At 40.4% G+C, this 144,179-nt stretch overlaps 2 protein-coding genes and 1 long non-coding RNA gene across 3 annotated transcripts; 1 reads left to right on the forward strand and 2 right to left on the reverse strand.

Moving 5' to 3' along the window:
• Positions 1-46,795: 46,795 nt before the first annotated feature.
• Positions 46,796-48,754, reverse strand: POU4F1 (POU class 4 homeobox 1). Its single transcript, XM_042904213.1, has 2 exons — positions 48,632-48,754; positions 46,796-47,938 (listed from the first exon to the last, which is right to left on the reverse strand). The coding sequence occupies exons 1-2, from the start codon at positions 48,752-48,754 to the stop codon at positions 46,796-46,798; spliced, it is 1,266 nt and encodes a 421-aa protein (XP_042760147.1).
• A 9,163-nt stretch (positions 48,755-57,917) lies between these two features.
• Positions 57,918-99,478, reverse strand: OBI1 (ORC ubiquitin ligase 1). The gene is made up of 6 exons (XM_042928525.1): positions 99,382-99,478; positions 87,109-87,244; positions 85,938-86,029; positions 83,164-83,412; positions 79,551-79,639; positions 57,918-61,187 (listed from the first exon to the last, which is right to left on the reverse strand). The coding sequence occupies exons 1-6, from the start codon at positions 99,451-99,453 to the stop codon at positions 59,672-59,674; spliced, it is 2,154 nt and encodes a 717-aa protein (XP_042784459.1). The 5' UTR covers positions 99,454-99,478; the 3' UTR covers positions 57,918-59,671.
• LOC122214005 lies at positions 98,861-107,268 on the forward strand. Its single transcript, XR_006199718.1, has 4 exons — positions 98,861-99,267; positions 100,105-100,273; positions 106,304-106,404; positions 106,811-107,268. It is a non-coding gene; the product is annotated as an uncharacterized LOC122214005 (long non-coding RNA).
• The last annotated feature ends 36,911 nt before the right edge of the window (positions 107,269-144,179 follow it).

Below are 144,179 nucleotides of genomic sequence, written 5' to 3' on the forward strand. Positions count from 1 at the left end.
AGAGTAAATTATGATATGCCTGCTTGTTGTAAACAGATACTCCTAAAGTAATTTTTAACAAACAACCAAGCAATCCCTAAAGGATTTTTGCTTATAAAATAAAGGCTATGGGGTTAATATTTTTCCAGAGGAGATCCATAAAATTACGAAAACATCTGTAGTTAATTGCTAAATGGCTTATAGTTAAATACTACCTCAATGTATGCAAAGTAAAAGAAGAAATTAGAAGTCCTGGTCTAGTTTACCATAGATAACTTATTTATAAATCTCTGTAATTTATTATTAATATCCTTATACAATAATCGCTCATGCATACAAACACGGTTAACCTTAAAATGTTATTCTGATTCCCGTTTCTTTACAAAAGAGGTATTTTGGCTTTAGGAGTCATTAGTCTTAAAGGTTTTTTGAAGACATTAAAGAAGTATGTTGCCACTACATTTTATGGGAAAAAATAACAATTCTTTGTTCACGACCTTACTTTATTCATCAATAAACTTCACAGAGAAAAAAATTATTCTCATTAAAAACTACAATTTCCTTGGATTAATTTTAGGGCTAAGGCTGATAATCTCAAAAAGAAAAGTAAACAATATTCAGGGATAAATTATTTGTAAAATTAGGATTTATTTTGCATATGTCAGCAATGCTTTCCTCCTGCAAATGACATCAGTACTCATCTGCTCACATGGCTTTCCCCAGAACAGGTCATTATCTGCTCATGTTCTCAAAGGGAGAAGTTACAATGTGGCGGTGACAAAGTCTGAAAGAATTATGCGGTGGATCAAGCTGACCTGTTGCATAAAAATGGAGAATAGAAGGAAAAAACTGTTTTGTGTGTGTGTGTGTGTGTGTGTGTGTGTGTGGTAAATGGTTGGTGTCACCTAAGAGCAGCAGATACTTCCCAGAGTTGATTGCTGAGATAATCAATAGTAAACTAGCAAATACAGCCTATTATAAATTTTTTTTTAATGTTTATTTATTCTTGAGACAGAGACAGCGTGTGAACAGGGGAGGGGCAGAGAGAGAGGGAGACACAGAATCCGAAGCAGGCTCCAGGCTCCGAGCTGTCGGCACAGAGCCCAACGCGGGGCTCGAACCCACGAACTGTGAGATCGTGACCTGAGCCGAAGTCGGACGCTTAACCGACTGAGCCACCCAGGCGCCCCAAACACAGCCTATTCTAAAGTAACAGAATTATTCAAGAAAGCCAAAGTTAGTAGTATAATGCTGTTAGCCTCTCTTTCTTGGTCAGCCATAAATGTTTTATAGGTTGATATTGAAAGTTGGTATCAAGGTTAATATCAAAAGTCTAGATCTGTCTCAGGTTGAAACAGCGAAGAAAAAGAATTGGCCTGAGGAAGGAGGCGTGGGTTCTAGCATGAGCGCCACAAGTGTTCCAACCTAGCTACGTGATCTAATTTGAATGTGGTAATAACAATAATAAAGGCAGCTACCATTTATTGGGAGTTTGTTTTGAACCACAGATCATCTCATTCAACTTCCAGCAGAACCTTATGAGGCGGGTGCAATTATTATTCCCGCCTTGCAGAGGAGGAACTGGGGACGGAGAGGTAAACAATTTGCCTGAAGTCACACCTCTAGTAAGTGGCAGAGTCCCCTTCGCCACGATAAACGTGTGTCCTCTGGACGAACATGGAGGGTGGAGCAAATTGTCACCTTCCACTTCTAAAATCCCTCATTCCTCTTTTTTTTTTAAAGCTCTCTTACATCTCTACTAGTTACTTAATGTTTTTTAACTGAAGTATAGTCGGTGTACAATGTTACATTACTGTCAGGTGCACAACACAGTGATTCAACAAGTGTATACATTGTGTGAGGTCATCACAAGTGCAGCTACCATCTGTCACCACACGACACCATTTACTATCCCATTGACTATATTCCCTGTCCTCATTCCACATTTTTATATGTACTCCCAAGCAGAGGATTCCCCGACTTTTTTTTTGTTTGTTTGTTTGTTTGTTTGTTTGCTTGTTTTTTAATGGAGGAGCTACTTTTTTGTTGGCCAAATGCTCCTGGCCATTATGAAGGAAGGCACGTAGGAAAGTCACTGAGAGAAATGAGGGAGGGTCACAACAGCCGGCTCACTGCCATCCCCTCAGGAATCTCGGCAAGTAGAGCGAGGGGACCATGGCAACAGCTGATGATAATGACACCTGCCACAGCTGGGACATATAACCCATTTTAAGAGGCCTCACGAAAGAGATGCAGGGCTACGACAAGGGATAAGAGTATGTGGTATATCAATAGCTGGGGGACGTGCTTCACTGTAACTTCTTTGCTGGCAATGTCCGTGGCCAAAACTTTCTAACTCACAGCCCAGGCTGTCTCCTGGCAACATGAGACCGATTTAACGTAATATCTCATATAAAGAACATCTCTGTTCAGAGTAGTTCCACATCTTCAGAAAGTTAATAGGGAGGGCTCCAGAGCCCTGGTACCTACAAGCTCAGGCAACGTGTTAGTGAGGTCAGGGTATATGTGGTGGGACAAGCATGGGTTTGGGGCAAACCCTTTCTGCCATGGTTTATGTAGTCTTGGGAAATTTATGTCACCTCTTTGAGCTCTGGTTTTCTCATCTAGAAAAAAGCATAACACCTCACAAGTACATCATCAATATGTACATCACCATAAGATGGTTGTGAGGAGATAATTGGCATACAGTGCCTGTCACAAAACAGAAGCTCAATAGCGATCGGTTCTTGTGTTTCGCCTTTTCGCGTTCCCATCACAGAGATGCCTCTCTCACTAGGTCATCAGGGAAGATACTACCTTATTTGCTCTGAAGTTGAAGTACTTAAGTATTATTTGGATTCCACCTTTAATTTGGAAAACCTCGGGGTACTATTTTCAGTACATCAGTCCTAAGACTTGGAACCCAATTAATACTCGTCCGCTAGAATACTGTGTTGTTACTACTTAAAGCACACTTCAAAACCACAGGTGAGTTGTCATAAACTTTTTTTTCCCTAATAATCTGCTTTCATCAGATTTGTTTAAGGGGAAGTTACCACCATCCCACACTGACGGTACCCGGTATAGTGACAGGGAATATAAAACCCACAGTTAATTGTCTCTTGGTTTGCCCTTTCCATCAGAAGCTGGAGTAAGTCATTTACTCCAAAGTTGGACATCCTTACAGAGTGGGAAGCTAGTACCCAAAATCCTGGGTTGAGAGTTGCCAGGGTAAGGGAAAACAAGATCAAGATTCCCATTAGGGGCTTTAGATTTCTAGTCATTTGTCCAAGCCAGTCCCGGAAGCCTGAACACATTCTAAACTGCACCATTCAAGGAGTAGACACACACATGCATCCTGGGTCCAGATGAGACCCCATGAATCTCTACATACTCACACGATACATCCGGGTCTATATATTTAGGCTTATAGTCATTTAATAGCATAAAGATGCAATGAAGCATTATGGATAAAATTTCAACAAAGTAAACGACAGCTTTTTATATGTGCATTCAAGAAAGAAAAATGTATCTCTTATGCAGCCCGTAATTGTGGAACTTATGCTAATGGAAATCATTGTAACACTTTATTCATAAGGGTCATTTATAAATGATGTATGAATGTCCATAAAAGTCTCTCTTATTTGCTATTAATAGTTAGGAATGCTATTATTTTTACATAAACCAAGCGAGATGTCTTTCAAATGGAAGCAACAATAGGTATAATCTGTTGGAACGAGTCTACAGACAGAATGAGCATATTTTTGCTTGGTTATTAACTACAATAAAGTATTTCCACATGGGTTATTTAAGGTTTTATTTAGATTTCATCTTTAATTTGGAAAAACCTCAGGGTGCTATTTTCAATGAAATGTATCAATCCTAACACTTGGAACCCAATTATTACACTTCAGCTAAATTACTTACTGTGATCTTACCATTTAAAGCACACTTCAAAACCACAAGTGAGTTATCATAAAAAAGATGTCTTTTCTCAGACTTTTTTTTTTTACTCATAATCTGCTTTAATCAAATTTGTTTAAGGGGAAGTCACCATCACACATTGACAGTATCCGGCACAGTGACAGGAACATAAAACCTACAGCCATTGCTCTTGGGGTGTGTCCTTTCATCAGAAGCAGAGAGTCAAATGCAGTCTTGCCCTTCTTCCTAACATGCAGGAGGGATGGTCTGTGAGTAGAAGTGCAAGTTCTTGGATGATCTCATTGGAATTTAGTATATCTTGTTCAACGTTCTTCTGATAGAATTTCATGAGATGATTTGTTTCAGACGAGGACGAAAGAGTCAGCCTTCCCCAGGGTGACTTATTTAAAGGCAATGCAGTTAGTATTTTGCACAGAGGAGCCTTCAGAGCTAGCACAGGCAGCGGTCCCTCTGGTCTGCTGCTTCCGTGCTTCCAAAACAGTCCAGGTCCAGGCTCTATAGGGCCAGGGGGGCGCAGCTCTTTGCAAACTGGTGAACGCGTCCCAAAGGAAGGGAACAGCCACGTAAATTCTAGCTCAGAATAAAAATTGTGCCATGCCAGGGACCCCTGGGGGGCTCAGTGGGTTGAGCATCACAACTTCGGCTCAGGTTGTGATCTCCAGGTCTGTGGGTTCAAGCCCCGTGTGGGGCTCCGTGCTGACAGCTCAGAGCCCGGAGCCTGCTTGGGATTCTGTGTCTCCCTCTCTCTCTCTGCCCTTCCTCCACTCCTGCTCTTTCTCTCTGTCTCTCTGTCTCTCTCTCAAAAATAAATAAACATTAAAAAACAAAAAAACTGTGCCATGCCACACAGGCTAGAAGAGGGGAGAGGGGGGAAACAGGAGCCTGCTATCCCGCCAACCCTACTTTCCTTAGCTTTCTTGACGACTTAGCCTTCCTCTCTATATCTGAAGCTTGGACTCCAGGGAGGTCCAGAGCGGACGCTGCCCGACCCTGGCGACAGTTTCCAAGCTGAAATTTCCCTTAACGGATGGCTTTCACGCCTATTTTAAAATGCACAGCGCCTCGAGTGGGAAGCGTTTTTAGTTTCTTCTGGGCCCCGCAAAGAATGACAAACAGCACTTCCTGAGAGCTGGCGGGAAGAGTGGACACTGCTGGAAGAGGCAGGATCCCAGGCTCGGGCCCGCAGGTGGAAGACAATCTCGGTCAGATTCACATTTTTGCCCGGGGCCAGATTTGCCTAAAAGCTTCACGCTTCTGCACAGCCTGTCCCCCAGGATCCCCAGCGCACCCAGGGTGAGCATGCTTGTCTCCCCAGGGTCAGCCCTCCAGGTCCACATCACAAAACCTGCTGATGTGCCGTCCAGCGACGCTTCCGTCCTTTGGCCTCTTGTGGATGATGGTTTGGGAGGAGGGAGGATTGTTGACAACACAGGAAACTTTCAGTTCCTGTGACTAAAACCTGGAAGACTTGTCAACACCTCCCAGAGCTGTCAGAGGAGTCGGGCAAGGCAGATGGGCAGTGATTCTGGTTAAAATGCTGCTCCTTATTCCAGGGTCAAAAACTTCATTTCTCTGGCTGGAGTTTGGGATTTTAACTACAGAATTGCAAGGGCAGGTGAAAGGAAACTGTCAGAAATATTAACTGAATAAATAGAGGGATGGATGGAGGCTAGGAAGGAGGGAAGAATGGAAAAATGAAGGGAGGGAGGGACTGAAGGGAGGAAGGGAGGAATGGAAAAATGGAGGGAGGTGTGGAGAGGGATGGAGGGGGGAGGGAGGCGGGAGAGAGGGAGAAGGAATGGACTGACTGGACGGTCTAGGCATTGCTCTATTTAATTCTCACAATCCTAGGAGGCAAGTGCTGTTGTAACCATGCTTCATAGATGAGAAAACGGAAACTAATACAAATGAGTTAATAGTCACATCCCAGTCTTTTTTATTCCAAAATCTTTTTTTAGTAGGTGTTATGCTTACTCTACTCCCATTCCTCACCTACACCAGAAAACTGGAATAAGCAAAACCCTAATGGGCCAGAATCTGACCCCAGTTGCATTGAAGAGTAAGGATAGGAGGTAAGTAAAAGGCTTAGCCTCTCTGATCACCAGAAGTCACAAAGCACTCCCAGTTGTCCTCTGCATCTTAGCTCTGCTACGGTGTAATAAGAACAGCCTAAGGAAATAAGGTACTTGTAATGGTGGTTATTTGTTCAACTTCTTTGATTTTTTCCCCCCTTACTCTTGATTTAGTCTATTTTAGACTTAAGCTCATTGAAAGCATTCGGTTTCCGGACAGTACGAGAGAACGTCCCTTACGGTAGAAGTGGCTTAGATATTTAGGATTCCAGTATCTTTAGCTGGAGAGGAAAGTTGAGGGAGGCAGTGGCAGCACAAGTGGGAAATCAAAACTAGGGTTGCTGAAAAATTGGAAAATTTAATGTGGAGGGGAAAAAAATAAGAATGTAAAAAGTCATTTCTGGATCCTTTAGAATGAAGTATAAGGAAGATTATCTATCAAACCTTTTCTCCATTTTTTTATTCAGTCAAAATAAGAGTGTGAGGTCAAGTTACAGTGGGAGGAATGCAAGTAACTGCATACCTATGCCCCCTTGCCACCTGGAAGAGTACTTATGTGTCAAGTTCCTGAGCTACAAGAGCAGTTTAAACCAAGCTGGTCTCTCCAACCAAAGCCCACTTCCTGAAGGGAGTATGGGATGCCCGGCAAGAAGGAGCACCAGCTGGCTTGCAGCCTTTACCGGGGTCCCAGGCAACATTCAACAAAGAGGGACACAAGACCGGGATAAACTAAACCCACCAAACTCTATTGTACATGTCATCGTGCAGGATAATAACAATGGCTGCCGTGTACTGACAGCATCCAGTTAAGACTCTAATGACATCACCTCACCTAATCTTTACAAAAACCCTATAGACAGGTGCCATTTTTACCCCCACTTAACAGGAAGTTAAAAAAAAAAAGAAAGAAAGAAAAGAAAAGAGAAAAGAAAAAGATCAGAGACGTTAAGTAATTTACCCAGGCTTATACCACATGTGGCAAAGTGATTCAAGTCTCTAATTTCAGGTACTAACATCTAAATCCAAATAACTGACTACTCAGTCAACCGAATTTCTTTTCCCTGATATGGACTTAGGAAGAGCAAACCAAATCCAAAGATAACAGGGCTTTAACTTTAAAATAAAAATAAAATGCATCTAACCTGTGTTCTCAGGGCAGCACGGGGTCAGTTGTATTACCTCAGCATCTCGCTCATTCATTCATTCAGTCCATAGGAATTTATGTTTAGACTGAACAAAGATCCTGAATAGACAAGTCTATTATATGTTGTATATGCTCTGCGTGTGTTATATATATATATATATATATACATATATATATATATGTATATATATATATATACCATAAATTTATTAACAATAAATAGGAAAGTTATACAAAATATTTTAAACACAATGCTAAACCAGATTTTTTTTTTAACAGGGCAGGGATTTCTGTTTTATCCACAAATCAAATCAATTACCATTCTCTAAACATTATCGCTTATTGAGGTTTCACTATAGGGTTTGATGTGTACTTAGATGATTCGCTAATAACAACTAAGAAAATGTCTAACTAGCTATCAGGGAAGTGCAACCATCTCTAAGCCTCTAATTATTAAAATCCAGTAACATACAAATCAATATCAAGATAGGAAGAGGGAAGAGAGGAAAATCTAAAGTGTGCCTTGAGAAGACGGCTTCTCTTAGGCTGATGGACAAGTGGTGTCTATTTACTATGCAGCTCATTGGAGAAATGCTTTTGAGGAGTGGAGGATGTTTGAGGAAATATAGCTGGCCACTAGCCAGCTACGATACTGCTTCCGGTCCACACATCAGACTAGAATAACCCAGCTCCTTCAGAGGAGCCCAGGGAGGAATTCCTGGAAATGGCAAAGCGTATTAGATTTCACATTATCCAACAACATAAAATGATGTATTAACATTCTCCCTGAATTGAAAATATGTATTGATCGCTTTAAATCTTAGGTAATTTAACTAGGTTATATTTGCATTATGCACTATAAAATAAACATTTCCAGTTATTTCTGCTCCTATCATGCGCTGAGTATTTTGTCTAAAATATTTCTGCATTGCCTGAATTTATGGTATAAACTGAGATGGTACAAGTCAACCAAAGTTAGTCATCAAATATTTAGGTGTGTTAAATACTACAGTTATTCACAGAGCCCAAAATAATTTTTAAAATGGGACTGTGTCTGATAGTAATATAAAATTGAGAGAAATGCATGAATGATTCTGTGCCATCTAATAACGAAGATGAGGCCGGTGTTATGTAAAAGAAACAAGAAAAATGTTCTGCATAAATGTCAAGGTGAAAAATGACAGAAGACGAGAAGAGAGAGGCAGTGTCTGATGGGCTTAGCTGTAATGCTGAAGACTGGGCTTTCTGGCGGTAAGATTTACATTTCGGACAGGCTGCTGTGCTGCAGGGTGGCAGCTGGCTTAGAGGGGAGCGAGACTGGAGAGAGAGTCTAGTCAAGAGAGGAAGGCAATGGTCTGGTGGAAACCTGAGGAGGGACTGAACTAGGTGAAGCCAGGGGATATTCATCTTTGCATCCCCGGTGCCTGGTATAGTTCCTGGTACACAGAATGTGCTCAAATAATATTTATTAATTTAGCTAAATTTATTTTCCTCACCCACATTTCAACAAAACCTCCATCTCTTGGCTTTAAAACCGCATTTCTAGTGACTATTATAATGCATACTGAGGTTCTAGACAATTCCACAAATACGTCATATAAAAAAAAAAGCACATTTATGAATGTTGCTAAAAATTAACTGGATAATCTGCTTAACATGATCATAATTCATTCCACAAACATTTATTGATCCTTTCCACACTTTGCTTTTCCTGGACCACAGGGATGTGGATAAAAATACGGATTTTAAAGGATTGTTTCAATGCTCATTGCAACAACAACAGCAACGAAAACTAAAGCCAGATGGCCAATTAACTAAGCAATCCTTCGTGCCGGAAATAAGCAAACCTACAGCTGTCATTGCCTATAAAAGTTCATATACCTTGTTGGGCACATGGAATGCACACAATAAATAATTGTAGATTGAAAAAACAAGGCTCTGCCAGAAATTTTTTTTTTAACAAAGTGTGATCAACAGCTGAAGTAAATGTACGCTAATCTCATGCTATTGTGCAGCCTCACACCTGGCAGTCCTGCATCCTGGAAGCTCAGTTATCCAGAAGGGAAAGCACCACGATATGAAAAGACTTCTACGCCAACAAATAAACATCAAAAATGCCAAGTCAGACTGGAAGGGCTCCAGTCCAGGCACTGCCACTCAGAAGCTATTTTTCACACGAGCTACTTAGTCTTCTTGAGCATGTCTTCAACTGCACCCTAACTTCAGGGGCTATGATTGGAGCTAGTGTTAATACAAGTACCTAGAAATTGCTGACACATGATAAGCTCTCCATGGAAAGTGATTAGAATAGTGTTATAAGCTGTTGTACCAAAATTCATATGCCCCCACCACACACCTAAAATTCATATGCCAAAGCCCTGACTCCCAATACCACAGAATGTGACTGTGTTTAGAGATAGGGCCTTTTAAAGAAGTAATTAAGGTAATGTGATGTCATATGGGCGGGACCTAATCCAATTTGACTGGAGTCCTTATAAAAGAGGAAACTTGGATGCACAGAGAAACACCAGGGGCATGCCTGCAAAAAGAGCAACCATGCGAAGAAGCCACAGGAAGGCAGCCATCTTTGAGCCAAGGAGAGGCCCCCAGAACAATCCAACATGCCCACACCCTGCTATCAGACTTCTAGCTTCTAGAACTGTGAGAAAATACGTTTCTGTTGTTTGAGCCACCCGGCTAGGTGTCATTTTGTTATGGCAGCTCTATGGCAGCTCATGTATTCTTCAAAGTAACTTTGAGGGGGACAAGAAGTCTGACATTTGAGTGACAACATGTTGACATAAGCATCTAAACTTTAAGTCTTTTTATGGGTTCAGCATTTATTTCCACAGTTAGTCTGGTGGCCTGGCACACACAGATTCTTAATAAGTATTTGTCGAATGTATATATGAATGAATGAATGCACGCCTGCATGACTGAATGAATGAATATTAAGAAGGTGATAAGCCTCTGGTGCCGGGCACACCACAACAGACAGCTGACAGATTCACAGGAACAATGACTAAATGCTTATTATATGCCAGGCACTGTGCAGTAAAAACTATAAAAAGCAAATGCAAGAACATAAAACCTTAGGAGTCTGAGGGCTTTTAGAGTAAGGAAAAATGGTCCATGTTACCACTTCATTATCTTTGCAAAACACCACTGTGTAATCACTGGCCCAGAGAGGCAGGGCTGTTCGTGGGAAGGAGCACTAGGCTTGGAGCCAGAAGACTTCGGTTTGCTTTCTTGTTCTGGCACTCATGAGAGATCCTTGGGAAAGTCGTTTCACCATCCTGAGCCTCAGTTTCCTCTTCTATAAAACAGGGATATTGCTACCCACCCCACCTATGCCATAAAGCTGAGGCGAAGATCAGAATAGGAGGTATGTGTGTGAAAATGATCGCGAGCCCATAAAATGTTGTGTACATTAAAGGTATCCTGTTAATAATGATAACCTTGAATCATTAAGTAAACATTAGCATGTATTCTGGACATTAAATCTTATATGAAAGGGCATACACAAAAGATTTTTTTAAGGCATTCCATTCAAGTTAATAATCTCCTTTAAAAACTCAGGTCACCTAGGGGCGCCTGGGTGGCTCGGTCGGTTGAGCATCCAACTTCTGCTCAGGTCATGATCTCACGGTCCGGTCTGTGAACACGAGCCCCGGGTCGGGCTCTGTGCTGACAACTCAGAGCCTGGAGCCTGCTTCAAATTCTGTGTCTCCCTCTCTCCCTGCACCTTCCCCACTCAAACTTTCTCTCTCTCTCTCTCTCTCTCAAAAATAAATAAACATTAAAAAAAATTTTTTTTTAATTCAGGTCACCTAAAAGTTTATTTGGAAAAGTCACGTAGGAGGTGGCAACTCACGCCTGATGATACTGATAAATGTGGTCACCCTTCAGTTTTTAAGACGGTATTTCTGATGGTAATTATTTGAAAGCTTTTTGCCATGGGCAATTCTGACCTTTAGATTTCTGGTTTTTTAAAAGTGTAGTAATAACCAATTAGCAATTTCCAGTGAAAAATAGAATTTATTATTTTGGCCGATAGATGCAGAAAAAAAACAAGACATTTGTGCAAATAGTGATGTATTTTAGATTTGTTGAATTGTTCATTGTTAATATATTTATATTTCTTTTTCACTTTAACAATTTAATACAGAGGGGCGCCTGGGTGGCTCAGTCAGTTACGCGTCTAACTTTGGCTCAGGTTACGCTCTCGCAGTCCATGAGTTCGAACCCCACATTGGGCTCTGTGCTGACGGCTCAGAGCCTGGAGCCTGCTTCAGATTCTACGTCTCCCTCTCTCTCTCTCTGCCCCTCCCCCACTCATTCTCTCCCCCTCCTTTCTCTCTCTCTGTCTCTCTCAAAAATAAACATTAAAAAATTATTTTTAAAAATGTAATATAGAAAACCTGATTTCATAGACATAGCCACAACACATTTTTTCCCGCATTACACAAAAGTAATGGAAAAGAAAGCAAGACATGAGAGGAGAGGAACAAAAGAAATGTAGATGAGTAAAATCAATATTTAGCAAAACCCCAAGGTGGAACTATCTAATTCATTTTTTTTGAAATACTGCCAACCCTTGAATATTTTTCTTTTTTTTTTTTTTAATTTTTTTTTTTCCCAACATTTTTTATTTTTTATTTTTGGGACAGAGAGAGACAGAGCATGAACGGGGGAGGGGCAGAGAGAGAGGGAGACACAGAATCGGAAACAGGCTCCAGGCTCCGAGCCATCAGCCCAGAGCCTGACGCGGGGCTCGAACTCACGGACCGCGAGATCGTGACCTGGCTGAAGTCGGACGCTTAACCGACTGCGCCACCCAGGCGCCCCATATTTTTCAATAAATAGTAGCAAAAAATAATAAATGTCTGGATTCCCACTTAAGTATTTGCAACACAAATCTTTTCAACTTCTCCTTTTCTTTATTTTCACTGGAGAAAATATCTAGCGTTGTGCTAGAAATGTATGCTGTATTGCATTTGTTCTTATAGAGGCAATATGGCAGCTTTAATGGAGTGATGTCGTAAGAACATGGTCTGGTAGGACACCATAGCTAATAACTTTTAAATCCAAGTTGCTTTTTTCACAACTGCAGGCATAAGCAATTTCAAAATATCTGAGTTATAATACAGAAGATTGGATTACTAATCCAGCGTATTTTTGTCAGGTAAATCTGATATGAAATGTTCGACATTCACCCTAATTAAACAGGGAGTAATTAATAGTCGGTCCTACTTCCACATCTGTAACCCAGGTACCATCAAAGACCAAGTTTCTTCAATGATACATTGAAGCAGAAATTCTTGGCTTATTTACCTCCCAGAATAATGTATGAATATAGTCAGATGATTGGATGCCTTTGGTGTGGATATCTATGCAACTGTGAATGCATTCAGATTAAGAAACTAAGGAATGCTTTACAAATAGACATGATACTGTTAATATAAGTTCCTGAATGCACCCTAAAACATCATTATCTAGATTTGTGTTCAGACCAGGAGGATGACAGACCAATTCGTAAATCTAATAAAACTTACATTCAAAAAGAAACGTTTTTATATATTTCCTACGTGTTTGACAGTCTTTGAACTGTTTTTTTTTTTTTCTATGTGATTCTTACTTCCTTTTGGAATAAGTTTTTTCCTGTCTTTGTCAACCAATTAGTCGACAACTTTCATTATAGATACATTATACATACTATTGATACATTAAAAGTAGCTTATATTCTTCATAGATTTATAATTAAGTACCTTCCATATATTTCCTGGGTGTTTTTCTTTTTGGTTTTTCTAACTCGTGAAAAATTCCAAACACAATAACTTGAGAAAAATAACATTTAGATACCTTCCTTTTAGACTTAACAATTATTAATATTTTCCATGTTTGCTTTCTCTTTCTCTGTGTATATGTATGCATAAGGACATTCTCAAATATACCACAATAGTATCTTATAACTAAAAATTTTTAATTACTATTGAATTTTTATGGAATACAAATTGTTGCATAAATATCACCTAGATCCAGTTGCACTCACATTTTCCTAATAGTCCTTGCCAAAAAAAGAAGTCATCCCATTGCTCGTTTGCCATTGACGTTGTTGTTATTTTACATATTTCACGGAGTTGTTATAGTTCCTTATTCTCTTTTAATTCAGAACAGTTCCCCTGCCTGCCTTTTTTTCCCCATGATATTGAACTTTTTTAAGCATTCAGGTCCAATTGTCTTACATAGACTATCCCACTTTCTGGATAAAACTGGTCACTTCTTCAAGATGCACTTTCACTTGTACCCCCTTCCCCTGTATTTCTTTAAACTGGAAGTTAGGTGAGAGACTCAATTGGATTTAGATTAAACATTTTTGGCCAGAATAGTTCATGGGTGGTACTTGATACCTCATGTTTGATTATCTAGTAACATATGAGGCCTTCTTGTCCCTCTGGAAGTCACAAACTTGACTATTTGGTAAAGGCAGTGACCACTTGACCTCTCCATTGTAAACTTACATTTTGTCCTGTTTCAGTCTAAACCATGAATATCCCCTTCCTCAACACCCAATGACTTAGCATCTACTGACCGTACTCACATGAGTTGATTATGATATTAAGGACTATAAAATGGTGACTTTCTAATTTTATCCTTTATTCCACATTTATTATTGACAGTTTTCTCTAAAGAATTATCCTCTTTTTCTTGCTTTGTTTTGTTTCCCCTCACATTGGATGGTTATTTTTAATATTTTATCTTTTAGTCCTCATAACTTCTCTAATGTAAATAATATCACCCCTATTTTACGAGTGGAGAAACTGAAGCATAATTAGTAACTTGCTCAGCTAGCTAGTAAATCGAAGATACAGACATGGAATTCAGCTGTCACCCATATTCTTATACCATGGCTCATTATATCACGGTTACCTCATAATATATAGGCTCACTTGATATAAGGCATCTGTTCAACCCCTTAATTACCAAAGGTCTTTCTCTTCAAATACTTCTGCTGTGGAACCATGACTAAGCTTCCCGTTAGAAAAGATCAAGAACCAACATCTAAATGCTCCCAGCACAGGCTCTAGGGTCTGGGCTCTGATAAATGAAAAATAAAAATAGGTGATGTGCTGGCCAGTAATGGGATGACATTCCTCACTCCACACTCTAGTAACTAAAGATGACATTGAAAAATCTGGGATGCTCTTAGAAAGGGGGCAAATGGGATATTGACCCATCAAGAGTTTGTAGACCAAATCCCTTGAAACCACCAGTTACACAATTTCCAGGTGATTCTCTTATTGGCATTGGCCGTGTCTCATAATTTGGCTGGGGAAAGATGAGTTGTTCAATGTGAAGCTAATTTTGTTCTATTATAATTATTTAGAACTACAAATGTTGGGCATATATGCACCTGGGCAGCCAGTACAGTTTCCATCTACCTATTTCCTCCCCCTCTACTCTTCTTTCCTTCATCTACAAAATAGAATTATTAATAACAGCACATGAGTTATGGAAGATAGTATATAAAGGTTCCAAATAGCATCTGGCACTACCCCTCTTTATTTCAATTCCAGTTTTCCTTTCTCCTTTTTTCCTCTTTCTCACTCTCCTATTATTCCTTCCTGGAAAGAAGCAAAGTTTAGCCACTGGTACAAAGAAAAGGGGGTTAGGTGACCTAAATTAATTCTTCTAGGAAAAACATTTAATACTAAGTGCCTATGAGGATGGCCTGGGTAGCTTAGTTGGTTAAGTGTCCGAGTCTTGATTTCGGTTCAGGTCATGATCTCACCGTTCATGAGATTGAGCCCCGTGTCGGGCTCTGGGCTGACAGCACAGAGCCTGCTTGGAATTCTCTCTCTCCCTCTCTCTATCCCTCCCCCACTCATCCTTGCTCTCTCTCTCTCAAAATAAATGAATAAACTTAAAAGAAATACTAAGTGCCTATGATTAAATAGGTATGGTAAGAGATCTTAGAGACAAAAAAATGTGAAAAATTTCCTCCAGAAAGTGTAGAGCAAATATCTGTTACAATGTAAATGCAAAAATAAAGGTCTGCACATGGTTTGGGGAGCTCAGAGGAAGAAGCATCCTCAGCACTGTGACTCTGTGAGTTCTTGAAGCCCAGCGTGTCTCGTAAGCACTGATTAGGGAGGAACAGTTGCTTCATTTCCTTGTAACAACAAAGAAAGGTTATGGGATTTTGTTAGTTTTAATTAAAGAAGAATCTAAAAGGAAGGTTAATGTGAACCTGAACTGATCTCAAAGAGTAGACTTGCAGGAAAAGGTTTCCTGTGAGATTTGTTGAAAAGTGAGAGCAAAGACCCTAGGACCCCAGAAATTATTTTCATGAGCAGAATTTGCACAACCTCAGCTCAGTCAGGAAGGCCAGAATGGTGTGTTCCCAGAATTGTTCTTCCAGCCGTCAGCGCCATTTTGACATCCTTCAGTCACGGGGATGTTTGCGCTCATTTCATTAGAAGATCACGGACCCACATCAACTCACATTTAGACAACAGAGCCTGGGGATGAGCGAACTCCCCTTGGGAAGAAGCCCCACCCCGAATATCCTGAGCCAGCTGTAGACAGCCAGTTTCTAAAGTTCAATTAAGGTTCCTCAGCAGTGAACTTGTTGTATGACCTTGAGTGAGTCACTTAATATCTCTTGACTGTGTTTCCTCATTTGTACAATGGGGACAGAGATGCTGACCTTTCCCTCATGCCCACTTTGAGGAACAGCTCATTAGCAATCACAAAGTACTTTGAAAATGTAAATGCTGAATTATAATTTTAATCAACAAATTAACCTTGGTGCTTCCCACTCAATCACTCCCTCCTGGGTAAACGATCAAAAATGTTGGCTGACTCAGACACTTCTAGTCCGGAATTCACCCCACACACAAAACATGGCTCCTCCAGAGATCCATTAGAAGTCCTTTTCTGCCCCTGTCACCACACCACTGGTGCTTTTCTACCACTGATCAGGACACAGGAACCCCAGTGTATTTGAAGAGTATTCAAACTTGTACTTAACAGACACTTCAACTCCAAGGAAATTATGATAAAGAAAGTAACAAGCCCAACCCCAGGGAGGTGTAAACTATATCTTCTCTGGGTTTGTGAAGGTTTTCAATTATGAAAGTATGTAATTATTAATTTATTTTTAACAAATATTCGCTGAATACTTAAAATGTGCACGTTAGAATGAAATTCTTTTATAGCTCAGCCAGTAGGAATCCTGTAGCAATAAGATCAATGGGCCAGTGGTCGTTGGTAGCAAAGTAAAGAACAGTCTCATAGCCAGGGCTGGGTTGTAGGCAGGGTAGTTTGCGCAAACAGCAAGTCTCCACCAGGTGCCTGACGTGGCCTGGTCCTCATGTCGCTCAAAGCACTTAGTGTCAAGCACATCTTTGTAAAAATGACTCTTCATTTACCAATAAAGCAAGCAATCCAGTCCTGGATTGGATTCTTTTTTAAATTTTTTTTAGAGAGAGAGAGCATGAGGAGGAGAGAGGAGCAGAGGGAAAGAGAGAATCCCAAGCAGGCTCCACTTTTAGCACAGAATCTGACACAGGGCTCAATCCCACGACCCTGGGATCATGACCTGAGCTGAAATCAAGAGTCAGACGCTCAACTGACTGAGCCACCCACATGACCCTGGATTGAATTTTAAGTGGACACTCCCCAATCTAGGAAAAGAAACATGCCAAATCCTCTGACACTAAATACTCTTTGAACTGAAACCATAGGTGCTTCCCTTCGAGCTGAAACCAGAGGTAACTTGAGTCATAAACCCAACTAGAAATAAACGCCAGGAATATATCCCATTAGGGGAAGTTGCATACATACATTTACTAAGTTCCATTAATAGTTGCAGGTAGAATAAAACATAGAGTCTTCATTGAAGTGGTTATATTTTCTTTCAGACTTAATCTGAGCCATTCAAGAGCTAGTGTGCTTACATGAGTCATTCGCTATTTCAACACCTATTATTAATTACAAAGTTGTTGTGGCTATACCTGTTACGGATTGATAAAATACAACCACCTCTGGTAGTTAGTAGATAGATTTGGAACCCAAGCACAACACATTCTAACACTGTGATTTGGGGAATCACTCACACTCTCTTAGCTTGAAATTCCACCTTGATGAAATAAGAATAATAATAAATGCCCTTCCTAAACCAGGGCCATTGGGAGGCACTAATGGAATGATGTATGTAAAAACATTTTGTAAGCTATAAAGCACTCTGAATTTAAAGGATGATGATTATGATTACTTCTGTTAAATCTTCACGGAACAGGTGAATTTGGAAACCCCTCATTAAATGAATAAAAAGGGCACACAGATATTAGAACGGTGCCTGTAGATAGTAATAAATAAGTGTGGATCATCATGCATAGAATAATAAGAAAATAATATTTTCTTCAGATTATGCCTTTGATTAAAAAGATATAACTGGCTTCAGTGTACTTTTCACAGCTATCACATTTATGACCTTTACAATTAACTTCTAAAATATTCATATTTAAATGGCATACCATAAAAATAATGGATTCAGAAAAATTACCATATGTGGCAAGAACAAAGAAAAAACCAAATACTTCTCTCTACCCCCAAAGAGTTTCAGAAGTTTCAGATTAATGAAATTCAGCACTCTCTCAGACGGTATAGACCCACAAACAGAATATCATTTTTAAGAGAATCTAACTCCCTGGTGTCACCAAAACCTGTGGATCACTGCTACTTAACTGTGATGAGATACAGGACAAAATATAGTAAATGGGTAAATAGGCAGGTGAAATGCAATATGGATTTCTAAAACAGTCATCGAACAAGTTTACATATGTTAGCAAATATCTACATGTATTAGTATAAATAAATTATTATGAAATAGTAAAATGACATAAAATAAAATGATATACAGCAAACCTTATAACAATGTAAATTTAGTCCTTGGTTCATTTTCTTCTTAAAAATTATTTTTTCACATTTTCCTAAATACTTTTGAAAATATTCATGTGCCATCTGTTATTGATATACAATACTACAATTTTTTGTTTTATAAGCCTCTATTCTCTTCCGCAGAGAAGATACAGACTAATTTTTTATAGTTCTCTATATAACCAGCCTTCATATCTTGGGAGACATGTTTGGAGACAAGCATGCACTCAATTTTGCTTCCCCAATCTCCTCTCTTAAGAGACAGGGGAGATACAACGTTATGTCCTTGATGGCGTGAGTAGAACAGAATCGATCTCTCTCTCTCTTCCCTTCTCTTTTTCTCCCACCCCACTCCTTTCCCCCTCTCTCTGTCTTTAGGGCCCTCTGGAACAACAATTAAAGTGTTAGAAAAAACCAAGTCTATTTTTCATTTTACCCAAGGATTTTTTTCTCTATTTATCTAATGGTGCATTCAGTGCATTTTTCTCTATTTACCTAACAGTGATTTGATGCATAACAAATCACTCCAATACTCAGCTTCTTAATATAACAAACATTTATCCTTTCATAGTCTCCATGGGTCAGGCATCTAGGTATGGTTTAGCTGGGTCCCTCAGACTCCAGGTCTCTCATGAGCTTACAGTCAAGCTGTCAGCTGGAATATGATCACCACAATCCCCAACTGGGACTGAAGGTATTAAGTTCTCTCTCAACTATTGTAGCCAGGCTGAAGATCTGCATTCCCCTTTGGCCTCAGCTCCTCCATATGCCCTATGGGCATCTCCATAGGACTGCTCACAACATGGCAAGTGATCCCGGGGAGTGTGCAAGAGAGCACCACAAAGGAGGCCACAGTCTCTTTATAACCTAACCTCAGAAATAACATCCCAGCATTCTTGCCATAGTCTAGTCATTAGAAGGGTCCAGCCCCACTCAAGGGGCTTATATAGCATTGCATATCATTCTTAGATCACTCTAGAAAATGCAAAACAGTGACAGATGAGTTTATTTCCTAAGAAACAAAATTAACATACTCAGTGTGACTAATTCCACTCGTAAAATGCTTTTGACGAATCCAATTTTTTTTCCCAAAAGAACCTAATTTATTCATTTCAAAATTGTTTCTGATCAAACCCCTAAACAATAGAGTACCTAAGATGTGCTAGGCACTGGGCTTGCTGCCAACTGTACAAAGAAACAGACAGCCTCTGCCTTCAAGCACCTTTTAATTTTGAACTTTGTTGTTTATTTCCAGATCTTTGAAAATCTTTTTAAATATTTTAGTTATTTGGATTTTGTTTTGTTTTGTTGAAACAAGAAATGATTACCCTTCTAAATAAATATGGAATTAATTGTGCCCTTCCAAAGAGCTTCAAAGCTCTTGAAGTGTCAATATCTCTCTGGATCTTAGATTCCCTAAATAAATAGAGATTCAGTTTACAGTTACACAAACTAACACATAAAAGAATTAGGTTGCCTGTCCTGTGCCACAAAGATAAGAAAGATAATGGAATAAAAGACTCTGTCTTAACCTTAGTGGCTATCCACTTCCTTATTCACCAGGGATTACTGGCTTTCTCTGAGCTCAACAAGCCAGTTAGAATCATCATTAGTTTCACAAAACTACTCATGTAGTTCATTTTTACTCTTTTACCTCTTTATCCCTTGACTTACTGTAATGTACCCCTTTCACCTTTTCCCTGCTCTGATCTTTGCATTAAAGCATTTAATTTTTGCATCATACAGTTGTTCCTGATCTCTCTTTCATTCCAGACACACTGTGCTTTACACTAAATCCTTGAGACCACCTTCAAAAATCCATGTCACATGTGCTTTTGCTCTTGAGGATTCTTGTTCTTTAGTGGTATTGTGATCAGGTTGGCTTTTATTAAATCTTAGTTGACAACAGCGTCTTTCCAAAGAAGAGAATTTGAGCTTCACCTCCATGCACAAAACCAAGTCATGCCTATTTCAACCATTCGTATTAGGATTTGCACTACCTCCAGAGTTTTCTCCCGGTCTGAAATCAGATAATGGGAGAATCTTCATACAAAGTAACAGTCTGTGAAGCAAGATACAGGAGTCCTAAGACAGAGTTGGCTCCTTAAAATAATTTAAGGGGAATTATAATAATATGGCATGCTAATAGTCCACCCACATAAAAGTGAATTATTTCAGTTATGTTTCTATCTATTTTAGTGTAACAGGGTAAAGGTTACAGAGCAAATAGTTAAAGAGTCTACTCCATTGATATTCAACATCTTCACGGCAATATAAAATGCCATACAAGACGCTTTTCTGGTGTTTGACACCACATCTGCCTAAGCTTGTAACATTGCTGGTCTAATTCTTAAGAATAAGCATTATGACTTTCAGGTATCTGGAACTCTGAGAAACTTAAAGAGAAAAACATTTTTGGAAAAAAGGATTACAAAACAAAGATAGTTGTTGTTCATCCAACCGAATTATATAAACACCACTGGATCCATGGGTTAATGACATAAAATCTAAATGTGCTATAGCAGTGAGTGGTCATAAGAGCATAAATTGCTGTCACTGACAATCAGGCAGTCTGGGACCTGTAGGGAAACCAGACGTGTTCATGGCTTCTACCGTGGTTAGCAATATACAATAAACAGCAAAAATGGGCCTCCAGAGGGAATCTGCAAAGGGTTGTAGACAGATGTTCTGAATCTTAGAGTCCAACAGAAGTGTATTTAGGTCAAGGAATAAGGTTGAACAAGGAGAGAAAGAGCAGAAACAGAATTTGTTGTGTGACCTCTAGAAGCTGTTTCAACAGAAAATTGTCTTGATATGTGCTTTCTAAAAGAGAAATGAGATTAGTTCTGGACTACAGTTAAGCTAACATTAAAAATATGGATCTAAATGAAATTACATTGAAAATGTTGTAGTGTTTGAGAGTTCTATGACAGGGTCCACAGAAGAGAAATTTTTTTAAACAGAATTCATTGCCAACAGAACCAAATAGCAGTGTGGTTTTCTTAAATGAGGCTTGATTTTATATCAGTTGTTCAGTTAAATTAAACTTCCTGAGAAAAGTCATTTTAATTCTTCTACATACCCTTCTTCTTTCTAATATCTATGCAAAGATAAAGAAATTGATGTAGCCAATAAAAGCATGAGTCACACTGGTATGACTGGGATTTTTTTTTCCATTATATATATAATGTTATAGATATAATTATTTATTGATTTATAATATAGGTAAATATTTGTACTTGTACTTAATTCTATTTATTATCTATTATATATATATTTTTTCTATTAAATATATGTCTGTGTATATAAAATCAAAATTATGTTTGATTCTCCAGTGAGAATTAAGAAACATAGGAATAGAATCCTACGTAATCACATAGGATCCTAGGTGTAATCTTGCTACTTCTGTATATTAGGAAACTGTTGTAATAGGTAATAATATTAATAGCTCAGATAATAGATTATTTAAACAATTATTCTAATAACTACGTTACCAAATTTCCATCTTTTTCCTTTACCCCAACTTATCGCTCCCTTGTCCCCACTACTTGGCTCTCCTAACCTCTGTCTCAGACACACTTATGACTCACTCCAGGCCAGATCGGCTCCCTAGACTGTGCTTGGTTTCTAAAACTTCTTCTAGAACTAAAATATTAGTATTTCTAGAATCTTCATCACCCCTACCCTCTAATCCTATCCACCCTTATCATGAAGAGAATGAGAAAATGACGTAAGTTGTCCCCACATAGGAGAAGGTCCACGCAACTTCTCAGTATAGACAAGGCTCATCAAATCATATTCCCACTCATTCTCTCATCCATTTTTGGGTGGTCCGGATGAAGGATAGTTTGCTGATGCTAGGCTACTAACTCCACAAGATTGGACCTCCTATAAAACGGAACCCATGTAGTGGTCTCAGGTTAGATTATTCCTGTTTCTGAAAAGTACACCAAAGAGTAGCATTGAAATATCAAAATATTACCACCATGCCCAAAGTGACCTATTGTGAGAATAATAAAAATATGTTTATACATGTGCACTATATTTCTACTCCTGTGTTTGGAGTCATGGAATTCAGGAAGATGAGGAAACAGTAAAAAGTGAGTTAAAAAATAAGGGCTGTTTATACCTCTTTGTTATAATGGGGAAAAGAACTTAGTTTTCATTTGAAATTTTTGGAAAAGAGTGACAACCAAGAATACATCATACCATATCAAACTAAAGTATGAAATTTTTGTAATTCAGTTATGAAGCTAAGGGCTACAAAATCCTTGAACATTTAAGGAAAAGTGAAAGAAAAAGAAATGGCTCCTATCAAACATCAAAGCTGAGCTTTTGCTACCATTTAGTGCAGTTCCCTCCGTGACCCTCGCTTTTTTTTTAAAGTAAGCTCTACACCCAACATGGGGCTTCAACTTATGACCCGAGATCAAGAGTCTCATGCTGTATCAACTGAGCCAGCCAGGCACCCTGTGCAATTCCCTTTTGCAGTCCTAGTTTACACATTCTGTTGACCTCGTTTACCAGTTGCTTTCTTTTCTTTGGTAATAAGAAGAAAGGCCAAAGACAAAATCAGAGATAAGTGGGTGGTGGCACTTCATCTGGTGGCAGCATTGTGGGCCATGGACAAGAGCTACAAGTCTCTGAACCAATGAGTTGTGCAGATGCCCAGTCTCCTGTTAACTTCTGCTTAGAGATTAGTGATGTTCATAAGATTCAGTAACATATTACTTCTAACTGACTAACTCTTGGAGTAATCTTCACGGTGAATTTTTCTTGCCATTTAGCACATTAGAAGAGACATTTTAATTTAATTGACACAATCAATCCACATGCAAGTGGTTAAATGTCTCTTTATTCTTAGTTCTCTCTTGGCATTTTTTGGGAATAAAGAATGACCTCTGCTTTCTATTGTTTAACATATGACTGAACACAAATACAAAACACAAATTATGACAAACACATAGTACTTATTCTAAATATGCACTGCACTGATTTGATTGTATTAATCCCCTAAATTCTCCTACCACCCAATAAAGTAAAATACAGCTAACTCTTGAACAATGTGGGGGATAGGGGTGCTGTATAATTTTTTGCTACCCCCAAAATTAACTACCCATAACCAGCCTACTTGTTGACCGGAAGTCTTACCAATAAGATAAATAGTCAATTAGCACAGATTTTGTACGTTATATGTATCATACATACACTGTATTCTAACAATAAAATAGAGGAAAGAAAATTTTCTTAAGAAAAAATACAGTACTGTACTGTATTTATTCAAAAAATCTACATGTAAGTAGACACATGCAGCTCAAACTTGTGTTGTTCAAGGGTCAACTGCATGTTATTACCTCCACTGTACTGATGTGAAAGGTGAAACATGGAGAATTTATATAACTTGCCCAAAGTTATATAGCTAATCAGTTGTGGATCCAGGATATAAACCCAGGCATTCTGATTCCCCAATCTATGCTCTCATTTAGCATGTTCTATTTTGAAACAGTCACGTGTTACATGAATTTACAGGAAAAGAAGATAAATGACCTGGAGAGGTTCATGGATAAAATGGAATGGACTTAGAACTTGGCAAATGAACAGACCATGGCCAGGCAAGGAGCAAAGAATTCTGGCAAGAGGATGAATCATAGGCATGGAGTGTCCCCGGGGGAGTAGAGAAGCCGATCTGACCAGAGCGGGTGGGAATGAGGAAAACTCAGATGAGATCATTAGGATGGAGAATATTATGGAAATTTCCAGTGAACATTTCAAGTGAAAACTAAATTCCTAAGAGGGTAAAGTTATAATTGGGTTAAAAGACATTACCTCAAAAATGTATTTTGTTTTAATTCAATGCAAACAAAGCTTCTGTTCAGGTATAGAGATCTCTAAATGATCATTTCACAATTGACAGAGTTGAACAGGGGAAAATACTGTTGGCATACTGAATGCATGTTTATTTTTAGGTAGCATGGGAGAATGGCATCCAAGGAGCTGGATTTTTCAGTACTGACCCACAGTGCATTTTGATCTGGATTCCATCTTTGTGCTCTCTGACCACTAGAGATATACCAGACTTGTATTTAAACTGAATTGGGTTAAAGCCATGAGGCCTGCCTGAAGGAAGGCTTACAGAAGGAAATTTTCTCAATGCCGCCTTTCTTTTGAAAGCTCACTCCTAAAGGGAAAGCAGCCGAGAGGCAAAGAGAAATTGTGGCCTCCCTGCCAAAAGCAGAAAGGGAGGTGAGGGAGGAGAAATAGAAACACATCCAAACCAACTCTGGGGGAAAATGGATACTATGGACAAGTTTGCCAAAAATAAGAGTGAAGCTTAAGAAAGCAGGGGGTCTCAGTGGGTCACCAGAAAAGTTAAGCCAAGAGGGTGGAGTAGGCTGGCTCAGGAACACGGCCAGACTACTGGAAGGAGAAGCGGGAACAGTTTCATAACCTCTCAATCTTTCCAACTTCTCACAGTGTTCTAGAAAAGAGAAAGTGTGCTTGATAAGAATGATTTATCGAGCAATTATCTCTTTCCGCCCTCAGCTCTCTAGAACTGGACAGCAGACAAGTCTGGTGACTTATATTTGTGGAGTTCTCCGGAAGAGCTTCCTCTCAAGGATGCACAACTTTCCAGTTAGTCACAAGGCAGCTCTCCTTTCTGCACGTTTCTGTCATTTTAACTTCCCCTTCTCTGTCCCTTTCTTGGTCCTTGCTCATTCCCCACTGATTTAGGATTGTTTACTGCACCCGCCATTATAATCATTGCTCCCCCCCGCCGCTGCATGCTTATCCAAAGCACTTGCTCCCTTTTTGCTTCTCCCACCGTTGCTATATGCTGTTCCCACTCTGTCTGGACTGCCTGCTCCACAAGCAAATGGGGACGCCTGGTGCCACCCCCTCTGCCCTCCCTCCTCCAGCCATGCTCTCTGGGTTTTGCCTTCCGTCTCTGGGCAAATACCCTACAAAAGGAGTATTCCTGGGTTTCTCTCCACTAGTAGAGCTCTTCACACCCCAGGATTTCAAGTCTCCACTTACTCCTGTCCATCCTGGCTTCATAGAACTGCTGTGGTTACTGCTGACAAGCACACGGGGTGGGGGAGGTGCGGTAGGGTGGAGCAGGATATCAGGGGAAATTGTGCTTTAGGTTCAATAATTACTCAGGTTTGATTTGGGTTGCCTTAAAGTGCTGAAAAGTCTGTTTCAACTAAACATCCTACAGTCCCAAATGTGGTGAGCCGGTCTCATTTTTCATCTGCCGTCATGGTTAACTGGCAACTTCCAGGCATGGGGTGACTGTCTGGCACCTCAAGCACACAATTACACGCAGACAATTACATAGAGAATGCCAACAGATTACAGACCATCAGGTCGTGTTTTAGCGGACGTCTTCTAGCGGGGAATGTGTGCCAGCATCTTAGATCAATTGTGGCACGTTGTTTATTTCAGAAGCTTTGTCCCAGAACTGTTGGGCACCTGATCATTCCAGTGTTTTCTGCATTACAAAGTTGAAGGAGAAAGAAGTTTGGGCTGAGTATTCTCAATCACCAGTGACTCAGTGACAGGTACCAAACTCATTCCACTTAAGACTGCAGGGTGAACTCAAATTGGGGTCCCTGAAGACAAAGATGGGATCCTTTATCCAGTGCATTAAAGGAAGCATTTCTTGTTTCTATTAAACAATCAGGAAAGGAAAGATCATGCAACAGCGGGAAGAGCACTGCAAATACCAGGGTTACCAGGAGTCACCCAGAAACCTTTAAAATAATTTAAAGTGGTGATAGAACAAGTAACACAGTGTGTTTCTATTGATGCAGTAATCCTTAACCCTTGAACTTAACTTGTACTTGCACCAAGAAGTCAGTAGAATGGTTTCTAGTTGCTGTACCAAGGCAATTCCCCATAGTTTAATTGATTGGGAATGGTGCTGATTTTCTCATTTAAATTGTCCACAAAGCACTTAAAAAAATGCGACTCTTTGCTGGAATTATTATTCCATGATAATAAAAAACAGAGAAACTAGTAACTGGATCAAGATTAATACTGCGTTGTGAGATCTAAATACATCAAAGATAGATGGATATATCAGAGCTATGATTTCCTCAATTCTTTGCAAGGTAACCAAAGCAATTCCAAGAAGTCTTACTTTATTAGAAATTGGATTTCTTAAATATTATCTAAGTTCACAGTGAGCAGACAGCTACCTTGAAAGTGGGGCTAAGAGAAGATAAAATTCAAAGGTTTGAAAATAAGTAAAGGAGAAGCAAGATGCTTTGAGTCATTAACAGCACAACGCAGGCACATAGAGATACAAAAACAGCTAAAAAGCCAAGGACAAAATTAAACAGTAATGATGATTTATAGTAAGATACTCTGAGACATGACAGAAGTCTCAGTACACCAAAAGGAAAATCTTGTTTGCTCAAATTATTTGTTTCTTCTGTCTAATGAATGTAATTCTAATATACAAGTGATAACACTGGCATTTCTTTGAAATGTTGATTCAGTTTAATTATGAAAATCACCAAGGTATTTTCTAGCTGCTGCATCACTCCCTGTACTAAGATTAATCACATCAACATCATTCATTTAATCTTCAAAGAGGAAGCAGTTGTCCACAAAAGCCTTCAAATAGCTTCATTAGTGCAATTTTTCAGTCTCAAACACTTAGCTGGCAGCCTATGATTGAGAGTAAGGTCATTATATTCATCTATTTCCTAATCTAATTTTTTTAATGTTTCTACATTTAATGTAGAAATGTGCAAGTGTGGAGTTTTTGCCTTCTCTTTGTTTGGCAAACAGCCCAAAACGTGAGGAAAATATGGATTGTGATTGACAAAATATTTGGTTGCTGGGGCTTCAATTCAAGAAATGTAATGTGGCAGGCCCCAAACTGGCACATTTTCCCTTTTGGGGTTTGTTTAGTGTGAAAAGGGCCGGACCTAGAAGTGTCATGTTTTCTTGTCTCTTACAAAGAAAAACTTGAACATGAGAGACATTCCTTCCATTCAGGAACTCCAGTTAAAAGAGACATCGCAAATAAAATTTATTTAGTGTTTTAAAATGCAAGATGGATTTTATATTCAAAAACAGAAATGGTCAACCTCACTTATGTTTCATTACTAAAACCACTTTTAGCATCCTTCCCTTTGTTAAGAGCATTAATAATTTCTTCCCCTATTGGAAACCAATAAGCATCAGAGTCCCATAAAATAACACCGTAATAATTGATGCGTTGATCAAATCACAGTATCAATCATTTAAAAATTACCAATGCAATCAAAAGCATTCTCAGAGACTGAGAGCAGAGCCTGGCACCAACAGGGGTGTGGCAGTTGAGTTATTTGTAATTACTGTACCTACTTTGAAGTGTTATAAGATGTGTCAGAAAGTAAAATTTGCTGAGCCCTATTACCAAGAATCAAAACTTACTAACTGCTGCTTTAAACTCTGCATCAAGAAATGATTTATTTGACTCCTGACTGGTCCACTTGCAGAAATCATTGCATTGCAATATTCAGTGACTGTGCAAAGGAGAAGGAAAGCATAAATCATGCAAAGACATTCTCAAGTTAATATCTGGGGACCATATGATGCCAAATTTTTAAGGCAAGATCTGCAGATGATGGGACAAATAATAGATGGGATAAAAATGCTGTGGGTAAAGGCAAAGGATTAGGGCTTTTGGTCATGAAAACAGTTCAGAAGCACGCAATGATCTGCGGCAATTATACAAATTTTGTTTCCACAAATGACATATAGACGATTACTGTATTTAAAGTACTAACTTCTTTTAAACTGCTTTAAAATAAAAACTATAATGAGTTTTTGTGGAACTAAATTCTAACTGACAGGACATAATTTTAAGATAAATTATAAAGATCAGAATAACCCCAGCTTGAAAAAGCCAGTGTTGCCATTTGTCCAGCCACAGGTGAAGTCACCAGGATAAAATGCAACTACATTTGGCCTTTGAACAACACGAGTTTGAACTGCATGGATCCACTTACATGCAGATTTTTTTTTCAATAAATAGAGTACTGTTCTGTAAATGTGTTTTCTCTTCCTTATGATTTTCTTCATAACAATTTCTTTTGTCTAGCTGACTTTATTGTAAGGATACAGTGTATGTTACATATAACATACAAAATATGTTACTCATCTGTTTGTGTTAACAGTAAGGCTTCTGGTCAATAGCCCTCTATTAGTAGTTCTGTTTTGGCTGAGTCAAAAGTTATATGCAGATTTTTGACTGAGCAGGGGGCTGGCGCCCCTAATTCCTGTGTTGTTAGCAGATTACCTGTATATGAAAGAGGAGCAAGAAATTGCATTATTTACAAATGTGTACGTTATCTACATATGTACATATATTACAGTATGATGATCAGGAGAAAGAGCTTTGTGCATTCTTAACTCATGTTGTGTTAAACATTCAGCCAAATATACAGATAAGAAAGATAAACCCTGTTCTCTTGAGATGCCTTAACTCTGGTAGAAAAACAGGAACACAAACATATCTTTGTAACAGAAGGCAATGTGAGGTAAGTACCTAAGGAGAAGAAAAACATGCCTAGGAATTCATAAGTAGGTTTCCTGGCTGAAAGATCAAGGAAGGCTTCATGGAATGACAACATCTGGGGTTCTAAGGATGGGTAAGATGTTAAAGGGTCAAGACAGGGAAAGAGAAGATTACATCTTAGAGTTTAAAATATTCTATCTACCCTTCCCAACATCTAATGCATATCTGCAGAGAATGATAAAAGTTCTCTTAACTTCACAAGCATCAAAAGATTTTTTGTAACAATATACAAATAAACTTAGAAAGACTCAATGCTCATTCCAGTTGATATGTCTAAAAATGAGCCTAAAATATCCAGTTTAATGGTTCATGTTAGGCAGTTAATCCAATTAATACAAAGAGATTAAAACAAAAACCAGTAAACCTGAGCAAGTGTACTTAAACATGTTTCGAAAAACAGATGCATCTACTTTTCAAATAACAAAAAGAAAATTATCTTATTCATGTAAAATCTGGCTGGAAATAAAAATTATAATTTAGAGAAAATGTTTAAAACTGTAAATTATGTAATTTCATGGATTCTTTTATTGTTTCTTCCCTCCCAGCCTCCTTCCCTCTTTCTCTCAAAATATATATACATATACGTGTGTGTGTGTGTGTGCATTCCCCTCACTGAAAGCAGAGCATTCCTATGAAAGTTTTCATAAGCCAAACTGGTGTAGAGGAAAGACTCAATTACCATTAATCTATATGGAAAATTTTTTGAGAGTCCCCAGACCCCAAAAATTACCTCTCTTAGATTTTTCTTATACCTTAGGCCACGTCTTGTTAATGGACACACACAATAAACTGAGATAAAGCACAGATGTTCACAGGCACAGCTCAAAGGCTATGGCTGCTTGATGCTGAGATGCTGAGGGTGGTTCCCAGGGAAGGGGATTGGGGGTGCCGTTCTCGTTGCTTGGGATGCATGCTGCCTCTATAAGGGCACATGCAAAACAAACTCCGAATGCCATGTTTGCTTCTCACCTTTTTTCATAAAACAAAAATCTTCAGATTTCTTTTGGTCAGCAAAACAAGTCCTAATGTAGGTCTTTCATAAAAGCAAAGTAGCATAACGTGGACTTTTGAAACTCAGGGGACACCTGCATGCCTGAGGTTGGAGGTGGAAATTTGCTAACAGATAAAAGTGGATCTCATCAAAACACCTGTAGTAATATAGAATCCAAATATTATTTAATAAAGAGCAGAAAATAAAGCAAATAATGAATAGAGCTTCCTGAATCCATCTAATTCACAAGCACCTCTGACGTGCTTCTGTTCATTTCAATCATCATCTTAAAAGTAAGAAAGCTGTCTTGCAGTATTGGACAATATTGGGAAATCGACAAACCAAAACAGTCTCAGGAATAATAAATGTGTATTCCTGTTTGCCAGCATATAAAGGATAAATACAGGTGGTTTGACAAAATATGAAGAGTTCATGAAACAAAACTAATCATATACAAACTAATACCTAATTTGGGTCCTATTCTGGAATGTGTCTCACTAATATGAGAATATGCAGTGGCTCTTTTAACTGCAAGTAACTGAGAAGCCTCTTTCACAGAACTCTAAGGAGCTTAGAATCACCTTTCTGACCATCTTTCCTGTCTTCTATATATCCTCATAAAATATTTACTGTTCTTCTGAATGACCACTCTGATTATCCTTCGACTCCTTTCAGATTCCCTGATGATGTCATGGAAATGTTAAACCCATTATGCTAAGTTAGGACCTCCATCTGCAGTGACCTCTTGGCACAAGCTTCGAGGACAGCATGATATTTTTACATAAAAGTTAGTCTTCATTCAAATCCTCGAGGTCTGATCCTGAAAAAACACTGACAGCTCAATCAACCCTAATAAATACTTAACTAGGTCCATGGAAAAAATAATAATACAATTCCCCCCAAAAATCCATTACATATTCACAATTGAGTCATAAAAATGTCTATTAAATGTACAATTATTTTACCACATTTTTATTGGAAAACAAGCATTTATCCTAATTTACAGGTTTAACCCAAAGGTGGTACATGACATTCCTTTTCATTAAGCTATTAGGGGAGTGACGAGTGATGGTGCTCAGCTCTAATTATCTTTAATGTAGTGTTTCAAATTGATCATGCATAATGCAATTACAAATCATAATTAAATTAATTTGTATTGATTTAAGATTTTATAAGTTGTTAATAACTACAGTGTAGTACATCTATTTCCATGAGCTGACATTAATATTTTCAAATGCCAAAGCACTTCCTCCTTTTTTCCTCCAATTTTGTTCTCGTTAAAAAGTTCACAAACATACTGGGTGTTGTATGGAAACCAATTTGACAATAAATTTCACATTAAAAAAAAAAGTTCACAAACTTGTCACTACTTTACGGCAGGGAAAGCTAACTTCAAAACCTTACAAGTAGAAGTCTGAGTATTTAAATAAGGTTTCTCCAAGAAATGATTTCTAATGCATTTGTAGCTTGAGGGTCTTCTACATTTAGAAGTATACATGTCTTTGAAACACCCTTGTCCTCCCCCATCCCCTGCCTATCCAGCCCACCACAGCTGCCTTCTTGGCTGGCTAGTAAGTCTTTGCACATCATACCAGCTTCTGATTGACTGACTCCCCAAAACCAATGGAAATGCAGAAGTCCTTTCTTCAGTATTACAGGGGGTGGAGAAGAATCTGGACGCCACTAGGAGGCTCAAGCAAACTTTAGCCAGCAACAAAACCCAGGGAGGTGGGCCTTCCTAGAGACTTCCCTGGTCTCCTCATAGTCACCACATTCAGGGAATAAAATTCCCTCAGAAATCTCCACACCTGAAGACAAAGTCCTAGTAGACATCTGTTCTAGTAGATGGCAGTCCAGGGAAAACCAGGAGCACCTCCTCCCCCTGTTTTTCTCAAGAACCGACTGGGAAGATGGGACAAGGAGAAGAGTAAGAAAAGAGTGGGATGGGTTAATGACTCGAAAAGCCCCCAGCAGTATGTTTTTGTAACAGGAACAAATATTGAGCAAATTTGCCAATTCGGTCTGACCTGTTTTGTCACATTCTAAAAAAGTATTCCTTCACCTCCTAAAACTGAAACTGTAAATCCAGCTAGACCCATGGCATAAACCACAGAGAGACATAACCTCCTCTATCCACCTTCCACAAGCCTGGCAACTGGGGGAGGGTAGATGGTCGCTTTCATGCGGAAGGGTGGGCCGAGAGTTGAAGGGGATATTTTAGTGTCCTTCTCTAAGTGTATAAAATGCCTTAATATTCTATGAGGGGGAAATGAAGCAATCACATTGGGGGGCGAGGTGGGGGTTGGAAATGGAAGTGAAATGTCTATGAGAAAGGCTCAGAAGTGAATATTATGGGTAGAGTTTCCCCATCCCAGCGCTCCTCTCTAAGACGGGTCAGTAACAGGCACCTACTAAGCTTCAGGAGTGCACGGTCATAGCAAGTTGAGGCCGGAAGTCCCCTAAGTCCCCTGGTGGTCTTGGCGGAGTGCGAGGCTTGCTGCTCACTAGCGACCCCTCCAGCTCTCAGGGGGAAACAAGCCGATGCCCGAGCGCACCCCGACACTGGTCCCGGGCGCGGCGCCCAGCGCCTTTCCGAGGGTCATCCCAGCAGGACAGTCCCATCCCGGAGCGCCGCAAGCCGCCCGCCAGCCCTGCCCTGCGTGCGAGCGGCTCCGGAGCCGCGCGCTAGGATCGAGTTCCAGGGCAGCCCCGGCAAGGGAACTCGGACACTTTCGAGAAGAGCACCCCTTTCATCACCGCGAGACAGAGGCTGATGTCTCCGGTATCCTGAGAGTAAACTGAGCAGGAGAGGAAAACATGCGAACACCCAACTCAGGTGGAACCGACGCGGGGGTCCGAGGAAGGGAAGCCCAGCGAAGAGCGAAGGTGGAAGCAGAGGGTCCAAGGGGCTCTTCCCCTGTACTGGCCACCTTAGGCTTGAACTCTAACGTGTGGGGTCGAACTACCGCGATGGTTTCAGATAAAAACAAGCTTGAGCAATACTTTCTCTACACATCCCCTAGTTATTGAAAAGTACACACACACACACACACACACACACACACACGCCCCCCTTCCCCCATCCCCCTACCTCCCTCCCACTCCCTCCCCGCCCCCCCCCCCCCACCCCTGGGCAAGAAAGCAAAAGCAAAGGGGGTCCAAAACTTGACTGGGTTGTCAGGCCCAGTTCTTCCCTTAGCCGAGGTGCAACCCAGTCTACCCCGAAGCCACCTTGCCAAGTAGGCGGGACTGCATCCATAGGACACGCCACGTGGACAAATGCAAGCGTTAGGTTGTTCCAGGTTTCTGAGGCCTCAGCCCAGTCTCGTCACCAACTGGCAAAATCAGTTCTCCAGACTGATTTCTGAAGACTTCTCTTTTGAGTCAAGCATAACAGAGGGGTTCTCGGTGGTGTCTCATTCTCCCCAACACTACACGGAAAAACTCCAATGGACCGTTGTTCCCTAGTCTAATATTTCAGAAAGAATCTTGAGTTGTGAAGGGATCTTTGCATTAAAACGTGCTGGACGGAGAAGGGGTAGGAGTGGGGCGGAACAAATATTTTCAAGCAATCTCCATACACATTGCTATATCGAAGAGTAAAATTAATTCAGTCAACACATTATTTTCCTTAACTCCGAATACTCAGAAATTGAAATACGGATTTCCTTGAACTTGAGTTACAACTTGGCAGTAGACTCAACACTCAGATTCAACCCTGAGTTTGAAATGCCAGCCATTAATTCTCCTGTGTGCATTGTCCCTGGGATGGTGATGATGAAGCCCTACCCTCCAGGAATTAGAACATTTCGGGGGGGGGGGGGGGGGGGGGGGGGGGGGGGATTCCATCCATAGAAGATTTAAGATTTAAAAAACAAGACTCTGGTTTTAATAAAGTCATACAACTGAGGCTGAATGTTAAGTGTTTGGAAAAAGAAGGTTTCGTATTTTGTGAGGTTTAGGGTGGGTTTCCATTTTTGGGTTTTGGTTTTTTTTGGTATCGGTATGTGTGACTAGCAGTGCGGGTTGTTAAGTTTCCAAGCAGGAATCAGCTTAAAATGCATGGATTCTATTATATGTACAATTTAATCACAAGGTATTTAAAATAGACATTTCCATCTAAAATCCAATCAGAAATCAACACAGTTCCTCCAGGCATTAGATGATCATCTCGATTTTGCATTTGTAAACTGGGAGAAATAAATGTGACTTGTGGATACCAAGAGGTCAAGTACGGCTGCTCAAATATTTTTCTTACAAAATGACGGATTTATTAGACAAATAAGTAGCCCGGCTGATGCAAAACCCCCAGTGATTGAATTTTGACGTTAAGTCAACAACAACTCGAACTACATCAGTGCTTCAAGATTTAGTTATGATGGTAGAGATTACTGAACAAATAAGAGCCAGAAATGAATACAGATTTCTGAGGATCTGCCCCTGGCACCCTCTTCTTGACATTCTCCTCCATATGCTTCCCCTCTCCAGACTGTATTATAATTAAAGGACTTGCCTGTGCCTTGTGATTGGAAAATAACTTTAAAATAATTAGGCATATTTTTCTGTTAAAAGCAACAACAACAACAAAAGAAACAGGCTCAGAGAGAAAGCCAATTGAGTTTCATTATAAATTCCCTCATGGCCTGAAAGTCACCCACAATTAGGAGGGAGGGAGCATGCAGTGGGTGCTGAGTTTTGTTTTGTAAAGATCTTATTTTCATTAAGAATTTTGATAACCTACTCTCCTACCCTTTCCCCCCTTTCTCTTAAACTGCTTTCTAAAAGAATTGAGGGCTTGGGCCATGTTAGTATCCCACTCGCGGATCTGAATCCACTGCTAAATAATTAAGCCGACCGTAGACTTTCAGGAGTATTTAGATTTCACCTTTCCTGGGTCAATGGCTGAGTTTCTCCCCACAGCGGCAGACCCCGACCCCCCTTTCCGGGGACTGGGGAGGGGGACTGGCCATGGTGCTGAAAATCCTGCGTGAATCTTGTGGGAAGGAAGGGCACTATTCATGAAGGCTTTAGCTTGTCATAAAAGGGGGCTTAAATAATTGAGATTACATTTAAGCATAAAACAGTTCATTTCTCATCTTTTCATGGAGAAAGGCGCCAATCTGCTCCTAGTGTGAAAATGTCTTTTATTTATTCTATGTGGGACTTCCTTATTGCAGTGGAATTGGTGACTTAATTTCCATTTAAGTCTTCTTGAGCCAGCCAAGAACTCATTCCTTCTACCCTCTCTTTCTCTTATTCATCAATTTTCGGCCATAGTTTGTTCCCCCTATTCTATGGAACTGCTTATTTTGCAAGGATAAATCTACATTTGATTTTAAGGCTACATTTGATCAAGGGCTTGACACAATTTTTCTCTGTAGCTAGAAATTTGTTTTCTGGCTATCAAGGCACAGACTGCTAAGAGGCAACAAACTGGTACCAGATCTTTATCCCAGATTTTATTTAAGTGCAGTAATAATTGTATTCTGTAAAATAAGTTGCCCATCCAGGCTCCTCTCCCAGTCTGCCATATTCTCCTCCCACGTATGCATATACCCATAATTTCTACAGATGTTTTCATATGCTGGTTTTTAAAATCATCTATTGTATTAGTTTTGCCAAAAAAAACCTGAAAATACAAAAATTGCTAACCCTACAATAGTAATAGAATTCATAAGTAGAAAGAAATGTTTCATAATTATTTGCCATTCCTCAGGATTAAGTAATAAGTTGTGCAATTGAAGCCCTTCTACTACTTCTCTATTCTTCTTCCTTTTTTAATATTGAATAGTTATCTTCAGTCCAATAATGCATCTGTTTACAGTTTGCCTGAACTTGTTTCTGGATTTATATTTCAATATGCTCCTTAGGATGCAAAATTCCTGTCAAATTAAAGAGTGCTCATGTCTTGCCCGCTTCCAGCAAATCACTTGCAGCATCTAATAAATCCAGCTGGGGTTCCTTCCATAGCCCGATGCTGTTGAAATCATTATTGTCCTGCCTTGTTTCATGTCAGAGGCCTCTTCGCCTCATCTGTCATGAAACCAATTTCACTTTATTTACATCCATTTGCTAGTTTAATTACTGTGCTGATGAATAGCCTGAAGGAATTAAGTTACGAGTCTTTGGAAACCCAAAGCGACAGATATATGGGCTACCTTTTAACTACAGGGAAAGAAATGAAGGCCAGTGTGCATGCACCAAAATTTAAAGATAATAAGTGTTTCTGTCTACCCAGCTACTCTTGAAATTCAGGATGATCTTGTTTTTATGTATTCATCATCTTCTGGATGAAATATAGTGCTTTAGAACCTCTCATATTTACAGATTCACTGCAGTTCTATACAATACCATTCTCCATTTTTTAATGGTTTTTTTGGTTTTGTTTTTCCAAAAGAGTTACAGATGATTTTCCAGCCAAACCAAATAATACAATGTGCTGGTGTTTTGGCACTTCCAATGTTAACCTTTCCTTGTAACTGAGAACCTTACTTCTACATAAACACAAATAGGTGCCTCTGTAAAAATTAAGAATATTTAACATGTCCAATCTAATATACAGCATAAAGTATTCCATTAATATTCTATAAATAATGTAATAGATGACATTTATATAATTTTTGTTTATCACTGAGCACAATCTCACAAGTATCTTTTTCAATATATTTTTTAATCATAAATAAGAGCATTCTGCTCTCTTTTTTGCAAGTCCAATATAATAGAGTCCTATGAATCTACGTTAATGACAGATGTTTTGTGATATGGATGTATAATCTATGCTTTCAAATATATATATATAAGTAGTCAATCATTTGCATATATATTTTTAAACCTACAATCAATAAACTTTTTGGTCATTCCATTATACTATAAATTAACACTGTAAATAATGCCTACTAATCATGACATTAAAAATCATTTTCAAGGGTATCCTTTCCTAAATTTTATAATTATACACCTTGAAACTTAAAATTGATAATCCAGAATTAAGTCCTCATATGGTTCATCATCGACTACCAATGAAAACAATAACAATACCTTAATTGATATTTGATTTTATATTTTCTGTATCCCCAGGTAGCATCACACATGAAAACAATGCAACTTTTAAATCTAAGTGTCTATATGTTTTCCTTTCATTGCTCTGTTTGTGATTTTAACATCAGCACTTTCATGTTAGTTTATGGCACATGAAAAATATATTCACCATTTCAAGAAAGAATGTAATTTTTTTCTTATAGACTCAATGTTTCATTCACCTGTAGCAGACTTACTCATCTATACCGTCTCCACGTTGAGGACATAATTACTTCTAAGGTTGTGCAAACTTTCTAAACTATTTATCTAACCGAAATTTGTTTTTAACATTCAAGGACAAGAGATAGTTCTAAACAAAGCAGAAATGAGAAAGATGGGAGTTTTAAATACTTTGTCATTTCCTCTCCCCTTAAATACTTTTTGTACCCTGTAGACTCTGAAGTTTCAGTGATCATAAAGCCAGCCTGAAGAAAGGGATAAAAATGTAAACACTTTATATTTACTCTCAGAAGAACTACGGTGGTGAAAACTCTACTGTATACATAGATCTATATTAATAAATTACATATTCATTACAAATGCTCCAGGTGCCTCCCTCCACACCCCCTGCCATCCCCTAAACACATATTTGCCCCATTCCCCCTCCCCCTCTACTTTTAATAAAGCTCATCTACAAAACAACCTATATAACAAAACAACATTTTTTTGTATCAAGTCTTTCTTATAAAAGTTTTGCGATAAAGGAACCCTAAACAAGATCTTTCAGATGAAATTCCTTTCTATTTTAATAGAGGCAGATACTCTTTCATTTCTTCTAGCAGAGATTTATGAACAGTCTTTAACTCGACAGAAAAAAATTTGCATTGGTTGAATCTTTAGCTATTTTTATTCATTTTTTATAAAAGAAATGGGAATGATGGGGGTTTAAAACGCTTTCTCTACCCCTCTTCCCCTCCCCCATTGCTCTCATTCTCCCCCTTTCGAAGACCCTCTCCTCCCTCTCCAGCTCTTTTTGATTAATAGATCCATGTGGCTAACGGCCTGACATATGGTGTGCGAAGCAGCTTGAGATAGTACCTTAGGCATCCCCTACGGCCATTAACATATTAGGGGCTTATGTGCAGTCAGACAGTCAGACCTCATCGAGAGCCGGCGTTTTCAGAAAGGCTGCACCCCAGAGCTGTTTGATAGAGAGTTTCAATAATGCACCATTCTTCAATTTTAAGCATTGCTTCTAGTGCTGAAACACTGGGACAAAACCAGAATAAAGTTTAGAAATGAGACTCAGTTACATTTAACAACAACAGTAAAATTGTGCCTACATCTGTTTGTACATGGATATGCACGTGGAGATACAGCTTCAAGCTCACAAACACACGTCAGCTCCTGAGTATTATCAGTAAACAGGCAGCGTCGTCTGCCTGGATTTATTTTGTTTAAAGATTTATTTTGTTTAAAGTCCTCTTTATGCCAAAAATACTAACAATGCGATTACAGAACAGTTACTGATAGGGATGATAAAGCAAAAATAAAATACAGTAGAATGTTTAAGAAATAAACTTCTCTGAATCATGTAGCTTGATGCTTTTCCCTCGTAGAAGAACTTAAGTGCATTTTTACATCTGTAGCTTTGAAATAAGAAAAAGAGGAGGAAAATAATGAAAATTTTAACTTTAAAAGATGTGATAATATTTTAGATACATTTGCAGATCAAAGCTCTTGGAAAGGTAACTATTCTTGCTCTACAAAACCTGGAAGTTTACAAACAAAAGTCTTGACAATAACTCTGAAGGTGGGGAAAGCCTCTAGTATATATATATATATATATATATATATATATATATATATATATATATATATATATATATGTGTGTGTGTGTGTGTGTGTGTGTGTGTGTACACATACACATATACATCTGGTGAGGGAGATGATATACAAAATCAAAGAAGGCATCCCACTTGAAGCTTATTTCATTCACTTTAACGGTTTAACGGCATAACTGAAGCTAGAAATTCGCTTTACCCAACGTTCTTATTTCAGCCTCCTGCTGATAAACCACTGTACCCCTTTTGAACTGTACTCTGGCTGTTTGCTTGGCAAATAAATGCTGTTCCGCCCTATTAAACCTTTTAGGTAGTTTCATCTTCTGATTTCTCAAATACAGAGCTAATAAGGAGGTGCTTTGATGCTGTTTTACTTTCAAACTATAGCCTCGAGGCGTTGAAACGCGCAAAAGGTAACCGAAAAAGTAAATTGCCACGAGCAAGGCGCACCCTCCCTTTCAAAATCGCTCCGACCCTGTGCAGTGCACTGCGTGGCAGCCGAAAATCGCCTGTTCCTGGGCAGAACTACGTCCCGTCGGCAGCCCCTGGGGTTCTGAACCCATGCCACGTTACCAGGGGGATGAGGAGAGGGGGATGCACTTTTAAGTTTAAAAGCCCTAGGATCCCTTGGGGGAAGAGAAAAGCAGAGGAGGTAGAGACTGGAAAGCTTCTCAAAAGTTGATTCTAGGCAAACAAATATCAGATGGGAGTGAAGATGAAGATACAACAACTTGTTTAAGCAGCTAGTAATAAAACTTTTGCATGAGGCGTGGCGGCGATGCGCAATAGTCTGCTCACAGGGGCTAAGCCCGCTCTCAAACACCGGGCTCAGTTTACACTTTGGAGGGAAGACCCCCGCGCGCGCTCCTGTCTCGCACACACTTGATTCTCGGAGGCACGCGCACACACACACACACACACACACACACACACACACGGACGCGCGCGCGCGCGTGTACACACACACACACACACACACACACACACACTCCTTTAGTTGAACATAAGCAAATGAAACAATCGAAACATATCTGTTTTCTTTAAAACTGGGAAGAAAGAGACTCTCGCTCAAAGGCGTTTCATTTCCTCTCATTTAGGTACATTTTCAGAGGAAATGCACGCCCCCGGGAGATAACTCTCTGCCCAAGTTAAATAGGTCCTACCTGCTTTTTAAAATGCCTGCATTTCCATTGCTAACTCATAAAACGTATTTTAAGCAAGATAGTTGAGGTCCAATCTCAGCCTCAGAGCCCCTTGTTACATTCTGCTTCTCTTTCTTTCTCTTTCGTTCATGACAACGCTTTCGTAAAGTCGCATAAATGATCAAAATTAACATAAATCATTATTAGTTATTAGGATTTGCTCTAAATTACACTGTGAATATCGCACCAGCCCCATCTGCCGCCCCTGCTCTCGCAGCAATAGATTGCAGATAAAATAAATGTCCTTACCCCATTAGAAGGTTCCTGTCTCTGTAGCCAAAAGCCAAACAAAAGCAATAAATACCGGGCTTTTTCTCTCCACTATTCAGCTGTGACTCTTTTCATCAGCTCTTCCTCTAGAAAAGCTCGATAGCTGTCTGAAAATATTGCATTTTATATCACCAAAGGGCGATTAATATTGCATTAACTGTATTTAACATTTTTTAAGCACGAGTAATCTACAATGAGTTGGTTTCTGTTAATCGGTACGGGGGTATCAGAACTACTGCAGACCGCTTAAAATATCCGTATAGGCATATTATTTGTCTCACACTTTGTTTTGTTTTGTTTTAAATATACCGTTAGAGTGTAGCGCGCAATGTTTGAAGTGGAAGAAGCCTTGCTAATGGTCTGCTTAAAGTATTCTGACACTGACTGGAGACAGCCAGGTCCCTGCCTTCATTAAATGTTTATTGTCAACACTTGGCGGGGGCGGAGGGGGTACAGGGTGGGAAGAGACTGGTGAAAGTGTATTTCCTCGGCTGGAAATCGTCAACACTTTGTTTAATTCTGATCCGTGCCTACAAAAGTTTGTGTACGTTACGCTGCACTAAAACCAGGAGTCAGAGTTACCAAACTTTTGTTTGTAATTCATTTTACCTAACCAATGCGGGCAGTCTGTCTGTCTTCCTCCTCCCTCCTTCCATTTGCCACTTCTCTGTCCTAGCTCTCTCTTAGCATCCTTAGTTTCCCTTCTGGTCTTCCAATCCTCTTGCCTTTGTAAATCAGAGAGAAGCGACCTCCGGGGCATTCCGGCTTGGGGCTGGGAAGGGGACTGGGCGCTTTTTGCAGGGGCAGGACGCTGGACGCACGAATTTGTGCTTTGCCAGCTTCTCTTGGACCGAGATTTTTCAACCTCCGTTTTGCGATCCAGGATTCTACTGAATTCTCCCGGACGGAAGCAGAGTGGCCGGGCTTCCTCGCACCCTGGGTACAAATCGTTGCCTAATAAACTCAAATCCGTAACAGGGCTTTGATGGTGTGCACCTTAACAACAACAACCAAAATCTAAGGTCTTACTCCTCCCAATTATTATTTAAATGTAAACCAGTTTTGGAAGTTTCTTGGTGTTTTAAGGCGTCCAGTTGACTTAGGCAAACTGTGGGGAGGAAAGTATTTTTAACCTCGGTAAGACACTAGTCCCTTCCCTTTTCTCTCGGGACATCTTCAAAGGCACTTACATGGCGGGAGAGGACCCGAGAGCGCCTAATTACCAGCTGCGGAACTCCAGCTCAGCTCGCGACAGGAACTAGAGTACGCAGCGCGCATGTGCGAGCTCGGCGCGCTCCCAGCGCACACCGTGCGCGCCGCGTCCGCCCCGCGCTCTCTCCGCGGTCCGCGCCCCGCGCGCCACCTGCCACCGCTGCGCAGGCGCGCGGGGCGACTGGGCCTTGGACCGCTGGTGGGTCGGGGCGTTTTGCGGCCAGGCCAAGTCCCTGCCTGGGCCTGCCCGCCAGTGGCTGTCCCGCCGTCCGAGAGAAACTGCGGCCTCGGGTGGCTGGAAGCTTCCAGGCCGCGAGTCTCCCGGCAAGCGGTGGGAAGGTGCAGACCCGGCGCCCTGCGGTCGCTTGTTGGAGGCTCACACGCTTGGGGCGCTGGGATTCCCCGCGCGGACGGCCCCGGGTGGGCGGGTGTTTCCGTGGCGGAGGGAGAACCCTACACGGGTCGGGGGAGGGCGGGTCTCTCCTGGCTGCAAATTATGACCCAATCAGCTCTGCCTGTGGTTTGAAACGGCACCCGCCAATCCGCCCGCTCGGAAGTCCGAAGTCTACCCCGGATGACAAGTGAGCTGCGGACCGCGGCAGCTGGAGGGGAGGGAGCAGCCCCACGAGGGGGACGCCGAAATAACTCCCTGAGTCCAAGGAGCGCTTGTCCGCTCCAGTTTCGAGGCCCTTCCCCGCCGGAGCCCAGCCCTACAGATCCTCCAGATTCGGGCCGAGGGAGAGGGAGGGCTGCCCGTCTCCCATCAAGCTGACTTGACAACAATTATGAAAGTTTTAATTAGCTTCTTGTTATCATTCATTTTATTAATTTCCAGAACTCTCAAGCCATGAATTATTCAAAGGGCAAGGCAACCGGAGCGGGGCGGTCGCGCGCCCCCGCCGCACGTTCCCGGCCCGGCTCCGGCAGCGCCGCTCGACTGCCGCCCCAGAGGGCGTGAGCCGGCCCGGCGCCGCCAGCCGCGGTGGCGCGAAGGTTTGATCAAATATTAAATAACGTAATTATTGCGACAAGGCTTATCGCGCAGGTGGAAAAGAGGCTCCCCGCGAGAATTAGAATTCGGCTGTTATTTTTTAAAAAATCAATTAAGCTTGCGGTCTCCTTTGAAACCGCTGGCGAGCTCTACGTGGCTCTCTCATCGTGGGGCTAAGACCCAGGCGCGAGTAACACCGATAAGCAGAACCGTACCAGATAATAGATGTGGTCGTCACCCGTATCATCCCGCTGGCCACCAAGGCAGCTCGAATGGGGTGGGGAACACTGCTTTTTAGCCAGAGTCAGAACTCGCAATTCCAACTTCAAGGACTCGACTATGAAAGCTCATCCCTGTTAAAGATGGAGCAGGGATGCTTCATGCAGGGTTGACGCGAGGGGCCCGGGCGACAGGGCAGAGGGCAGTGGGCGCGAGCTGGCCTGGTGAGTCCTGGGGCTAGGGCGCCCTGGTTTCTCTTGGCGTGGCTACGTGTGGTAACGGGACCGAAGTAGTCTTAATATCACAAGAACGTAAAAATCGATACAGTCATGGCAGTGGGTGCCTACGGTTTATTTATGAGAGTGTAATCGAAGTTGAGAGCAATTTCAGAACACGCATTAAACAATCTATTCAGAAGTTAGTTGATGTGTCTTGAGGACATCATTTCTTAGAACTATAGAAGAGCAGGACCCTGAGCTAGGGCTGGGGAAAAGAAGAAATTTAAAATGAATGGATGACATAAACGTTGGCAGGTGCATTTCATGCTTGCTTTTCTTTTGCCCTTTCTACTCTTCTACCGCCTGGATTTCCTGAGAAGCTGAAATATAAACGGAGCACAAGTCCCCCACTGTCTCCAACTTACTTTAAGATTATTTTTTTAATGTATGGGAACCACACATTTTACTATTTCCACTCACCATCTGGTTTCAGAATCTGCTTAGAGTGGAGTTTTTCTTCACAACCAGAAAACTTTGAAAGGACAGCTACCGCTGAGTGACCAGCCTTTGCACTTGCTTAAGGAGGACGTTTGCTTGCTTCTTCATAAATTGACAAAGGTGTCATAGAATAGTCTTATTATTCCTTCCCGCAATACACAGATTCACTCACCAGATAGCAAAGCATTTCTTGTTTTGCACAGTTTCCTACTACATAAAATAGGAAACTCTGCAAAGCATGTGTTTTCGTTATGTTTTATTAACGTAATATTGTCTTTTTATTTGGTAAGGATTTTACTTAATACAAAACAAATGTTTAAGTTCTTATTACATACATTGGTCATCATTATATAATACAAATGTATTTGCCTGCAACATTCCTGTTTGGAGCAGATTTAAAAAAAAAAAAAAAACAGCCTTTGTTAAATCTTTTCATTTGTTCATTCCTGGTTCTCCAACAATGAAATCCGGTCATACTTTCCTATAAAATAATGGTTTGTTTGCTTCTTTTTTTACAAATGCATTTTATTAAAAACTTTGATGACACTTCAAGTCAACAACAGAAACAAATCAATTTTGATGGAAGAGATCTATTTTTAAAAATACCTCTAGTGCTTTTTTTAAACATTAACAACTGTTTAAAATCACAGCTTTTTAAAGGTACTATTCTGTTTTGAACATCAAGTGTTTTGTTTCACAGATTTGCCGGTGAAATTAAAAAGATTTGGCTAAACTAGGATGATGTCAGAAGATATAATCCCAGCTATTAAGAAACTTTGTACATTTGGCATCTGATTTAGTCTTGGGTCACCAGGAAATAAAGTATCTCTGGTCTTTCTGGAGCAGTAGGTGGCACACTAAATGTTCCAAACGAACAGAAGCATTTGACATGGTGGCTGGGCAGATCAGTGGATGATTTTTTTTTTAATATTTATTAACTTCCAAAGGAAAGTCATTTACTTTTTAAGAAATGTTTATAGGCTAGGATAACATACACAAACCTTCAAATGCCTCTTTCCCTGAACCTCAATTTAATTTGGGGGGGGGGGGTACCTGGTTATTTATTACCTCCCAGCACTCTGAAGTGAGGGCTGTGGTTTAAGAGTTTCTGCAGTTCAAAAAAAAAATTGATAAACACAGGCAACTAATATAGAATTCATTTTATTCAGAGCACCGCTTTTCACATGAGTTATCTGAAAGTGAATTCTGATTCAGCAGAAAAATACATCATTCTCACCCCTTCCTCACTTTTTATCCCCCTTTCAATATCCTCCCCTGTATTTGTGGTTGAATTGAGTCTTGTTTTCTGACCGGCTCTACCAGGATTTGGCCCAGTATAAACAAAAATGCACCCAAATCATAAAACTGCTCTTCTTTCAGTTATGTTTTATTTGTAAGCATACTGGGACACATCCCCCTGTTGTATTTTGGCGCACAGAAATGGTTCTAATAGAAGTGGGGAGGGGGGGAAAGGTAATAGAGCAAAGACATAACCAAGGAGAAAGCTCAGCAGACATAACATGGACAGGTAGATCAATCCGTGAGACATTTCAGGATTAACACTGGCAGTTTGTAACCACTGTGTGAGTGTGTGCATTAAAGAAAATATTTACAGTAATCTTCTTTTTTTCCCCTCTTCCTCTAAATACAAGAATATGACAAGAATGTTGTGTTTTCGGTGAAAACAGGCAGTAGACTGTGAAATCACACTATCCACAAAACGGTCTATCAGAAAGCTAGCCCAGTTTAGTGCTCAGTTTCAAATGCATAGAATGTTTGCGCTGCAAACAATGATATACAACGTAATTAAATAAATAATACCTAACCAGAGTGAGACCTAATTGTGTTTCTTTCTGCACCTTTCAGATCATGCATGATTTCAGTCTTGTTAAATGGCAGAGTTTTCCTTTTCTCATTTGTCCGGTTTTTAATTTTTTAGTTCTTATTAAAGGATGGTAATAAACCATCTCCACATGAGATCGAAAGAGTATCTTGTGCACCAAGCACGCATTTTACCTAACCACCTTCAACTGTCTTTCTCTTTTTTTTTTAATCCAGTTCATAAAGTATCTTGATTATTACTATGAAATACTATACATGATTTTCTATTTGGGAGACTGATAGTGCAAATTAAAGTTCTTGCTACCCAACATTTATCCCCAGCAATAAATTACTTTTGAATAATAATAATAGTAATAATAATAATAATAATAATGAAACACAGTTGTTCTGCTTTCCACCCCAACATGCAGACCCCTTTGAAACAAATGGAGGGCTTTAAACCTGTCTTCCTCTCTTCTGGGATTTAGTTGATTTTTCTCCCAGCCAAGTCCTGCTCCAATTGAAAGCAGAAACTTCTCGGATTTCAACAATTTCATGTTCTCTAAAAGAGAAAGAAAGGGTACCTAGAAGAGCAAGACGGGTCTTGTTCTGGGGAGAAAATGGGACAGAGTATCTCTCCTAGTGTCTTCCACCCCATCAGTCTAACTGAATCAATGGGGGGGAGGGGGAATCAGCAGGTAGTTTAAAATAAACCACACTAAAAAATAAATGAAGGGGGACGCACGGTCCATGGGGGGGGGGCAGGGAGGGGAGGAAGCTTATTTTGAAATAATGTTTTCCAGATCTTAGATACAAAAGCAAACATGAAAAGAGAAAAACCTTGCTAAAATGGTTTTACTTCACTAGAATAAAATACTTCGGGGCCCCTAAATTCTGCCTTTTAGTCAGCTCAAAGACTGTGTGTGTCTCTCTCTCCCTGACCGTCCCCACATGACAGTGACCAGGCCACAGTAGAGGCCAGGTCACCAGAAAACTTGGGACCCCTGAACAGCCACCCTCCCCCTTTCACCTGTGCTCCCACTCACTTTCCAGCAAATGGAGAGCAGCTATTGGATTCTCATTGGAAGCCAGAAAAATAAATCAAAAGAGGACAGGGATGGGGTGGAAGTGACACTTGGAGGGAAAAAGTAAACACTGAGACAGAACAACTAGCTTCGCTACCCAGAATTTCACCCTCTGGTTCGTTTGGTTTTCGGTTTTTAACTCAGTTCATGTATGTAGGGTTGGGGTTGGTGGTAATAATGGTGGTGCTCTTTTTTCTCTTCCTTAGGGGGTAATGAAGCTGCAGAATACGGTTCCCCAGATTTAAGTTACTAAAGCATTTTTTCTTTGCTTTTGTTCTGTTTTGTTTTAGTTTGTCTTTATTTGTCTAGGTTTTTTTGTTTTGTTTTTTGGTGGTTGGTAGGTTTGTTTTTGTACGTAGTTCCTTGGTCCCCAGGAAATTTTGACAAGTGTCTCTGGTCAAAAACAGTCCATTTCCCTACTCTTCCCCACTCTCCCCCCACCCCAACCCCCAGAACCAACCTGCTCCTCAAAACCCCTCCTCCAGTCTCCGCTTTCCTTCCCCTCAACTCCCCGCTCACCCAAAAGGTCCCTCTTTTTCCCCCACCTGGCTCTTGGGTGTCCACACCCAGCACCCAGTCCTCTTTGCTGTGGAGGATCAGGGGCAGAGGGAGCACAGAGAGGGTGGAAGAGAGTGCTCGAGGAGGGACTCCCCAAATGCAAGCAGGATAACGGACACTCCAAGTCTAGGGGGAAGCAGGCCCAAAGAAAGCTCCCGAAAAGCCCCTTCAGCTCCCCGCTCTGCCCCGCCCCGCCCCTCCCACCCCCTCAGTAAGTGGCGGAGAATTTCATCCGCTTCTGCTTCTGTCTCTGGTTGCAAAACCACACCCGCACCACGTTCTTTTTGAGGTCCAGTTTCTCGGCGATGGCGGCGATCTTCTCGGAGGAGGGCCGGGGTTGTACGGCGAAGTAGGCCTCGAGGGAGCGCTTCTCCGGCGCTGCGATGGAAGTCCGCTTGCGCTTCTTCTCGCCGCCGTTGAAGAGCTCGGGCTTGTTCATTTTCTCGCGCTGCGCGCCCTCGGCCTCCTCGAGCCACGCCTGCAGGATGGGCTTGAGCGCGATCATGTTGTTGTGCGAGAGCGTGAGCGACTCGAACCTGCAGATGGTGCTCTGGCTGAGCGAGCCCACGCCCGGGATCTTGAGGTTGGCCAGCGCCGAGCCCACGTCGGCCTGCGTCACGCCCAGCTTGATGCGCCTCTGCTTGAAGCGCTCGGCGAACGCCTCGAGCTCGCGCGGGTCCGTGTCCGAGTCGCAGATGGACGCCAGGCCCGCCGCGCCCACCACGGCCGCTGCCGCCGACGCCGCCGCCACCTGCCCGGCCGCCGCCGCCGCCGCCGCCGCCGCCGCGCCGTGGTGCGCCGCCGCCGCCACCAGCCCGGGGTGCGGCAGACCCGACGGCATGTTCATGGCGGCCGCCGCCGCCGGGTGCGACAGGTGGCCTAGGCCGTGCATGTGCGGATGCGGGTGCGCCGAGCCGCCGAGCAGCCCGCCGCCCGGGCCGCCGCCGCCACCCCCCGGGCCACCGCCGCCGCCGCCGCCCCCGGGGCCGCCGCCGCCTGGGCCGCCGCCGCCCCCCGGGCCGCCGCCGCCCCCCGGGCCATCGTGGGCGCCGCCGCCGCCGCCCGCCGCGCCCGCACCACCCGCGCCGGCCATGAGCGCGAGCGAGGGCGACGAAATATGGTCCAGCAGGTCGCCAGGCTCGAGCGCCTGGTGGTGGTGGTGGTGGTGGTGGTGGTGCGCCAGCGGCACGGTGGACGTGGACGTGCATGGCACGCTGTTCATCGTGTGGTACGTGGCGTCTGGCTTGAATGGGTGGCTCTTGCCCTGGGACACGGCGATGTCCACGGCCGCCAGCGCCTCTGCCCGCGCCAGCAGCGTTTCGTCTAGGCTGGCGAAGAGGTTGCTCTGCAGCTGCAGGCGACACAAACCAAACCAAAACAAAACACACACGCACACACAAAACAAAAACAAAACAACAACAAAAAAAGCAGAAACGCAAAACAAAACCACACACAAGCCGGAAAGCACAAGCAAAGGGCAAACCAAACACAAAGCAACCAAAATAACAATAACGGGGGTGGGGATAGTGGAGAACAGGAAAGACGGAATGGGGGGCACATTGGGGACGAGACAGGGGGGATAGATGAGTAGGGACGTATGTGTGGGGAGGGGGACAGATGCAGGGGAGAGGGGAACACAAGAACACATTCCGGGAACCGGCGTGGGAGACCAAAAAGGAGGGGGAAAAGAAGAAGAAATGGAGATGTAACTCGCAGCTGGGGACCCGTGTCACGCACCCGAACACGCACAGAGACCGCCTTTCCGAGGCGTGAAATTAACAGAGAAAGTGGAGGGAAGTCGAGAGTCACGGCCCCGGCGCTCCCCACTCTGATAGCAGGCGCCCGACACAGAGGCAGAGGCGACGGGAACACGACATTAAGCGCCACTGGACAAAACGTCCCTCGCAGCGGGATTCCTCTAAAAATCCCTGCCCGCAAATCCCCGCACCTGGACCTGTGCGCACACCAGCACCCGACATGCAGTGTCTCGGAGACGGGGAGGGGGCAGGCGCGCGGGCCGGGGCCGCGGGCGTGGGGCGCTTACCGGCGGCGTGGGTAGGCAGGCCCGCCGGATGGCCTCAGAGCTGGAGTGCAGCGACGGGTACTTGTGCTCAGGGAGGGTGGGATGCATGGCAAAGTGAGGCTGCTTGCTGTTCATAGACATCATCTTGATGGCTTGGCATGTAAATCCACAAACACTCCGAAAGTCTGCCGGAAAGTGCGCACGCCGGCTCCCCCGGCCTCCCTTCGGAGGCTGCAGCCGCGGCGGCTGGCGGCGCGGAGGCGGCGGCCGCGCCGGGGGCTGCTGCTGCTCCTCTGCTGCCGCCGCTGCCGCCCGGCGCTCCCTTTGACCGTGCAGAGCGCCGCGCACCGGCCTCGCGATCCCACTTCTCCTACAGCTCTAGCCCCGCGCGCCGACGGGATGCACTCCTCTTACACCTGAGCCCCACTTCTCGCGGCCGGTTCGGGGAGCTCTCGCGAGAGCTCCGGGCCCCGCAGCGCTGACAGGCATCAGCTGTCTCTGTCTGTCTGGCGCGCGCTCTCTCTCTCCGCGGCGCCGTGCGTCTGCGCGCGCGCGCGCGCTCTCCCGGCCGCGACAGGCGTTTGGGAGCCGCTCTTATAGTGACCACCAGCAAGGACAGCGCAGGTGATGCACCTGTAGCTACCCGGGCATGCGCACTTGCACGCCTCACCTTTCCCACCGCGGCTCTGGAAAGATCAAAAGGGCTAGCTATTGTCTGAGGGTACGCACCTTTTAGGGGGAGAAAGACAAGATGCTCACAAGCCCGGTGGTGTTTTCCCTCTCTCAAACTCTCCCCCATCCCCACCGCAAGCCCTGAATATATGCGCATTACTTAGGCACACCTCCACTCCGGGATGTCTAACAAGCTGTTATATAATGTATACAGCTGGATATTTGTATGTTAAATTATGCCCGCGCATTCCTCTGTATACAGTATAAATAACAACACAGAAATGCAGAAGATGCTGTCTTTTGCTGCAAGAACCCGTTTCTTTCAAGGTTTATAAATAGGTTCCTGGAGGATAATCGCGGTGACAGACATTTGTTTGAAGCAGTCAGACGCTATTGATTTCCATATAATTTAATTTCCTCCGCATACTTTGTTGTTGTTGTTGTTGTTGTGAATATAACTGTGTCAGGCACCGACAGTGACAGCCACTTAGGAGCCACAAGGAGCGTGTGCGTTCTACCAGGGAACCGCTGTTGAAATGAAATTGTGCATTTCTCTTATTGTTTGTCTCCTTTAACCGTGTACAAACCCACATTTCAAACGAGCTCCGGGTGATCTGAGGCTTCTAGTAATCAAAAGGAAAAATAGTTAACAGGGTGTTGTTGGGATCCTTTCCTCTCCTCAGCGTGTACACACACACACACACACACACACACACTTTATGCTGGAAACTCCAGAAAAGGAAATTGCTTTAGAGAAAAAAGAATAAGATGTTGAAAAGAGAACTTTCTTTTCCCTTCCATCGTTTTGGCTTCTTTGCCTCTTATCTCTGCCTCTCTCTCTCCCTCCCTCCGTGTGTGTGTGTGTGTGTGTGTGTGTGTGTGTGTGTGCGCGCGTGTTTTCTCTTTTCCAATAGGAGATAGGATCAAGCCAGTTTATAGGAAAATGTGATTAAAATATTAATTCAAACCAACTTGAAAGAAAGAAACCTAAGCTCTGATCCGGACTTTATTTTTTATGTATGCTCTTATTGTGAAATCAAAACCTAAGAAGAATGAATCAATTAGCCAACCTGTTATATGGCCCTTGTGTGGCAGGCAGATCAAGGGCCTCCCGTGAGAACCACAGTTCAGGTGCCGAGTCCCCAGGGATACAGCACTTGCCCCGGGTGATAATAACAGCCCAGATGCTATCACATCTGTGGCAAGAGAGCTGGAGAGCGGCAAGAGGCTACTTATGGGAGGCAGAGATCAGATAAATAATCTTTCTGGTCCTTCTCACATCAAAGAGGTCTGTATTTCTACCGCAGAACCGATCTTACTTCTATAAACCTTAATTTGAGTTCGCGTGGATCTTTTCTTCCAATAAACGCGTCCGTATTTATCATATATTAGCACTCAATACTCAAATTCCAAGAAGAGCCCACAGGCGTCACCATGGTTTTTTCTTTCTTTCTATTCTTTTCTTCTACCCTCCACCCCCTTTGCAGCCAGAGAGGGGAGTAAGAAAGATGTTCACTTGCCGGTGCGAGGAGCCGCGTTTCCATCCATTACGTAGTCCCTGGGGAGTGCTAAATGCAACTTTATCTCTGCAGGGAATGGAGAGGAGCAGGACTTCGCTGGAGAGAGCGAGTGAGTCCTAAGGTAGTCGCCGCCCCGGGTGTCCAGGCTTAACCTAATCCTTCTTGACACCCCTCGCAGCGGTTCCCCGAGCTCTCTCACTAGGGGAAGGAAGGGTCCCACAGAGGGCGAGCGCCTAGATCCTGTCTGCCCCCCAGGGAAACGCTGGCCTTTAGGGACCCTGAAGCGTGCACAGGAGACAGGATTTCAAACAGCGCAGGTTAGGGCTGAGTGGACCTCCAGAGAGCGAGGCCAGGCCCTGAGTACCGGAAGCTCATCTCTGCTCACACTACCACCCTGGGAGGGCACCAGGAAATCCAGCGGGGAGACCCCCTGACGGAGATCAGAAGTTCACCGCTCCCACCCCCCACCCATCTCCTAGTTCACATTTCTTTGGACACCTTTCTTAAGACAACACCTAGGGGTGGGGCCAGACCTCTGCCCAGATTATCTCAGCTTTTCCTGGGGTTAGAAATAGGAGGGCTATAGGTTCAATTCCCAATCCAGCCCCCAACCAATGGACTGGAAGCCCATTTAGGGCACATCTGTGTCCACCATGGTACTTAGCAAGGTGTTTGTCACAGAGTAAAAACGCCCCATGAAATAATATGTGTGTCTGGGAAGGAAGAGAAGGCAGATGGAGGGGCAGGAGTAAAAGCCAGAGAATTCAACAAGCCAAGGTTAATGGGGTGGGGGGAGAGCTAGAGGAAGATCACTGAAGGGTCTGCTCTCCTCCTAAAAAGGAGATGAAGACTGGGCCAGAGGGGTGTGTTGTCCCCACACAGAGCTGTAAATCTGGATAGCAGCTTGTTCTTTTTTTGGAGTTCAATAATTTCATCTCTCCCTCATTTACTTTCTACTTTCCTTTCCTTCCTCAAATGCTTGGTAATCACCAGTCGGGGCCAGGGCAAGACACTGGAGAGAAAATGAGGTATAAAATATGGGTATCTGCCCTCCAGGAGGTGGCAGTCTAGGAGAGTGGGGCAGCCCTAGGTGAAGAGGTGTTTGTGGTATAGGTGTGACAGGTACAACGAGAGGGCGTTGTACAGAAATATGGGACAAGTTGGGAGATGATGCTGGGATACTTATCTTGCCACATCCCTGCCAGGCCTCAGCTCCAGGCTAGAGAATGGGGCATAGTGGCAGGTCTGCAGGCAGTTCCTTGGTCCTTCTCTACTTACCCCAAGGCTGAAAGAAAAGGGTGGTGGACTGGGGCTCACCAATATGTTACTGCTTTGTTTTCCTGGATTGGCAAGCTCAGTAACTAGCTGGCCCCTGCCTGTGCTAATGATGCCCACATGGGGTCTGAGCCTTGGCATAGATTCCTGGAAAGATTCCCCCCACCTTCCTTCTCCTTGTTTAATGACCACCACAGATTCTCCCCTCCCCCTAGCTCATAGCTTTGCATTTTATCAAGAGGGGGATAATGAATGCACAGCTATTGATTTCCAAGGAATTTCCGCCCCCAGGGATAGGGAGTCTATCATCTGGATCAGAGACACATTTCTTTCCCTCATTAATTAATTTTCTCCTCCTCCTTTGGCAGGCCCCACTTCACATCTCCTTTGGCAGCTCCTTCCTCCCCCCCCCCCCCCCCCCCCCCCCAGCTCAGAGAGCAGAGATTCCTTGGTTGGAGTGAGGGCCAGCACTGCTGGGAGTGAACTCTCCTAGCCTTGGACACCCACGCACCCACCCACCCACCTCTCCAGCTCTGGAGAGAACGCCTGACAGCTGCTGCCCGCTGGGGCTACCTTTCTCCTTCCAAAGGGGTACAGGGAAAATTAGCACTGGACTCCGCAGCCACTACCTGCACGCATACACACACCTATGGGATTGGACCCGAGTTATTTGTTCGGATTCAGGGACAGGGTTTTGGCCCTGAAGAATGTCTACTTAAGTGCGTGGAGGTTGTGTGTGTATAGGGAGGAGAGGATCGGGCCCCGGGTTCTAGCGTGAACCCAGAGATCTGGCGCTACCTGCAGGACGGCCACCTCGGGTTCTGGCGCCTGGAGCAGGAGCTCTGCTCCTGCCAGATTCGGGGAGCCACGTTTCCCGCGGGCACTTGCCCAGTTTTGAAACTAGGCACATTGCACAGCGCAGTCAGCACTCTGCGCGCAGAGAAAGCCCCCAGAGCCCAAAGCTGGCCGGTTGCAGAGGCCGCTTGGGTTGTTTTTAAGCAGTGTGAAGGGGCAGGCAGGGGAGGAGCAGGCCCAGAGTAGGGGCGGGGGTCGGTTCTCCGAAGAGGAGCTGCACTTGGGTGGGCCCTGCACCCTCTTGCGCCGACACTTTCTGTCTGAAGGGTAGAATGGAGGAGCTGCTGGTGACTGTACTTTCGCTTCCTCTCCTGGCCGTCTTCCCGGGCCAAGCCTGGGCTGCCTCTCAGCGCTTCCCTCGCGCACGCCGGTCGCGTCTCTCCTGCTGGCAGGGGCCCGGGATCCTCGCGGGTCCTGCCGGCGTCCTCAGACCTCCTCCACGCAGACCGCAAGGCCGCAGCACCCACCGGGGCCGGCGCTTGGCGGTGGCCCTACCCTCTCTGCCAGCTCCAGGGCCCAGCTCTGCCCCAGCAGCGAGTTCAGAGTCACGTCCTTGCTGGCGGGAGCTCAGAGATTTCCTGAAGGCCCTGTCCTCCCTTTCGCGCCCGGCCCGCGCCCGGCCTGCACCCTGGGCTGCTTGTCTTACCCCCAAAGCTGAAGGGGGTGACTTATTGAGGCCCACGGTGATCTCCCGTAAGGATCCCGCCCCGCGTTCAGACCGGATTCCAGATGGGACCTGAGGAGAAGGTTCTTGAGGGAGCCGGTCGAAAACCTACTGTTTTCTTTCTTCTGGCCGTTTAATTCAAGTGCAACTTCCGTTGGGAACATTTTCCTGGATGTCGACCACCCCACCCCGAGATGATGCGCTCCCAGTAAAGATCACTGCCGGTCACTATCACTCTTGGCGTTACACGTGGAGATTATCTGTGTTTCTCTGTATCTATCTATCCATCCATCAGCTCCACCTTAATCTTAATCTCTCTGTGGACTTAAAACCAACCTACCTTGAAAGATCTGCGGGTGAGGCCGGACAACTACATCTCCATCCTAACAGGGGCATGGCCTCCCCCGCCCGCTAGCTGCCAGAACCAGTTACGCTGTCCGTGTGAACAATGTTGTATCACTAAACGTGGCCACGCGCCCATGTGGTCTAGATCCCAAGAGGAGGCAAGTCGCCTCCGCCCCACCCAGGCTCTTTCAAAACTGGAAGAGCGCGCTGGTCAGAGAAGGGGTTCGAGGTCCCCGGGTTAAAAACCACAACGAACGAACCAACTCTACAGCAGGCACTCCCGCCAGTGACCCTATGCGACGAGATGGAAATTCTGTCGCCTTCCCTCTGCTCAGCCGCCTGCCCACCGCTGCGACTCGGACGCACGCAGGCCCCAGGTGGAGGGAGCTCCGCTGGCGCAAGTGGACAGCAGAGGACCCCCGGCCCTCCACGAGTGCGGTTCCGGGGACCCGGAGGCTGGCGCCCATCGCCCTCCGCAGGCTCAGCTCTGCCTGCTGGAGCAGGATCCCTAGGAGAGCCGGGAGCCGCCGAGGAAAGCGCGAAGCCGCGAGTCCAAGCGCCAGAAGTGCGGAGTTGGGTCCTGTCGCCGGGCTCCAGCGCTCGCCGGCGCCGCCGCCAGCCGCCCCTCCTCCTCGCCGCCCGCACAAATCAAAGCCCCTTGCGAGGGACTGGGAAATAGTTGCCTTGTCATGTAACACATTGCCCTGATTTATTATAAAATTTTAACGAAATCATGCATATTTTAACAGCCTTTAATCACTGCATGAAAATTTAATTCATGGACTGTAGCGCGTTTAAATAAATGAAGTGTTAATTCATTAGGATTAATTAATTTGTTAAAGGATTGTGTGCAAGGTTAAGGTGGAAAGAAAACTCTTTGTTGGTTTCGCGTCTTAATCGCCAGGTTTCGGGAGTGGTAATAAAATGAAAGGAAACCTCAAAGCAAGTCGTTTCTTCGGGTGGGGTCTGGGCGGGACCAGCTGACAGCGCTCTCGAGAGCGCGGGATATTCCGGCCCGAGGGGCCTGGGCGGGTGGGTCCCCCCCGGGGCACTGGGGGGCCGGGGGTTGGGGGAAGAGCAGCACTGGCTGCGGAAATCCCGGAAGGTTGGGTTCCTTGGAATCAGAGAGAGGAAAGGGGGCTCAGAGCCGAGGCTGGCGGGCTAGACCTCACCTCCCCACCTTCAGCACGAAGATGACCCTGTGAGTGAAGCGAGGTCGCGCCTTCCGGCCCTCGAAGCGCAAAGCCTCGGCTTAATGGACAGATGATGGGCCAGCCCTGCCACCTCCTGAGCCTTCCAGCGCCCAGGGAGTCACTGTCTCGCCATCAGGCCGCCGGCCCTGGCGGCGAGGGCGAGCTTAGAGCCTCAGGAGACGCTTGGAAAGAGGAGGCGGAGCAAAGCCAAACTTGCAAGCTCAGGCTGGAGCAATCTAGAAACCTTTCTCAATCAGGAGCCTTGACATCAGAGAATGGGTCCTTCAGCATCTCTTCTGAGACGTCTGCTAAACAGGTGCTCCTTCAAGGATAGCGGACGAGCAAGGGACATTCTTTTCCGCACCGAGCTCTTATTCATCCTTAAAGACCCAAAGCTAACAGCACTTCCGGTAAGATGCCTGATTTCCTCCCTGCTCCAACCTACCCCCAACACCGACTTTTTCTACTCACCACGTTATTAGAATCAAAAAGGGACACAACTAGCTCCTGTCCTCATAGAAAGTCTCATTTACATGCCTAAATTATTGCCCTTGGGAACTGGATCTTTACACCCCCAAATTACAAGTGTCACACAAGGCACACACTTCTTTCTCCACAGTTGGTTGATCCAAGGACCATTTCTTAGAGGGGGGTCTGCTCCCTGATAAGACACAGCAAGCCTAAAAATCTACCGTTTCATGAAGTGGAACTTCAAGGTATTTCTAGGCTGCATCTGTCACATAAAACTGAAGATCACCCTAGCTTGAGCTCCAGAAGGGTTCTTCTTAAAAGAAATCTGCATCTTAATAGATGTTTCCTCGCTCAGAGTGGGGTTCCGAGAATTAGGCAATAAATGTTCACTATGCACTCTGAGATCATTGCTTAAAAGGTTTTCTCTCTGCCAAGTATTATTAAAAGGGTAGGGTTACATCATCACAGGCAAAGACAGTGTTGTAGGACTCGCACAAATAGGAATGAAAGACCTTATGAGGCTTTGGGAAATACTTTTAATCTAATAAGCCACATTCCATAAAAGTTAAACTGTTATCTCAGTTTGATGTTCTACAAGTGTCATTCACAGGTACAAAATCTAGTGTATGTATTACACTTTGAATAACTGAAAACCATTCAAGTATTAGAAACAAGTTTCTGAAACATCTTAGGGTGTAAGACCAAAGTTCTTCCCTTGTTCAGTGGTACCTTTAGTTTTGAACCAAATGTAGATACAAAAGAGATTATAGAAATACAAAGTACATTTGAAATTTAAGGGACTATAAATCTTAAAGTCTCCCATTTTCAGTTTTAGTCTCAACTGATCCATTAAAACAGGAAAAAGACAGTCATTATGGATAGAATTAAGATTTTGAAAATTAAAAGATGAACACTAAAGGTCATGTCAGAACAAAATCTAGCATCATGTCACATTTCCTTAGCCATTACATTTTAGGTGAGCAATCAAAAGATGCTGTTTTTATAGACATGAACTGTGTCTGCTTCTCTTATCAAGAGTGCATCTTTTTCTAACATCGCCTCTCAGTAGGGAGAGGCTACATGTCAGAGTTAATGTGAATCTTTCTACACTTAAAAGTGGCACACAACTCCCATCCTTGAGCTTCTACCTTAGTAGTGGAGTTAGACCCTGGAACACTGGCAGGAATTAAATGCTACTTGAAAAGAAACATGCTAATACTTCTAAAGTAGTACTTTAAAAAGAATCCGTGGAAATTTCAATTCCATTCATCCTTTGGCCTACAATTGCGAACTCTCATGCATGGGGGAGGAAGAGTACAAGGTCTGGAGTCAGAGGCCCAGCTCTAAGACATGGTTCTGTCCCATTCCAGCCATGTAATCACTAATCTTCAATTCACTTATTTGTAAGGTGGGGATAAGAGTTCTTGACTCACAGAGTTTGAAAAGAGGATTATTAGGAAATAAAATTTAGCAAAGTACTTGCTTTCAATAGAAGTTTTTGTTTTGTGTTTACAGTGTGCATATAATAGATGTACTTGAAAATACAAAACCACTGTACTTATTATGATATATCAGATTATGGTAAAAGAGTACAAATGAGAATATGTGATTAAAATAAAATCCTGCAGGGGTGGCTGAGTCGCCCAGTTGGTTAAGTTTCTGACTTCAGCTCAGGTCATGATCTTGTGGTTTGTGAGTCTGAGCCCCACATTGGGCTCTGTGCTGACAGAGCTCAAAGCCTGCTTCAGATCCTCTGTCTCCCTCTTTCTCCACCCTCCCCCTCCCCTCATTCTCTCTCCCTCTCTCTCTCAAAAAAAAAAAACATTAAAAAAATAAAATCCTGGAGGTTATTACCTTCAACTGAAAAAGTCATAGGTTTAATTTAATACATGAAATATTGTTTTAGGAAGGATGGAGCAAGGTTTCTGAAGCAGCTGGGAAATACTCTGGTCCAATATAGACACTAACCCTGATTAGGCATTAGTAAATCAGGTTACACATTCTGGATTGCCATGGCACACTGTCAGTTTATACTGGATTAATGAATTAAAAACTGACACATTCATAGTAAAAAAGAGTTACAGACAGAATTAGAGTGAGGCTTACCCCCAAGTTTACTCTGTGATTACTGAGAAAAATTGTAGGTTTTTATATTTAGTGAAATTTCAAATATATTTACCACATTGTCAAAGACACCTAAACTATTAATATCTCTAAGAGTATCATTAACATATCAAAAGAAAAAATACCACACAAATACTTATTGGAAAACATACATGATAAAATAAAAATGATGCTTTACATTAGCTTTTCTTTTTGGCCCTTATTATTTCCAAAAGTGGAGGGCATGATTCTTCAAATCATAAAACTGATTTGTTATACTTTTATGGTTTTATTGAATCCTTAGAATCTATTATAACAGGGGTCAGCAAATTCTTCTGTAAAAGGCCAAACAGTAAATATTTTAGGCTTTGTGGGCCATACGGTCTCAGCGGCAACTATTCAACTCTGCCACTGCAATGCAAAAGCAGTTACAGATATTACGTAAACAAATGAGTGTAGCTATGTTCTAATAAAGACTTTATTTAGAAACACTGAAATTTGAATTTTATATCATTTTTCTGTATTAGGAAGTATTTTGGATTTTCAAAGACCATCAAAAAGCGCAAAAACCATTTTCATAGTTCACAGAACTTCCTTCCACAAAAAACAGGTATAGGCCAGATTTGGTCCATGCTCCATAGTTTGTCAACCCCTATATTATCATGACCAATTAAAAATTACAAGTTTTACTGGTCTTTATAGGCTAATTCAATATCTGAGACACCATCAAGGATTACAGTGCTTATGACATCCTTTATTCAATTCACATAGAAAAGCATGCAGTATTAATGTAAAACAGTACAGTATTAATGTAAAATGTTCAGTGCACATTAGATAAACAAGTCATTAGCATACAAACCATTTTGAAAGGCCTATATAGGCATACCAAACATGTTTAGAATATACTTTTTCGGAGCCCAAATTAAAAATTGTGCTTAGCTCACCTATTCTCATCTCCTTAACATTCTTCATGAAAAAAAATTTTTATCCTACATAAAAGATATTCTATTAGCCAACTAAAACTTTTTTTTCTTAAGGAAAACAGTGCAAGCAAGAATGCTACCATGCATACAGAGTTTCCACAAAGAATAGTAACATGCAAACAAGAACTTGATCACTCCAAAAAAAGCTCCACCAGGATAAAAGTGGATCAAGAACTTGGCAAAGGGCAGTTCCGCACCTGTGTATCTGGAACAATAAAGCTACCATGTTTAGGATCCTCCAAACCCAACCGTTCTGTGCCTTCTTTCCAAAGTAGGCTCAATTTCTGATTTTCGACGCACACAAAGAGATGAGCAAATGAAAGCTACCCGATATAAAACAAATATTTTCATATACAAAATGTATTCTTTCATACTAGCAAAATGCTTTCACAAAAACTGGACAAAACACAATGTTAAAAATGCAAACATACATAAAACCTGAAAAAAAAAAAAAGCAAATGAATACTGGACTAAGCTTAGAGTGCTATTTTTCCACCATGGCCTTGCCTAAAAGTTGGGCCATCACTAAACATAAATAAAAAGGGGCAGGCAAAATAACTTCCACCCAAGGAAAGCTTTAAAGAAACTCAAGTGTCTTATAAGCAGTGTGTAGACAATATGAAAAGTTTTATTTAAGAAATCCACGTTCTGAAGACAACTGAGGCTCATTTACAGGCCACTGTATCTAACAGCTAAATCAAGACTCAAGAAAACAAAATACACCCAAACCAGATACATACAATATTCATTAAAAGAAACCCTCTCCCTACCTCTTCTGATTAAAAAGATCCCCAAATGAAAATGAAAAAGGACAAATTCTTTAAAAGTATTCTGGGTACAGGCTAATTCACCATTCTGACTTGACACTTGACTACAGATTATCAATTCAAAATTGTACAGAACTTTTATGAGGGAAAAAGTAACTTTAAAAACTTATATTCCTCTCAGGACGAAAACACAAATGACACCTTTCTAATGAGTCAACTTTTCGTTGCTTTTGATGGGCTGGCATTGGAAAGACTGCTCTGGATTTTTCTTTTCGTTGACTGATTGATATTTTTATTCCTCTTTTCAGGCACAAAAGAAGTAGACCAAGGAGACTGAAGGTGGTTATGAAGACCATGCATCTCTGAGGTCATCTTAAACAAAGATGATCCAAACCTCTGATCTTCAAATAGCCGGTGTGAACTGCTTAACAAAACACCCTGGGAAAACTCAGTCTGAAACAAACAGCTCGGTGGTTTGATTTCATTAGTTCCTGGGTTAGAACTGGTATGGAGTGAAAAATCTTCATTCATTTCTTGGTCAGATGGAGAGAGGAGAAAAAAAGAAGTGGGTTTCCATTCATTTCCATTTTCTAACTGATCAGTAGTTAGAGAACCTTTGGAAAGGTTTGGCTTAGTTCTTTCATCCAACTTATCTGGTTCCTCAAGAAATTCACTGCCTTGAGAGGACTTTGATAACCCATCCAAATCTACTGACTTAAAACCGTTATTACAAGGGCTCTTGCTGTTGTCTGACTCCGACATCATTGAATCCAACTCAGATATTTTGTCAAGGTAAGCTGCGTCCATTGATGCTTCACTGGATGTTCTTGTCCGATTCATTTCAAAACAGCGAATAGAATTCAACCTCTTGGATATGCATGAGCCTGATTTCTCACTTAATTTTAAAGAAATTTCTCCAACAGAATTTGCTATTGTGTTTCCCTCTGAGCTTTCAAAATCCAAGCTCTGGGCATAGCTCGTGGAACAACAATCCCAAAACCCTGTCTTTAAGGAAGTAAAACATTCTGATTTCTTTTCATTTTCACTTCTATCATCTTCTGATGAGTCTTTAGTACAAACATTCGAAGAATCACAAAAATCATCAAACACCAACTTTCTGAGATGGTTTGAGTGCTTTTTGGAACCCACTGCTTTGACCACAGAGCTCTCTCTGTTTTCTGGAGTACTGAGCTGAAGGCAACTAAGGGACAGAGGAGTACAAGGAGCTGGAAGATCATAAAGTTCTTCATCTTTGTAGGGTATACAATCACTTGGCTTATTACCCCATTCTCTTTCCAAGTAAGTATCCATACTTGTATCTGTCACATCTAACATTATTTCCACCCGTTTCTGATATAGGTCTTTGTTCTTAGAACAATTTGGTTCTGTTTTGCTGGTGCTTTCCTGCCTGGCAGAACTGCTGGAAGGCTTTGGCAGGTGAGAACTTGAGGTGGATGAGCCAAGCTGCTTTCTGGCACCATCACCTTGATTCTTTGATGCCATATCCTCCTCACCGCCTAGGCTCCCCTTGCCATCTGTAGAAAGTGCTCTCTGGCAAATGGAATTTATAGCTTCCTTCTCTTCGCTTGAATTTTTTAGCTGTGCAATCTGAGATTCTAGTTCCTCTATATATTTATCACTTCGTTCCAGGGCTTTCTTGAGGCGATTGGTTTCACGTTCATGCTGTTCTACTTTGGACTGAAGAGCAGCTACTGTAAACCTTCCAAACCTGCAAGGAATGGAAGGATAGTTAACTTTACAGTTCAAGCTTTTTTCTTTCTTTTTCAAAGTTAAGGGTGCAAACTATGTCAGCCCATTCTAATCTCACATACCAGTGACCTTTCAGACCAGTCGATGGAACAGTTCAAAAGCAATACCAGACAGATGTAGTATCTTCAACAAAGAGTTTCTGCACTGTATGTAATAATATGCATATGATAATACTGGCAAAGATCTCGTAGGATACTTTTGTGGTCAAATAAGACTAGTAATGGCAGAGAGGCAGAAACTTCACTGCTGACTTCCCTTCCAAGAGCTAGCTCTATCAATTCAGCTCATATATGCATGCAGGGTTATCCCCTAAAACAATGGCAAAGATTTATGATAACATTTGAACAGTGGTCCACATCTTGAAATATTTACATTCAATCATTTTCCTATCGTACAGCAGTGTTTTACAATACATTTCTTGTACAATGTCACCTTGTCAAACATAAAATGCCAATTTGAAATTCAGAAATCTTAGCAGTCCCAGCAGGGGTGGTTTTAAATACTTATTTGGACCCTTTCAATTATAGCCACCCTTGATCTGAAGCTTTTACTTGGCCTTCTGAACACTGGGCTTTAATTCATTTCATTTCTACTTATTTTTGGCATTTTACAACTGTGTGGGACATCAATCTCATTTCTTCCAACTTTGAAATACAAAGGCAGTACCTGTGGTTCCAATATATTACGCATAAAAACATTTTTACATTTCCTGGAAAGGAACATTTTGGAGAGTAAATGAAAAAGAACACATCAAAAATTCACTTCTTTTACTCAGCATTATCTTGTTTTCATTATTCCCTTAAGAATGGGTACTGGGTTCAGCTCAGAAAACGCTTCTGAGCACCTAGTATAGGCTCATGGTATTATCCAGAGTGGGGGATACAAAGATCAATAAGACTGTCCCAGCTCCAATGGATATAAAATGCCTACCTTAAATTCCATCTGAACACCAAAGAAAATTCCATCTTTCAAGAAAACTGCTTCTTACAAGCCAATAAACGTAAGCCTTACATTCTAACCCCATGAAAAATATTTCTTGCCACAGAAGTTTTTAAAAAGCCTCCTTTTAATCATCTTTTTCATGACTTAAATATTGATCCGTCTTGAAGAATTCACGGATTGTCTGGAGGGAAGTATTTGAGAAGGTAACAACTTCTTCTTCTTCTTCTTCTTCTTCTTCTTCTTCTTCTTCTTCTTCTTTTCAGTTTACTTACTTATTTTGAGTGAGCGACAGAGAGTGCATCTGCATGCGAGCAAGTTAGGGAAGGCCAGAGAGAGAGGGAGAGAGAATCCCAAGCAGGCTCCAGGCTGTTAGCACAGAGCCCTATGTGGGGGCTTGAATCCACGAACTGTGAGGTCATAACCTGAGCCAAAATCCAGTCAGACATTTAACCAACTGAGCCACCCAGGTGCCCCAACAAGGTAACTTCTAAAAATTGTTTCTACCTATGGGTTTATCTTTTTCTTCCTTTTCCCCCTAATTATAAAAGTATTACAAGTAAGAAAATGTACTAGATATTAAAAAAAAAAAAAAACATAAAGGAGAGGAAATCCACAGCAACTACCTTTTAGAGTCAACCACTACATGTTGTATGCCTCTCACTCAATGCCCAACACCTTCTCCTACATACAGCCCAATTCATGCTGTAGTTCACTCCGACACAATCCCTGCTCTCGCTGGTCACTAAGAGTAAAAATTGGGTGGGGCGCCTGGGTGGCGCAGTCGGTTAAGCGTCCGACTTCAGCCAGGTCACGATCTCGCGGTCCGTGAGTTTGAGCCCCGCGTCAGGCTCTGGGCTGATGGCTCGGAGCCTGGAGCCTGTTTCCGATTCTGTGTCTCCCTCTCTCTCTGCCCCTCCCCCGTTCATGCTCTGTCTCTCTCTGTCCCAAAAATAAATAAAAAACGTTGAAAAAAAAAAAAGTGGGGCAAAGGTAAATATAGATTCATAAAATCTCAGAGTTAGAAAGGGCCTTAAAAGACACGGTACTGAATATTGATCTACTCATTGCAACTAACTGAACTCCCGGAAAGAGCACACTCCCTTCTAAAAAACAAAGCAAAAACCACAGGTATAACAAAAACAAAACCAAATACAATAATAAGCCTCCCTATTTTAAAGACAAAGTTTACTACTATGAATATCTGGTTAAATGAATGCTAGTAGTTTTTCTTTCTTTGTTAGAGACAAATGTTTGGTTTGTAAATGCTATAGTTGAAAGAGCTGTAGTTTCTGTGAGAGAATTTTAAAGAGTGAACAAAGATCTTAAGGACATCAGCAAAAATGTTAGTGAGTTCTTGACTGTAACCACTGTGGCATAATCAAATAACCCACATATTTTTAAATGGAAAAATTGTGTATCATGTTTTTTTAATGCGAACGGCAAAAGTGACAGCCTTAAAATTAGCTTATCAAAAATTTTTTTCTTAAGTGCAATTTTTACAATAAAGGTAAACTCAAATGAAAAAAATCAAATGATTTAAAATCGAATAATGTTACTAGATAGTAAGTCAGCTATTACCAAAGGATGTCCTTGGGAACTCAGAGGCTTACCTAAGGAAAGACAAGTGACAAATAAGAAATATTTCCCAAAATATTTATAGTTTCTTATTCTAGGTTTCAGCCTGGAATTTCAAATATAATGTCACTTTAAGACGCTACATTTGCCCCTGTTTATTTTTAAATTATGTTTTGAAAAGAAGCAAGTTAATAAATGGTTCTGAGTTGAAGTCAAAAGGACAGCCCTAACCATGTATTGTGTTACTTCAGAGAGAAAGCTGAAGTGCCATGAGAACCAACAACAAAGGCCAGCAATGGAGCACATATGACAGGGACAAGCAAGCAGAAGTCACTGATGGAGCTGGCGGTTTTCTAAAAGGTCACTGCCCTCAATTCCCCAAAGTTCCATTTCAATACTTTACAAGTCTATAATACTCTGAGTGATCAGACCTTTTTACCATGCTAATAAGAGGCTTGTACTGGTGGGCAAACTAACAGAAATGTACAGTGAAAGCCATGGAACTGATCAATTAATTAATCAATCAATGTAATTTGTTTTTGTCTCTCTCTCTCTCCAATTAAAGTATAAGCTCCAGGAAAGCAGGGAGTTTGGCCATCTTATGTTTACTGCTAGTCCCCTAGAACAACTCCTGGTATACGGTAGTCCTCATTAAATACTTCTTGAATAAATGTTATTTTCTTACTTTAAGATGCATCAATGCCTGACACAGCAAGACAGAGCCAACACCGCAGGACAGGATGGGCTGAAGGGTCCATGGGCCTCTATTACATGTAAGTATTATGAGTTGTTATATTACTAAATTGAATGTTTCATACTTTGGACTGTTTTTCTTTTTTTTTTTTTTTCACTGACACCAAAGAAAGCAACAGAGGACAACATATACACAGTACAGTTTTGTGGGTTTTTTATTTTGTTTTTTACTACAGGTTTGCCATCTTATACTGCTCCTTCCAAAAACAAAAACAAAAAAAAAAAACGTGCACTTCAACCTTAGCAAAAGAATGGAAACATAAGACTTTGACATAGTTATTAGGAATTTTTAGCTCACAAAGGTATCTATATTAAATTTGGCAAAGAGAAATTAATCAAGTCATATAGAAATAACAATTAGGACTGCATATCTGATGCGATAATTCCATAAAAGAAGACAATGAAGATAATGGCTTATTTAACTTTGGGTTTTAATACTCTGATTCACACTAATTCCAGATATTTCCAGAGTACATAACATTAAATGAATCAATGCCAAGGCAAGCCAGAGGGAATTCTAACATCATTTACCATACTTCCTTTTCCTGAGCAAATTTCAAAATGGAGTATTTTTATAAACATTCCATTAGAGACCAAAAGGCTTTGATTTTCAAAGTAGCAGTGATGGCCAAAGGCTTCATTATGTCAGAGAAAACCTCGTAAAGCAGTGTGGGAGCTGCAACTGATATACCAGAAGTATGTTCTGCTAGAATCTAGGAGAAGCTTAAAGGATTTTTCAGCTTGCAATGTTAACTGATATATACATTCTGGATTAGGGCTCCTTGTCCAAAAAGCTACAGAGGTGCAAGATTGTTCCTGTCCCTATTAGCAGTAAGAGAGATGAAAGTCCTATTGGTTTGACCTCTGAGGTATTATAGAGTAGAGCGTCTTTAACAATGAAAAGTTCCTCAGTCCGCATTTTCTCATAGCCCATCACACAGGAGTAGTAAGATGTGCTCAAAGTACCAAAAGACCTAACCTCTAGTGCTATGCTGCCATTAACTATTTGTGAAAACTTGAGCAATTAACTTTGTGTCTCTAGTTCTCAATGGCATCCCCACAAAAGGGATAAATGCATCAAGCCCAGTGGGTTGCTGAGACCACTAAACTTCAGAAACATCTTCAGGACACAGGGTGACACCAGGGAGGTGAATCTACCTGCCTCCCATGTATCTGATTTCACATCTTTCCCTTACTTGCTCGCTGAGGTAGTAACTGTAAAAGAAAGTGAAAGCAATCTTTGGATCTGGATCAGCTTTTATAATCTGGCCTACGTGACAGTTTTCCAGCATAGATATCCTTGCTGTACATGGTTCTTATATGCGTAAATTTCAGTTGCCACAGTTAAGTAACCCCAGTCACTTAACAATGTGGTTCACACTTACCACATTATATCAGCTGTGACTAACTGCATGAAACTGCATAAAATAAAAATCTCACTACTCGCTTTTCAGTTCACAAAACACTACATAAATAACAGATGTGCATCAGTGACCAATCAGGTCACTTCTTTCAAAGTCTGAAAGTGATTGGTCAGTCTGCATCTGTTATTCAGTTCACAGACAGACAGTAAAACATGTAGTGCTGCCACATACATTTTACAAGGATGAATAATCAAAAGACAGAACTGGCCAACAAAAACGGTGGACCAAAGAAATGTAAAGTGATCAATGCTAGAAGTAAAACTGGATCCATTTGTAAATGTAGTTACTGAAGATCTGACCACAGAAATGTTGAAACTGTCACTATTTGAGAGACCCTAGCAATGCCAGAGGAACTTGGGAACGGCAAACTTATTGACATAAATAAGAGAAGTAGTTGTGATGAAAAGAATAAAGATGTCTAGAGGAAGTGACAGGCTGGTAAAAAAAACTTCACATTAAGGCAATATGGAGATATTTCATGACATTGAAAACATTAAGGATAAAATGTTGGGAGCTGATGCAAACTTAGGAGTATGGCAATTCGTCAAGGCATCAGAAAAGATACTGGCTTCATATCGTAAGTTATGATACAAAGACAAGCACTATTCAGATTATTCTCCACAGGTTTTTTCACAAAGAAATACCTTAATTTGCAATGTTTCTAATGTTTTAAATTGTACTGTGTAAATATTAACACACTAATTAGTTTTACTGTTTATTTCCATATACATTTATAACTGATAACAAGAGATTTAATGTTTTGACAAAAATTATCAAAGTTTATAAAGCAACTTGGTTTACTCATTGATGATTAAGATTGCTTTTCATGGTTTTAACCAGAATAGCCTTTTTATGGTCGTATACAACTGTGCAAAGTGAGGATCACCTATACTAAAGGAACAGTTGATATGTAAGAAAACCAAGTAAACTTATGAGTCTTGAAATTTTTTTTTGATTTATTTATTTTTGATAGAGAGCACAAGTGAGGGAGGGGCAGAGACAGAAGGAGACACAGAATCTGAAGCAGGCTCCAGGCTCCGAGCTGTCAGCACAGAGCCTGATGTGGGGCTCGAACTCACAAACTGTGAGATCATGACCTGAGCTGAAGTCGAACACTCAACCGACTGAGCCACCCAGGCGCCCCAGTCTCGAAATTTTTTTAAAATAACTATCACTTACTTACCCTAAAAAAGAATAACCCATTCACAGGGGGAATTTTATTGTAGAGTTGCCTGTCTATATAACTGCCAATTGCATATCTGCTCATTCTGAGTTTTAGATATTAGAAAAATATCTTACTTTAAACAGAGGAGAGGTAGGGTTTGGAAGGGAAGAACATCCCATTATTTCTTTCCCATTCCTAAGTATTTTCTTCTAAAGCAAAATTCACCAGTGAGAGATTCCTTAAATTTGCAAACTCCTGTTTTTGATTACACATAACTTAAGTGAGTAGCTTGTAACATGAGCTCTTCAGGAACATGAGTTTTGACAGGAGTGGGAAGAACAGGGAGAGGCCCAAGTACTGTGTTCTGCCTTGTGCTTATGTGTGCAGGGTGGGTAAAGGGGCATATTTCAAGGAAAGAGGGCAGAGAGGACCAGGACTGTAAGAAGCTCAAAACTGTATTTGGTGGTAGGGGCCTTTGTCTCATCTGCTTCCAAAGGGTCATCTCTGTGTTCACCCATATCTATCTAACTCTTGTGTATGTGTCAGGAGGACGGTGGGGAGCATTCTGTCTTTAAACTACTAGGGATGGTGGGGGGCGCCTGGGTGGCTCAGTTGGTTAAATGTCCGACTTCGGCTCAGGTCATGATCTCGCAGTTTGTGAGTTCAAGCCCCGTGTCAGGCTCTGTGCTGACAGCAAGCTCAGAGCCTGGAGGCTGCTCTGGATTCTGTCTCCCTTTCTCTCTGCCCCTCCCGTGCTCACACTCTGTCTCTCTCTCAATAATAAATAAACATTAAAAAAATTTTTTTAAACTACTAGGGAAGGGGCGCCTGGCTCAGTCGGCTAAGTGTCTGACTTCAGCTCAGATCATGATTTCATGGTTTGTGGTTCGAGCCCTGTGCCGGGCTCTGTGCTAACAGCTCAGAGCCTGGAGCCTGCTTTGGATTGTGTGTCTCCCTCTCTCTCTGTCCCTCCCCCACTCGTACTCTGTCTCTGTCTCTCAAAAATAAATGAACATTAAAAAAATTTTTTTTAAATACAATAAACTACTAGGGAAGCTCTGGGAAGTGGCCTATGCATTTTTATCTGCTGCTGAGCTGTGTGACTTGCCAGTATTTCTTCAAGAGTTTTCTTTTTAAAGTTAAATACTCCGTTATGAAAATGCTATATTCTTAGAGAATTTATTCATCATAAAAGTATGGTCTATGGCCAATCCTAGACACACAAGTTGGTCCCACAAAAATACATTAAAAATATGAGGCAGACTGAGAGAACAGGAAGCATTCTTCCCTCCAGAAGACTCAAGACAACATTTCTGTTTTCTGGACCATCATCAAATAAAGAAAGAAAGAAACAGCCCATCATCAAATAAATAAATAAATGAAGTGAACTTTTATGATGGAATTTACCAAGAGTAAATGTAATTATAGTAATTATTTAACAGTAGCCTGATGACTACTGACAATGATGGTGACAAAAATAACAGCAGCAGCCACTATTTACTAAATGTTTACTTGCATCAAGCACATTGCTATATGCTTGTTATAGAAGATCTTTTTTTTTAATGTTTATTTATTTATTTTGAGAAAAAAAGAGAGGTAGAGAGAACATGAAGTAGAGGGGCAGAGAGAAAGAGAAAGAGAAAGAGAGAGAGAGAGAGAGAGAGAGAGAGAGAGAGACACTCCCAAGCAGGTTCTCTGCTCTCGGTGCAGAGCCTGATGTGGGGCTCGATTTCATGAACTGTGAGATCATGACCTGAGTCAAAATCAAGAGTCTGGCACTTAACCAACTGAGCCACCCAGAAGCCCCAATCTTTTTAATTGAATTGTTATGTCAACCTTGTGAAAAATGATGTTATTTTGATTTTAAAGATAAGAAATGAGAAGCTTAAAAAGACTGTCTCTTGTTCAAGGATAGGATTTGAATTCAAGTCTGAGTCCAAATACCATGTCTGAAATAACATGAAGTGCTTGAACATGAGATTCCTTCTTAAGTAATATAAGCACCTGTTTATGTTATAAAGTAATGTAAAACACAAGCTAGGTTTGCTGAGCACACAGTTTGTACGTACAGTTAAGAACATTGCTGTAATATTTATTAATACATGCATTTTCTAATGAAACATGGTGAGGAAATACGGAAAGATACAGGAAGTCATGCAGATATGTATGCACAAAATTTATAAATATTTATCAAACACCGACTATGTTCTAGATACACGCTCAAGAATATTTTGTAACTTCCAAAGATCATTCGTTAAAGTGGCCTTTCAGGAAACTATAGCACAGACATCACCCTGGCAAATGCCAACCCAAAGACAGTGGCTATTTTTTTTTTTAAGTTTATTTATTTATTTTGAGAGACAAAAAGAGAGACAGAGACAAAGAACCCCAAACAGGCTCTGCGCTGACAGCGCAGAGCCCAATGCAGGGCTCAATTTCACGAACCTTGAGATCATGATCTGAGGCGAAACCAAGAGTCGGACACTTAACCGACTGAGCTACTCAGGTTCCCAAAAGAGGGTGGCTATTTTAACCTGAGATATGAAGACTAAGTCTGAACCAGAACCACAAATTTAAAAGCTCCATCTTTAAGTGTGCTAACTACAGAAAGTATACATGATCATCTTTCTACCTCATGCATAATCAGCAGGCATCTTCAACTGTAAGGAAACAATGCTACTTATGTGAAATGAGCAAAATTTTAAATGCAAAATTTTAGGGCCCAAACATCACATAGGTACTGGTCTCAGGGTCTAATATCGAGGCATTAAAAAAAAAAAAATACAAACTATATTATGCTGCATCTTAGTTTTAGCACAGAATAGAAAGTGCTTCAACATTTGCAAGAATAAAGAAGTCACAATTTCCCCCTTAAAGAGGTGACATGGAAAGTGGAACCAGATAAAGAAATAAGGCCTGTGCAGCCATCCTTCTTCCCTTTACCTCCCAAAAGTACTGTTTAAAGATTAAGGCACAGTCTGCTTTGTAAGCTTTCAAACAGAGAGCAGAGTTTTGAAATAACAGCTCATATTATTAACACAATTTTAAAGGAAGTTTCGTGTGTGCATGTTTATTAAACTAACCATGCATTTGTAGTTAAAAATCATGATGCTGAAAATTCTTGCTGAGATACCTAGAAATTCTTAACACAAACAATCCTAGTGTTGAGCTGCATACGTAAATTGAAGAGGAACAGAGTCCCTTTTGTAGTCTTTAGAAAGGGCTGACCCATATATATTTAACTGCCTGTGTTGGATAAAACTACTCTTTTTACTGTGGAGTAAATTCCATTTTATTTAGCAAATATATTTCATTTCAATTCCACACAGAAATGCCCCAATTTTCTGCCCCAAAGGAAAAGATCAGCCTTGAAGTTTACGGGACATCAATGGGGATCCCAATCTTTTGTGGAAGGAAACAACCTATGACATGCTATTTCCTAGCTTGTTACAGTTCTAAAAGGAGTAAAGGACTTATATCTTTTCTTAAAATGTAATAACCTTAACAACAGCAAAATTTCAATAGTATAAGAGAACAACTATTGTTACATGAAAAAAGCATAATCAAAAATCTCTGGACTAGTCTATACATTTTTCACTACAGTTAAATAGTTAAATCATTCTCTCACCAGGAGGAACAATCTAAAACAAAATAAAACAACACAAAAAACTGTGATCCAGCCGCCTTGTAATTATTATTCATTCTGACGACAGTTACTGAGGACTAAAGTATGCTGAAGGGCCATGAGAAAGGAAAACAAAAGGAGCCGAAGACGTTCTCCTTGTTCTCAAGCATTTCACAATCTTCCTGACAACCTTACTGCTTAGTCATTAGCATGCATTGCAGGCTCCTAAAATATCTTATCAATACAATAAAGACAAGTTGACAGAAAACTGCAGTAACTGTCCATCCCCAATTAGCTGAGTACCCAGAGAAGGGCCCCTCAGGCAGCTGAGGGGCCTGAGCACACCTGGCTGTCACAGTCTGGCCCCAGGGTATCATCAGGCTCCCATGACAGTCTACAAGCTCCCCTTCCGGGAAAACCAAAGGGCATAGCAGAATCAGTCATCAGATCAGGCTAGGGTCAAATACCAGGAATCATGGTATTTGTCAGAGCAGAATCATGAGAAGCAAAAAAGGCCAGAATAGGTCAAGAAGGGACAATAGCCAAGGCCAATAAGACCAGAGGTGTTGCTGAGGAAGCCGAAAGGCAGGAGAAATCTGAGTGGTACTGGCATGTCTGGAGACAGTTTAGGAAGAGCAGAACTGTGAACCAAAAAGGAGCCTCAGCTCAGAGTCAGCATGGAGACAGGTTGGATATGCTCAGTTCAAGTTCAGAGACTCAAACAAATCTTGTCCAGGAGCCCAGCAACATGGCCTCCTCCTTTCCCCTTTCTTACTCCCAATCTCTAGTACAACTTTGGAGAACTTCAGGAAATCCTTCTGCTCTCCCCATTTGGAGAAAATGCCAAGAATCTTGGATTTCCTATCCTTATAAACTCTTTGTACTTTAAGCTTCAAGAAAGCTCAAAATCTTAATTCCCTGGTTAGTTCCCTTCAAGATGCAGATGGAATATTACAGTATAAGGACTCCTTCCATCTGCCAGGCTCCACAGAAGGACACACACACACACACACACACACACACACATCTTCACATACATGTATTTTACACAGATACATATATGCGTGCATTTTTAAAAATATGTTTTAGCTTTAAGAAGCTAAGCAGTAGAGGGGCGCCTGGGTGACTCAGTCGGTTGAGTGTCTGACTTTGGCCCAGGTCATGATCCCGCACTTCGTGGGCTCTACCCCTACGTCAGGCTCTGTGCCTACAGCTCAGAGCCTGGAGTCTGCTTCAGATTCTGTGTCTCCCTCTTTCTCTGTCCCTCTCCCACTCTATCTATCTGTCTCCCCAAAATAAATAAACATTAAAAAAAAAAAAAAAAAAGAAGCTAGGTGGTAGATTAACAGCATGCCAGTCATGGAACTGCTCAGTACGCCATGTGATCCCTAATAATATAAGAAGAATGGGAATATGTTAGGAAATCATGGAGGGCTTCAGAGACAGAGTGACAACTGGGGAGGAATTAACCAGGCAGAATGAAAAAGGAGAGACTAATGGGAAGGACCAGTGAAGGTAAAGGAAAAGGCATGAGCAAAGCTGCAAGGCTATGTCACACCATGGTGAATCTGGGCCCGGTGAGTAATTCAGCATGGACAAAGGCTGGAGAGGACAGAAAAAGGCCAAAGCTCAAGTCATATTGTAAAGAGCCTCACATACTTACTAAGAAATTTGAGGACAATGGGGAATCATCAAAGGTTATTACGCAAGGGAGTGAGGTGATCAAATTTATATTCTCGAATTCTAGCAACAAAAAGGCAGATGATTGAGAGTTGAGAGTGGAAAGAAGAGCAATCAGTTGGAATGTTGTTTAAAATAGGCTAAGCAAGAAATCAGGTGGATCTAAACTAGCAGGATGAGGAGATGGATTACATAGACATTTAAGAGGTAGCCTAGAAAGAATATACTGAACAATTAGGCATAGGATGAGGAGACAGGGTAGAGAAACATAGAGGGCTGAAGTTTTTATCTTAGGCTACCAGATAAGTAGTAAAGCCGTTAAGGAGGATAGGAAGAAAGTAAGAGGATAAACCATCTTTTGAGTGAATGGATAATGGATACAATTATCTAGACACATACCTCTATTAGTTCTTGGTGCTACATATTGTTTCAAGGCCATAAAATTATTTCTGTTAATCCTCCCAAGAACACATCACCCACATTTTACATAAAGAAAATGATGGCTCCAAGGGATTAAGTAATTTATTGAACGTTATTTACCTATTCATTTAATTATTCAACAAATATTTATCAGGCACCTTTTAGGTGCTGGCGTTTGCAAGTGAAGGAAATAGGCAGCAGAGCTTAGAGTTTAGAATGGAGGAGACAGACAACAAACAGACCAAGCAAGTAAACAAACAAGATAAATTCAGGCTGATAAGGGCTAGGAAGACAAAAATTCTATAACCTTGATTCAGCATTAGCTGTGGGCTCTGTTACAAGGGCATTTCAAGTTTTAATTCATTTAACCCTTACTACAACCTGTAAGATCAGTACTACTATTGGCCTCATTTCACAGAAGACAAAAAATGGAACTACAAAAAGGTTAACTATCTTCCCCCAAATCACAAAGCTAGTAAGTAGACAAAACCAGAGTTCAATCCTAGGGAGTCTGGTTCTGGAGCCTGTGCTCATAATCACATGCTATCCTGCTTCACCATGCCATGACTGTATTACTATGGTATCCCAATAAGACAGGGTAAGGAAGTAGAAGGTACAAAAGCAGAATGCTTCTTTAGAATGAATGATCAGGAAAGGCCTCTCTGAATCTGATGACAGAATGAGTCAGCCATATAAAGATCTGAAAACAGAACATTCTAAGCAGAGAGAAAAAGTCCAGCATGTTTCAGAAACACAAAAAGGCCAAAATGGCTGGAGCAGGATGAGCTGGGGGAATGGGAATGAGAATGAGAAGCAGAACAGGCAAACATTGACTAGTTTGTGAAGAAACGGATTGTATTTCAGGAAAAAAACTGGACAGTTTTAGGTAGGAGACTTATATAATTTGATTTATATTTTATAAAAAGACAATTTCAAGTATGGTGAAAATGAATTGGGTAGGGAAAGGAGGGGCAGAGTGGAAACAGGGAAATCTGAAGCCACGTAATCTGTCTCCAGAACTAAGCATTTATTTAAACACTATGCTTTCTGGTGAATTTAAGGTATAGGATCTTGGGTGAAGGTACAAAATAGACAGATGGGAATACGAATGTACAGCTAAGGAAAAAAGTTGAGGCCAAACAAAGATTAGATTTTATTTTATAATCTCTGACATACAGGTAGATGATTATTAAAGCCATGGGTGTAAATGAGATGACTCAAGGAACACAAATACAGCAAAATGGGAAGAAAGCCCAGGTCATCATCTGTGAAATCTATTCTTTCCTCTTCAGAGCATTTTTTTCCTTATACTAATAACAGGAAATACTGCTCACTATCCAGAGAGTGTCTGGAGCCTTTATCTTCCCTCAGGAGGAGCAGGGGCATGGGGGAAGATTGGTCCATAATGACAAGCCTTGGGGTTGCTATGCAGTAAAAGAGCTGCATGCAGGGAAACTTTATCAAATCCATAGATCTCACTAAAGACACAATGACAAGAACACATAACATTCCTGAATACATATTTATAGAAAGGAAAGCCATTAATCCAATTATAACCAAGTTTTATATTAATGACCTATGGAGTTTTAAAGTAAGTTAGGAGCTGAGGGCAAGAACTGGTGCTCCACTAAAGCCTCATACTAGTGGGCACAACCTCTGCCTAGTGTGCCTAGAGGGGGGAAAAAAAAGGCACAACTGAACAGTGAGATCTCAGAGAGCGGGCATGAAACTTTCAAATGCTCTACAAGTCAATTTTTCATATCTCTTCAAGCTAAAAAAAAAAACAAAAAACACTAAGGAACTCCTAACTCTATCAAGGACAACTCTCCATTTCTGGGCACGGTTTAGGGACAGTAACTGAAGCCAAGGAATTTAGGAACATGAGAAATGTAACACTAAGGTTTTCCCTTCAGCTTCTTCTCATTCTTGTTATTTCTTACCACGTAAAGGTGTGACACTCTTGGTGTTCCCCACTAATTAGGAGACTAAGAACAGGCCTTTCTGTTTAAAGCAGAGAGTGATGGATATAGTGGAGTCATGCTAACCAGCTATTTAAGTGGGGGTGATGACAGTCGCAATGACAAGATGTGCAAATTACATACCTCTACACCTTCTGCTCTGGTAAGTTTGAGAACGAAGCCACCATGCTTCTTGAGCGTAATTGCAGCCACTACTGGAGACAAGGGACTGGAGCTAAAGGGACTACTTAATATTCCTAACAGCTCAAGCTGTTTCCTCTAGCTCAGAATGCCTTCCTCCTCACGGAACTCTCCATCCTTCAAAGTTGGCTCAAGTCCTGTCTCTCTGATAAAGACTCACCCACTGCTGTCTCATATTTTTTTAACTCATATTGCTGTCTTTGCTATTTGGTTTAGTATGTTCAGTCTTTATTCATTTCACGTATTTTTGTTTCTTGCCTTTATTAGATTATGAGCTTCCTAGAGGCAGGGACCAGGTTTCATTGGTTTTATTTACTTATTTTTTTTATTGTAACAATGTTCAGGCATTCACAGAAGTAGACAGAATAATATAACCAATCCCCACATACTCATCACTTACATTCAACAGTTATCAAGATTTTGCCTCACTCCCCTTATTTGTACATCCCTTTTTCCTGCTATTAAAATATTCTATAGTCTGTATTTTAGTGTGCTTTTCTTCCTTTTTTTTTTTTTAATTTAAGAAAGCTCCATGCCCAGCATGGAGCCCAACACGGGGGTTGAAGTCACGACCCCTAAGTTCAAGACCTGAGCTGAGATCAAGTGTAGGCTGCTTAACCGACTGAGCCACCAAGGCACTCCTAGTATGCTTTTCTAAAAGAAAATACAGACATTTTCTTAAGTAACCACAATACCTAAACAAAATTAACAGCAACCCCTTGGTATTACTGAATATCTAGTTCGTACTCAAATTTACCCAACTGCCTCAAAAATGTCTTGTTATTAATCAATATCCAAACAAGATCCATATACTGCATCTAATTATTATATGAGGCAGACCCCCCCTTCTTATTTTGCCAATGATTTTTTTTTAAGTTTATTTGTTTTTGAGAGAGAAAGAGAGAACATGTGAGTGGGGGAGGGGCACTGAGACAGGGGACAGAAGATCTGAAGCAGACTCCATGCTGAGAGCAGAGAGACCAACACAGGGCTAGAACTCATAAACTATGACACCATGACCTAAGCCGAAGTAGGACGCTTAACCAACTGAGTCCCCCAAGCACCACCCCCACATTGCCAATGATTTAATGAAGAAACCTAACCGTTTTTCCTCCTGAATGTACCACATTCTGGATTCATCGTTTCCTCATAGTCTTAAGAGTTATGTTTTTCATCTACTGACTCAACAAATATGTATTAGGAGCAGAATATGAGTAAGAACTCTATAAAATGTAGTGGCTACAATAGCGAACACATCTACAGTCCTGCCTCAAACAAAAGAAAGCCATGAAACAAATAGTTATACAAAATATTAATTATTAGCAATTATGATATGTGCTACAAAGGGAAAGTACGAAGTCTTAAGAGAAATTACGACAAGGGAGCCTAACCTAATTTAGGGGTCAGGAAAAGTATTTATTTTGTGTAGTTAAAGCACCTTGTACAGTGTTAAGTACATAAACACTCAGTGCTTGTGGGTTGGCTGGGAGAGCAAGTTTTCTTCAGATTATCAGCCTTGTAAACTAAAGGGACACATCACCACCTCTGGAGTTCTGAACATCAAATCTGATTCTCTTAGAAGCCCATGTTAAAGAAAGCTGAAAGGGAAAATAAAAGGTTTTCCCCAGGTGAATTCTCCAAACAATTTTGGAAGATAAGAAAAATTTAGGAAGTGGCTATATACAGTCAAAGAAAAAGATCACATTTTTCTGGACCATCAGTTTAGATATTAGGGCAATGAATTTTTGACAAGTAACAGCATGGGTATTATTGAAACCTGGAAGATCACGCTTAGTATAATATCTACCATACTGCTCAAAAAGGCTTGGAGATTAAAGAAGAGAAAAGAAAAATATCCAGGTACACTTTAAGAGTGGATACACTGGATGGTAACAGACAGAACAGAAAAACAGTAACACAGGAGATAAACGATAATCCAGATTTTCATTTTAGAAGGCTATATAGCACTTTAAAGTATTATAAAATGCATCACTTTTATATGGCACTATCTACTTGAGACCAATGTAAATGTTTAAGTCCCCCTTGTTCACACCAGATGTCAGTCTAATTTGGGGGCAATAACATGATTTGAGTGTCTTAAAAAGAAATACTTTCTGCCATGGATTGAACTGTATTCTCTACTCACAGTCAAATAAATTCATATACTGAAGCCCTAACCCTCAATGTGGTGATATATAGGGATAGAGTCTTTAGGAGGAAATTAAGGTTAAATGAGATCATAAGGATGAGGCCTTAGTCTGATAAGGTATCAGACTAAGGACACCTTATTAGACTTGGTGTCCTTACAAGAAGAGGAAGAGAGACCAAAACTCTCTTTCTTTCAGATATGTGAAGACATAGAAAGTGGTTGTCTGCAAGTTAAGAAGAGAGCTCTTGCCAGAAATTAAAACTGGGGTTGATTAAAACCCCTTGATCTGGGGTTTCTAGCCTCCAAAACTGTGAGAAAATATTCAATGTTTAAGCCACCCCATCTATAGTATTTTGATATGACCACCCAAGCTGACAAATTCACTTTCCTAAATTCTTTCCTCTCTAGGGTCTAAATTTTAAAGCTCTCTCTTCTGCATGATTTGTAGAATATGTCTGTGCAACTTGAAGGATACATCAGAAACTAAAGCTGTGTGTTTAAAAAGCATACCTTGACACCTAACCAAGTAGACCAAAGAAAAATAATTGGTCAAAGCACTTCTAGTCAAGGGAACAAAATGGAACAGATGGTTTTATTTGTTTGCACTTACTTTTAAACTCTTGAAATTTCATATTTTTTCAATACAAATAGGAGCTCTCCTCAGGTGAACCAGATCTGGGTATTTTCAGCTGTGGTCAGCTTCTCTCTGAATCCCACTAGGGTTTGGTGATGCAGAGTAAACAAGGCTATAAATCAAGTGCAATGCATTTAATACCTCAATGCATTGCAAATTGATCTAGAATAGGGGTCAGTTCAAATTGTTTTTTAAGTGAAACTGTTCCCTTCCCCTGAAGGGAAAGAGTGGAAGTTAGAGCAAATCCTGAAGTTATATGGGATTTAGAAGTGTGGTTGCTTGTTAGCACAGACAGAGGCCAGGTTTCGTCAGGCGAGATTCTTCCGTGGTTTATCAGGCTGGAGCCATGGATATTTAAAAACACATCCTGGTGGCTGGCATTAAATCTGAAATCTGGTGGGCAACTTTTCAAGAAATAAAAGCTACAAACAAAACAGCTTTAGTTCCATTCAGCATGCTGTGGGAAATACAGCTAATGGACAAGCATTACTATGACTGGCAAGGCGAGGTGCCAACAAATGAGAGGAGCAGAGTTTCAAACCACCACATAACAGCAACATTTCCTAAGCTTATTTCACTAATTTGTCAAAGCAGAACATTATCTGAAGTGAAAGAAAAATGAGGTTGGAATGCACAGGGGAAGGAACTATTTAAAAGTAAAAGCTATGCTTCTTTCTCTATCAGTTAGTTATCTCTGCTTTGAGTAATCATCGTTTACTTCTACCATTTTCTGATACCACACTTGGTTTGACTAAAGGCAATGTTTTCTCCTTTTCATATGATAAGCAGACAGCAACTTCTAGTAGGATAAATTTCCACTGCCGGCTTATGTCTGCCTTGCCTTTTCCACTGGGAAGAAATGAAGTCTAGTGGTTAAAACAGAAAAGTGTGGAGTTCTGATATGCCACTCCTCAGGGAGGGATGGAGGGCCATATTCCCTGCTTACTGTGTTTTTTTTTCTCCCTAAAGAAGAAAAACTTCAAGTGCTACCTTCCATCCTTTCTCCATCTTTAATTCTCAATTCTCAATTGTATCTTATAATTTTAAACAAACTGTTAAGCAGGTCGCTATTTGTACTCTCTTACTCGGAATAGAATGAATACTATCCCATCATAAAGAAAGAATAAATTTACTTAACTTTATAATTAAAATAGTCTAAAATTCAACAAATGATGCCTTAAATTCTATTTCAGATAGGCTTTTCACTATAATGGTTAATGTAATAGTGTAATGGTCCTCAGTGTAACGTAATAGAGGATGTACTCCAGGGCTGGACTACCTGGGTTCAAATCCTATTTCCACCACTTACTAGCTATAGCTGTGCAGATTTAGATAAATGAATTTCATCTCTCTAAGCCTCTGTTTCCTCATCTGTAAATGGAGAACACTAATAGGATACCGCAGGTTGTTGTACCTGGCAAACCGGAAGCATTATACACGTTAACTACTATTAAGATTGCTTCAGAGAACATCTAAAGGGCATTATGTTAATCCCCCTATTCTCTGTTAGTACTATTAAAGTTATATGTAAAACCAAGTGAAAGTTCTCCAGTCTTAGGTCACATAGAACAATCTTCTTGCTGATCAGGTAAGAATGAAATCCCTTCTCCAAAATTCGCCCTAACTGATACAAAGATTTCACCAATAACATAAGCATACACTTGACTTTTAGAGGCAAGACATTCTATTCAAACCTACAGGTTTCGTTGAAAAGAGTCAAATGAAAAGCACATACAATCATAGCACCTAAAATACTGACACAATCTGAAACACTGCTCTATAAGCAAAATACTTACTTCTGGGGTGATCTGTTATCAACTTCAGCCTTCAGTCGTAAATTCTCCCTCACCAGGCCACCATTTTCCAATTTCAATTTTTTATTTGCCTTTAAAAAAAGAGTTGAAAATAATTAAGCATGAGCTAAGACAACTGCTTTGTAAAAATTATGTCATGAGCCATCTGTATTTTTTAGAGTGATATCAGAAAACTGAATACTAGAACATGGCCTTCAGAAACTTAAAATCACCACTGGGAATGACTTGTGAATCTGTGAACACAACCAAGCATTTTTAATCCATATTCCCCAAGCACTCTCCAATTCTCCTATCCAGGGAAATAAACAGAGCTATGTTAGTTAGCTTAGAGTCATTAAGGGACTATACTAATGGCAAATATGTTTTTTTTTTTCCCTTTTTCACATAACTGAATACTCTAAGCATGGTAACACTATACCACATGCAATTATTTGCAAAACTAATGCTAAGAGTTAATTCTCATGAATTATGAGCTATGAGATTGATTTTTGGTTGCTCTTTAAAAATAGCTTTTTAGTGATAACAAATCTAATATAATTAAACCACTTGCTTTCTTTCTTCTAAAGGCTTTCCCGAATGCCCTCACAACTTCTGGGACTCTCAAAATTGGGTCAATATTTTCTTTTTTTTTTCTTTTTTTTTTTTTTTTAAAGTTTTATTTATTTTTGAGACAGGGAGAGACAGAGCATGAACAGGGGAGGGTCAGAGAGAGGGAGACACAGAACAGGCTCCAGGCTCTGCGCTGTCAGCACAGAGCCTGATGCGGGGCTCGAACTCACAGACCGCGAGATCATGACCTGAGCCGAAGTCGGCCGCTTAACCGACTGAGCCATTGCGTCAATATTTTCTAATAAATTCTATGGCTTCTCTTGATTAAAAAAATCCCATTATTATTTTCTTTTTTGAATTGTCTACTACCTAAAACTTGTCTGATAAAACATCAATTGCTAGAAAATTTAGAAGTTGAATATTGATTTTGGACAGGCGAAAAACTAGTGTGCCTCAATTTTAGAGTCTTTTTCAAAGCTATTTAAATTCCTCAGTTATAGCATTTTTAATTCCAAAGAATAACAACACTCCCTAGCCTAGAAACTAATCTCACTAACTTGGCAAGAGAAAAATCTTTGACCAGAACATTAATATTTAAAACATTTTAAGGTAAATGGATCATAAAAACTACTGTCAACAAAAAGGTTTAAACCAGATTTCAAAAATTTGACCCATGCTTTTGGCTAATTTCTAGAACTTCTGACTATATTACTTGTCCATCCACACACAAATGCCCCAAGAGGATGACGAGGTAAGAAGGGCAAAAAACATTCTTCTAGGTACAAAGCCTAGCTCTTTTACTTAGGTTCACTGAGGTTCTCTCTGGACTCTGAGCAGCTCCTTCCCTTCACTGTCACAAACCAACCAGAACCATGGAGGGTTAATTCTTTAAGTGACTGACAAACACTACTGCCCCCTCTGAAGATATAAGGAAAGTCATTTACTTCCTCAAACACAGACAGAGAATGAAGCTCTCAAGGATAACACCATAAGAGGAGGCACCTAGTGAATGCTTTTTGATGATGATGACAAGCTTAAATCTGAAACTCATTTGATTTCTTTCCCCCATTCCTTCATCTGTGTCGCTACATTTCAAGGTCTTTCCCCAGTCTTGTGGCTAATATTCTCATTATGGGCTGGCTGGTTCTTCAACTATCAGAGGTATTTTCAAGTTCAGGAGGTTCAGGTGAGTGAAGATTACAAAGGGCAAAGTTCTGCCTATTTGTTGCACCAGAAGAGTAATGAGGACTTTGGCTAACTATTTTACATTTGCAACACTGACTGGGTAATGATACTGGCCTCATAATGGTTTCAAAACTCACTTAGTCCTGGAAACATCAGAAAACAAGTCCATGTCACTCATTCTAAGTAGACTGAATCTTCTGTACTCCTATATTTGATTTATAGTATGTTATTATTTTGTGTTTCACATCCAAAGTTTACTCCTATATTTGATTTATAGTATGTTTTTATTTTGTACTTCACATCCAAATTTTGCTTCCATGTGTTTTAATTCATTTGTGTCCCAGTTTATTGCCTCATACTCTCTAATACCACCACGAGGCATCCAAAATGAGCTTATTAAATATCCCAAATAATTCTGAGGTTTCAATGTGCTTTGGGTAGTGAATTTAACATGTGACCTTTAAAAGAACAAAGAAAAACTGTGTTTTATGGAACTCTTTTTTTCATATAGACTCCCTACACCACTCTTATGAGTAATGTTTTCATATAGATCTTCATCTTCAAAGAAGCATTTATTGAAATGAAAATTTAAATGAAACTTAACAACTATAAAGGAGACCATGTAGAACCTAATTATGGCTCAAGAAGATAAAGGGAAGTTAAAAGGGACATGGTAGATTGATAAATACTATAACTTTCCAGCTGTCTTTCCTTTTCATATCCTCTTCTTACACAAACCAACAGGCTAATGTTGGCCTTCAATATCTAAAGAAACTACACACTTTCCCTAAATTTGTAACAAACTCAGTACCATTGTATCTGTAGTTTATTTTTTCTCTAAAAGCACTAAGTTCCCTTCTTTCTCTCATTTTGGCCTTTGTTGAGCCCAAACAACATTTATTTTATACGTGGGTATGTGAAGATGGTTTAGTATTTACACTAAGTTGCAGACTTCAATGCTACTTAACTTCGCTGAGGATCTGAGGGTAGTAGGTGATGGTACTTTTTAAAAATATCATATGGAGCTCATTAATGATTTCAAGGAGGCAGGATTCAGTAATTCGGCACAGTAACAATATTTTAAGGGAATGCAGATAGGTTAAATGGGTGGTTGTAGACATGGATACCACAAAACCATCTCAATTCAGACCAACAAAACTCCACTGTGGATATACTTGAAATCAAAGTCACTCAATTATAACCTCTTGTACTAATGGTATGGATCTCATCTCCTTTCCTAGAGGTTTGCCTTTTTCACCTGTGCTTTTATCTCGTTGGATGAACGGAAGAATAATTGAAGAAAAATGAACCCACATCATAAGCTTTAATACTCCTCTGCACGGAGTATTCTAAAGCAGGTGCTCACAGCTTCCTTGGAATTAGTCATTAAGCCTAACTACTAACAATCTTAAAAATAAGAGGATGGTAGTACTAGAAAATATATAATCCAAACTTTTCTTTTTATAGGTAGGGAAATGGATACATGTTTGTTTTTATGCATACAGGCCAGTCACTGACATAAGCTTAAGAAAAATTAAGCCAAACCACGAAGAGGGGAAATAGAAACACATCCTTTAAACTGATGTCACTTGTCTACAAGAAGATGCAAACTCATATAGAAGCACTAGAGTGTCTCCAATTATAGTCACAAATGGAACCGCCTGATATTTCTTGGCAGCTAATGACATTTAAGGAGGAAAGAGTTTTCCTATTGCTTATAAATGCTCATCCAGAGATTTTTGTCCTTCTCCCACAATCTTCTAATGAGTCAAGATAATATGGCTATTTATACTTTTGAAGGTACTCATAATACAGAATTTTAAAGACAACTGTAATAGAATTTTTAAAAACCACAACTTACTTCCTTTAACTTATCCACGTCATCTTTCACTTTTTCATAGATTTCGTTCGCTGTTCTAAGTTTTTTCTTCCACTCTGCTACAGTTTCTGGGTCAATTTTACTTGGATTGTCTGCAATTGGATGTTTGTCTTCAGTTTGGCTGCTTTGCATCAAGGTTAAAGGATCCAGAATAGTCTTGATTTGTGACTCCAAGCTGAGATTTTTACTCTTAAGGTCTTCTACCTCTTTCTGCAGACAATCTATTTCATCCTGATAAAGAAGTGCATATCCATTAGATAGACACAGATACTGAACACATATGTATGCTAAACGGAGATCAATGTGTTTTTAAATTTTATACTCAAAATTCTGTAGATACACAGATTAGTTACGCATCAGAATAGTTCTGTAGGCAGAAAGTCACGTACAGTTGAAATTCTCAAAATAAAACTGGCATTTCCACTGCTTTAATTCAGTGATAGTTTGTGGCTAAAAAAATAAAAATGTCAAATCTTTGATTTTATTGAAGATATCCAGAATGACAAGTCACATGAATTCAACAAGGAACCCATTTCCTTCCACTTTCCATTTCAGAATAATTTGTGTCATTTTTAGTTATACTTTTAACTTTTCTACATTCTAGTTCTTCCATTACCACTATGACTATTTCAAGTATTAGTTTTCCCCATCTGGAACTGCTTATTATCTTAAACCCAGTTACTAAACATTTGATCTAGAACTCTTTTTTGTGATACCATTTATTAATCTATAATAGATATTTCATCTTAAACTAAGACTGTTAGAAATTCTGTTGTTAGAAAATAAACTGGCAAGTAGCTCAATAAGCCAGAACTCTTAAAGGATTAATCTGATTAGGACCTAAGTATGATAAATATTAAGTATTTAAGAATACATTTTAGAATCTAATATAGATAGTACTATTGCATTATAAGAAAATCACTTTATTTGTTGGAATTAATGTATTAATGAATAAACAAATAAGAATAGGAAAACATATGAATCAACATTTATACAATCATTTATTTATGTCCCACTTTATTTCAAAAGTTTTTGAGGCAACTGAAGCAGTTTCCATGCATATACTTCAAAATATTTTGTGTCAAGGGGCGCCTGGGTGGCTCAGTCGGTTAAGCATCCAACTTCGGCTCAGCTCATGATCTCACGGTTCACGGGTTTGAGCCGTGCATCGGGCTCTGTGCTGACAGCGCAGAGCCTAGAGCCTGCTTCAGATTCTGTGTCTCCCTCTCTCTCTCTGCCCCTCTCCTGCTTGTGCTCTGTCTCTCAAAAATAAATAAATGTTAAAAAAAAATTTTTTTAATAAACATTAAAAAAAATAACAATAATTTAAAAAAAATATTTTGTGTCAAAATAAGAGAATAATAGTATCCCCTCCTTAGTCAACATAAAATAACAACTGGGCTTAATGGTTACTATTCAAGAACATATAAATGCCATAAGCAGGAAACTAATTTGGAAAATTTCCATTCCCATGTCAAATCACCTTCATAAGAAATAAAACTACCGCATGATCCTACTTATATGTGGTATCTAAAAATACTGAATACATACAAGCAGACAGTTAAACAGTGGTTATCTAGGGTAGGGAGGTAGGGCACATGGGGAGGTGGGAGAAACAAGATGGGTCAATATATACAAAGTTGTAGGATGAGTAAGTCTAGAGATCTAATGTACAGCATGAGAACTACAGTTAATACTGTAGGCTGAATATCAGAATATTGTAGTACTGAATACTAGAAATTTGCTAGCAGGGCATATTTCAGATGTTCACAGCACAAAAATAAAAAAGCACATGATGAGATGGCTATGTTTTTAACTTGACTAATGCAATCATTCACAATGGATATGTATATCAAAACATCATGTTGTGCCCCTTAAATACATGCAATTTTTATTTAAAAAAAATCACTGGTTAACATGCAAAAAAAAAAAAAAAAATAGAAAATAGCATATTTCACACCAAAATCTCTTTGCTGGTAGCTGACATAAGTATATTTACTTTACCAAAACTAATGAGCATAAATTATCAGTGAGTTAATAGACAAACCAAATGGAATGAAGGTTATAGTCACTGTTTACCAGAGAATTCATAATGCCTTGTGGGGGCTGGAAGACTGACTTTAACAAGTGAGTTTCCTTTGTTTCCCAACTTCTTGAGGGAGCAAATACTTATAAAATGATGTCTGTTGACAAATTTGAAATTAAAGAAAGGAAAAAAGAAATGCTTGTATTTGTTGCTGTCTTCTATTTGAAATAGAAAAGGAAAAAAGAAAAAAAGTTCATCAAATAAGGTATTTTTTTTTGGTAGGCTCCCTACCCAACATGGGGCTTGAACTTACAACCCTGAGATCAAGAGTCGCATGCCTTACTGACTAAGGCAGTCAGGCGCCCCTCAAATAAGATATATTTAAATTGGCATCTAAAACAAGATTTCGGGCACCTGGGTGGCTCAGTTAGTTAAGTGTCTGACTTCAGCTCAGGTCATAATCTCACAGTTTGTGGGTTCTAGCTCCACGCTGGGCTCTGTGCTGACAGCTCAGAGCCTAGAGCCTGCTTCAGATTCTGTGTCTTCCTCTCTCTCTGCCCCTCCCCTGCTCGTGCTCTGTCTCTCTCTCTCTCAGAAATAAACATTAAAAAATAAAAAGATAAAATAAGATTTCATTGGATGTTTACTCTAAGAAGTCCAGAGACTGAGATAGCTCAGTTTTACCTTGAATTCAATGCTGTCCGCATTTTAAATTGTAAGTATTATTTACCTCATATTCTTTGTGGAGTAACTCAAGTCTAGTTTTCCGAAGGTGCTTCCTGACTGTATGGCTTAGCATAGGTTCACTTTCACTTGTCCCTCCTACAGGACAAAAAAAAAAAAAATGTAACTTTCTTTGTGATTTAAACAGTATGAAAACAAAGATAAACTTTTTTCTTATTGTTTTATATGGTTCTCCAGCTTAATTTCTTCATACTTGGGGCTGCGACTTAGGCCTTTTCTCTATCTTGATCTTGAGAAAAGATAAATATCAAATAATGCCACAAGAAATACCTTCAATAAAATATCATGTGTGTTTACTTACCTGTGTATCTTATTATAGTAAATTCAATGAAAGCAAAGGCTATATTTTGTTGTCACATTTGTACTACTGCAAAATTTGAACACAAATGTTAAATAATATAAAGCCAATGGTTATATTTATATTTAACCAAAAATTATGTAATATATTATCCATGTTACCAATTTAAATTTCATACAATTATCAAATGTTTACCTATATACATCATATATAATCATATAGGATATAAATATTATTATAACCAATGTATTCAAACATACCTAGTTACTGGTAACACAAATAAAAAGATTAATGTGTCTTTTTACTGAATCTAATAACCCAGTTACAATGGATTATGAATAACAGCATTAACTGTATGCGCATAACTCAATACAAGTACACTCAAAATGAATTCTTCCTGAGAGCTCTTTACTTATGCTATGGTTATTTTCTTTGTACTTCTTAGTATCATGATAGCAAAGGCATTTTACAGATGTTGTTTTTCAGGACATTCTATCCAAATACAAGGATGCCTGAACTATTTTACTTGAGAGAATTTATGAAGTATCACTTATATAAGAATGAATAAAGGCAGGAGAGGGACGTGAAGAGAAGCTGGGGAAATACATTCAAATTATTTTCATCAACAAAATTCACAGCAGAAAAATACTCCTCTACCAGATTTTACCCAGGTACCCAAGAAATTAACCTTGGAACAATCTCTGATTCTTCTTCAGATTTCTTAGTTCCAAGTCCTACTAGTACTTCGATAATGGCAAAATGACATCAGTGAAAACTGTCTATTTTCGTCTTCCTCCAAATATACACTATTTAGATTGTTTCAAATCTGTTTCTATATGTTTATAAAATAGGCCCTTACCGATAATCTCTTTGCAAGGATTTTCAGGAGTGATGGGGACTCTGCAAGCTGGACACTGGCTATTATTCTTCAACCACAAATCGATACAAATTGAACAAAATACATGGTTGTTGATGCATATGACAGGCTGGCGTACCTTTGAAAACAGAAACATTACTTTTAGCACAGGGCAACAGTCATAACTAGAATCCCAATAGGTTTAGTTTAGAGCAAAAAAATTGCTTCTCTAGAATACAGTAGAGTAGGTGTTTTAAAAGGAAATTATCTAGGATTTATAAAAAACATTGGTTTATAATTTAAACAGCAAACAGTGCTGATGGAAATACGGACATACACTAAACACACAAATCTCTGACTCCATTTAAACAAGCACAAATACTAATACTTTACATTTATGTCGTCTTATATTTTACAAAGGGCTTTCACATGCACTTTCTCTGTTTTTGTTTTGTTTTAAATAATCCTGTGAAGTAAACACAGGAAATATACATCACAAATGAGGTAACCAAAGTGTGAAGCAATTAGGTGGCTCAGTCAGGATTAACTATGTGTTTTGACTGTGTGAGTTGTTTTATAAGACAGAATATAGAAGAGAGAAATTACTTCAGTTTTCTACCTGATACTAGTTTGTTTACGTATTTATTGTCTATCTCTTCCATTAGAAAGGAAGCTGCATGAGAGCAAGAACTTCCTTCGTCTCATTCATGCCTAAATCCCTGATGCCTAGAAGGCAGCCTAATACACAGTAGGTACTCAAAAAAATGTGTTAGATTAAGTAACTGCTATTAAGACAGTATTTAACATTAATTAGGTAGGGAACTTACCAGAGGGAATAAAGACTTAATATTCTTCAACCAGCAAAAATTTTAAAACAGAAACCAAAATAACACCGAAATGCTTAGGCTTTCACTTGATTTACAAAGAAATGTTACTGTGGGACTCAAAACACTTTACAGCATTTTCAATATTTTCCTGTTCTAATCATAAAAATACCATTTGAGAGTCCTGCACTAGAGACCAGAAGATCAAGAGAAAGCAGAGGAAGTAGAGAGATAAGGAAGAGACAGAACCACCACAAAACACTTTCTGCAGAGGAAACGCTTGTGCTGTCCTATATCTGCCTCAGAAAGACACTATGAGTATTCGTTCATTTGAAAGGGGTCTCCGCCCTCAAAGAAATCACAGGTGTACGGCAGTTCAAGATAGGCAGGTAATCATTTTCAGTCTCACTGTGAAGAACTCTCTGGTTGGGGTGCCTGGGTGGCTCAGCTGGCTAAGTGTCAGACTCTTGGTTTCGGCTCAGGCCACGATCTCACGATTCTTGAGTTCAAGCCCCCCATCGGGCTTTGCGCTGACAGCATGAAGCCTACTTGGGATTCTCTCTTTCCTTTTCTCCCTGCCCCTCCCCAGCTCAGGGAAGGAAGGAGGGAAGGAGGGAAGGAGGGAAGGAAGGAAGGAAGGAAGGAAGGAAGGAAGGAAGGACGGACTCACTCACTCTCTGGTCTTTGTCTGGCTTTCCAAACGTTTAGATGCTCCCTTGATTATGAACACTAACATATGAAAACTAAATAAGAGAAGATAAATTCAGCATGCATTTAGACTTCCTTTTAGAGAAACCAATTCTAATTCATTCAGTTCAAATGATTAGACAGGACTGATCTGAGTGAATGAATGAGACCATAAAGGACAGCTTCTCAAACTCTTCTTCTAAAGTGAGCCTACCTACAGAGCAAGGAGTGAATGTTTATCTAGGACGTATTCTTGGTCAGAGTCTCAAGAGGCAGACAAGTTGGAACTTCCTTTGCAGGTTCTGTTTTTTCCTAAAAAGTCAAGTGATGCGTCCGAGTCCAGACCATTATATATTTTGGGGTGTTTTAATTTCATCTTTAAGTCATGAAATGTTTTAAGAAGAAAAAATTTCTCAAACTACATACCAAAAAGATATTGCCTTATCTATCCTGTAGCTTCCTGCAACACACACACACATACACACACACCACATTCCTGCAATACTCCTAGAAGTACATATACCCCTAAATTAAGAAACTCAGCTAATGAAAGAAAACTTATCTTCTTGGGCTTTTAAAGCAACGATTTAATGTTTTTTTTTTAAGTCATGAACTCATCTAAAATGGATGAAAGCCAATGGTCAAAACATAAAACTGCACATTTAAGGAGATTCAAGATGGTCTCCTACTGACTACAGGCTTCCCTCATTAGAAGCTCATTTAAAGGCCATCAGTATTTTTTTTTTTTTATTGTAGAGACAGAACATGAGCAGGGGAGAGGGGTACAGGGAGGGAGGGGGACAGAGAGAGAGAGAGAAAAAGAGGGGGGGTGGGGAGAAAGGGAAAGAGAATTTTAAGCAGACGCCACACTCAGTGCGCAGCCTGATGCGGGGCTCCATCCCACAATCCTGGGATCATAACCTAGGCCCAAATCAAGAGTCAAATGCTCAACCGACTGTGCCACACAGGCACCCCATAAAAGCAATCAGTATTTTCTCTGTAACTGCTCCCACAACTAAGGTTAAATACCTCCCCAATCTAAAAAAAGGTTTTGGACATCACAATGGTTGGTGCTATCATTAACTAAGGTGAGAAAAGTGGAGGAAGAGGAGTCTTATAGGTGGTGGAAATCAAGAACTCTGTTTTGGCTATATTAAATCTGTGATGCCAGGGTGACTTTTAAATGGACAAGGCAGAGTCTGAGAATCACTGGCATAAAAAATTAAAGCTACAGGACTGGAGGAGATCTCTTCCATGGGCAGAGTAGCTGGAGACAAGGCATTCCAGGAAGCAGAGGAAGGAAAAAAAAGGAGCAACAGCAAAGGGAACTAGTCTTACAGAAGCCAAGAAAAGTTTTTCAAGAGGAAGACAGTAGCCAAGCATGTCAAATAAGAAGAAAATGAGCTTGATATGGACAGAGAAATGACTATGGGATTTAATTACATGGAAGTCATTGTGATGTGTTACTGACAAGCACTGTTTCAGTGAATGATAGGGGTGGAAACTTGATTGAAGTCTGAGAGACAGAGAAGGTGAAGTGATGACAGAATATAGACAATTCTTTCATGTTTTGCTGTGAAGGAGTGAGCATAAAAATAAGACCATGATAAGAAATGCCAATGGGAATGTTATGGTAAGGAGGGAATATTAATGATGAAGGAAGAAAAGCAGGGATCAGAGCCATAGGCAGCAAAGTCCCTAAGAAGTCAAGAGGTAATGAAATCCAAAGCACAAAGGAGAGGTTTGGCTTTTATGGGATTGAGGATCTGTCTTTCATTGTAACAAAAGGGAAGGCTGAGGGTGTGAGAACAAATGCAAAGGTTGGAAGATCTGCTGATGGAAATGAGAGAACTCATATCTAACTATTCCAAATGCCTATATTTCATCATCAAATACGAGGTGAGGTTACCAATTGAGAGTGAGAAGTTGGGTAGGGATATCAACTTGAGAAAACAGGATAAAAGCAGTTATTTTGAAAAGTGAAAAAGTAAACTTACTAGTAATTTTGGCAGGATTGCCAAACATTGTTGAGTTCCTATTTGAGATCTGTGGTTTTGACTATAAACTAAGACCAATTGAACATAGATGTGTATTTTTCTTACCAATTTTTACCTGTTCAGTTTCAGGCAGGAAGCAAATGAGTAGTACAGTTTACTCAGAGTTGGATTTTTGCCAAGGAGAAAGAGCGAGACAAAGGAATGATGACCATAAATGTCCACGGCTAACAAGGGACATGAGTGTATGAATGGTAATGATGACGGTGAAAAAGTGATGTTCATAGAGCCAATGAACTGGTCTTGATAAGGCTGAAGTAATGCTGGAGAGGAGTCACAATGAAAAGAGGATCAGAGGGTAAGTTGCTTCTAATCAAAATACCGGAGGTGGTAGAGCTGCTTTCTCTAATGTTTTTTCCTGGGCCATCTTATCTGGCATAGTTCTATTTCCTCTCTTAATCTCATGTATCACATGATGTTAACATCTTTCCTATGACAACTCCTGAGAACCCTCTGTAACTGGACCTCAGTAAGTGGCAGAGCTTAGGCTTTGAGAGATAAACCTGGGGCCAACTCCAGCTCTGCCATTTGAGCTGTTTGATCTTGGGCAAGCCCTTTAGTGACAATGAGCTTCTGCCTCTGAAAACAGTGGTTTAACTCAGTATACTTTTCATTCAGGCATTAAGATTTAGAAATGTAAAGATGTAAATACAGAGAATACCACAAAACAATCCTAAAAAAAAGAGAGAAAGAAAGAAAAAAGAAAAGAAAAGAAAAGAAAAGCTAATAACATTACTATCTCCGTATGCTTAGGAGCTAACACCATGGAAGGATCTTGTAGCTGCCTCAACCACAGCATGTTCAAAACCGAACTTGGCCTCCTCCACACATTTGCTCCTCCTGCTGCATTCCTCATCTAAGTTCATGGCAGTACTGCCTCATTACTTGGGCTAAAGCACTCAGAGCTATCTCTGACTCACTTATCCTTACCAACCAATCTTTCACCAAATTCCGGTATCATGTATCAAGTCTAAGAAGCCAGAGACTTTAAGATGCACCAATATTTTATGTGCCACTAAGAAAACAGAATGGAAAATACAACTGTAATATGCCATCACTTGTAAGATACAGTCAGGTTTCAAAAAGTTTATGATGTGAAGGGGCGCCTGGGTGGCTCAGTTGGTTAAGTGTCCGACTTCGGCTCAGGTCACAACCTCATGGTTTGTGGGTTTGAGCCCCGCGTCAAGTTGTGTGCTGACAGCTCAGAGCCTGGAGCCTGCTTCGGATTCTGTGTCTCCCTCTCTGCCCTCCCCGCTCGCACTCTCTCTCTCTCCCTCAAAATAAACATTAAAAAAATTTTTTTTTCAGTTATAATGTGAAAAAAGTCCATCCCAGAATGTCAAAATATGGCAAATCTACCTCCAAGTGTTTTTTGTTTTGTTTTATTTTCACCTATCATGTATCCCTTCTTTTCCATCTTCACCTGAATGAGTCCAGGTTCTCATTCCTTTACCCTTGGATCTACTGCAATGACCTACCTCCTCACAACCTTCCTGGCTTCCAAATATTCAGTTCTGTCCACCTTTCATACTGATGCCAGAGCTACCTTTCTAAAATAAGGATCAGTAGCTTTCACTGCTCGCCTGCAAAACAGCAATGATTTTTCCCTGTTCACAGTTTTAAATATAGCATTCAAAGAACAACATAATCTGGTTCTTAAGTAGCCATTTCGTCTGTTATTTCGATACTGATCTTCTATTTCAATACTTGATATAACCTGCACTTCAAGCACACAGATCTACTTGATGTTCACCAAATTAATAGGCACATTGGAGGCTCCCTGTTTATTGTGCTCTCATTTCTTAGCTTGATATATCCTGCTGGCCTCCAGCTTCCCCAATGAAAATAGACTCCCTTCCAGCTTTTAAGATGAAGATCAACTGCTACCTCTTCTGCAAGGCCTTCATTAATCCTTTTTAGAATTAACCGGGTCTTTGTCTGATTTTCCTAAGGGTACTCCTTATGCATTGATTTAATGTTCACTTCTATCTGCATTGTGCTTTACTTAGAAAATTGTTTACATTCTGTTCTCCCTGTTAGATTTCAGGCTCCTTGGGGGCAGGAGAGGGGCATGCTCATCTTTGTATCCACCTATAGCACTTGCTATAATGCCTGGCACACTCTAAGATTAATAAAAGTGAATTTTGATGTATTAAAATGAAAGGCTGAGATAACATTCCTTTAAGTGTCTCAAGAAGCAAAAGGTCAATGGCCACTGCCAAACTGTGAAACAGCAAAAGTTTAACCTTTCCATTTAATACACCAAATTATATAGAACAACCACAGGCAGACGACTTGACTCTGTCTGCTAAGAGCCACTGGCAATGCCACCCACAGGAGAATTATTTTCACTGTTTGATACCTGGTATTGTCACTCTCATTGGGTTGGAGTTTTGGAACGTTGACTAATTCACTTCTTTGGACCAAGTACTTATCAGATGATTATTTATAAACAATGGTTTAAATTTACCTTAGGAGAATAGAAACCTATAAATAAGAAAGAACTACTAAAACAAATTACTTGTTATTTATTTGACTGTAACCTATAAGAGCAAACTACAAAGCATCTAGCCCTCCCACAATTCCTGTCCACCCATCTTCCTCTACCAAGATCCTGGTATATACAGTATCAAAATATGCATATAATTTTCTTCAATAAAATCTTTCTGAGATAAAGAAATAGTCATAATTTGCCTATATTATTAAACTTTCCATCCAATTTACTCTCAAATGAGATCTGTGGCAGTAAAACAGTATTCTTATGAAATAAAAATGTAAGACAACAATGGCAAGTGACATGTACAATTCCAAACTCATCTAGAGTAAGGATGTTGAAATGATAGTCTAGGAATGCACCCTGAGGGTGGTGAGGAGGAGGAGGAATGGAAGAGAAAGCAAGGTATGAAAAGTGGGCTCTTTGGGGCACCTGGGTGGCTCAGTCGGTTGAGCATCTGACTTCAGCTCAGGTCATGATCTCACTGCTTGTGAGTTCGAGCCCCACATCGGGCTCTGTGCTGACAGCTCAGAGCATGGAGCCTGCTTCAGATTTTGTGTCTCCGTCTCTCTGCTTCTCCCCTACTTGCACTCTGTCTGTCTCTCTCTCTCTAAAATAAACATTAAAAAAATTAAAAAAAAAAAAAAAAGAAAAGTGGGCTCTTATCACTGAAATGGGCCTGAGAGGGCAATCCTAGATGCAGAAAAGATTAACCCTAAATCTGCAATTCTACTACACAATTGTCATTTCTTTTATTTGAAGATGTTTCAATTTTAAGAGACCACTCTACCACCAAAGCTCCTTTCTTAAAAAATAGATGTACCCGAGAGAAGTCATGTCAAAATGGGTTATTCATTAATATCCATATCATCCTGGACTCACCTACTAGGAGTTATTATACACTGGTTTAGGACAAGGTTTCCCAAATTCAGCACTACTGACATTCTGGACTGAAGAACTTTTTTTTTTTTTTTTAAGTTTATTTATTTTGAGAGTGTGCATGCAAGTGCAGGAGGGGCAGAGAGAGAGGGAGAGAAGGCCAAGCAGGCACCACACTGTCAGCCGGACCAGGGGCTCAAACCCACAAACCAAACCATGAGATCATGACCCAAGCCAAAACCAAGAGTCTGACGCTCAACCAACTGAGCTACCCAGGGGCCCCTGGACTGAAGAACTTTTTGATATAGGGATCTGTCCTGTATATTGTAGGATGTTTAGCTAGCAACATCCCTGGGCTCTACCCAGTAGACGCAAGTAGCACACCCCTGGAGACAATCAGAGGCGTCTCTAGGCACTGCCAAATGTCCCTGCAGGATGAAATCCACTCCCAACCCTTTCAGAACCACTGGTGTAAACTATTCACATATTTCCCTAACAACCTAATGGGGTTGGTAGTATCTAATTCATTATCAGCTGTGGAAACTGAGTCTCAAGGAAAAAATAACACAGGTTATAAGTGGCAGAACCAGTATTTAACCATCATTCAATGTGATCCAACTGCAAATTGAGTGCTCTTTCAACTAAGAAATAGTTTTTTCTTCCTTAGTACAGAGTTAGTGAACAATAATCTGGGAGTAAGAAATAGAGAGCACATGCCTGAAAGAAGCAAGAAATTTGGATCAAGACTTTGGGGTCAATAGGGGCTGTAGAAAAAGGCCACTGAGAGAAGTGATGGGAAGGAAAAGCAACTTAACTGGCCTGGCAATTACACTTCAAGTCGGTTCCTGTGCCTTTTATCATCTTTGCTAGAGACTCGAGTTCATTTTTCTTCAAATAATATTCTTTCTTGCACCTATGTCAGAATTTTATGGGTTTCACTAGGGAAGACCTAGAAAGACTGAAAAAGAAGGCTGAGGTATAAAAATGATGGGTAATAATAACTCCTCTGCCTCAATTTGGGGATTTTGGAAATTTTTCAAAATGAAATTTCTGGATTGTTCTTGCTATGTTTCAAGAAATCTTTGGCTCTGGGCCAAAACTTAGATCCTAGAACTTTAATAAAACTATGTGATCCTGAGAACTAAGCTGCTTAATACCTATTGGTTTAGGTCTCCATTTCTTTCTAGGTAAAAGAAGAAATAATATATCTTGCCTCCCCCACCTTCATCACTACCTAGAATGCTTTCAAGGATCATATTTCTTTAGTAAATATGTCAGCTCTTACATACCAATCTTAAAATTATTAGGATACATCAATACTTTTTTTTTAGTAATTTTTAAATTATGTCCTAAGTACATAAAAACATAATACTGTATTTTTTGAAAGTGTCTGCATTCTTCAAACTTAATTTGGAAAGGAAAAAAATGTAGTCCATATGGCTTTTGTCAAAGTAAATTACTTGTGACAATTATGTACAATCCACTCTTGGGAACTGAAGAGTCAATCAGGAATCAAACGTGGGCTCAATGTACTGAGGTCGATAACATGCTGGCCAATCAACAGCCCCTGATGAACACTGATTAATTAGTTTAGTTGCATAAGGCTTCTTACCTAGCCTTACCTTGTCAACATTTTTAATCAACAATATGGGTGGAATGCAAGGCCTCCCTCAAAGAAGGGATTCTTCCTGTAGTATTCCTAGCTTGAAACAGTCCACCCTACTTTGGACACTGCAAGAGACAGATACCCCATATCCTAAGGAAGCTGATTTCGTTTTGGATTATTTCAGCCACAGGGCTTGCCCTTACATAAGTACAAATCTTAATACTGTAGAGCTACACAAAGCTTGATTCCCTTCCAAATGAAAAATAGTCTGTATTTAAAAATTTGCTATTATGTCCATTCATTCCAACACAATTCCATTCCACATATTCGAACCTCAATTTCAACTCCTTTCTAAATTTCAAAATACTCTAGTTTTTTTATATTGAAGTCTCAAACTGGACTTATACTCAAGTGACGAATAACTGAATATGATACACTAACGTTGAAGAGCACCAGAAGTCTAGTTGCTTGTCACTTCACTTCAGAACCTCCTTCACCTTTCATTAAACTAACTATAGTCTACATTGGGAGACATGTTACTCACGGAAAAATGCAGACTTAGTCAAAAACATGCAACAATAATTTGATTTTGCAGCTGGAATCCTAATTGATGAGAAAAATGACTGGAATTATCTAGAGATAAACTGGTCTGTAGCAATCTGGTACCAGGACCTAAATGTCACTTAACTGATATCCTGAACCTGTATTTCTGCTTGCTGGCCCACTAGTTCTAGGCAAAAAGAAAAAATTAAGGAGGAATAGGCAAGAAAATATATTACACATAACTCATCCCACAGGATGTGTATCTAACTTCTTCAAACACATAGAGCTCTTGAGATATTGGCAAGGTTGCTAAACATTATTAAGCAGAAAGAATCCACCTTTAAGGCTAAGGCAGAGAAAGGCAGAAAATGCAAAATGTCTAAACTGTCCAATTTTAAGTACATTTGTATCCAAAAGACAAAGTATTGACAGTGTGCATACTTAGGCTATCTCCACTACTCTTATGTCTCTATTCTTCCCCATCCCTGTCAGCATCTATATTATCTATTCGGATTTAAGGTCTCTCCCACCCCCAACTCTTCCTTTAAGGTAATATGCACTTTTTTTTCTTTTTTTTTTTTATTTTTTTAACAGTGACCTCTCAGGGATAATGGCTCCTAATTCTGTTGAACAATCAAAAGAAAAGAATCTTGCTAATGGTGAGATTTTTGGACAAATAATGAGGGCAGCAAAAGAATGGTTATCTGAGAGAGGGCTAGTCAAAAAGGACCTTACCGCAGATCTCAGAGGTGGCCAGAGGTGTGTGTCAGGGAGGTGGACGCGGCATTGGAAACATGGTACTACCCCAGGTTATGCTATCTCCAGTACTCCACAATTACCGTTATGTGGTGAGGGTTAAGTGGCCCAAACAGATCAGATTTCCTTTAACTGTACAAAAGGCAGCAGTTATACGGAACCAGTTAAAACCTGGATGTACTGCGGCAATTTGTAGAACAAACAGGTCCCACTCCATTGGGAAAGCAAATCTTCATAGAATGAGTGCACTTCCTCAGGAAGCAACTGGGAAGAACAGTTACTAGAAAGGCTGGTTTCCTCATTTGAGGGCCTGTCTCAGTGCCCACACTAAAGTTTAATATTTATTGAATATTATTATGCCCCAGACCTTATGCTAAACACTACAACTGAATTACTTCATTTAATTGTGCCCAGAATGCAAGAAAGAGTGTTGCTTCTATTACCATTCCCATCTCACAGATAAGGAAACTGTTCTGAGACAGGTTAAGTAACTTGTGTAAGGTCACAGAACTAGTAAATGGAAGAAGCTAAAACTCATAGTCTGAACACAGAACTCAGGCCTTCAATACATTTATGCTTCCACAGTAGACAGAAGAAGATGCCTGTTTACAAACCATTAATCTTTTATTAGATTTCATTTTAGAACACAGCTAAGCAATACAGGAAAAAAAGAGAGAAAGGGATGGAGGGGAGGAGGCACACTACAAGAGTGTCTGCTATCACAGATGAGCTCACGTGAGTTTTTAGGAAGAATTTACTGAAGACACAAATGATAACAGAGGTTCAAGCCAGAGACTCTAAGCCTTAGCTTTTTTATGTCAAAAAAAAAAATGGGGCAACCAGCCCTATCTATTTCACAGCACTGGTGAAATGAGTAAATGAAGTAATTAAATGCATACAAGAGCATTCTGTAAACTGCAAATCACTGTATTCTACTAGGTATCCTTTTTTGTTAAACACAAAAAGCACAGGTATGGAAAATCAACCAGGCAGAACACATTGTCAACACAACTGCAAAAGAGCCTGTTAACTAATGGAAACTAGATATAATGTGTACAACTAAGACCAAAGGAAAATTATTTCCCAAGATATTTTTATCAGCTTTTAATGCTACTGTTGAGAGTAAATGCACTCAGAACTTAACCCGTACTTGTGGCAACTTCATGTCAGAGACCAAATGTAGACTAGCAAATATAAACATCATCTCCCCCTCCTCCCAGCTCTGTATGTAGGCAGTGGCAGCAAATACCAGCTCAAATACCACCCTCTACGCCACCATCCTTGATCTCTCCAGTCAGAATTGATCAAGCCATCCCCTGTATGCGCTCACAGCACATTTGCTATTTCCTTGGCATTTCATTCTGACTGATACCAAGAGTTACCAGTTGCTTCCAAGCCTGACTTCCTACTACTGCTTGAACTCAGTAAATTCACACAGAACCCCAAACACCTAAGGCAGATGATCATACTGGCTGGCACTCCAATGTTTGCTCTATGAAGTTTCTAGGTCTCAATTCCACGCAGGAGGCTGTAGTTTCAGTCTGCACTCGAGGGTAAACAGACACATCACAAATGTAAAAACAATTCGGGGTGGGAAAAAAGTCTGACTGCTCATACACAGGATCTTCTTTCTTGATCTATGCGTTAAAGAAACGCTCTTTTAAAAACCAAGTGGGAGGCACAAACAGAAATGAAAGAAGAGACGAATGCATCAGACTCTTCAAAATTCTGTTTCTAATTCAGAACTACTTTATCTAGCTTCACAAACACGTTAGACACCTCTTGCAACACAAAGAGCGGGGATTCCATCTCATCGCTGAATGGTTCCAAAAGACCATGCCTCTCATTCTAAATACCACTCAGGGGTGGGTACTATTTACCTTTCAAATTCTGAACCCAGAGCAAAGGACATTCTAAAGGCAGGGTTAAGCAAAGGAAAGGATGTTGGAAATGGAAAAGACTCTCCAATTAACACAGCGGGCAGGCCCAAGGACAAGAACATTCCACTTGTGTAGGGGACGAAGGAATTTTGGGCAAGACTCCCTGGAAACGTGCTTTAACGGGCTTCATACACGCCACACAGGTGGCAAAGGGGCGTAAAATACTGTTGCGATTCCTTACTGACGAGGCCTCCTTCGACGTCGGAGTCGGCCGGCCGGGTGAGGCCGGCGGAGCTAACAGAGCCGCCTGGCCGCCCTTCCTTCAGACCCCAGGCCGCTGTCATCCCCCTCCAAAAGGCGCAGAGGATGAACCCAGCAACCACGACGCGTTCCCTTCGTCCCCCAGGACGCGGCCTCCCAGCGCCTGAGGAGAACGCGGGTAAGCGTCTGCACCCATCTCCCCGTCCCCGCCACACACGGAGACCGCCCTCGGCTCCGGCGGGCGACTTCATACCCGACCCTGTTTCGAGAAGTGCCCAGAATCACCCATTACCTTCCCCAAGCAAATGTGGCACGTGATGGGCAGAGTGAGCGACAATGTAACGTTCTGCACGGTCTGAGCCATGGCAGCGTTCAGAATCCCGCCAACACGGAAGTCCCGCCGACGGCGGCTCCTAGCCGCGACTGGGGCCGCGCGAGGCCGGCTACGGCAGCCTGGCAGGGCCACAGCCCGCCGGGAGAGGAAACGAAAACGCGCTTTTGAAACGTGCGGCCGCCACGGCTTTTCCTTTCCTTCCTTCCTCCCTCCCTCCCTCCGGAGCTTCCTTCCTTTCCTCCCTTTCTTCCTTTCATTCAAAAAAAAAAAAAAAAAAAAAAGCCCCGGGTTCGGAAGCTGCAAGATTCTTGAGAATGAGGAGGAAGGCGGTTTACTATGGGCATCGATGGAGGATCTTGAAAGTTTAAATGAAAGAGTAGCAGTGCAGAGCAGAGAGGAAGATGGGGAAAGCGATTTTAAATGCCTTACTCTTTCCCGGAGGGTGGGTGGGAGTTTTCTGCCTAAAAAACCCCACACAGTCTGCAAACGCAGGGCGCAGTCAAAACAGGAAGAGATAAAATGTTATGTATACATTTTAATTTTCAAAAAAAAAAAAAAAAAACCTTTCTGCCGCTCTCAGATCTTTTTCCATTCTGAAATGGTGCGATGTTCCTTAAAAACAAGAAATAGTGATTGTCTCTTGATCTCTTTCTGAGACGATTTGGATACATTTAATCGCAGGTTTCCCTGAAGGCTTGCTTTTCATTGGCCTTTCTGTGGTTTCCAACGGAGACTAAAGGGTCAGGGCCACGAACTCTGATTTACACGTCCAAGTGAGAAAGCTGCAAACAGTGCCAGCCGTCCATCCTCTGGAAAGCACTTGAACAAGCCTGTGAAGCCTTCATTTCAGGTGCGTGGTTTGGATAAGCTAGGTAACATTGGGCTGTAGGACTCGGAAGGAGAATGTGTGAGGTTCTAAGTTAGCATTTCCTACTAGTGAAAAAGAAAAAACTCTAAAAGTTCCTTCATGAATCTTGAATGTAACAGATTTGGAATTTAATTGCAACTTACTTTAAGTGAGGGCCAATGTGATTAATTTATGCAAACATACAATTGTGAGTAGAGAGATTAAAAACAAAACCAATGGAACTACTTCTACCCATCTTTGGGAAAACGACACAGAGACAGTATAATTAGAAGCAGCAGGTTGTCAAAGGAAAGGGTTTCTGGATCTGTATGGGACGGTAGAAATCACTGTCCCAACAACTTTCTGGCTCTACTGGCTTCAGATAATTTATTTGACCTTTCTGCTTCTTAGCTTCCTTCTTGGTAAAGTGTGTGTGTGTGTGTGTGTGTGTGTGTGTGTGTGTGTGTGTATGTGTGTGTGTGTGTGTGCGCGCGCGCGCGCGCGCATTAAAAGAGGTCAATGTATGTTTACTATCATGTCTCAAAGAAACACAATAATGAGACTGGACCAGCCTGAAGAAACCTAAGTCCAGTTCAAAATCTGCTCACAAGTGACAGTGAAAATTCTTTGAAACATCTCAATAACTTCATTTCCTGGGAATTGGAGGCCATCATGCATTTGGAATTGGAGAACTAGGGAAAACTGCCTGGTTATTGGCCACTTTTTCAAAATGCCTGGCATAAAGTCACTTGGTTTGGCTATTTTTTGGCTTTTTGAAGTCATATTTTTATGGAGTCTGGAATTCACATGTTTTCCTAATGCATCATTCCTGGCCAAGAGTGTAGATGTTAGGCTTCAGAATGAGACAGCTCCAGGTGGATACCCACTGTCATTCAAGTTTCACCTTGTCCCCAGCCTGCTGTGTTCTTCCTGTTCTCACCTCACTGATAGCTAAGATGGTATGTTAGGACCTCTCATTCCCACCCTTTGAGTGGGATGTAGGACTGAGAATGTTTTGCCTTTCACATCCATCCCTAGAAACTGCAGCAGGGAGACATGTTGAAGACATTTTTTTGTGGTTGTTTTTTTAGTTATTGGGGCAAATTCATTTCTTGTTAATCACCTCAATGATTGGTGTTAATACTCAGTCACAAAGCTGAGTTTAAAAAACCATACCCTACCTTTTAGGTAAAATGTCAAAACCTAGACTCTTCCCAACATCTCTTTCCACATTCGCTATCATTGTCATGGCTTCTTGGTGCTTAGTGCTTTGTCCACATAGTTATTTCTGTGTTGATCACGCTGTATTATATTTGGTTATGTGTTTGCCCCCACAATAGACTGTTTCTTGAGGTCAGAGATTGTGTATGATATCTAGTATCTGGTACTCGGTGACTGTTCCACAAAAGGTAATATTTTCTTTCGCTACAGACACAGGGTGCTGTAAAAATTGCCTTTACTTGTTTTTCACTTCAAAATGGAAGACTTTTTAAAAATTTGGTTTTTGCTAATTATACATTTAATTTAAAATTTAAAATTAAATTATAATTTAAAAAATTAGCTTTTTGCTAATTATAAAAATAATAAGGCTCATCTTAAGAAAAGTAAGCCATTTTTAAATATATAAAATAATAAGCAGGGGTGCCCTGGGTGGCTCAGTTAAGCATCTGACTTCAGCTCAGGTCATGATTTCATGGTTTCTGAGTGCAAGCCCCACATTGGGATCTGTACTGACAGCGCAGAGCCCGCTTCAGATCCTCTGTCTCTCTCTCTCTCTCTCTCTCTCTCTTTCTCTCTCTGCCCCTCCCCTGCTCACTCTCTCTCTCTCAAAAATAAACATTGAAATAATAATAAAATAAAATAATAAGCCAAATTTCTTCAGTACTAACGCCTCACTTTTCTATCCTGTGTGGTAATCACTGTTAAATTCTAGAACATATCCAAACATTTTAAGTCATGTATATGTGTATAACCACAAATAGGATCATACCATAACATACCTGCTTTTTTTTTTTTTAACTAATGTTTGGTGGATAGGTACACACACATACATATCTAAATAATACTGTTAGCAATACAGGTTGATTATGACTCCCTCTAGGCCCAAACTGATTGCATGCCAATTCCCAGGCTTTGCTTTTGATAATGCAAATAGTTTAAGGCTAGGAACTATCCTTTCCTTCTGCTCTATGAACAGCATTTCCTTTTGTTGACAAATCATGTTCTAAATAGATGTTATTTGGCCAATTTTGTTAAATTAACGCTATTTCTCTAATAGAAAAACAAAGATTACTTGGCTCATTGTAATCTTTGTAAATTGTACAAAATGTACAATTGTACATTGTAATCTTTGCTTATTGTAAATTGGCTTAATCTCTTTCTGGACTTCCTAGTAGCCTTATGGAGAGTCCTGTGACCCAAGGAATTCTATCAGATATAACATCTGAGATGGGCTAAAGCCCCCTAAATTCTTAGAATTATAAATTTTTACAACTAGAAAGAATCTAGGGTTTGTTTTTTTTTTTAGCAGGTTCTCCTTTCAGAGATGAAGATATTGAGACCTAGAGAGATAAACCACCAGGAAATGGTAGATTTGGAACTAAATCCTAGATCTCACTTGGATTCTCTGAGATTGTTGGCCCCATGCCTTAGTGTAAGTGCAAGATGTATTATTATTAATAAAGTAGTTCAGTAATAAAAAGTCAGTTATAATTGAATTTCTTTGCTAAGAAAACCATCAAATAGCTATGGAACACCTTTTACCCCTTGTTTAAATCAGATTCATTTTTATGATAAATTATTTAAAAGCAAGTTTAAAAAAATATAAAATCTTAAGTGCTATTAAAAATTGATTAGGCATGCATTATTCTTTCATTGACCCAGTTCAGATTGTTTTTTAATTTTTTTTTGGTCAAAGCTAATAAATTTGAGTAGATGTTTCAGACAGACATTTTGTAATCATTTGGTCATCAGTCAATTAATCACAACTTCATAAATATTGATTTCAGATTATATTTATTTTTCATTCCTGAAAGACAATCTTTTTTGTTGTTGTTTGTTTTAAATTTATACTCCCCCACTTGGATTGTGGTTAACACTGAGGAAACTCATAAAAGTTGGATTAATTTAAGCACAGGTGCTGGCCCAGCCGCATGGACGTCAAGAATGGTACTGCCTTCTCACAGGCTGCAAATTCTGAACTAAAATGTCTTAAGATAGTGGCATGAAAGATGCTTGTTACTACTATAGCAAAAGAACTTGGGTTTTTCTTGCAAGGTTTTTTGTTTTTGTTTTTGTTTTTTTAAAGAAAGACTACTAAAAGTTAGCCTGCATTCATTTAATGTACTTCTTTTAAAAACATTAAGGAACAACAAATTCAGGCAATGTTCTGCCTCAGGGAGCTTTCATTCTACTGGGAAGTTGCTCCAAGCATTGGCTTGGAGCCAAATCTTTGCCTCTTGAGTAGCAGTTGAGGTTTTAATGCTTAATTTGCATATCAAGTTTGTATGTAAATCACAATATAAGTGATTGCGAAAGGAATAAATAAATGAATGAATGAATAAAAAAATAAATAAATAAATAAAATTAGTTATCTGTTGTTCCATCAATATTTAAAAATCTTAAATGGCTTTTTAAAAATGTTTATTTAATTTTGAGAGAGAGAGAGAGAGTGTGTGTGTGTGTGTGTGTGTGTGAGCGGGGGAGGGTCAGAGAGAGAGGGAGACAACAGAATCAGAAGCAGGCTCCAGGCTCAGAGCTGTCAGCACAGACTCCAATGTGGGGCCCAAATCCACAAGCTGTGAGATCATGACCTGAGCCAAAGTCGGATGCTTAACCGACTGAGCCACCCAGGCGCCCCTAATTTTTTTTTTATATGCCAGGCACTGGTCTAAAAGTTGGGTATACAGCTGTGAATGCCTGCCTACTTTTATTCATTCAACAACCACTTCACTGACTACCAATGACATGCCAGCCACTGTGCTATTAATGAGCCATTTTATAAATGGAACCACTGAGCCCAGCTCTTCTATTCTACCATAAAAATGCCTATTTCTACAGTAATTTCTCTTCTGGATGTGCTTATTGTCAGTTAGCCTCTGGCATTGTGACACAGCAAGTTATAGTTTTAAATATTTTAAAATGTTGCAAATTGGATGATTGTTTTAAATTAGGTAATTTTTAAAAGAATATTTTAGTTCCACCTAAGGCTAAGTGGTACTTCACAAATGTTTGTTGAATGCTAGAGAATAAATAAAGGAAATGTTATCTCTGGGAGTATTGTAACAGATTTTAACAGGAACCAGAAGACGGAAAAGCAGTGGGATTTGCCACAGTAGCAGAATCGGGAACACAGTTCTGAGATCCTGACTGCTTTTGTCTTTAAATTGCCCGCAGAGCACTTCTTTTTCTTTTTGCCCTTTGTTTAGGGGTTAGCAGAACTTCCAAGGTAAGATCCTCCCGTAAGAACTTAAAGCCAGGCCCTTGTTTTCATGTTATTTACTTAAGCCCTGTAAATAATGGCACTCCATCTGAGGACACCTCTCTTACAAGGGCATCCTACACTTGGCCATGGAGTCATCAGCGGCTGGCTGCAGCCTTGCCAAGTTGCTTTAGGTAAAGCATCAACACCTCCTTTACACACTCAACACTCCCCGTCATTGTTTTAGCAGCTGAGTCATTTATTACAAGTGTTATTTAAGATATGGCTCTATTTCCCCATATCACCATCTTCACCTCTCTGATCTGTGATTTTTACTTCTTTTTCTCCCCACACCACTCACTAGGACAAGTCTCAACTTTTGTCTCTTTCATGAGGCTTTTCTTGCATGCCCGAGCCTCCTCATAACCCTCTTGCCTTTCAAATTCTGTATCACTTCTAATCTATATCAACCAATTTTGTACCTCATGAATGTATTCTCCAAGCCCCTATTGAACACCTACTATGGCTCAAGCACAATGACAAATGCTAAAGCTAAAAAGCTGAAAGACTGGCTGGAAGTCTGAGATCAAGGTGTCACAGGCTTGCTGCCTTCCGAGGGTGATGAAGACGGATCTGTTCCATGCCTGGCTCCCAGCTTCTGGCGGTTTTCTGGCATTCTTTGGTGTTCCTTGCTTGTAGAAGCATCACGAAGATGCCTACCTTCATATTTATGTGGCTTTCTCCCTGTGTGCATGTCTGCGTTCTAATTTCCCCTTTTTATAAGGTTGGCAGCATGGATTAAGGGCCCGCCCTACTTCATTACCACCTCATCTTGCTTAATTAGTTATATCTGTGATGACCTTCTTTCCAAAGAAGGTCACATTCTGACATAATGGGCTTAAGACTTCAAAATATGAATGGGGGGGTGCACAACTCAACTTGTAACAGTATCTGTGAACACTATTTAAAATGATGTCCAACTCCCTACCTTCAGGGCACATGGTTGGTCTGCTAGGCCTTGCCCTCCTGTCTGTGGTGGGAGCCTGGGTCTAGTTTAGCAAATAAGATACAAGTAGAGGTAATGTGGTTACTTCTTGGCTGGAGCATTTCATTGTCTGTTTGAGGTTGCTGAGAGCTCTCTTTCCCTCTGCCGTGGTGACCATCTAGCATGTAAGATGGAACATATACAGAAAGCAACATGGAACGAGCTTTGACTCTTGATCGGCAAATAGCCTGAAAGAAAACTGAACGTTTATTATTATAAGTGACTAAGTTGTGTTACTATATCATAACCTAGTCTTTCCTGTTACAATAACTTTGAGGAACATGATTTATTTGTATTTTGCTAAGGGCTGAATTGTGTCTCCCCAGAATTTATATCATGAAGCCTACACTCTCAATGTGACTGTATCTGGAAATAGGGTCTTCAGTAGGTAATTAAGGCTAACAGAGATCATGAAGATGGGACCATAATCTCATTGGACTGTGGCCTTGTAAGAAGAGAAAGATCTCTCCTTCTCTTTCTCTCTCTCTCTCTCTTTCCCATCTCCCTATTTTTATTTCTTTCTGAATTTTCATTTCTCTCTTTCTCTCCACTCCCCTCCCCCACTTAGGGACACATGAAGACCAAGGCCGTCTGCAAGCCAGGAGGAGAACTCTCCTCAGAACCCGACCACCTGTGGCATTCTGATCTGGGACTGTCAGTCTCTGAACTGTGAGAAAATAAATGTCCGCCACTTCAGCCACCCCATCTGTGGTATTTTGTTAGGGCAACCTGAGCTGGCGAAGTCACTTTTTTTTCTTACTTATATTGATTTATATGTTTTCCTACTTATACTTATTTAGACTCTCATAATTTTTTCTTGTGCTTTTTCTAATCTATGAAAAATATTAGTTTTATAATTATAAAAGATTTAACACTTAAAGAAAATTCCTTCAAAGCATGCATCATTATGCCACGTATTTTAGTAGATGTGCCACCCAGGTTATCTTTACAATGAACTAAATTCAAAGGAAAACCAAAATTCAATTCAAGTTCATAGAAATGTGTTGAAAGCCACAGCTCTCGTGGCCGCTGTCCTGAAGAGCCTCACACCAATCTCCTACCTCTCTTTCTGCAGATACAGACTTTTAATGATAACACAAACCATTTCTGTACTTCACGAACTGAAACGGCGATTTGTGGTGTGGCATCGTTCTCAGTCTTCCTCGAGTGTTCCCTGAGATGGAGGTAACTGTGATAAATCGTATAACCGTTCACCAAAATCGGCTTCCGCTCCACTTCCTGGGTGAGGATTAGATTGTAGAGTTCCACCAGAGTTGGGCCAATGAAATTTGAGCAGAAGCGACATAGATCTCTTTCAACCCGAAGCTCTAAGAGCCCGTGCTTCCTTCCTCACTCCTCTCCCCCTCGCTCTGGGTACTGGCAGTCGCTCCCTATGCCTGGGTCACAGGGAAGACAACAGAGGGCAGAGCCTCAGGCCAAGTCCAGTAGACTTGAAACATGAGCTGGGAAGTCTGTTGTTATAAGCCACCACGATTCTGGAGCGTTTCTTTCTTAACAGCTACACATCCTAGCCCATCCTCACCTATACAACGTTGGGCACGCTGTGTGAGACTCGGTGTGTGGTGTCTGTGTCTGTACACATGGCACAGGTTAGCTTTTCCTTGGGACAACCTGTGTGACAGACACAGACATAAAGCACTCTGTTCTCCCTTTAGGGGAATCTTGGTGCTGCAGCAGTTGAGGGTATTGTCAGCAAACGTCCTTCAGTTCTCAGTCCTTCAGGGTCTGCCTCAGCTGCAGAGAACCATCTCTACCAACGTCATATCCTTCCTAGGCTGGCCCACATCTGACAGCCGAGGGAGGTAGGGATGTAAAGGTCCGGCCAATGAAGGACAGCTCTGTTGGGTCATTCAGCTCTAGAGCCCCCTGTGAAATCTGTCAGGTGTGGGTGGGCCCGCACCCCAGCCTGGATCCTTCCTTTGCCCAATCCTACTTCCTTCGCTTCTTGTCCACAGGTGTCGACCACAAGGGCACTTCCTAACAAACCTTTTGCACATTCAGCTGTTTCAGAGTCTTCTTCCCAGAGAACCCAGTCTGCCCCCAACTTGCCTACCTTTAAAGAAAATGAGAGAAGTGAGTGTGTGTGTGCGTGCGTGTGTGTGTGTGTGTGTGTGTGTGTGTGTGTATACACACATATGCTGCCAGTGGGTCTCTGTGCCTCGTTGTCTCCCCCACTTTCCTCCTTTGGTGACCCATTTGTTCATAAATATGCCATTATTACTAATTAGCTGCAGCCAACCTCTGCTCCTGCGGGCCTCGGAGACTGTCTACCTTCCTCTAGCAGGTATGACAAATGTGCGAGCATAACTGGCAGAGTGTGACCTCATTTCTTTGTTTAAAGTCGTTGGGAATAAGAAGGACCATTCAGAGGTCAAGAGGCTGGGCCACTTTAATTTTTGTGTTTTATTTATTTTTAGATTCTTCGGTATATTAAAAACTGAAAAAATGCCGAGTGTCACAAATTGTGTGGTGTATGCTGAATATTTACATTTAACAGATTCATTCCTTTAGCCCAAAATACAAGGCAGTGTAATTACTTTCACATTGACCAAAATAATTATAGGATTTATCATAGCCTATGAACTCCTGGCACTACAGGTAGTACTGTCTTGTACAAGTTTGGGTTTGTTTCTGTTTGTTTCCAATCCATGGGTCACATCCCCATTGGCGGGCCATGAAATCAATTAGTGGGTGAAGAACAGGGCAACCAAAGTGGAAAAAACTCCTTCACCCCCTGTCCCTCCAGCCAAGGTGAAGTAACTGAAAATTTTTATGTGGGATTTGTGACTGTCCCCTTCTAGCTGATGCAGTCTCCTCATTTATCCCGACTTTCTCCACTTTCCCCAGGCCTTCTCCTTCACCTCCATCTGTCCTGATTGCAACCAACACTTTAAGAACCTTCCAGTTGCACACAATGGAACATAAATACACGTTACATTGCATGTGGTAATGGTAAAAGTATTATTTGTTCTGGGTGGTGATGTAAAGTAGATTTCTTACCGAGGCAAGTATTAAAATGTTTGAGAACTAGTATCTTAATGTATATATTTGGGCCGAGTGTTGGATGTCTCCTTTTAATATCATCAGTGTGCCTCTATGATAGAGTATTTATATTCTTTTTTTTTAAATTTTTTAAAATGTTTTATTTATTTTTGAGAGAGAGACAGAGAGAGGGTGCGAGTGGGGGAAGGGCACAGAGAGGAGGAGACACAGAATCCGAAGCAGGCTCCAGGCTCTGAGCTGACAGCACAGAGCCCGACACGGGGCTCAAAGTCACAAACTGTGAGATCATGACCTGAGCCGAAGTCAATGTTTAACCGACTGAGCCACCCAGGCGCCCCTATATTCTTTTTTTTTTTTTTTAATTTTTTTTTTCAACGTTTTTTTATTTATTTTTGGGACAGAGAGAGACAGAGCATGAACGGGGGAGGGGCAGAGAGAGAGGGAGACACAGAATCGGAAACAGGCTCCAGGCTCCGAGCCATCAGCCCAGAGCCTGACGCGGGGCTCGAACTCACGGACCGCGAGATCGTGACCTGGCTGAAGTCGGACGCTCAACCGACTGCGCCACCCAGGCGCCCCGCCCCTATATTCTTTTTGAGATGATGTTAAAAGTCAAATTTTGAGTCAGCTGATAAAGGTAAGACTTGGGGCAAAAGAATCTAGTTCTCTTCCAAAAGAGGCTTCTTTGCCCCCGTTGCCTGTTCTTCTTACTCCTTCACCGAAGCATAAAGTTACACGTTATATGGTTTCAAGGAATAGTCTAAACCTCGTTGCTGTGACTTTACAAAAACTGCGGAGAAGCGAAAGGAAAGGGTCTTTTATTGCAATTTATTTCTCAGACACATAACCCTAGCAGAGCGGCTAAAGGTAACTCAGTGAGAATGGTGGTTCAGTCCTGCAGATTCTTCTGGTGGACATACTGGTAAATAGCTTGCCATTCTTCCTGTTGTATAGTTAGAAAATTGAGGTTCAGAGAGGTAACGAAACCGCATAGGTATTAAATGCCATAAATAGATTTTCTGACTTGTATTCCAATGGCTGTTTATTCAACAATAATTTGTCAAGGATGCGCTATGTTCTGGAAAATATGTGTTAGGCCTGAAGGATATTGAACTGAGAGAGACATGGTGTCTGCCTTCAAGGAGCTTAATCACTCTGGTACTAAAAGTACCTTTAAAACTCAATCAAAATATAGTAAGATAATATAGCCATAACAGCTACCACTTATAGAGCACTTATTCTGGGGGCAGGTGTGACATCTTGCACAGTGCCGTGGAGACCCTGAGGAGAAAGTCTCTTTCAGGGTAGGGATCAGGTAAGCTTTTGCATTCCTGGGAAAGGATAGTTGGAATGTCCAGTAGCCAGAGGAGACAGCACGGGCCCTCAGAACAGTGGGAACTGTGTGTGCAGAGGAAATGGCTGGGTGACAGAGAGCCTTCTGTTACCAGGATGCATGCACAACTTTGGCTATGCAGTAGGGGAAGGAAATCAGGAATATTCCGGAATTTCTACTTGGACAGCAAGGTGGGAGGTGGGATGGAGGCAATTACTGAACTTGAGAAGTTTGTTTAAGATTCAGTGTTGGGATCTTTAAATGGATATTCACTGTCCAGAAGAATTAGCACGTTCTAAACTGTTAGGTTTGTATTTGTCATAAATGACTAGGTTGTAGGAAAAGCTGGTTAAAGTCAGGTTTTTTTGTTGTGACTGGCTTTGCAGGATTTATTTGGAAAAGAAGAATATATCTTGGGATACTTCAATATGCAAACTTTTCCATGAAGGGCTCTTGTCTCTTGATTTAAATTCTATAGCTAAAAGATTGAGGAAATAAGAGAACTCAGTTTTAAAATGTTTATATAAATATAAGAAACCAATGCAATAGATGGACAATGGACAGGTAGTTACCAGAAGATGCAGTCTTGTTGAATGAAAACAGGATACAGTTGAAAATAAAATTTGTATTCAATGATGCTTGAATAACTCTGTCATTACTTTGTTATGTTAGTCATTATTTGGGTGGATCTACAAGGGATATAACATCATTACGTAAAAATAAATTTTTATTTACTTCAAAGATTTCATTTTTAGGCAATCTCTACATCCAAAGTGGGGCTCGAACTCACAACCCTGAGATTAAGACTCACATGCTCCACCGACTGAGCTAGCCAAGCTCACCTAAAAATAAATTTTCATGAGTATGAAAGTATAAATCTGGAGGATGCCTGGGTGGCTCAGTCGGGTAGGTGTCCAACCAGCTCAGGTCATGATCTCATGGTTCCTGAGTTCAAGCTCTGCATTGGGCTCTCTGCTGTCAGTGCAGGGCCCGCTTGGGATCCTTCATTCCCGCTGTCTCTGCCCCTCCCCTGCATGCGCTCTCTCTCTCTCTCTCTCTCTCTCTCTCTCTCTCAAAAACAAATAAACGTTAAATAAAAGTATAAGTCTGTAGGAGTCAAAACATGTGCTAAATGGGATCAAAAATTCAATTACTGACTAAAGCCCTTTTCATTATTTTTTTACTACATTTTTAATGTTTATTTATTTTGAGAGAGAGAGAGAGAGAGAGAGAGCATACTGGGCAGAGAGAGAGGGGGAGAGAGAGAATCCCAAGCAGGCTTCACGCTCAGCGCAGAGCACAACATGCGGCTCAGTCTCATGACTGTGAGATCATGACCTGAGCTGAAATCAGGAGTTGGGCCTTTAACCAACTGAGCCACCCAGGTGCCCCAAGCCCTTTTGTAAACTGGTGAAAATAGAGTATGCTGTGCTTTTTAGAGAACAAATGGAGGTAATATTTTGGAAAAGGAAAGCAAGGCAGGAAGGAAATGTATACACACTGTGTTCCTGCCGTATGTGTATCGACATACTTCCTCTCCACATACTGCCTTCATATGCAACTATAAAGCAAATATCTGTTATGCAGAATTCAAACGACCAGAGATCTCAGATAACCAGTATCAATACTACACAAATATAATTGGAATTCTTAATGATGATTCTGTGACTCTGAAGGATCTTGCCATGCCTCTGGGATCCTCAAGGCTGTATTATTAAATTATGTCAAGGTCCATATTAGTGTTAATTATGTTTTATTATATTATTTGAATATTGGTTATCCTTCTGTGCTATACATTGTTACCCTCCTTTGACCTGATAGCTAATTAACTATGTTTTAATTTGCTGTGTGTAAATTTTGTGAAAAAAGTACATTAACATGCACATTTGATTTCATAACTGATCTTTAGCTGTGAGTGTAAATGTGGCATTTGATAAAACATGCCACTAATATGAAAAGAATATAACCTAGATGCACTATTACTGTCTTATATATATGTTTTCTTCTACATTACCTTCTTGAGGCATTTGGCAGGAAAAAGGTGGGTTTTTTTTTTTGGTTTACAAAAAAATCAAGATATAATGTTAGTATATGGCATCAGTGAGCCCTGGTCACTGTCTGGTTTACTATTCTGTTCTCTAGCTTGTGCTCTGTAGCTCTGTTTATCTCTTTAGTTCCAAGTTTGATCTTTGGTGATAATACCAAAGACACGTCTCAGAACAATCAACATTTGGCAGAATGTGCTTTCTAATTCTAAGTCTGCAGACCATAATAACCAAGGTAGGGTGTTCAAGTCAGGGAACCCATCCTTTTGGAGCCCTCTCCTCTAAACTAGCTCCAATTTGAAGGAATGATAAGAGGTTTGTTTTCAGGATAGTAATAATGGCCAGCTGCTTACTGGACTCCACTTACTGGATTTCAGTCAGTCGTAAGAGCTTTAAGTGCTTCTGCTCATTTAATTCACAGTACAACCCTGTGAGATTGTTACTGTTTTACTTTTGAGAAAACTGTGGTTCATTCGTTCATTTAGCAAGTGCATATGGAACACATACTATCTGCCAGGCACCAGTCTAGGTTTGGGCCTAGCAAAGAGTAAAATAGACACAGAGTTCCCACCTTCTTAGAGTCTACATTTGCTGTAGCCTCCAAAAAGGTTTTGAGAACTTGGGAACCTCAAGCTAGAGTGCCTTTTGAACTCTAAGCCAAAATGTCACAGAATCTATTTCGCTCAGCGAGGGTTTCTGAGTGTCTACTGTGCATGCTCAATGGGAACAGCCTAAGACTGAGAGTCAGACATCCGCACGATGTGTCTTTGGGGCAAGTTCCCAAGCTTCTCTGACTGTATGGGTACTAGATGAGGTATCACTGAGTTACTCTATTTTTGTAATGATTCTTTGTGCCTAAAACCTTTGGATACAGTCTATAAAAATATATGTACTCCAGAAACATTTGTAGATGCTGACTTTGAGGAATGTAAACCTTCTGTAGGATTATGTAGTTTGAAAGTTTATTATTAAGCTTTGGATTAATAATTAGAAAAATTGGAAAGATGCTATTATTTCAGTTTTACATTTGTGAAAACTGAGGTGAAGTGGCTTGCCCTGGACACAGAAGGGACAAACATTGGGACAAAGATACAAATTCCTCTCTTCTTGGGGGTGCCTGGGTGGCTCAGTCAGTTAAGCGTCCAACTCTTGATTTCAGGTCAGGTCATGATCTCATGGTTTGTGAGTTCAAGCCCCACATGAGGCTCCATGCTCTCAGTGCAGAGCCTGCTTGGGATTCTCTCTCTCTTCCTCTGTCTGCCCCTCCCCTGCTCTCTCTCTCTCTCTCTCTCTCTCTCTCTCTCTGTCTCTCTCAAAATAAATGAATAAGCTTAAAAAATCCTGTCTTCTCACAAATTCTGGCCCAGCTCTGTCTCTATTTGGAAGGTAAAACTGAGCTTGTCTTGGAAAGAATTATTAATCTTTTAGTATATTCAAGATACTGTGAACAAAGATAAATGGAATACGGACTCTACTTTGTAGCACTTGTAGTTCAGCAGTAGGGGAAACAGTTATACATAAAAACTTCTAAAAAGGAATAAAATGGTAAGAGTCTTAAGGAAGATTAAAATATGTGGCAATGGGAATTGGTTGGTGGGATAAATTATTTTAAGTGGGCATAAAAAAAGAGTACATAGAAAAACACCATTTAAGCTTGTCGTATGTGAACATATGGAGTGTGTGTGTGTGGGGGGGGTATTCTAAGTGATAGCCTAAGGTAAGTTATGGAAATAGGAAAGGATTAAGAAACAACTCAGAATTCAGTTTAGCCGGAGCATAAGCTGTGTAAGGGTAGCAGTAGAAAGGCCGGCGAGACGGGCTTGAGGCCACTGGTGAAGGTCCCCAGGAATTGGACTTTGCTTTGTAAGCTCTTAGGAGCCAAAGGACATTTTGAGCAAGGGAGTGTATGATCAGAATTGTGCTTCAGGAAATCCAAACCATCAACAGTGTATAAAATGGATTGGATTATGGAAAAAAAGGCAGAGTGTTATGCATGCTCCATGGTGCCAGGAATAAGAGAGGTGGATCTATATAGACTGGAATACTGAAGGATTTCCTAGAGCAGGGATAACTTGGTCTGGGCTTCGAAGAATGGCCAGATCTGCTAGGGAGAGGTCTTGGTGGATGAGGATGAGCATTCATCCTTCTAGCATTCATTCTCATCAGGACTGTGGTCGTTTTAGGAATAAAAAGACATACGCCCTTTGAAGAGCAAAATGAATAAACAGAAGGGCCCCCCAGAGTGAATCCGAGGGTTCAGAAAGCTCTGGAATCAACCAAGGAAGTAGAGTCAGGGGCCAGAGATGCCTCTGGGGCTGCATGACCTAATCCTAGGGCAAGTTGAGGCCCCGAGACAGGAATTTGACTCTTAAGGGGAATGTGAGGCTTTATGGTATTCCCAATAGCATCAAAACTTAAACAGTCATCACTAGATTTATAGAGGATGGATGGACAAGATTAGACCAGGTGGCTGGACAAGACTCAGAAGCTCAGCCTGAAGCAATGCAGCTCTGCTAGGAACAGCTGGGAAACAGCTGCAGCCAACAGCCCCTGCTGGCAAGCTACTGCCAGCGACAGGCGTGCTCAGCACCAGGAGAAGTGACACGAAACCTGCAACATGAAGCACTGGGCATCAGACCTTCCAGGCCAAACCTGAGACACACATTAGGAGGCCTCTTTCTGCTGGTTGACTTACTGTATTTCACTTGCCCAGGGAGGAAAAATGCCAGTAGATTATCTTTCTTGCTTCAAAAGGAGACCAGGAACCTCCATTTTGAGTTTCTTAGGTCTTATATGTCATTGTTGTCTACACAGCAAGCCTCCTGAAACTGACAGACTTTAATGTGTTAGTGTGTTTGTGTTTACGAAATTGCCAGGATGTTGTCGGGCTGATTCATCATTTTACATTCCTACCAGCAGTGTATGGAAATTCCAGTTGGTCCACATCCTTTCCAACGGTTGGTATGGTTGGTTAGGCTTTAAAGGGTTAGTCATTCTAATAGGCGTATAGTGGTATCTATCATTGTGTTAATTCGCATTTCCCTAAAGGATCTTCTCATGTGCTTACTTGCCATCATATACCTTCTTCGATGAGGTGTCTGCTCCAATCTTTTGCCCGTTTTAAAAATTGGATTCTTGCCTTCTTTTTAGTTCTAAAGATTCCTCATATATTTTAGATACAAGTCTGTGATCAGACCTATACTTTGCAAATATTTTTTCCCAGTTTTTGGCTTCTCTTTTTATTTTCTTAACAGTATCTTTTAAGAGCAGAAGCTTTTTAATTTTGATGAAGTTTTTGCTTTCTCCTTCCTCCATCTCTCTGATTCTTTCCAATCCAAAAACAAGGCGGATTCTGTTGGCTCACCGTGGCTGATGTTTGAACAGGGCCATGCTGGGTCAAGTTGCACCTGAGTTTAGTTCAGGCATTCCCCCTTATATGTTTGTGATTCCATAGTTTTTGTGGCAAAGAGTACAGGAATTGAGTGAAAGAGGACCATGGAAGGTGAAGGTTTTGTGGGAACTCTCATCAGATCTTCAGTTTGCCCAAGAATGGCACTCAACCCATTCCAAAGGATTTTGAGGGAGTTTCTCTTATATTCATTAAAAGCAGATTCCTTGACAATTGTCTTTTTGGACATTTGGATCTGGTGCAAAATGTGACTTATGTAGGAAGGGAAGATTTGAGTCTGAGCCTTGTGACTTAGGGTGGTAGATTTCCTTGAAGGCCACTTCAAGTGACTTCAAAGTATTGACTTCTCCTGATATTTGAGTCATTCTCCAAACCCTTCAGAGGCAAAGTTGCTTCTTGTTAATAAATTTATTTATTTATTTATTTAGAGGGATAGAAAGTCAAGGCTAAGAACAGCTAGTCTTAATTTCCAGAAAAATATCTGGAATATCCTTTAAAAACTGTATTTCATGATCCTCTAAAAACTGTTTCTAAAAATGTGTTCCTATACCAGAACAGATAATTGTTTCCAACCCCGTACTTACAGAATCAGAACATCTAGTCTGCGGGTCTGCCTGTGATTCTTCTGTACATCCACACTTTAGAAATTAGGAAGAAATGGCTTTTCTTGTGTGTTTGATCAGTTATACAATGTGAATGCTGGCCTTTGTGCTGGGGCAAAAGGATCACAGGAAGGCAGACTTTATAACCAATTTCATGCTTTTTATAATCAAAATTGTGTACTTCTAGAGAAGGTGTAGGAAAGCAGGATGAGAATCCCACACCGACCCCTGGAGCAGAAGGGGTTAAGTTGCAGGATGCTAACTAGCAGGACTGGATTATTACCTGCTCTAGGCAGGAATGCACCTAAGTCTATTGGCTGCAGGCAACAGAGTCCCTAAGGGGTGTGGGGCAGAGGCATCTGTGGTTGGGAGGCATTATTTACTGCCTATTCTGTGGGGCTGAGAAAAGTGGATGTCATTTTATTGAAGTCAGAATGAGTGGAGAATGGCAGAAGTCATTTCCTAGAGGTTTGGCATTTGGTTGCAGAGGTGTAATACATGTCAAAGAATGGCTTTTTATTTTCTTTCCTAACAAAATACAAACCTTCTTGTAATGCTAAAAAAGAAATGGTGTTTATCATGAAATACAAAAAGCTTCCGACAAGTATGACATCCCATTTATCCACGATGTGAGACCATCCAAAGCCAATAATAGAGCTTTCCACATATTGGATATACACTGTACTTTCCCACTTCCTCATGACTGTGTATGTATTTTCTCTTAACGCTTATCAACATTCTATCCATTTCCAAGGATAGACTTAAATGCCAAGTACCACCTGACTGTAGTCCCGCCCTAGCCACCCCCCACCCCCCCACCCTTCCCACCCCCCCCATCCTCCACATCTTGCTGCTATATACTTTCAACTCTTCCTTCTGACAGGAGGTCATTGCCTTGCCCAGATTAAGTCTTCTCACTGTTCTTATAGTGCCAGGCACAGGATCTGTTTCAGTGCACTTGCCGTATTTTCCCCAACGTCTGAAATGTTTTTCCCCTCTCTGCTCTTTTAATACAACTCATATTTTAAGATCAGAATAAATCCCACACCTTTCTCAAGTTTTTGCTTGACCATGGAAGTCGATCATTATTTCTGCCTCCTCTGCTATTATAAGAATCTCTATCTCTGTAACAGATCTGTATCTGTATCATTTTTCATGATTTGTATGATTTATTATCTTTTCATGAGTTTTATCTTTCCAACCAAATTTAAGTTTCTTGTAGGCTATACGTCTTCAGCTTCTTCATGTTCCTCCATAAGGCTGTCATAGAAATCTAGCAATTCTAATGTTTCCTGGTGAAATTCAATACAAAGATTAGATTCTAGAGGCTAGAGTGACACACACACACACACACACACACAGAGCTATGTTCTAATCTGCCATTTAGAACATATCTGAATCATACCTGTACTTCTCCTATCTCACCAGATGGTGAGCATCTAGGTGGCAAGGAATCTTGTGTATATCTTTAAATTCATAGTTGACAGTGAATTCATATTTGTTGAATTGATAATTAGAATGGACCTTTTTATGACACCAAAAAACATGATCTACCCTACTCTTACCTCTCAGCATTCTTTTTCTTTCTTTCTGTTTTCTTTCCTTCCTTCCTTCCTTTCTTCCTTCCTATGTGCTTTTAAAACTGTAATATCAATGAATAGAACTGCTTAGAATTGGATATAGTACCTTGCATATACCCTACTGTTTCACACCTCTGTGTCTTTGTTCAGAAAGTGAGTGCCCTCTGGAATGCTTTATCTTTATTTGGCCAACTTTATAATGTTCTTCAGGCCTCAGCTCAGAGTCTCCTCTAGGAAACCTGATCTGAACCCTTAAGAGTTACGTTGCTTTTCTGCTATGTTTCCAGAGCAACCTCTCCACACTTCTATTTTCACCCTATCATATACTGTGGAAATATTCTGTTCATGTGGCGGTCTCCCTGGTTAAACTCCACCCCTCCAGGTCCTAACTGTGTCATGTTTTGACACAGGTTATTTCTCAACCTGTTACCCATCTCCCACCCCTCTTACACAGTCTGGTATAATATCATAGACATGCCATAAATGTTTGTTGAACTGTTGGCCCGGAATTCTCCACTGGGGGGAGGGTGATTTTATTCTCCAGAGTTTATTTGTCAGCATCTGAAGATATTTTTGATTGTCACAATGTGGGGATGGTTAGTGTTGCTACTGGCATCTAGTCGGTAGAGGCTGGGGATGCTGATAAACATCTTACAATGCACAGTACAGTCTCTTGTCCCCCCCCCCCCCACCCCACACCCTTCCCCAACCCCAGGAATTATCCAGTTCAGAATGCCAATATAGTGCAGAAGCTGAGAAATTCTGGCTTTCATATTGTGATATGAAAAATGTTTGCTAAAAGCAATGCTTTGGAAATTTTAGACGCTATGCTCTCAACTCTGTATTATTTGTCTTTCAGGAAGACTTTTAGATTTGCATTCACAGATGGGAATGAACTTACAATAGTAGCAACTTGTGATACGCTAGTGAAATGGCTTGGTTTCTAAGTGTGATCAATGTTGGAAATAAGGAGTTAAAAGCTTTTGTTCATGCAGGGTTCTGTAGGTTTACTAAAAAACTCTCTACGCAACTATTTGAATTAGTTTCAGGTGAATATTAAAAGATCGAATCTTTGTGTGTGAAAAATCAATCCCACAGGGATTCAGAATAGCTTCTCCTGGTCATTTATGAACTGAACTGGGGAACTTTTTGAATTTTATGTACTAAATGTAGCCATACTCCCACATAAAACTGCAGGGGGAACTGTACTTACGCAGGAGAGACTCTGGTATGTAACTGCACGCAAACATGGCTTTCAAATGACTTCAACTCACCTACTTAGACCAAAGAGGCTGTCAGTTAATTTAACAAACTATCCCTGTTCCCTGATCTTTGGGCCATAAAAATTGTTCATCTGCTCAGTCACAGGCCATTTAATTTTGGATGCATCGTTGCCAGTTGGTTACAGTAATTAGCATTCCCTATATTGTGGCAGCTTCCCTGAAGCTATGCTAAGTAGGGTTGCACTTTTGTGTGGAAACATAAGCTGGGTTGTGCAAATGAGCCTGGCCACCCATCTTAGAGACAGAAGCCCTAACTGCCATCTTCTTGGCTCGGGGTGCCTTCCAGGCCCACCTGCAGATCTTATTTACTGATTATTAATGACAAGAACTGTAGGCAGCTGTGAAAGGCACAGCATGGCAACTCAAAGCTGCAACTCAAAACTATCCTCCGTGGGACTGTAATTTTCTTGAATGACACCTGACTTCATTTTAATTTCTTTCTTTGCTCCAAATGCACTTGTGCTGGAGAAATGCAATAGAAATTCAATGAGCTTCATGTTTAATAGGCAGACTTGCAACATTTGTTGGTGCATCTGTTAGTTTCCTGGCAGAAGCGGGGCATTTGGAAAGGAAATATACATTTGTGTCTGTTCCAGAGTTGGCGCACAACCTGTAAGGCGATGATTCAGCAGGGCCCCTGGTGAGATACCAGAGAACAAGGTTACCTAGTGGTTCACTAGTTGCCAGTCTATGAAGATCATATATTATTTGGGTTTAAAAATCAAATTTGATTGAATAAATGTTAATTTCCGAATAACATCAACCTTCACGGTTAGGAGATCAGATTTTCATTCCAATTAAGAGGGACATGGTATTCTATGTATAACTCTGAAAATGAATTGGCTTCATTAGGAATGAAAGCTGGATATAGTTCTTTCAAATGCACACATCTGCATTTTAGTTTGTACATCTGCAGAGTTTTGGTTTCCCGGGAAACCACCATGCAAGTTTGTAAGAAGGTTCACCCATCGCACGTTGCTTTATATCCAGAGTGATTTTATTTCCTTTTCGAATACGCTAGAAAGTAATATTTCATCTGTGGAATTCATTTTCACGTGTTTAATTTTCAGATTAATAGGATGAACACCTTGAATGTAATTAAAAATAGGTTATGTTGTTTTCTTCCATTGACTGATGCTAATGCAAATATGGGGGCTTTAGCTCACATTAGTTGCCTTCTTGTCTTTTACTGCAAGGCTGAATTGTTCCAATGAATAAAGGCATCTGAAGTTGAAATTTTGGGGGTGAGGAACTTATAAATTTTATGACGGATTGGCCATTTTGCTGTCCTCTTTAATCATCATATTCTCTAAGCACAGTGAACTCTGCTAATTAAAAAATGATCTACGTAGTCTGGGTGCAATTAATCTTTATTTGCATAAGTTCTGAGGAAAAATAAAGTAAATATTGCAAGTATGGAAAAGAGCTACTTTCGGTATTTGGCGATTGTGCACGCGGTGGGAAACAGTGATGGTGACCACCAAGATGAGGACCAGGAACGCATTTGCTAGTGTAGTTGCCTCACACTACCTTCTAAAACGTAAGTCCACAAAGGATCATTTTCATAAAATGCCAACATCAGCTCAGGAATCCAAGAACAATGGATGTGCGGGGGGGGGGGGGGGGGGGGGGGGGGGGGGGGGCGGGGGGGGGGACGGGACGGAGCCCAAGTCCAGGAATTTCTCATTTTGTTACAAACAAACAAACAAACAAACAAAAACATGAAACGCTCAACAGAATAGCCACAGCAGGGGAAGCCAGGAGCAAAAGGACTTCAGAACCCCAATTTAGAAATTCTTTTAGACCACATCACAAGAGCTACAGTAGGAGGAAAAAAATGGGACAAGTTCTCATTGTCCACGATGTATTTCTGTTAGAGCAGGTATCTTTTAAAACCATAGCAGGATCAAAAAGCTAAGGTCTGCTTCCACTCCTATTCATTTTTTAAGGTAACAAAAGTCGTCTTGCTTTTGCTAGGGGAGGAGGAAAGAATGTAAATACTTGTCTGAGAGTATTGTGGTGAATGGCCTTTGGAAAGCTTTATTGACAAGTGCAACCTCAATTATAAATGAAGGGAAAGGCAAGGTATTTGTAAAGGCAGTCTTTTTATTGGGGTCTCCTAGCAGGTTATTCTGGTCAATGTCCAGAATGAATCAAGAAAGAGAAGAATTCAGAGTGACTAGAGTTCTGTTCTCCATTTTACCATCCTCGATGGCTGTAGGACATTGGGGAGACTCTGGAGGGTAAGCAATTTCTTAGGTGGTTGCAACGAAATTTTATTTTGGTCAGGAAGACCTCTTCTAGGGGAGCCAGTGATATAGAAGAAACGAAGCCCTAAGTTTTTGAACTTCACAAAGTTATTTCTTGTCCATAACAAATACACATATTTTGCTGAGTGCCATCTGTAAGTTCATACCTCCTAATGGTAATTCACCAAACTATGATAAGTAGTGAGAAAATAAAATGATGGTAATAGACATCAAATCATATAACTTAAAAACTGAAAGGAACCTTGAACATCACCAAAACACACAAAATAAATTAATAAGAAAAGAGTTTCCTCCCAGAAACAAAACAAAACAAAACATGATTTTTTGCTCCGTTGTGGCCTATATTTAAAGCACTGGCCAGGCTTCCTCTTAACTCTTTGTATGCTGTTTGTTCTGCATTGTTATTGACTAACTGCAGGAAAATAAAGGGATAATTGTAAGATAATTGAGGCCAGGGTTTCAAAAATTCTCTGGAGTGGATACCCTCTCGCAGCAGTTCAAAAGTGGGTGTAAACTTCGCCCAACTCTCCAGGTAGATGATATTCAACTCTGGAAGTTATCTTTGGGAAGCCCAATCAATTCTCTAGTAATTCTGGACATTCGTGTCTGGTACCAAGTAGATTTGGAGTGGAAGTGGGGAGGGGTTTATCGTTAAGGAATACATTTGTTCTCTGATGATGACATTTAGTTTATGGAAACTTAAGGGGGTATTCAGCCAAAAAAAAAAAAAAAAAAGCCATCTGGGACAGATTTGATTTGCTGACTGCATTAAAATGTACCCTGGAGGGGCGCCTGGGTGGCTCAGTCGGTTGAGCGTCCGACTTCGGCTCAGGTCATGATCTCGCGGTCCGTGAGTTCGAGCCCCGCGTCGGGCTCTGTCTGTGCTGACAGCCCAGAGCCTGGAGCCTGTTTCGGATTCTGTGTCTCCCTCTCTCTCTGCCCCTCCCCTGTTCACGCTCTGTCTCTCTCTGTCTCTCTCTGTCTCAAAAATAAAAATAAAAAACGTTAAAAAAATTTAAAAAAAAATGTACCCTAGATTCGTTTTAATCAGGTGATGGTGATGCCAACAGATCAGGAGGCAACCGCCATCAAGGAACTAACTCATAGGTCCCTAGAAATAGGCATGGCCCATAGGGCCATATGGGAAGGCCCTATGGGAAGTAATCCATACCAGGTAGGTCAGGAGGCACAAGGGACAATGGGGAAACATGGCCACCAGCCTTTACTGAGTTTCTGCAAGAAAGGTGAGGTAGGGCAGGGTAAACAGTTTAGGACTGAATAGTTTGAATAATTTCAGTGAGCTCTGGATTAAATGGGTGGTTTCTAATTGCCTGATACCTGGCCCTGAGGTGATACAGGATAGGGGAAATACTGGCATGGCATTTGAGAGTTTGTTTAAGGAGGCGATTGGGGTAATGGGTTTTGTTTTGCCTATGGAAAGCAAACTCCCAGGCAAATTGTTTTGCGGGCTCTAGGAATTAGCCACCCGTGGAGGAGCAGTCCCTCCCCTGGTCCACAGGGCCCCCAAAATGCCGAAGAATCAGAAAATATAGAAAATTAAAAACATGACGAATGTACTGGCCCTCCTTCAATCTGAAAAGCCTATCTTGTAGGACTGACCTGCAATTAAAGATGAAATCTTGAAATTGACCGGATGCTGGCCTTCCTCTCCTGAAAACAAAGTGGGACCTTGACAACAGATGGCAGCTTGTCTTAAATGTTTGGCCAAATAACTCTCAAGGAAGTATAATAGTAATCAGAATTACTATTTATTGATTCATTACTCTGTGCCAAGTACTATGTGATGCACTTGGCATATATTATCTTATTTATTTCTTTTTTGACAAAGTAGGTTCTGTCATCTCCACTGTGATATGAATATACCAAAAGCTTAGAGAGGTTTGACAACCTGTCTCTTGTTACTTCCTCAGTTGACAGCAGAGTAGGGAATCTTACCCTGTCCACCTCTGGCCACCGAGGTCAAGGTGTGTGCTCTTAACTGCTACACTTAGATGCTGAGATTTCACAGAGCGGTGAAAAGGAAATAGTAACAAAGATAAAGAAACTGACTGAGAATTGTCAGCATTTTAGTTTTGCAAAGTAAGACCGTTTAGTGGCAGGGAGGTGGGGGAGAAGTTATTACACTATTCCAACAAAAAGACAAAATATTTGAAAAAATGGAAGTAAGAAAGACGTAATCTCAGTACACAGAGCAACTGTTTCCATGGAAATAAATGCAGTTCTATAAAAACTCACTGTGGTGCCCTGTCACTATAGATAGTGTCTGAAGGGCATGGGTTGGGGATAGGTGTGGGGCAGCACTGAGCACTGAGCGGTGGTGAGGGTCCTGGCACCTGTTGGCAGTGCTCAGCATCTGGTAGGAGGCCCTACAGGGGGCCATCCCCCAATGTTGTGAAGAGCGACAAGAGATCAGAGTGGCAGCTGAGAGCTCTATGGCTCTTTCTAGAAACACCATTTTCAGAAACCCCAGAGCAAAGTCTCGACAAAGGATGAAAGGGATTTAAGGCAAATACAAAGAGAAAGGGATGCATTTAGTGTTTTATTTGAGTGAAAGGCAACAGGATAAATGGCTTATTCATGAGATAAAAATTTAGCAAAGCTGTGGAGGACAAAGGTGAGGTATTATTGAATAAGGACGTGAGTACTTTGTACAGAGATGACTGGTGACCAAATATCCTATGTCCTCATTAAGGACAAAAAAGGGACATTGGCTAAAATAGCAGCAGAAAGGTCATAAATCAGATATACAGAGCACATGATGACTGCAAGGTTCCTGAAATACTGGAATTAAGAGTAAGAAGTCCTGTTCCAACTCCTTAGCCTCATTAATTCTTAGCTGTTGATCAATATGAACGATGGTATTCATTTTTTTTTTTGATCCTCTCATTTCTATTTACAGCTGAAATGAGTTCTAGGACAGGTCTTTCCCATTTGCCACTTTGCCTTTTTCATTGTGATGAAATATTTGTACATTTCTTTTCAGAGCTATTGTTGGAGGAGGTCACCGAGAGGACATGACCACAGGTTGACCTGGAGGTGGACAGGGGGCAATCGGAGGCTCCTCACCTCCTCCCCATCCTTAGAATATATGTCCCGCCCACTGTTTCCACACCAGGAGCTGTTTTGAGGACAGCCTCGAGAGAGTAAGGTGTTGTTGAGACTTTCTGAACTGTTTACGTGACATGACCCCATTCTGAATGGGACTGACCCATTCAGGCCTCTATGTAAACTTTTAAGATTCTGGCAGGAGGGTGTGGAGATCTACTCATCTTGCAGCCGCCCAAGACAAGCCCCAAAGGTAAGTTCACTTGCTCATGTAAACGACCACCTACCAGTCTAGAATGGTCTGCCTCATTTTTCAGTCTCTCCTTGCCCTCTGTATAGGGGGGCCCAGAGGGGGAGCAATTTGCAAACCAATAGCTATCTATGAGACTGAAATAAAGAATCTCCTTTTTAAAGTTTGTAAAGACAAATAAAGTAGATCGAGGAGGGAGATGTCCTACCTAGGTCTCACTTTGGCCTTTAGGAATGACAGCAATACTGTGTCTACATACGCATAGACTAATGTGACCTATGGCTGTGATAGTGTGTCCGGGAATGTAGAACTCAGCAATTCAGGAAACGGTTTCAGGGTGGGAAGGAATACGAGCTTTGTGATAAGGGCCCAGCAGAGTGAAACGGGGTATGTGATTGTCTGGCACGCGGGAGACCTGAGGTCTTGCTTTCGCTTTTCCTCTATAATTTTTTGGGAATGTTCTCTTTCTCTCTGTACCTTTACGCCTTTGCACTTACTTTGTTACTCACTAGCAAGCTATGATTATTATAAAGAAAAGGGCAGATATGTCTCAGGCTTCTTGGAAGAATAGTTCTTAGCATTAGCACATTTTGGAGCATGGTTTTACCAAGTCCCTCGTCTTTATGTTTATGAGCACTTGGCAAAGGAGGCATCATTTTTTATATTTTGTAGATGAGGAATCAGAGACCCTTGAAAGGCTACTGACTTGCCCGCAGCCACATAGCAGGGGAGATGAGACTGAAACTCAAGGCTGTCTAGTTCCAAAGCAAGGGCTCTCCACCTGTGGTGTGCATATGCACCGAGACCTTGTGAAACGGCAGGCTCGGGCACAGAGGTCTCAGACATGGCCTGAAACTCTGCACTCCTACCATGCTCCCGGCTGCTGCCCATGCTAGTGGTCCCTGGACCACAGGTGGAGGAGCGAGGTATGAGACTACCTCTTGTTAACAAATACGGTAGAAATCTTAAGTTGCCTTCCTCCTGAATTGAAGGGAAAGTATTCAGCCTTTCACCCTGAATGTGATGTTTGTTGCAGTTTTTGTTTGTTTGTTTGTTTGTTTGTTTGTTTGTTTTGCTTCTTTGTTTTTTTGTAAATGTCTCCTATCAAGATGAGGAAGTTCCCTTTTATACATAGTTTGCTGAGAGTTTTTATCGTGAAGAGATCCTGAATTTCTGCAGATGCATTTTCTGCATGAATTGATACTAGCACATAGTTATTTTTTAATGTTTAGTTATTGAGAGAGAGAGAGAGAGAGAGAGAGAGAGCACAAACAGGGGAGGGGCAGAGAGAGAGGGTGAGAGAGAATCCCAAGCAGGCTCCATGCTGTCAACGCAGAGCCCGATGTGGGGCTTGAACTCACGAACTGTGAGGTCTTGACCTGAGCCAAATCAAGAGTTGGATGTTTGACTGAGCCAGGCAGGCACCCCCATAGGTGCTTTTTTAAAAGACTGTAATTATACTGATTGGTTTTTGAGTATTGAGCTAGCCTTGAGTAATTATTTTCTTAAATAATATTTATTTTATTTAAATTCTATATATAAGATACGCTTGTTGAAGAACATTCAGCAAATAGAAAAAGAAAAAAGTAAATAAAAATTACCCAAAATTTCACCACCCACAGATAATATTGCTAATGTATTATCAAGCTTCCATATAGCTTTGAAGAAGCACTTATGTATTTGTATTTTTACAGAGTTAACAGTAAAACCGTGTGAGTATACTATGTACATCTTCCTTTGTTTATGTGACATTTTATCTTTAGCATTTAAAATTGTTAAATGCTCCAGGCCTGCTTTTGCCTCAGCGACTGTGTGCTTCCTTTAATCTGGAATCCTTATTGACACTTAGGTTCTGTTCTGCTTGTGTTGTTATCCTTATGAAGTAGGACCAAACGTCTGCATGTATAAATCTTTGCTAATTCTTAATAAATTAAATTCATTTCTAGAAGCAAAATTATAGACTCTTTGTGTGTCAATATCTTTAACATTCTTAATGCCAAATTTTTTTAAATAATTTTTTTAAATGTTTATTTATTTATTTTGAGAAACAGAGAGAGTAGGGGTGGGGGAGAGAGACGGGGAGAGACAGAATCCCAAGCAGGCTCCAAGCTGTCAACACAGAACCAGATGTGGGCTCAATCCCACAAACAGCAAGATCATGACCTGAGCTGAAATCAAGAGTCGGTCGCTCAACTGACTGAGCCACCTGAGCGCCCCTAAATTACTTTTATTTTTTTTAATGTTTATTTATTTATTTTGAGAGAGAGAATGAAAGCGAGTGGAGGGGAGGGGCAGAGAGAGAGAAGGAGAGAGAGAATCCCAGGCAGGCGCCCGCTGTCAGCGCAGAGCCCGATGCGGGGGCTCAGTCTCACAAACTGCGAGATCATGACCTGAACCAAAATCAAGAGTTGCACACTTCACCGTCTGAGCCACCCAGGTGCCCCCACGTTACTTTTAAATAGCCGTGTACAAGAGTGTTTTGGTCATTCTCTCTTTTTCGAAATTAATAAACTGTTTTTAGAGCAGTTTTGGATTCACACCAAAACTGAACAGAAAGCAGAGTTTCATCATATAGTACCTCTTGTCCTCACACATGCACAATTTCCTCCCCATCAACAGACTGCACCATAGTGGTACAGCTGTTAAACTGGATGACTGTATACTGACACACATTATCACCCTAATTCCATTACATTAGGGTTTATTCTTAGTGTTGTATGTTCTATGGGTTTTGGCAAATGTTATTATCTTTTAAAATACTTTTATCAAATTGGTATTGCTGTCTTCCATCTTAAAATTTAGATTTTAATTTCTTTTTAGGAGATTTTTTTAAAATTTTTTAAGTGTTTATTTATTTTTGAGAGACAGAGAGAGTGAAGGTGGGGGGGGGGGGCAGAGAAAGAGGGAGACACAGAATCTAAAGCAAGCTCCAGAGCCTGACACAGGGCTTGAACTCATGAATGTTGAGATCTTGACCTGAGCTGAAGTCAGCTGCTTAATTGACTGAGCCACCAGGCGCCCCTCTTTTTAGGAGATTCTTAAGTACTCAATTGAACTGTTTATGTTTGTTGACTTTGCCTATGCTATCGACATGCTCTTGTTTATGTTGTTTGTAAAAGCTTTCCATGCAATAAGGCTTGTAATACTTTTTCTGTGTTTCCCCCAGTTTGTCATTTTATTGTAGTTTGCAGTCTACAGAGGTTTAAATTATTATATATTGAAATATATTAATTCACTGAAATACTTTAATAGGTTTAATAGTTATTCTATTGATTTATAAAGATTCCTTCTGGTCATCTTATCTTCAAAAAAGGACAATTTTCTCTTTCCCATTCCTTACTTTTATAATACGTATGCACACGTTGTTTCTTATTCTTGTCTTTTTGCACTGGCTAAGATTTCCAGAACACTGGTTAAGATAGCAGTGATAGTGAGCATCTCTTGTTTTTGTCTCTAATTATCGGGGGTCTAGTGTTTTACCATTTAGAATGATCTTTATCGCTAGCTCTTAAAATAAACTTTTAACAGTGAGGATGCTTTCTCTATCTAGGTTACAACGAGTTATTCCCAGCAATGACTGATTCCTGATTTCCGTGGGATACTATGGATCTTTGACTCTGACATTCTCAGCACCTGCATACCAGGATGGGGCTTTGAACCATCGGTTTAGTTTCCTAAGCATGTCTTAGAATTCTTTCTGGCAGCAGCCATTAACTTGGCATCTCTCTGTGGTAATTTTGCACTCTTCCACAGTATATCCAGACCATAAAAAATCAATCCAGACTTTAGCTGCTGAAAGCTCTACTTTCAGCAGAGGCTCCAGAGAAAACGAAGCCCCTCGGTTATCAGATGCTTCTACTATTTCCATCATTTGCCAGAACTCCTGAGGAACAAATACTCCTCTTTTTATTCTCTTCTCTTGGATTAGGAGTCCCTCAGAGCAACCATTCCTGTCTTCTGCTTCTCAGGGACAAGGGACACTCCTCTGCCCATTCCCAGTCTATCTAGACCTGCTGGTTCCACTATTTTTAGGAATCCTGTGGCCAACTGAATGCTCTCTGATTCCTGTCCACTTGGAACTGAAGTTTTGTAAGGGAATTAGAAAAACTGGAGGTGGAGAAGCAGGTAAGGCATTTGATCATCTCCAAAAGCATCCCTTGTATCTAGAGAGATAACCTCTCGGCATTCTGGAAATTACCGAATCTGCTTTACTGAGCAAGGGGTGAAGGGTGGAAGAGTGATTGGGGTATCTTCCAATCTTCTTTCAGACAAAGGGGTTTGCATTATAATAGAATGGGTAAAGGCAAAGATCTGGATCCTGAAAATCTGGATTTGAATTCTGGCTCCAATACTTTTAACTCTTTGATCTTGTGTAAGTTACTGAACTTCTCTGTATCTCAGTCTTTTCAGATATATGGGGGAAAATAAAGGTATCTATCTTGTAGGATTCCTTTCAGAGTTTCGTGTGTTTATCTATCTGTATCTGTATCTATTGATATGTAGATAAGCAGATATATAAGGTTTAAAACAAATGCATAGCGAATAGTAAGCTATCATTATTCATGTGAAACATGATAGCCCTCTACCTACTGTTCTCAATCCAACTCCTTTGACCTTTTAGTTAGCAGAAAAATCTCCCCAATTACTAAGATAAACTGCCACTTTTAGATCTTAGTAGTGGTGTGAATTTTTATGTTTTAAAAATTACTTAATACATTTTAATAGATGTAAAATATCCTAGATATATTTTAGTATTAAGGTAGGAGAGGCTATTAGAGTCCCATAGGCAGACGTCATTAAAAAACCTGCTTGTAATCTTGTAATGTGGGGATAAAGTAATGAGGATTAAAAATAAAATGGGTTTGGTAATTTTATTGAACTTGTCATAGATGTAAGCACAATAGGATGAATCCAAAAGACACTATGATAGATAAGCTGCCACCTAACTAATACCTTTGAATATGTGACAGTAGCATTTTTTTAGATTCAGCCTAAAGTTTTGGTGCGGTAGACCTATAACGTAAAACATCTGCTTGATGTAAAAATATTTTTGTATGTTAGGTTGGATGTCGAACAGAATCATATGTGGCGTCAGATGATACTCCAGTGCTAGATTTAGAGGCTGGCAATTATAATTCAGTATCTTTTTCAACTACATGCAAATGTAAATATATGTTATTTGCATACACCATTATACATTTGCTGAAACTGGTTACGACTGTGATTAAAAGTAAGGATTCTGGTTATTGATAAAGGGGACTTATTATCTCATTTCCTGCATTACTAATTTGTTGTAAAGCCTTGCTACTGAAAGCTTGGTCTACAGATCAAGAGCACTGGCAACATTTGGGAACTTGTCAGAAAAGTGGAATTTCAGACCCCTACCAAGACCCAATGACTCAAATCTGCATTTTAACAGGACCCTCAGGTGATTCACATGCACCTTACATTTTGAGAACCACGGGTCCAGGGCAGTGGTGTTTGAACGTTTCTGTACACCAGAATCAACTAGTAAGACTTTGTCCTAACAGCTCATACCAAGTAAATCAGATATCTAAAGGTGGAACCCAAGGCCTCAGCATTTTTGAAAACGCTCCATGTGATTCCAAGTGTGCAGTCAACTTTGAGAACCAGTGGTCAACATCCAAGCGGTGGTCTGCCTTCCTCCAGAAGGACCCTCCTTTTTTTCAATCTCCGATTTCAAGTTGGAGTTTGGGAGCAAGAGCAGTCTATTTAGGTGGAAGCCACAGAGACTAGAAAAAGGAGGTTATATTCTTTATGGAACTTAAGACCCAGGTTTCCCAGAGACGCAAACATTCAACTCTGTATTTTCCATGACTTTCAAGTGCTCATCAGGTAGGGTAGTTAGGGGTAGTGATTTGTTTTTGACAGTTTCTAGTGAATGTTACTCCAGATGGGTGAGGGACTAGTGATGAAATTCCATATTGTTCAGTATAGCCTGTGTCTCTCACTGCAACCCTCGTTACTTTCATTTACAATGATGGCAGCCCAGAGTCAGTGAAAGGCACCATGTGAGCAGTCTACTGGGAGAATCTTCACTCTCAGTAATCAGTCTGGAGGCCTTGGCTCAGCACCCGGGTGATGGGGCTACATCATAAACAGCACCATTGGTGTTGCTTTGAGAAAGACCTATGCCCACAAAGTTGCCTAAGTTAATTTTTTCCCCTGCCGGGGAACTGCCTTCATTTGCATTGACTCTCAATGACCTACCTTCCTTCAGGCAAACACCGGCCTGCAGTCAGAAGGTCAGAAGGGTGGTTTAAAATAGAACTGTGTATTTAATGAATAACAATTGCCACACGTGGGTTTTGGTGACATCTCATGCTAGCAGCATCTGTAAGCTTATGGTCCTGGATCAAGCAGGCTGCAGGTAGGAGGCTGGCATAGGTAAGGAGCAGAAAAGGTGGTGCAAATGGTAATGGGCTACTACTACTCAAAGCCTTGTAAACTGTCGACCGAAAACCTCCCTTGTTCATTTCATTCAAGTGATTATAGCCTTTTCATTTTTTCTTTCATATACTCACTTGTGACTTGGATCATTAGCACATGCCCCTTGCAACAGGGGAGGCTGACTTGAGGTGAGAGGGAAACAGCAGGAGAATACGAACTCCTAAAGATTCAGCTTTCATGGCGGGCCTGCAGCTTGAAAATAGACATAGAAAAATAGAGACGATATGACAAATAAGCAAAAGTATTGTTGATTCGAGTTCTTGCAAATAATTGCTTGGATGCAGGCAATTTTTAATGTAGAAAAATGCCCTTAGGGGCTTGGGGAATACAAGAGAGCCACCTGAGATGTTTAAGTTTTGGAAAAACAACTATTTAGCATGCACAGTGGCTACTTTTTCTGCTGTATTTTAATGTATGCAAATGTAGTCCATACTGGAACAACAATCTCACGGCAGGTCCGAATGAAGCCAATGTAGGTGGCGCTTTGATGCAATTTTGATTTGAAATTACTCTTAGAAAATTATGAGCGTGTCATGTGGTGGCAACATGCAGATAGTGCAGGGAGAGGATATTGATTTTTTTATATTCATTTTAAAATAGAGAAAGTGTTGTATTCCAAATGATGTGATTAGGCAAACTATTAATATCATAAAGCTCTCCATAAGATTTGGTTTTTTTGTGTGTTCTGAACACACAAATCAATATTGAATTCTATTGTTAGTCTACTTGTGTGCTTGTATATTGGGGCATTATTTAACTTAGATAAAAGAGGAGGAGAAGCTCTTGATCTTATATAACCAGTTCAAAGATTTTTCTCTAGCACCATTAAGATTTACTTTAACGTAAATATCTATTGATCTTTAATTTGATCATTAATTCTTTTTGTAGGTCTATAGTTATTCTCATGTTGAAGAAATCCAGTTTACATGGAGATAGTGCTGATTAGAACCTGCATATTCACAGTGTTGCTGCGATAGTTTGATGTCATCATTGGGCAATTACTGAGTGTCCATTATATATAGAATTCTTTACGTTGCAGAGGAATCAGAGAAGTTACGGAAACCTTGATCCCTACCCTGAGGGGAAACAGGAGGGAACTATCATTTATGGAGTATTCATTTTCTACCAACCTCTAGAGTATTTTCATGTTATCACAAATAAGCCATACAACGAGCCTTGAGACAGGCATTATTATCCTTGTTTACAGATGGGAAAACTGAACCTCAGAAAAGTCAGTCATTCAGTATCACACAGCTTATGATAGGGAAACCAGGGTTCAAGCTCTGATGTCTCTTATGTCAAAATCTTGCCTTTTCCATCAGAAAGAAATAAAGCATAGATTTAAACATTTTGCTATAACCACAGCTTTTATAGACAAATATATCAATGTTGAGAGAATGCTAGAAAAATTAACATAAGTTAGAGTTGATCCAGGAAGACTTCTGGGAGACGGTTTTTGGTTTTTGTGTGTGTTTTGTTTTGTTTTGTTTTTTAACGTAGGGCTTGATCCCATGACCCTGGGATCATGACCTGAGTCGAAATGAAGAATAGGTCATCCGTTGCCTAACTGACTGAGCCACCCAGGCGCCCCTAGAGAGAGTTTTTATAAAGCGTCTTGTATGTGTTACCATTGCCCTCCTCTGCCTGGCAGTATTGTTTTTCTACTACTATCTTCTGCCTTGCAGAATCTTGATGCTAATTTACTAACAAAGACTGAAGTATGTCCATTTTCCTGAAATTATAGATGTGAAAAAACACTTTCTGTTTCTGGCTATTCCTATGTGCCCGTATTTTTAAATTCATATTGCAATTTTACAAAACGTGGGCTTTTAAAGCAGAATGTCACTTAAAAATAGGTTATTTCTTAATAATCATAAGGAATAGATTATTTACTCTTCAGGCAAAATGGAGTAGCGTTGAATTCACATCTATACTCGTGATACCCTGATATTACAGCTCCTATCTCTCTTCCTAAATTACCCAAATCAGCAACTTTGGTGGATTTATTTACTTGATTGGTATTATACAGATTACTCACAAATGCTAGTAAATCAACTTCTGTCAATCCTTATTGCATTTGCAGATAAGAGAGAAAGATAAGAACCCATAGGGACAGATGAAATTAACCTGGGTAAGACTCCCCATGCAGTAGCATCTTCTGCGGTGTATCAGTTTCAAAATTATGCCACTGTTGTTTCAGGCTGACCTGTGTGACATGGTCCAGAATTCTGTTTAGTAAGATGAGCGGTGCCACCCTCAACATTGCAGGCTGTGCTACTTTACTTTTCTATATTCTTGTAACGCTGGTTTCCTGCTAAATGAAATAATCTCATCTTTGGCTTCTATGAAATATTGAGTTTATTAAGGCAAGCTTTCTGTCCCTATTTAGGGCATGGTCTCCTGCTGGGCACGAACGAGTGGATTCTAAAGAAACCGACAGTTTGCCTTCTACAGAATGATTTGGGGGTCTCTGAGCTCTTTGGATGATTATCTACAACAACTAATCCATAAATCAATACTGATATTATGATCTGAGAATGGCTTTATTGTATTTTACATATTAAAACATAAGCTTCTGATCTTTTCTTTAAAAAATAATATGCTGATTTATCCTTTCTGAATTCATGGCACGGATCCTAACAACACAAAATTATTTTAAAAATTCAATATTAAATGATCTCCTTGGAGTCAAATGAGAAGTAAGCAACAAGACTAAGCATATATTGCTTAGAAGAGCTGCTGGTTTGATACAATGGGAAGTGATATTTAAGCTGCTGTTAGCTAGAGGTGATTCATGAAATCATTTAGAGAACTCTTAAATGTAGAGGTATCTCTTATAGGTATGTTTCTTTGGTCTGGAGCCAGGCCACTACACCAAGAGCTGAAAAGCCTAGGTCCTATTCACAATTCAGTTGCTGTGTAAACATCAAAGCAAGTCATTACAACCCTGTGCCACAATCTGTGGGAATGCTTACCTCCCAAATTTGTGAATAAGCCAAGTATTAAGAAACTACTGCTTATAATAACGTCATGGCATGTTACATTCCCAGAAACTTTAATTATATCTGATTTCACATCTACCTTTTGAAATCACTGATAATATTAGGCACATATTTTTCGTTTGCACCTTTTTTATTGTTGTTAAATATTACCTTTGTTTTTAAAATTTAGAATTATTCTATGCTGTGAGAATGTATCATTCTTGCTACAGCTCCAGTCCATGACTTATTATTTGCAATGATATTAATAATTTTACCCTTTTTAGCTTCTCATGTTAAACTTTGACAGAAGGTCCCCAGTTCTCATCTATGCTTTCCTTGATTTGTCTTTCTTATTTTTTTTTTAATTTGTATTTTATGCTGTCTTTTCACGTTAGGACCCTACCCATATGGTTTTACCTATTAGGAAGATGTGTTCATATATCAGTGCTTTTAGAGGAAAGGACATTTACAACTTTAAATATGATGTTATTTAGTCATATTTAAAATATTTTAAATGCAAGTCGGGAAATGAGAGGCTGGAGCAAACTTGTTTTGGAAAGGAAGAAAAATCAAAAGAGAACACTGAAAGGGAAACAAAAGGAAGAGAGCAGAAGAGGCAAAGAGGCTTTTGAAAACTTCCTCCTGTCTGTCTCAGCAGCTGGCATCTTTGAGCTTCTTCAACCCCGGAGTCCTGTGCAAAATCTCTATTATGTTTTTAAGCATCCACAGGGGTAGTGGGTGTGTCAGCCATTGCCTATGCAATGGTAGTAGTACATGTAATGGCATGTGTCTCATTCATCACTAGTCTCAACAAAAAGGAAATGTGGCAACTTGTCCCTCGTCTGCCCCCTGTTTCTGCTCTTTTGATGTCTGCTGTCTTTCCTTCTGGGCCTGGGAGGATGGTGTGGGTCAGGACAGCCAGGACAGTGTTCCTGAGCTGGTTCTGTCTCCAAATTCCACCAATCTTGAAGTGGTAGGGGAGGGAAGAGCATCCCTACAATAGTGCCAGGCACATGGTAGGGATTCAAGAAACATTTAGTGAGTAAATAAATAAGCCAAGGGCTGTGAGACTTGTCTGAAATGCAGTTGGAGGCCTGGGGAGGCAGCAACCCTAGATAGACCATGGGAATATCGGGGGAAGTCATATAGAGATCACTCTCAATCAAACCCCATCATCGCCTACATTTTAAAAAATGGGTTTTTAATTGACATGATAAAGTAAGCACAAATTCTGTGTACAGTTCAATGAGTTGTGACAATAATATATAGACCTATGTAATCACTGCCTCAAAAAGATACAGGTAATTCCAATCATTCTGGAAAGTTCCCACATGCCCCTTTCTATTTCCTCTCCCTCGACCCCATGCTCACTCTGAGGTCTTCTATAGATTATTTACATCTCTATTTGGATTTCCTGTAAATGGAATCTGGTTTTCATTTCATATGAAAACATTTCTAACTTTTTTCACTTCATGTTTTTGAGGTCCATCTATGTTGTATCAAGTAATTTTTTTTTTTAATTGTGGAGTGATATTCTGTTCATACGGACACATCTCAATTTATTTATCTTTTCTCCTGTTGATAGACATTTGAGTTGTTTTCAAGTTTTGACTATTACAAAGTTGCCATAAATATTAAAAATACCATCCCTAACCTTTGGCAAATTTCTAATCTGCTCTTCATTTCTATTGTCATTTTAAGGATGTTATATAGGTGAAATCATACAGTATGTAACTTCTTGGGTTTGTCTTCATTCACTCCTCATAGTGCTCTGGAGATTCAGTCAAGTTGTTGCAAGTTATGAGTAAGTGATCTGTTCCTTTTTGTTGCTGAGTAGTATTCCATGGTGTGGATGCACCACAATTGATTTAATCATTCACCATTTGTTAGACATCTGAGCTGATTCCAGTTTTCAGCTATTATAAATAAAGCTGCTATAAATATTTGTGCATAGGTTTTGTGTGAAGCATAAGTTTTCATTTCTCTGGGATAAATGCCCAAGAGTGTAATTGCCAGGTTGTATGGGTAGTTGTATGTCAAGTTTAGTTTAGTTTTGTTTTTAAATGTTTATTTATTATTTTTGAGAGAGAGACAGAGTGCGAGCGGAGGAAGAACAGAGAGAGAGGGAGACACAGAACCTGAAGCAGGCTCCAGGCTCCGAGCTGTCAGCACAAAGCCCGATGTGGAGCTCAAACTCACAAACCGTGGGATCATGACTTGAGCCAAAGTCAGACGCTTAACCAACTGAGCCACTCAGGCATCCCGCAAGTTTAGTTTTATAAAAAACTGCCAAACCATTTTTCAAAGTGGTCATATCATATTCCCACTAACAATGTGTGAATTATCTAATTAGTTCACATCGTCTTAAGCATTTGATGTTGTCATTATTTTTTATTTTAGACATTCTGATAGGTGTGCAGTGATACCTCGTTGTTGTTTTAATCTGCCCTTCTTTAGTGGCTAATGATGTTGAACTTCTTTTCATGTATTTATTTCCCATATATATTCTCTTCAGTGAATGTTTATTCATGTTTTTTGCTCATTTTTTCATTGGATTGTTTGGTTTTTTTTACTGTTGAGTTTTGAGAGTTCCTTATATATTTTAGATATGGGTTCTTTTTGGATTTATGTTTTGCAGATATTTTATTTCAATTTGTAGCTTGTCTTTTCAGCCTCTTAACAGGGCTTTTCACAGAGCAAAGTTTAATTTTGAAGAGATGTAGCATCAACTTTTCCTTGTAGGGATCATGGCTTGGTGGTAAATTTAAAATTTTGCCTGGCCCTAGATCCTGAAGACCTTATCATATGTTTTTTTCTAAGGTTTTATAGTTTTATGTTATACATTTAAATTGGTGATTCATTTTGAGTTAATTTTTGCATAAGATATTAGATTTAGGTTGAGGTTCTTTTCTTTCTTCTTCCCTTCCTCCCTCCCTCCCTTTCTCCCTACTCCTTTCCTCTCTTTCTCCCTTTCTCCCTTTCTCTCCTCTTTTCTTTTCTTTTCTTTTCTTTTCTTTTCTTTTCTTTTCTTTTCTTTTCTTTTCTTCTTCTGTGTCTATGGATGTCCAATTGCTCTAGCACCATTTGTTAAAAGACTATTGTTCTTCCATTGAATTGCTTTTGTGTTTTTGTCAAAAATCAGTTGTGGATATTTGTGTGGATTTATTTCTAAGTTCCTTATTCTGTTCTTTGATCTCTATGTCTATTCTGCCAATACCATATACTCTTGATTATATGGCTATATCTTAGCCACAATATTGGGTAGAGTGATTCCTCCCATTTTCTTATTATTTTTCAAGAACGTATGAGCTATTTGAACACTTACGCTTTTCCATGTAAATTAAATTTGTAAATTTTAGAATAAGTTTGTCTATGTCCACAACATAGACAAAAACTTCTTGCTGGGATTTTGATAGGAGTGCTAAACTTACAGGTCAATTTGGGGGAGAATTGACGTATTTATTATATAGAGTCTTTCAATTCATGAACATGGTCTGTCTCTCTAAGTCTACTTTGATTTTTTAATTTTCAGCACATGGATTGTGTACATATTTTATTAAGTTTATATGTAAGGATTTTATTTTCTTGGAGCAATTGTATCAATGGGATTTTTAAGTGTTTATTTACTTAATTTGAGAGCGAGAGAGAGAGCACACACATGTGCAAGTGACTCTGTTAGCACAGAGCCAGTCATGTGGCACAATCTCACAACCATGAGATCACGATCTGAACTGAAATCAAGAGTTGGATGCTTAACTGACTGAGCCAACTAGGCGTCCCTGAGTGAAAATTTTTAATGCAATTGCCCTGATTGTATCTAGTCATTATATATTATGTGTGTTGGTGGAGGGGGCAAATGGCTTGTCTTTTATTTTGTAGGCTGTCAGACCAAGAGGAACCACATCTTGATCTGAAGGAGAGGACTGCACATCTCCCAGAATTCCTCAACTTTAAATTCATTTAATAACTAGATGAAATGTTCGGATTGTCTTTTTTGAGAAGTGGGTGAATGTGTTCTATGTATGTGAAGAAAAGAGCACATGGGTCTTTGCATGGCCAAAGGGGTAGATTGGGGCAGAAATTGCCTCTTTATATTCTGTTATTCCTTTCTACACAGTAATAGAATTTTCAGAATTTTTCAGAAAATCACCCAATTTTTGGCTTCATTTTTCAGCCTCATTTACACTTAAATGTAGCCATGTGATTAAGCTCTGGCCTATTGGATATAAGTGGGTATGATATACCAAGTTTTGGCGTTCAATCTTTAAAGAGGAAGAATGTAGCCATTGTGATTCCTCTTCCATCCTTCTAGCTACCTGGAGTGTGAATGCAGGGCTGGGCCCTTCTGGATGTGAATGAAGGCAACACTCTCCATTCACATCAAGGAGATGTGAACAGTAGTAGGGATATTAGACAAACAAGATGGAAAGAGTCAGGGTCCCTGAAGTGCAAAGCCATAATATCAGCAAAAAACTGCTTATGCTCAGTTTGGGGCCCTTTTACAAGAGTTGAACCCACATCCTAAAGTATAATTTACTGAGCAAGAGATAAGAACTATTAATATTTGGGGGTAACACTTAGCAATCATTTTTCTAAGTGAATATATGGTTAAAATTATATTTTATTTTTATTTCTCTATATTTACTTTTATTAAACAATATATATGACTGCCTTCTTTGTCAAAAGATGTACAACTATGATTGTACTTTTAAATAATGACAAGCATTCCAATATGCATCTACCATAATTTAATTAGCCATTTTCTCATTCTTAGCCAGTTTTTGCTATGATAGATAGTATTATAATGAGCGCATTTTTATATAAATCCTTGACCACATTTTTGACCATTTCTTTTGGATGGATTATCAGAATTACTTGTTACTTGAGCAAGAGAATAAGCCTCTGTAAACCTGACAAATTAATTCCAGAAAACTGCACTAGTAAATGTATGTTTTCTTGTCCCCTTACCAAGATAATTAACATTTTAAAAATGCTTTTGCTATTTAGATATTTGAAAACAGTATCTTCTTGTTATTTGAATTTGCATTTTAAAAATGACCAATAGGGGCGCCTGGGTGGCTCAGTCGGTTAAACGTCCGACTTCAGCTCAGGTCATGATCTCGCGGTCCGCGAGTTCGAGCCCCGCGTGGGGCTCTGTGCTGACCGCTCAGAGCCTGGAGCCTGTTTCAGATACTGTGTCTCCCTCTTTCTCTGACCCTCCCCCATTCATGCTCTGTCTCTCTCTGTCTCAAAAATAAATAAAAGTTAAAAAAAAATTTAAAAATGACCAATAAAGGGCGCCTGGGTGGTTCAGTTGGTTAGGCATCCAACTTTAGTTCAGGTCATGATCTCATAGTTCATGAGTTCGAGCCCCGCATTGGGCTCTGTGCTGACAGCTCAGAGCCGGAGCCTGCTTTGGATTCTGTGTCTCCTGCTCTCTCTGTTCCTCCCCCGCTCACATTCTGTCTTTCTCTCTCTCAAAAATAAATAAGCATTAAAAAAATAAAAATAAAAAATAAAATAAAAATAACCAATAAGGTTGAATTGTTTTTCTCATTTATATCAGAGCCATGAAATTCTTCTTCCATAAAATAGCCATTCATGGGGCGCCTGGGTGGCTCAGTGGGTTGAGCGTCCGACTTCAGCTCAGGTCATGATCTCGCGGTCTGTGAGTTCGAGCCCCGCGTCAGGCTCTGTGCTGACAGCTCAGAGCCTGGAGCCTGTTTCAGATTCTGTGTCTCCCTCTCTCTGACCCTCCCCCGTTCATGCTCTGTCTCTCTCTGTCCCAAAAATAAATAAACGTTAAAAAAGAAAAATTTAAAAAAATAAAAAAATAAATAAAAAAAAAATAGCCATTCATATTATTAAAAGATAAACTGAGGCACATTAATTTTTTTTAATTAATTAATTTTTATTTTTAAATTTACATCCAAGTTAGTTAGCATATAGTACAACAATGATTTCAGGAGTAGATCGCAGTGAGTCATCCCCTATGTATAACACCCACTGCTCATCCCAACAAGTATCTTCCTTAATGCCCCTTAGCCATTTAGTCCATCCCCCAACCCACAATCCCTCCAGCAACCCTCAATTTGTTCTCTGTATTTAAGAGTCTCTTATGTTTTGTCCATATCGCTTAGAATAATATTCTCTAGTTCCATCCGTGTTGTTGCAAATGGCAAGATTTAATTCTTTTTGATTGCCAAGTAATACTCCATTGTATATATGTTCCATATCTTCTTTATCCATTCATCTGTCGATGGACATTTGGGCTCTTTCCATACTTTGGTTATTGCTGATAGTGCTGCTATAAACAGTGGGGTGCATGTGCCCCTTCAAAACAGCACACCTATATCCCTTGGATAAATACCTAGTAGTGCAATTTCTGGGTTGTGGGGTAGTTCTATTTTTAATTTTTTGAGGAACCTCCATTCTGTTTTCCAGAGTGGCTGCACCAGTTTGCATTCCCACAAACAATGCAAAAGAGATCCTCTTTCTCTGCATCCTCGCCAACATCTATTGTTGCCTGAGTTGTTAATGTCAGCCACTGTGACAGGTATGAGGTGGTATCTCATTGTGGTTTTGATTTGTATTTTCCTGATGATGAGTGATGTTGACTATCTTTTCATGTGTCTGTTAGCCATCTGGATGTCTTCTTTGGAGAAGTGTCTATTCATGTCTTCTGCCCATTTCTTCACTGGATTATTTGTTTTTTGGGTGTTGAGTTTGATAAGTTCTTTATAGATTTTGGGTATTAACCCTTTATCTGATATGTCATTTGCAAAAATATCTTTTCCCATTCCATTGGTTGCCTTTTAGTTTTGCTGATTGTTTCATTTGCCGTGCAGAAACTTTTTATCTTGATGAAGTCCCAATAGTTCACTTTTGTTTTTTATTTCCCTTGCCACTGGAGACATGCTGAGTAAGAAGTTGCTGCAGCAGAGGTCAAAGAGGTTTTTGCCTGCTTTCTCCTCGAGGATTTTGATGGCTTCCTGTCTTACATTTAGGCCTTTCATCCATTTTGAGTTTATTTTTGTGTATGGTGTAAGAAAGTGGTCCAGGTTCGCTGTCCAGTTTTCCCAACACCATTTGCTGAAGAGATTGTCTCTTTTGAATTGGATATTCTTTCCTGCTTTGTCAAAGATTAGTTGCCATACATTTGTGGGTCCATTTCTGGGTTGTATATTCTGTTCCATTGATTTAAGTGTCTGGTTTTGGGGCACATTAAATTTTTGACAGTTCAAAATCAGGAGATGCCAAACTGAAAGTGGTTAGCAGAGCTCCACCAGCAGGAGCTAAGGAAAAGGCCTGTATAGAGCAGATACAGAAGCAACCAAGGGAATTATTTAATTGGCTGTATCTTCAGGGGTTTACCTTATTTGGGAAAATCTAGTTGGCTGTTTGTGATTGGTTTTTCTTAAGTTTGATTTCTTAATCTTGAGGCATTTATAGGAATCCACTCTGGCTTTGGTTTTTTTTTGCTTTCATAGGCTGCCAATGTAATAGAGCCACCTTAGTCTAAGGGCCTTTTTGTGTAATTACTTTTACAAAATTCTTTTTTTTAAATTTTTTTTAAATGTTTTTTATCTCAGAGAGAGAATGAGACAGAGGGCAAGCAAGGGAGGGGCAGAGAGAGAGGGAGACACAGAATCTGAAGGAGGCTTCAGGCTCTGAGCTGTCAGCACAGAGCTTGATGCAGGGCTCGAACCTATGAGCCGTGAGATCATAACCTGAGCCCAAGTCTGACACTTAACCAACCGAGCCACCCAGGCACCCCGAATTCATTTCTTATATTACTGTTTATCCTTAGATAATGATTTCATTGTCTACTTTACATGAATTCCTTTTGTATTGAGAATATTCATTCTTTATAATATAGCATATGTTTTCCTAATTTGTTCTATGTCTTTTAACTTTATGATATTTTTGATCAGCTAAAGTTCTGAATGTAAAATGATTTAGGATATATTGGCATTTCCTTTCATTCTTCCATTAGTTTTATGATCAGAAAGCATTTCTTTCTTCAGAAATAAGATATATTTTCAAATTTTCTACTATCTTGGAGGGTTTTTTTTGTTTTTTTTTTTTTTAAGTAGGCCTCACATCCAAGTGCCAAGCCAACATGGGGCTTATACTCACAATGCTGAGATCAAGACCTGAGCTGAGATCAAGAGTTGGTTGCTTAACCAACTGAGCCACCAGGCTCCCCTAAATTTTCTTATATTTTAAAATATTTTTATTTTTACGTGGATTTCTGAAAGTAACTTAAAATGTATTTTAGTGTGTGGTATGAGGAATCTAAATAATTATTTTATCATACATAGTTTTCTCAGTGACATAATTTGATTATTTCATTTCTTTCCCGTTGTTTATGATTCTTGCATGATCACATATTGCATTTTTACAGCATGATGACTGTAGTTAACACTGCTGTTTGATATGTAGAAAGTTGTAAAGAGAGATGATCATAAGGGTTCTCATCACAAGGAGAAATGTTTTCTTTTGATTGTATCTAGATGAAACGATTGATGATAATTATACCTACTGAGGTAATCTATTTCACAATAGAAGTAAATCAAACCATCATGCTGGACACCTTGAACCTACACAGTCATGTATGTTAATTACTTCTCAATAAAACTGGAAACAATTTTATTTTACATATACTAGGGTTTATATGGCTGTCTCTATTGGTTCTTCCATTTACTCCAAATAGCAACTGTATTTTTATTGGCTCTTCTATATTATATTTCAAAAAAATTTAATATAAAAAAGCCAAAGAATGATACAATAATCATTCATATTCCAACTACCCAGAATTAATATTAACATTTTTCACATTTGCATTGGCACACAATTATTTTAGTTATTTTGGCTATGTAACATTTCATCATAACTGGCAGGGCAACTTCCATATAACTATTTCTTTCCCAAAGTTTCTTACCTGTTTTTACTTATTTATTCTTTAAATGAACTTTAAAACTATTTTATTAAATTCTAAAAATTCATTGAGAGTTTCATTTTTTTAGAATTTTGCTGATAAATAATTTACAAAGAAATGATATTCCCAACCAGAAAAATCACATTCTCTTATTTTCTTGTATCTTCTTTACAGTTCTCCATAGATTCACATAGTTTTTGTCAACATGGATGTCACATATTTTGAGTTAAATTATTTCTTAGTACCCAATGATTAAAGTTTTGGTATCTCTTTCTCCCATTGTATCTTCAAATGGGTTACACACTTTTACGTGTTTATTCTCACATTGGATTTGAAGAACCTAGTTTGGAATGATTAGACACCTTTCTTAAATTATACAATAGAGTGGAGTGGAAGAATGAGATTTGTACCTATGTCTTTTTAATTCCTAATTAAAGTATAGTTGACATACAATATTATATTGGTTTCAGGTGTAAGACATAGTGATTGCACAATTATATAGGTTACAAAATGTTCACTGTGCAAAGTCTAGTTACCATCTGTCACCATACAATGTTATTATGACAGTCTTTTTACTGAGGGTACAAGTAGTCCTTCCATTCTGTTCCATTCTATCACCTTCTGATATTGGCAAAGAGCCTAAAAACTACTGATGAGAACTAGGATATGAAACACAGTGTCAAGTTCTGAAATGGAGAAACAATATCATGAGGACTGGCTTTTGCATTCAAGACACATTGTTTGAAAGACAAAAACCAAGTGGAAGACACGTAATTAATTGCAAAACAATGAAAGAGATCAGCACAATTGTTTTGCAATAGTGATTACTCAGTGGACCCCTGTGAATTGAGTGAATGCAAGATGAGCTTTCACCAGATTTCCTGTTTTTGCTGTTGCCCACTCAGCCCCTTTTTTGGCTGCTGCACTTTTTACTGCTCGTGCTTATTTTTGTTCTGGCTTCTAGATGCCTGTGGCTGTGTATTCACCAATGTTAAATAAACAGTCTGCATCCTCCAGCTGGATGCCCTGCTTTCTGAGAAATGTCTGTGGTTTTATTGCAACAAGTCCTAATGAAACTTGGTCCAATTACATAAACTTATTAAATATTATATGAATAACATTGCCACCACCACTGATGTATGTTGTGATTCACTCCCGACTCGACTGGCAATAAATAGCCATTCCCCCA

This window comes from Panthera leo, chromosome A1 (genome assembly GCF_018350215.1).
Source record: "Panthera leo isolate Ple1 chromosome A1, P.leo_Ple1_pat1.1, whole genome shotgun sequence".
NCBI classification, from domain to species: Eukaryota; Metazoa; Chordata; class Mammalia; order Carnivora; family Felidae; genus Panthera; species Panthera leo.

Coding starts and splice junctions, on each gene's coding strand:
- POU4F1 (XM_042904213.1), bottom strand. CDS start 48,754: ATGATGTCTATGAACAGCAAGCAGCCTCACTTTGCCATGCATCCCACC. Junction 47,939..48,631: donor CCTGCCTACCCACGCCGCCG/GTAAGCGCCCCA, acceptor TGTCGCCTGCAG/CTGCAGAGCAACCTCTTCGC.
- OBI1 (XM_042928525.1), bottom strand. CDS start 99,453: ATGGCTCAGACCGTGCAGAACGTTACATTGTCGCTCACTCTGCCCATC. Junction 87,245..99,381: donor GCCACATTTGCTTGGGGAAG/GTAATGGGTGAT, acceptor CTGTTTTCAAAG/GTACGCCAGCCTGTCATATG. Junction 79,640..83,163: donor ACGTGGATAAGTTAAAGGAA/GTAAGTTGTGGT, acceptor CTTTTTTTAAAG/GCAAATAAAAAATTGAAATT.